General features: G+C 43.0%; 1 protein-coding gene across 9 annotated transcripts; it reads left to right on the top strand.

Moving 5' to 3' along the window:
- The first annotated feature begins 11187 nt into the window (after window positions 1-11187).
- CCDC136 (coiled-coil domain containing 136) lies at window positions 11188-82481 on the top strand. Of its 9 annotated transcripts, none has more exons than XM_056573121.1 (10): window positions 11189-11463; window positions 23972-24061; window positions 26947-27138; window positions 27510-27584; window positions 29030-29344; window positions 38105-38216; window positions 45196-45445; window positions 54333-54467; window positions 68477-68585; window positions 79364-82481. In XM_056573121.1, the coding sequence occupies exons 1-9, from the start codon at window positions 11415-11417 to the stop codon at window positions 68573-68575; spliced, it is 1317 nt and encodes a 438-aa protein (XP_056429096.1). In that variant the 5' UTR covers window positions 11189-11414; the 3' UTR covers window positions 68576-68585; window positions 79364-82481. The 9 variants fall into 9 exon arrangements, with proteins under 9 accessions (XP_056429099.1, XP_056429096.1, XP_056429101.1 ...); XM_056573126.1 differs by having other exon boundaries at window positions 23972-24067; window positions 68523-68585; XM_056573119.1 differs by having other exon boundaries at window positions 23972-24067.
- Window positions 82482-125706: the final 43225 nt, after the last annotated feature.

Here is a 125706-nt window from a genome sequence, read left to right as displayed (position 1 = left end):
TCCCTACTGCCCTTCCAGACCAAGAAGACGTCATCTATGTATCTCCACCATCCCAACAAATTGTCGGAATGGTGGGACACAGATGAACGTCTCCTCCAGCACCGCCATGTACACGTTAGCATACGTGGGCGCCACATTCGTGCCCATGGCGGTGCCGGTGGTCTGGAGGTAAAAAACATCATTAAATAAAAAATAATAATTCTGTAAAATAATGTATAGTAACTCAACTATAAACTCAACCTGTGCACGTGAGAAATCAGGGTCAATCATGGAGGTGTAAAGGCTGACCACATCCAGTGTGGCAACAAAAGCTCCCTCTGGTATGTCAAGATCAGCGATTTTTTAAAGAGAATCGGACGTGTCCCTCAGATATGATCTGGTTCCCATCGCATAAGGTCTAAAGACTTGATCTGCAAAGATAGACAAGCCCCTGGTTACAAGACACTGTTGGGGATGATTACAATGATTCTGATTGCTGATCAATATATATATATATATATAAAAAAAATATGATATAGTTATCAATGCTAATCAAATGCTGCAGAAAAACATTATTATTCTTATCAGATATATCAGTTTAGCTATTTGCTTGTAACCAAGAGTTGAACCTGCTCTATGGATAATACTTGAGAAGCAAGAAAGAAGATTTATGGTGTTCCAAAAAGGAAAATGTAACAATGAAACAAGTAGGAGTCCGAATGAAATCATTCTGAGGAAAATGCAATCGGTGCAAAATAGCAGATACATCTGTAATCTTACAAATAAGACAGGATATCTGCCCTATAATTTCATATGACTATGATTGAATAAATGCTTAAAAATAAATGCTTACGCCTGTATAAGTGTATAGACTTGAATAACCAATCAAGACGTGACAAGATGATTTTTTATGTGATTGACAACCTCCCCTTTTGATAATTATATATAACAATGTACTTCCTTAATAAAGCCAGAACTTTCTTTTCTTCTGCCTTGGCTGAGAAAGGAGATTGTACCAAACTTTCTTGTCTGGTACTCTTTTCTTATGTCGACACTCAGCGCACAAATTGAACAGCAGCAGTCACTCACATTTGAGGCCTAAGCAGAGACACTCCTTGACAACACCACTGGATAGCTCTTAGGGTATAAAAGCAAACTGTTCCTTACTTGGGCCTGAGGGTGGTTGCTAAACAGGGCTCTGTACATCAAATAGGGGCTTGGAGGGAGGGCAAGGGATCAGGTGTGCTCCGCCTTCTTGGCACTTTGATGAGAAATAAAAAGTTTATTTTAAATGGGTACTCCGGTGGAAAACTATTTTATTTTAATTTTTTTTATTCATCTGGTGCCAGAACGTTAAACAGATTTGTAAATTACTTCTATTTAAAAATCTTAATCCTTCCAGTACTTAACATCTGCTCTATACTACAGAGGAAGTTATTTTCTTTTTGAATTTCCTTTCTGTCTGACCACAGTGCTCTCTGCTGACACCTCTGTCAGGAACTGTCCAGAGAAGAAGCAAATGCCCATAGCAAACCTCTCCTGCTCTGGACAGTTCCTGACATGGACAGAGGTGTCAGCAGAGAGCACTGTGGTCAGACAGAAAAGAAATCAAAAAAGAAAATAACTTCCTTTGTAGCAGCTGATAAGTGCTGGAAGCATTAAGATTTTTAAATATAAGTAATTTACAAATCTGTTTAACTTTCTGGCACCAGTTGATTTAGAAACATGGTTTTCCAACGGTGTACCCCCATTAAAGGTTTGGCAAATGCCATCAGCTCCAGAAAAGTTGCAGTTTCCTTTTATACCCGAAGGGCTTTCCAATGGTATCTAGACACCAGAAAAATATATGTTAAAAATGTAGCAACATAAAATAGTCAAACCAAAATTATTATTATTTTTTTGAACAAGCATTTAAAACGTTGTATGTATGAATGTATTTACGAAGAAGCCCAAAGGCAGTCTGTACCTGACCTTCATTTCAACCAGTGCATATAAAGTTACAGTCGTAAGTATTAGGTTATATAGTGATAGGTTATATTTATAACCAGGGTTGTCTTTGTAAATAAAATAGCCCTTGGTGCTATATAAAGCTCTTGAAAACCACCAGTGGTGTAAACCTTTTTAATGGAACATCATTTAAAATCTAGTCACAGCCTATTTTGAGTTTCCCATTCTATACAAAAGAAAAGTAGTCCACCGCTCTGCTCCGCAGGAAACAAGTATCTGATGGATTTGAGCTTTTACAGGACAAAGAATGCTTAAACTTGGTTTTCAAACCTGTCTGCTATAAAACAAATAGTAAGGAACACAAATAAAAGTGGTTTAAAAGCATGCAAAAGTTCACATATCCCAAGAAATTAGAGGCTTAGTAATAATATAAAGACAGGGTATGGTGACCTGTATATTGAACATTGTATATTAAATGTGTAAAACATAGATCTGTCAATAATATATGTACCCTTATTTTATCTTTCTTCTCATTATTATTCAATTATATACTACAGCATTAACCAATTTCTATCAATTAATTTCATATATTCCTGCATATTATACTGCCACCTACACATGATAAAACAATGTGAATGATCACTAATCCTCTGCAGAAGCTTGCCTGGCCATCACAAGTCCTCTCCAGAAGTCTGTCTGGCCATCACTAGTCCTCTCCAAAGGCCTGCCTGGTCATCACTAGTCCATTCCAGAAGCCTGCCTGGCCATCACTAGTCCTCTCCAGAAACCTACCTGGCCATCACTAGTCCTCTCCAAAGGCCTGCCTGGTCATCACTAGTCCATTACAGAAGCCTGCCTGGCCATCACTAGTCCTCTCCAGAAGTCTGCCTGGCCATCACTAGTCCTCTCCAGAAACCTGCCTGGCCATCACTAGTTCTCTCCAAAGACCTGCCTGGCCATCACTAATCCTCTCCAGAAGCCTGCCTGGCCATCACTAATCCTCTCCAAAGGCCTGTATGGTCATCACTAGTCCATTCCAGAAGCCTGCCTGGCCATCACTAGTCCTCTCCAAAGGCCTGTCTGGTCATCACTAGTCCATTCCAGAAGCCTGCCTGGCCATCACTAGTCCTCTCCAGAAACCTGCCTGGCCATCACTAGTCCTCTCCAAAGGCCTGCCTGGTCATCATTAATCCTCTCCAGAAGCCTGCCTGGCCATCACTAATCCTCTCCAGAAGTCTGTCTGGCCATCACTAGTCCTCTCCAGAAACCTACCTGGCCATCACTAGTCCTCTCCAAAGGCCTGCCTGGCCATCAATAGTCCTCTCCAGAAGCCTGTCTGGTTAGGGGATGAGCTTCTTCACCAGCACTGCATTTCTTTATGTCCAGCTAAGAGCTGACATAGATTTCTGCAGTACTGTACGCCACTTACTGGACTAAAATAGGACTGTGGAAATTAACCACATTATAGTCTGATGTATCAATTAGCTGTGCTGGAATATATGTTATACTGTGAAACCTCTCCAAAACACCCCCTTATCCAGGCAAGATTTTGTGGGACAGAATTTCAGTCCACCATACATTATGCATAGTGGTCATTTTCTTTCAGAAGACCTACCCATAGAAGACCACTTTTTAATGCTGCACTTATAAAGAAACATGTGCCAGTAAGGCTGCAAACAGACACAAGTTTTATTTGATGTTTTCTTTATTTGATGTTTTTTTTTTAAAGCTGCCCGGCCTTTTTTCTCCTTCTTGATGCAGTTTTTGCAGTTTAGTGTGTATACATATATATTTTTTGGCATATTTTCCTCTGCATTTTCTTACTCCAGGTCATGTGATTCTTTCATCATGTGCCTTTACCCCTTAAAGGGGTAATCCAGTGAATTTTCTTTTTTTTAAATCAACTGGTGAAAGTTAAACAGGTTTGTAAATTACTTCTATTAAAAAATCTTCATCTTCCAGTAATTATCAGCTGCTGTATGCTCCAGAGGAAGTTCTTTTCTTTTTAAGTTTCTTTTCAGTCTGACCACAGTGCTCTCTGCTGGCTTCTCTGTCTATGTCAGGAACTGTCCAGAGCAGGAGAGGTTTGCTATTGTCAGGATTCGGCAGGCTGGAGGTGGATCCTCTGTGTCAGAGAGGGATTGGCGTGGACCGTGTCAGTGGACCGGTTCTAAGTTGCTACTGGTTTTCACCAGAGCCCGCCGCAAAGCGGGATGGTCTTGCAGCGGCGGTAGCAACCAGGTCGTATCCACCGGCAATGGCTCAACCTCTCTGACTGCTGAGATAGGCGCGGTACAAGGGATGAGACAAGAGCAAGGTCGGATGTAGCAGAAGGTCAGGGCAAGCAGCAAGGATCGTAGTCAGGGGCAACGGCAAGAGGTCTGGAACACTGGCTAGGGATACACAAGGAACGCTTTCACTGGCACAATGGCAACAAGATCCGGCAAGGAAGTGCAGGGGAAGTGAGGTAATATAGGGAAGTGCACAGGTGAACACACTAATTAAAAAGCATGTGCCAATCAGTGGCGCACCGGCCCTTTAAATCGCAAAGAACCGGCGCGCGCGCACCCTAGGGAGCGGGGCCGTGCGTGCCGGAACAGCACAGACGGGGAGCGAGTCTGGTAGGCGGGTCGGGATGCGCACCGCGAGCGGGCGCGTCCCGCATCGCGAATCGCATTCCGGCTGGGGACATTATCGCAGCGCACCCGGTCAGCGGGTCTGACCGGGGCGCTGCGAACAGGAAAACGCTGTGATCACTCCGGGGAGGAGCGGGGACCCGGAGCGCTCGGCGTAACAGTACACCCCCCTTGGGTCTCCCCCTCTTTTTAGAACCTGAAAATTTGTAGATAAGGTCCTTGTCAAGGATGTTGTCCTCGGGTTCCCATGACCTCTCCTCCGGACCGCAATTCTCCCAATCTACAAGAATTTTTTTTTTTTACCTCTGACCGTCTTGGATGCCAGAATTTCTTTAACCGAGAAGATGTCAGAGGACCCGGAGACAGGAGTAGGAGCAGCAACCTTAGGAGAGAAGCGGTTAAGGATAAGTGGTTTAAGGAGAGAGACATGAAAAGCATTGGGAATACGGAGAGAAGGAGGAAGAAGGAGTTTGTAGGAGACAGGGTTGATTTGGCATTTGATTTTAAAAGGTCCAAGATAACGTGGTCCCAGTTTATAACTGGGGACACGAAAGCGGATATACTTGGCAGAGAGCCACACTTTGTCTCCAGGAGAAAAGACAGGAGGAGTGCTTCTTTTTTTGTCGGCATGTTTCTTCATCCGGGATGAGGCCTGTATGAGAGATTTTTGAGTCTCTTTCCAGATGGTGGAGAAGTCCCGAGTCACCTCATCAACAGCGGGCAAACCAGAAGTCGTGGGAGTGGGGAGGGGGGGGGGGAAGAGGGTGACGGCCGTACACCACAAAGAATGGGGATTTAGCGGAGGACTCAGAGACTTTGAAATTGTACGAGAATTCGGCCCATGGTAGAAGATCGGCCCAGTCATCCTGGCGGGAGGAAACAAAATGTCGCAAATAGTCACCAAGAACCTGATTAACTCTCTCCACTTGCCCATTGGATTGGGGATGATAGGAAGACGAGAAGTTTAATTTGATTTTAAGCTGATTACAGAGGGCCCTCCAGAATTTCGACACAAATTGAACGCCTCTATCCGAGACGATATGCGTAGCAAGCCCGTGAAGGCGAAAAATGTGCACAAAAAATTGTTTCGCCAACTGTGGCGCAGAAGGAAGACCTGGAAGAGGAATAAAATGTGCCATCTTGGAGAAACGATCAACGACCACCCAAATAACTGTGTTGCCATGGGATAAAGGTAAGTCTGTAATAAAGTCCATAGCAATCTGAGACCATGGTAGCTCAGGAACAGGCAGAGGATGAAGGAGACCCGCAGGCTTCTGGCGAGGAGTCTTGTCCCGGGCACAGACTGTACAAGCCCGAACAAAATCAGCAACATCTGCTTCCAGGGTAGGCCACCAATAAAAACGAGAGATGAGCTGGACGGATTTTTTGACGCCAGCATGGCCGGCGAGATGTGAGGAGTGTCCCCACCTGAGAATCCTGAGGCACTGGCGTGGAGGGACGAAGGTCTTTCCAGGAGGAGTTTGTCTGATGGAAGCTGGGGAAGCAGAGATCAGACAGTCAGGAGGAATAATGTGTTGCAGGGAGGCTTCCATTTCAGAGGCATCCGAGGAACGAGAGAGGGCGTCAGCCCTAATGTTCTTGTCAGCGGGGCGAAAATGAATCTCAAAGTTAAAACGGGCAAAGAACAACGACCACCTAGCCTGGCGAGGGTTCAGCCGTTGGGCAGACAGAAGATAAGAGAGATTCTTGTGATCAGTGTATATAATAACTGGGTATTTGGACCCCTCCAGCAGGTGCCTCCATTCCTCGAGGGCCAGTTTTATGGCCAGTAGTTCTCGATCACCAATGGAGTAGTTTTTCTCCGCCGGAGAGAAGGTCCTAGAAAAGAAACCACAAGTAACACCATGTCCGAAAGAATTTTTCTGTAGGAGTACAGCTCCAGCTCCCACCAAGGAGGCGTCTACCTCCAGTGAGAAGGGTTTAGATGGATCAGGTCTGGAGAGTACGGGAGCAGAAGAAAAGGCAGTTTTGAGACGGTTGAACGCCTCTTCCGCTTGAGGAGGCCAGGACTTAGGGTTGGCGTTTTTCTTGGTTAGGGCCACAATTGGAACCACAATGGTGGAAAAATGTGGAATAAATTGTCTGTAGTAATTGGCAAACCCCAAGAAACGTTGGATAGCTCGGAGTCCGGAGGGGCGTGGCCAATCCAACACGGCTGATAGTTTGTCCAGGTCCATTTGGAGTCCCTGGCCAGAGACTAAATATCCTAGGAAGGGAAGTGATTGACATTCAAAGAGACATTTCTCCATCTTGGCATATAACTGATTGTCCCGGAGTCTCTGAAGAACCATGCGGACATGCCGGCTGTGTTCTTCTAGGTTAGAAGAAAAAATCAAAATATCGTCCAGGTAGACCAAAACACAGGTATATAATAAATCATGAAAAATTTCATTTACAAAGTCCTGGAAGACGGCAGGGGCGTTGCAAAGCCCAAAGGGCATAACCAGACATTCAAAGTGTCCATCTCTGGTGTTAAACGCAGTCTTCCACTCGTCCCCTTCCCTGATGCGGATGAGATTATATGCACCTCTTAAATCCAATTTGGTAAAGATGTTGGCGCCACGTAGGCGGTCAAAGAGTTCCGAGATAAGAGGCAGGGGATAGCGTTTTTTTATAGTGATTTTATTAAGACCGCGGTAATCAATGCATGGTTGTAAGGAACCATCTTTTTTGGAGACAAAGAAGAACCCTGCTCCGGCAGGGGAGGAAGACTTGCAGATAAATCCCCTTTTTAAATTCTCTTGGATGTACTCCGTCATGGCTTGTGTTTCCGGAGCAGACAGAGGATAGATTCTGCCCCGGGGTGGAGTAGTACCAGGGAGGAGATCAATAGGACAGTCATAAGGCCTGTGAGGAGGCAAAGTCTCTGCTTGTTTTTTGCAAAAAACATCAGCATAGTCCAGATAGGCCTTGGGGAGACCTGGTATCGGAGGAGCCATAGGGTTTTGACTGGCAGGACTGGGAGCAGACATAAGGCATTTTTTGTGGCAAGAAACATGGCAATGCCTATTATGTACAGGTTTGGGGATTTTTTTTGTGATAATATAGGATGTCATTGGGAAAGGGGCATTTTTTTTTTACACTTTATTAATTTATTGAAAAACATTTTATTTTTACTTTTTAAAGGTTATACTATGGTGCAGTACATATGTACTGCAGCACTGTATAACTGTCAGTATACACTGACATTTAGCCTGTGCGGCTCGACCCTACAGGCTGCCATACTTGGCAGACAGGAAGTCATCAGATGGCCTCCTGTTGCCATGGCAACCAACGGAATCCTGTGATGTGTTGCGCTTCCACTATAACGCTGCTGATATCTTTTTCTGAAATGGCTATTTCCTGTTGAAGTTCCCACTCTCCAACTACATGTTCCAGAATTCCTTGTTTGTAAGTGTGAGGTCACTTTTCTCGCTTCCACATATCAGCCACCCCACCCATTGAACCACAGGTGTGCTGACCTTGATGCTGTCCTGTAATCAATAGACCAGTGTTTTCTAAGTGTGCCTCCAGCTGCTGCAAAACTACAATTCACTCCTTCCCACCCAGAGGTTGCTCAAGTGGTCCAGTGGAATGGTCAACCACGGTTTTAGGTCCGGTTGTAAAAGCGCATACGGCGCAAAAATGAGCCGACCGGACCGAACGTTTCACTCCGGTCGGCTCATTGAAGTGAATGGCATACGGGAGCGCATACGGTTACATACGGGAGCGCGAGCTTTTAGCTCCCTCCTGCCGTATGCGCTCCCGTATGGGACAAAACGTAGTGTGAACCCACCCTTAGACAACATTTGACCCAGTAATGTCAATGGGGAAGCCGAAAACACATCTCTGAATATGTCATCAAGCTCTTTTGACATGTTGCCAAGGTATACATTTTGCCAAAAACATGATGCGAATGCAGCCTTAGATAGATAAATATATAATAATAATTCTTTATTCATATAGTATACACAGATTCCGCAGCGCTGTATACTCAAATAGTACTTGTCCCCATTGTGATTCAGAATCAAAAAATCACCTACCCAAATGCAGGGAGAACATACAAACTCATTGCAGATGTTGTCCTTGGTGCGATTTGAAACTAGGAATCCAGCACTGAGTCACCATTCTGATAATATATATATATATATATATATATATATATATATATATATATATATATTAAGTTGGCCAGCACATACTGATACCAAACTACTGCATGGACCCGGCAGGTGCACGCTGCTAGGCTAAATATACACAAGCAGGAGAATACAGCAGCACACTGCTAGCACAAAGATACAGATAAAACATTAAATGCTATATTGCTACAATGCAAAAAATGATGAAATTGAGGTACTTTGCTCATCATTTGGCCAAATAGTTTGGACCATCCCACCACGATAAGGTGACCTCATTGGGTGGGATGCTCCAAACTATTTGGCCAAATGATGAGCAAAGTACCTACATTTTAGCAATATAGCATTTCATGTTATATCTGTATCTTTGTGCTAGCAGTTTGCTGCTGTATTCTCCTGCTTGTGTATATTTACCCTAGCAGCATGCACCTGTATGCCGGGTCCATGCAGTAGTTTGGTATCAGTATGTGATGGCCAACTTATCCTTTTTTGTGTTATACATATGGGGGAATGGCTACCTCCATGTTGGCTCCTGCACCCCACCAATCTTATAAGGTGCTGGATGTTCCAGATCTTACAAGCCTGGTAACTGATTGCACAGAGGCACATTAACAGTGTAGGGTCCGTCCCAATGAGGTCACCTTATCGTGGTGGAATGGTCCAAACTATTTGGCCAAGTGATGAGCAAAGTACCTCATTTTTTGCATTGTGGCAATATAGCATTTCATGTTTTATCTGTATCTTTGTGCTAGCAGTGTGCTGCTGTATTCTCTTGCTTATGTGTATATCTATATATATATAAAACTCAACGTGTGTATGTATTTGTGTATGTGTGTGTGTATGTTCCAGCATCACGTCCAAACAGCTGAAGATATTAACATGAAACTTGGCACACATGTTACTTATATGTCAACAAAAAACATAGGATAGGTGATTTAACCCTTACTCGCCCCCATTTGCCAGGGGCGGGGTTTATGTTTAAAGTCCCATACAAGTCTATGAGAAATATATGTTACTGCATAACTTCCAAACTTCTGGGTATATTTCGATAATACTTGGTCACATGTTACTTATATGTCCACTTAAAATATAGGATAGTTCATTTAACCTTTAACTACCCCCATTTGTGAGGGTCGGGGTTGCAAATCAATGGGAAATGTATGTTCTCACATAGCTTCCGTACGGCTGCAGATATTTCAATACCTGGTACACATATTACGGGTCGGGATAGGAGGTCAGGATAGGAGGACGGGATAGGAGGTCGGGATAGGAGGACCGGGATAGGAGGTCGAGATAGGAGGTCGGGATAGGAGGTCAGGATAGGAGGTCGAAATAGGAGGACCGGGATAGGAGGACAGGATATGAGGACGGGATAGGAGGACGGGATAGGAGGACGGGATAGGAGGACGGGATAGGAGGACGGGATAGGAAGTCGAGATAGGAGGACCGGGATAGGAGGACCAGGATAGGAGGTCGGGATAGGAGATCGAGATATGAGGACGGGATAGGAGGTCGGGATAGGAGGTCGGGATAGGAGTACGGGATGTGAGGTCGAGATATGATGATGGGATAGGAGGTCGGGATATGAGGACGGGATATGGGGTTGGGATACGACAACAATATATAAGGATGGGATATGAAGTCAAAAGCTTCCTTCTTTGTTTATTTTCATCTCCAACAAGGATTAGGAAGGAAAAACCGAGCAACGCCGGGTATTCAGCTAGTATATATATATATATTAGATGGGTAGATACAGTAGATATTAGATATATGGACAGATGACAAATAGGTGTGTGTCTGTGTGCTTTGTATTTGGGTTAAACATATTTCTTGCCTGCGGAAAAGTAGCCTTCAGTTACAGAAGAAAATAGACAGTTACAAAGATGACAAATAATAAATAGATGATGCACATGCAGACAGATCATAGACAGATTGGTAGCTTATGGATGGATATATATATATATATATATATAGATAGATAGATAGATGATAGACAGATAGATGATAAGTAATAAATAGATGACAGACAGACAGATCAATATATCATGGATGGATGAATAAATAAAGAGATAAAAAATAGATGATGAATATAGATAGATAGATAGCAAGGGCATAGCTATAGAGGTAGCAGTCCCATCGGGGCCCTCGTGCCTAAGTGGGCCCCAATGCACACTGACAAGAGACCAGTATTTTAATTGGTACATAGGGCCCCATAGCAGATTTTGCATAAGGGCCCGGAAGCTACAAGTTATGCCTCTGATAGATAGATGGATAATAGATTCTAAATAGATATATAGATAGATTACATATATATAGCTAGATAAATCCAAGATGAATAACCAGATGATAGATAGCTAGAAATAAAGGTTACAGAAGTGATCAGGGCCCCAATCATTCTCAGATCTTATAAGGAAACAAGGAGAGAAATCCGGAGTGAGAGGCAGCACCCATCACCTGCATCTCTCCTCCCTGCTCCATGACTCCTCCCTAGATCTGCTGTCTTTTCCCCAGTCAGTCTCTCGTCTCCGTACCATGTCTGTATATGGGCTGCTGTGTGTCATCATCTCTTCCCACTGCACCTGTGTCCCCCTATCATAACCCCCCCATCCATCGTGTCCGTTTATAACTGAGACACATCACACCGCATCATTGTGCTTTAGAGCCCAGTCCCCTGTGTCTCCCCTGCATCTCCCATCCTCTGTGACACAGCTGCAGTATGGAGGATGTAGATGGTCAGAGCTCAGCCAGAGCCCAACAGATGACAGGTGATGATGATGTTGTGTATCATGCATATTTCCATGGCTTCATACATCCCATGCTGTTTATTTCTAGTTCTTGCATTGCTCATTATCATCCAAGCCACCTTATGTAACAGCTTGTACCTCCTTCATGCACTGATCACACATCTTATCATGATACTGCTGCCTGCGCTGCATGATGTGCTGGTACTATCAGTAGAGACAGCCCAGACATGGGTCATGCACCATACCATTCACATCATAGCCGGAAGCTACTGCAGAAGATACTGTCTTGAGATGTGATTGATTCTAGATCTGAGATGCCAGATGTCAGCTTTCTATGCGGTGATGCAGCTTTACATAACGTTCATGGCTTATGTTCTAGCAGTGGTCGTGGATGACCTTATATTACTCCTCCTTGTCACTGCAGCAGAATATTGCCTTGGTTTATGTGGATATTGTAAGACTATCCTATATGTATTATGCAGAGTAAAGTAATGCATGTGTGAAGCTGGCTGGAGACAAAACCTTAGTGATAGGGTAGTGATAAATCGCTTGTCACCGTAGACATTCTCAGTGTCCTTACAGCACAATGATCTCTCCGCAGCCATAGAAGTAAAGAATACAATTCTGGCTACCTGCTACTGCCACTAAGGGGTTTACTGCTTACAGATCTGTGCAGCTCCCATCCAACTAAATGCCATAACCTACTATGCTCCTCTTAGTGGTAGATACAGGCAGATTATTATATTAAACTTGTATTCCCATCTTGGGCTAGGTTTACACTACGTTTTGTAACTACGGTTCCCGTATACGGCTGGGAGGAGGGGGACGGGGCTCAATTGTGGCGCCCGCACTCAGCCGTATAGGGGAACCGTATTTAATGCATGTCTATGAGCCGACCGGAGTGAACCGCAGCCTCCGGTTGGCTGCTTTTTCGGCCGTATGCGGTTTCCCGACCGTAGACAAAAACGCGGTCGACCACGTTTTTGCCTGCGGTCGGGAAACCGCATACGGCTGGAAACGCAGCGGCTGGAAACGGTTCACTCCGGTCGGCTCATAAACATGCATTAAATACGGTTCCCCTATACGGCTGAGTGCGGGCGCCGCGATTAAGCCCCGCCCCCTTCCTCCCAGCCGTATACGGGAACCGTAGTTACAAAACGTAGTCTGAACCCAGCCTTAGACATTTATACAATAACCACATGATATAGCTGTGGGTCCTACTGTACATGTGGAACCAGCAACTACCAGACAATATTTAAAGGTTTTTGTTAGATATAATTGTAAAGATATAATTTATCTGCACAAAAATTAGGATTAAAAAATATTGGGGCAGATTTACAGGTCTTTAGCTCATCTGCACTGGAGTACTCTGCTTCTAATTTATGAAGAGGTGCGCAGGCCTTTTAGCTGCAACTGGGGCTGTCCGTGTGCCTCAGACTGATCTCTACGCAAACCAGGAGCTGGGGTAGATTTCAGGTACAATTTCAGGGGTAAGTTTTAATAACTATGGTGGGGGCCAATGACTACTTTCCATAAACCATGCCCATTTTGTCAAGCTTCACCCACTTGGTGAGCTCAGCATAAACTAGCAAAAAGTTGCAAACTTGCGCAAAATGGGGCTTCTGCAAAAGGGGACCTTTAAGGGGGGTATTTATCAATTTTGCCTGTTGAAAGTTTCTTTTTACCCTTTTTTTTTCACTTTGGTTTTTGTGGTCATGCACCAAATTTATCATTTGGTGCAAGTTGTTAGTAATTTTGGCTCAAATGTTGAAATCAGCTGTTCACAGCGCCTTTTACACAGAACTTACCACCACAGAGGACGCGTATTTTACCCTGTAGAGCAGCCATTTCGAAGTCCCTCCTGCAGTATATCAGCAAGCGACATGAGTTATTTTCTTTTGTGGGGTTTATAGCCGCCATGTGAAATGGATTTTATTTTCAACTTGAGTATTTTTTTTTTTATTTACTTTAGTGCAGTGGTCTTCAACCTGCGGACCTCCAGATGTTGCAAAACTACAATTCCCAGCATGCCCGGACAGCCGTTGGCTGTCCGGGCATGCTGGGAGTTGTAGTTTTGTAACATCTGGAGGTCCTCAGGTTGGAGACCACTGTTTTAGTGCTTTACCTTTCCTGAACCTGTGTGGCCATGTCCAATGCTGGCTCAACGGAGGGTGAAGGTTCCTCAGAGACAACTATGTCGCAGGATAGTATTGAGCAGCCCCGGAGGTGTCGCTGCTTTCACAAATTTTTTTTTTTTTTTTTTTTTTTTTTTTTTTTTTTTAGGTATTTTGATGCCTTTACATTTTCTGACATTACTATGTGTGTTTTCCATGTGCAAAATTTCTTGGCGGTGATTTGTGCCAAAAAAAAATTGCGACAAAGATCGATTGGCACAAATGATTAATTACTGACTAAAGTTAAAATCACACACAGGACCGTGTGATTTTGATAAAGTTGTAAAAATGACAGTGGAAAAAATGCGCCAAAAAGACATTGCGCCAAAGTTATGTTAAAAAAAACCCCACATAAATCCTTTGATAAATCCCCCCCATTGTATAGATTGAAGTTGTTCTGTCCTCCCTATGTGTGAGGGTACATAGATTGACAGGCAGTATAAACCTGATTTTATTCAATGCATTGACAAAGGGGCAACGTCCAACTTCAACTTTTAGTGCAAGGAAATACGTGAATGTGTGTGGTAAAACTGCAGAACAGAAAAACGAATACACTTACTAATGTACACTGACATGTGGCAATGCATATAAGACATTACTGTACATAGCAATGCAAATACAAGAAATGCGCACAACATGTAAGTTATACAAGATAAGCATCTATAAGAGTATACGCACATATATACTAAGCAGCATGCTATCCTATCTGCATGAGAAGTATGGTCCCTAGCTGCTAACTATAGACTGTAATAACAGAGCAACATAAAAACACATCACTATGCATAAAGATGCAAACTACATCAGGTAATAGTGCACACACCAGCGATAAGACCATAAACTAGAATGAGGGAAGATGCACTAGCCGTGTGTCACCTCTAGCTGAGCTTGCTGTAAAATAAGAGAGATGGAAAGAAGATGGCTGCTATACTAGCTGATGATGTCACCAGAGTTCATAGGTGCAAACTATGGTGGCTGAACTGGAACACACTTGTTCTAAGATATATATATATATATATGTAACTGGCCACTAGATGGTGCTGGTACAACATGAACAGTAAATTACACAGTATTAAAGGAGTACTCCAGCGCAAAATAACTTATCCCCTATCCAAAGGATGGGGATAAGTTATAGATCGCAGGGGGTCGAGCGCTGGGGCCCCCCGGGATCTCCTGGATGGGGCCGCGGCAGTCTGCAGGAAGTGAAGTTTCATCCCCAGCAGAAAGCCACGGCAGACACGCCCCCTCCATGTATCTCTATGGGGTACATGGAGGGGGCGTGTCGGCCACCGCGTCATGCGGGGACGGAATGCCCCCTTTCCTGTACATTGCTGCGGACCCGTACTGGAGATAGAGGGGGGCCCCAGCGCTCGGACCCCCCGCGATCTATAACTTATCCCCTATCCTTCGGATAGGAGATAAGTTATTTTGCACTATAGATGTCCTTTAATACAATCATGTGAATTACAAGGCTTAAATAATGTTGAAGGCATGACAGAAGTAGTAAATTCATCTATCATCATAGCAAGGTGCACCCAAAACCAACTTTATTGCTAAGGCAGCAGAGAGACTACCTAAACTTTTTATTGCCAGGCCACCCATTATAGAGTGTATCTGTGTTAAAGGGAAAATGTTAGATGGTTTCACATAGTGTAAATAATCACAGTGAGGTATGGGATAAAAGCAGCTTTACAACCATACCTTTAGATTTGTCGTGTTCTGCTTGCCTTTTCATATAGGCAAATGGACAGCAAATGGCCACAGAGCAGAGACAATTGCCTCAAGTGCCCAGCGTTTCTATCCAATATCATTCCTCTGCTCTCTTCTGGTGGCTTCAGTGATGTACTGAACATGGGCAGTACATGTCACCAGGGGAGAGCAGAGGATCACTGGGCATGTGCCATTCCCCTATTGCTAGCTAATTCACGAGATTTCACAGCCTGAAGGGAAGAGCAAAGACAGCACAATTAAATGCAAGAGGAGGCAAGGATAGAAGATGGAAATGCTGGGCACTTCAGGTGATAGGCCCTGCCCTTTGGGCACTTGCTGCTCATATGCATATTAAAAAATGCTAATTTGTTCGACTGGCAGAAATGTGAAAATCTAAGGCTATGTTCACACTTGGGAATATCCGCATGGAAAATCTCCATGCGGACATTCCCCTAACAGCAGAGCGTTGGCAGAACATGCTGGCACTAGAACTGCTTGGAAGAGCACCGTCTCATAGAGTGCAGTGCATTTCTGCACATAGTCCGGAGAAAGAATAGACATATCTATTGAAATTTGAATTTCCGCGAAAAACATTTGCGGTGCGGAAGAATTGCTATGTGAACAGTGCAGCACAACCCCATTGAAATCAATGGGAATCTGCTGCTGAAGAATCAATCAATAGTGTGAACATAGCCTAAAGGTACTGTATGTCTGTGAAGGTGTTTTAGACCATCGTAAAGACTCACATTAACAGGCGAGCACTGAGTAATAAGTGGTCTGGCATTGAAATCACATTCCACTTGAGAGATTTGCAGTTTATTTTGATGACTTGTAACTTCCTGAACGTAGATTTGTTGCTTTCTATGAATGAATCATTTTGGCAGGTTGACCACTCCTGGGAAACTCTACCATTATCCTAATTCTTTTATAATTAGAAATAAAGGCTCCCACTGTGGTTTGGTAAAGTCCCAAATACTAAAAATGTACTGTAAATGTTTTCAGATTTCTTTTTTTGTTTTGTTTTTACTGTCATTGTAAATTGTTGCAAAATGTTATAGGTTTTTAACATATGGCAATACATTTCTAGTTTAAAACGTTTTCTTCAGGAAATCTTTGTGGTGACTCTAAGGCTAGGTTCACATGGCAGAATTTCCGTGTCCGTTTCCACATTGGAATTCGGTACAGAGATTCCGATGCAGCAGAGTCCCATTGAATTCAACAGGATTCTTCTGCTCTGTACACAGGTGGAATTTCCATGCTAGATATTTTGGCATGGAAATTCCTTTTTCTATGTCCGCACTAAGAATGAACACGTTCATTTTTTATGTGGAGACGGCACGGAATGCATAGCCGTCTATGAGAAGGCACATTCCTGTGCGGTCCTAGCGCCAGCAGATTATGCCAGCGCCCGCACTCTCCAGAATGTCCGCACTAAGATTCTCCGTGATGACATTCCATTGTGTGAACATAACCTAATAGTAAGGTGCACTATATAGTGTGGCTTAGCATCAGGAGCAGTTTCTTTTTCATGAGTGTTGGATAACTTGAGTGACCAATGCATATGACAACAACGTAAATAAGTTCCTTTAATGGAGGTGCATAGAGTCCCTAGAAGTCTGTTTTATTGACCTGTAGTCACTCTGTATAAAATGATGGTACTTTGATGAGACAACATATTTTCCCATTATAGCAATAATTTTAAAGCTATACTAATTCAGGGGCAGGAAATCCTAGATAATTCGTGATCTACTGTTGTAACTTTGCAGGGTCTTGAGATCTACTTGGTACTGAGTTGTGACAGGACATTGGGGGAATGGTGTGTAAGTTATCCAAGATGCTGCTAGGACATTACCTGTTAGATTAAATTCAGTATTATAGACTATACATGCAAATATAACATAGCACAACAATCATATCCAGTGAGTCAACGTCATAATTCGGGGCAGACCGCCATGAATGCTTCTTCCAGCCATTACTCATCTCTGCAGTTTGCAGTCCAATGTGCCCAAATGCTGTACTGCAAAGATAATAGTGACATGACTATCGCCAACCCAAAAATAATATTGTCATATACTAGATGGCATGCACAATTCTTTTTTGTTAACTTATGCCTCAGCCCTTTCCAAATCCCCATCAAAGCACCCCAATCACACCCAGCCTTCTACAGGAGAACAGTGTGAAAACAATTCTGCAGAATGTAATTTTCTAATGTAGACAGTCCAGTCCAGGATGTGTCAGCCGCTGATTTTATTTAATTTATTTAATTCAAGGCAGGCTAAAAAATAAAAAGAACTTATTCTGACCAGCCCTGTTCCCCCACCGCTGGAACCTTGCAGGTGCCTTCTGGCCCAGAGGGGAAGGGGAAGGTTTGTTGGGGGGCATCTCTCCTTTCGGAGAAGGGCTTGCAATGGACCACATCCTGTTCCCCCACTTCTGCCATCTAAACTGTTTCCAGTTGCCACTGTTCAGCGCATACTGCTTTTCTGTTCAACACAACGAAATGATGGATCAGCCAGTTGCTGTTTCAAAGGGTCACCGTTAAGTTCCATTTAGATAGGACAGATTAAGAACTTTTTGCATCAGAATCTGCTGCATGTGAATCCATCTTTGAACGAGGAGTGAAAGATCGAAGATCATCAGAAGATACAACAAGCACAAAGACACAGAAGCTGGCACAGGCTATAGGGACACTCCGGGTCTTAGACTGTAACAGAGCTCGAGCGGTATCACAGGTGTATGGGACACTTGGCACCTTACCATGGTGCTCTTCCACATAAATCCAGCATATAAACCATGAAGAAAGAGAAACAGGAGGCACTCAAGGTTATTGACAGTGCAAGTATATCTTCTTTATTGCAGGTGCATAAAAAATGCTTCGGCGGGATGCCGGACAGCAGTCAAGCAGGAGCCATGGATGTGATAGCTATTGCGCGCCTCACATGGCGCTTCATAAGACATGCCTCTGATGTCACGGAGGAAGGCGCAACAAACCAGGCAACAAGCATTAAAAACAAAAACAACAACAAAACAAAATCATATGGTTTGGAACACGTTGAAGTTTCTACTGAAAATCCAGAGAGTAACTTATGCTACACCAAATAAAGGCAGACATAGAAAAAGGTAGCGGGACAACGAGGTTAGGAGGAAGCGGAACACCAAATAAAGATGCTCTAAACGGTCATTTAGACCTAGATCACCTTGTGCATCTGTTTTTTTATTTTAATTTTTTTATTTATTTTTACTATTATCTTTAATTATTATTAATTTTTATATTAAAATTTTTATTTACATTTTTATTTTCATAGTTATATTTATTTATTTTCTGTCTTCCATATTATTACATTTTTCTGCATTTTTATATATATAGGCAAGAAGATATTTCTCTTATCACACATAGGGTGAGAATACTACCCTATTGAAGATCGGGTATATTTGTTTTCCAGCACATAGGTGTATGGATGGTTCCAAATCCATTCCATCCATTACTTGAGAATACTATTCTATCCCTGATTTCAATGACAAACTAATTCTAAACACAATGGCCATGATTTTTACTAAGAGTGTTGTGTAGGTTTCTTTGTGGGTTTTAATTCCCTACAATTTTTTTTCCATGGTATTTAACCCCTTAAGGACTCAGGGTTTTTCCGTTTTTGCACTTTCATTTTTTCCTCCTTACCTTTTAAAAATCATAACCCTTTCAATTTTCCACCTAAAAATCCATATTATGGCTTATTTTTTGCGTCGCCAATTCTACTTTGCAGTGACATTAGTCATTTTACCCAAAAATGCACGGCGAAACGGAAAAAAAAATCATTGTGCGACAAAATGGAAAAAAATAAGCCATTTTGTAACTTTTGGGGGCTTCCGTTTCTACGCAGTGCATATTTCGGTAAAAATTACACCTTATCATTATTCTGTAGGTCCATACGGTTAAAATGATACCCTACTTATATAGGTTTGATTTTGTCGCACTTCTGGAAAAAATCATAACTACATGCAGGAAAATTTATACGTTTAAAAATGTCATCTTCTGACCCCTATAACTTTTTAATTTTTCCACGTATGGGGTGGTATGAGGACTCATTTTTTGCGCCGTGATCTGACGTTTTTATTGGTATGATTTTTGTTTTGATCACTTTTTATTCATTTTTTAATGTTATAAAAAGTTACCAAAATACGCTTTTTTGGACTTTGGAATTTTTTTGCGCGTACGCCATTGACCGTACGGCTTAATTAATGATATATTTTTATAGTTCGGACATTTACGCACGCGGCGATACCACATATGTTTATTTTTTTTTTTTTTTACACTGTTTTATTTTTTTTATGGGAAAAGGGGGGTGATTCAAACTTTTATTAGGGAAGGGGTTAAATGACCTTTATTAACACTTTTTTTAACTTTTTTTTTGCAGTGTTATAGGTCCCATAGGGACCTATAACACTGCACACACTGATCTCTCATCCTGATCACAGGCGTGTATTAACACGCCTGTGATCAGCATTATCGGCGCTTGACTGCTCCTGCCTGGATCTCAGGCACGGAGCAGTCATTCGTCGATCGGACACCGAGGAGGCAGGTAAGAGCCCTCCCGGTGTCCGATCAGCTGTTCGGGACGCCGCGATTTCACCGCGGCGGTCCCGAACAGCCCGACTGAGCAGCCGGGATACTTTCAGTTTCACTTTAGAAGCGGCGGTCAGCTTTGACCGCCGCTTCTAAAGGGTTAATACCGCACATCGCCGCGATCGGCGATGTGTGGTATTAGCCGCGGGTCCAGGCCGTTGATTAGCGCCAGGACCCACGCGTTATGATGCGGGATCGCGGCGCGATCCCGCTTCATATCGCGGGAGCCGGCGCAGGACGTAAATATACGTCCTGCGTCGTTAAGGGGTTAATAAGGTTTCCCTACATTTTCCACTTTCCCTACATTTTGCTTCTTTTACACATGTTCTGATCTGTAGGATTTTCCTCAGCTCAAATCCAACACATTTTCTGTGGAAACCTTAGTAAATATGTTGGTTTTTTGTGAAAATGTTGGGGACACACCATGCCCCATTTTCTCAATGATCACGCCCATTTTTAGGGTTTTCTGAGTAAAATGGAGAGTTTCTCAGGTTTTTCAATTCTGGCGCAGACAAAATTTCTGGCACAATTTACAATAGTAAATCAGGGCCAATGTCTATATGAGTGATAATAAATCCATTTCCTATATTAGATGCACCTTCTCTAATCAGAAACAGATGGTGACTGGCTATTTAAATATATCAATCTAACATACACTTTTTTATCTACTGAAAAAGGGGTTGTGAACACTACTATTATTACCCTGAAACGCATCTAGTCTAGTCTGAACGGAGCACTAAGTAGACGCACTGCTATATATTTGGGAGCCTTCATTCATCCATGAACTTCTACAACAGGTCTAGCTGAAATCCGCCCTAGCCCTCTGACATCACCCGCCATCTGCACTGGAACGCTACACGAGTAACATCTCGCTCCTGCCGGAGCAGCGGCACATGTGAATCTCCCAGTGAACGGCTAAGAACATCGGGCACAGTACCTTGCATTAACGTCTACCATCAACTGTACCCTACAGAGACGCCGTATCAGCCACTTTGTGGCAGCCAAAGGAAGCAGGCACATTGTATCCAAAAGGTCCGTCGCAGCACAAGACCAGCGGCTGGCTGTATGCACATTGGGTGAGATGTAACCTAACCTTTAATATAAGAACTGTATCTGAGCGGGTGAATGCATCAGTCTATATCTATGATCATTCCTTTTATGAGCATTTGAGTGACAAGGAACGGACAGTTATTATCTCACAGCGATTCATCTGAAGTGCCGGATTACCGGCTGCCGGTTTAAGCAACATTATACCATCTATTGTGCATGCTTTTTTTTTTTTGCTAATGTGGGAGCTTAGCATTTAAGCCTTATATTATCTACCAGTCACATTATTATTATATTCCCAAGTATTAACAGTGTTATATCTATTTAAATTATCCCTACCACTAGGGTCCAATGGTAGGCTATTCTTATTAGTGCTTGCATGATTATTGATTTCATGTTTTTATCTATTAATTTTTCATAAACAATTATATGAAATTGAAGCATGGTCTCCTAATACAAAAGTATTACACATTATGCACTAATTTACAAATCTGTTTAACTTTCTGGCACCAGTTGATTAAAAAAATAAAATGTTTCCCGGCAGAGTACCACTTTAAGGATTACCAATAGAGAATGAGTGAAAGCAGTGGGTGATCATACATTTTTCAAGGTAAAGATTAGGTCAGTGAAGTTTGAGGGAATCTAGGAGAGGGGAGAGTCCATAGTGTTAGGGGCCAAAAGAATTTGTGATATGAGAAGAAGGAAGTGATAGACTGTAAAAAGACAGGTTCAGGAGGAGCAGTTAGTTCCTTTTGTGTATGCATTTTATTTTAAAAAGTCATTAGTATGATCAATGAACACAAAATAGTGACTAACTGCTTGATGCTGACAGTAAGCTGTCTCACTTCTGTAAGTCATACAGTAGTGATGGAAAAAATTGTATTTAACAAAAAAAAATTATAACAACATTTTTATTACATTTTAAACAGGGATGAGTTTATGTGAGCGGGCAGGGCAATAAAAATGTAGCCGACAATAATAAAAATGTAGTGTGTGTGTGTGTGTGTTTTTCACTTTTTTTTATTTATTTTTTTACATATTTTAGGTAGTACTACTACTTACAGCATGGAACACACTGTACTAATTGACAGATCGCCCTGGGTCCGTTGCGATCCTTCTGTATAATTTATAGATACGGCTGACTGCTCTTCTATGGTTCCCTGCACAGACGTATATATACATCTATTCATATTTCCCGCAGAGCTGTGATTGGCCACATGGTTCCAGCCAGTCACAACCATCTGCGGGAAATATGAATAGGTGTATATATATGTCAGTGCAGGAGACCATAGAAGAGCGGCCGGCCACATCTATACATTGTACAGGAGGATCACAGCGGGTGTCAGGAGTGCCACTGGCTGTGATCTGTCTATTAATGCAGGTACTACAGCTCCCAGTATGGAGCAGAGTGTGCTCCATGATGGGAGTAGTAGTACCCGCAGTTAAGGACAGATCACAGTGGGAGTCACTCCTGACATCCGCTGTGATCGTCCTTTCTATTGCAGAGATGGAGCAGCTTTCTCCTGCGCTCCGCATCTCTGCACTATACTCCGGCCAGTGATGGGAATTGAACATCACTCATTCATATTTCCCTCTGAGAGCTGTGATTGGCTGCCACCATCCGGCCAATCCCCACTCTGGCTGGAAAATGTGAATGAGTGAGGTGAATTTCTATTCACATAACTGGCCGGCCCGACGTATAATGCAGAGATGCGAGCACTGTATAGAGCCGCTCCGCATCTCTGCTGTATTATGGACCATCGGGTGTCCGGAGTAACACCTGGACGGTCTGTCCATTAGTACAGGTACTACTACTCCCATCATGGAAGTGTATGTTCCATGCTGGGAGTAGTAGTACTACCTAAAAATGTAAAAATAAATAAATAAATAAAAATGTGAAACACACACACTTTATAAAAAATGTATTAAAATTTAATTATAAAAAAGAAAAATTTTGTAAAATACATTTTTTTCCATCCCTACTGCATCCTTTTTTTTTTTTTTGGTACCCAACAAATTTGGAAAAAAAAACACCAAAGGGGCCAAAAAAGGCAAATTCCACAAAAAGGTAAAAATGCTAGAAAAAACGCCAAAACGCAGGGAAAAACAGTGGCAGTTTTTCTGGCGTTTTTTTCTGGTGTTTTTAAGCCTATAAAAAAAGCTGTGCAAAAACCTCAGTGGAATCCTTGCCTAAGAAAAGTAGTATGCTTACAATTGTCCTCTTCTAACCGTTATGACTCTTTTATTTTTCTGTATACAGGAATGTATAAGGGTTAATTTTTTGCACCATAATCTGTAGTTTTTATCGGTACCATTTTTCTTTGATAGACCTTTTTGATCTCTTTTTATTTTTTCTGGTATATGAAGTGATTAAAATTCAGTATTTTTTTTAAATGTTTACGCCATTGACCATGTAGTTTAACTAACATTATATATTAGTATATATTAATAGTTCTGACATTTCCACATGCAGTGATACCAAACATGCTTATGTTTATTTTTATTTACATTATTTTAAATAATAGTCTCCATATGAGGACTATTACATGCAATTTTACATGCATTGCTTAAAGGGGTATGCCGGCAAAAACATCTTATCCCCTATCCAAAGGATAAGGGATACGATGACTGATTGCGGGGGGGGGGGGGGGGGCCCATCGCTGAGACCCCGAAATCTCCCTGCAGCACCCGCATTCTATGCCGGGCTGCATCTCCCAGTTTAGAAAACCTCCGGGTTTCTGGGACTGGGGATGTGACGTAACGCCACACCTTGACGTAATGCCAAGCTCTGATTTGCTATTGCTGGATAACCACTTAAAGGGAGCCTACTACATGCATAGTAGGCAGTGAACTATTTTACTGATTTATCATCGGGACCAAGGAGGTGCAAGTTGCAAACCTGATAGAGACTCTGATTCTTTTGTAAAATATGTAATTTATTTAACTATATAATATAGATGTATTTTTCTTTTTGCTATAGCATCCAACCCAGGCTCAGGATCTACCGGCCGCTGGATTCCTCAGCCTCTTACCAGAAGGAATCATTCTTACCCCAGAGAGTTGCTGAATGGTGAGTGTAAGTAAATCTATTCAGTTTCTTTAAAGATAATAAATGAATAAAACAAACACAAAGTGAAAAGTGTACGGACAGGTGTTACTGGATGTATAGACATAATGGCCCTCATTTACTTGTTCCTGTTGGGTTATTCTGGTGCATAGTGTCTGTGACATGTCTGCGCCAGTCTGTAACAATGTGCGCCAGATATATAGTTCTGTATGTGCTTATGTGTATCAAGTATGGAGAAATGCAGTGTGTTCACATAAAGCAGATTTGTTGTAGAAAATTTAAGCACCAAAATGTCTGCAACTAATCTGTGGCATGTGATCATACTTACAAATCAAATTATATTATACATATATATAAATATAAATTATTGACAGAAAATAAAGAAAATATTTAGTAAGGTTTTTGGTTAAAAAAAAAAATAAGGTTAATCAGCAATATGTTTATTATTTGTGTTTTGTTCTGTTGAATAATACATTATCTTCTGCAATGCACCAAAATAAGTCCGTCTAAAGGCTTTCAACTTCTACTATTTATTAGTGTCAAATATGGGACACAAGAAAACGATAAATACAAGTCATTCAATACTAGGAAAAAAACAATAGAGAATCAAACATTACTTGTACGCAATAAAGAAAAGCCAGTGTTTTATGTGACATATGGTAGTGACACTTTAGCAAGCAAAAATTATCTCTACTATACTTTCTATTCTTAAAAAGCCACATATGCAGTATATTTTGTGGGTTATACCTTTGCATACTATACATTATACGGTCAAAAGTATATACCACATGAATATCCCATCCGTAAGCACTTACTGAATATCTCATTTAATATGCTTTATTATAGAGGTGTCCCTCCTTTCCCTTTGATGCTCTAAAATTCCTTCCTTCTTAGGAAAGTCTTTCCACTAGACTTTTTACTGTAGTGCATTAAAGCAAAAGAACACTGATGAGGTCCAACTTGCATTTATAGGGGTACTCCAGGGCAAAAAAATGATTTTTTTATTATAAATCAACTGGTTGCAGAATGTTAAACAGATTGGTAAATTGCTTCTATTAAAAAATCTTAATCCTTTCAGTACTTATCAGCTGCTGTATGCTCCACAGGAAGTTCTTTTCTTTTTGAATTTATTTTCTGTCTGACCACAGTGCTCTCTGCTGACACCTCTGTCCATTTCAGGAACTGTCCAGAGCAGGAGAAAATCCCCATAGCAACCCTCTCCTGCTCTCGACAGTTCCTGAAATGGACACAGGTGTCAGCAGAGAGCACTGTGGTCAGACAGAAAAGAAATTCAAAAAGAAAAAAACTTCATCTGGAACATACAGGAAGGATTAAGATTTTTAAATAGCAGTAATTTACAAATCTGTTTAACTTTCTGGCACCAGTTGATTTGTAAAAAAAAATAAATAAATAAAAAATTCCACTGGAGTACCCCTTTAAAGAGATTATCCCAAAATTTTAAGTGATCACTTATTACATAGATGATCAGTAGGGTTCCGACTGCTGGGACCCTCACCAATTCCAAAAGTAGAGGTCAATTGTTATGGAGCAATCGACCACAATGCTTGGTCCCTGCTCCATTCACTGTCTATGGAACTTCAGAAGTTCAGTGCCTGGCAATGTTTGGAAGAGAATGAATGGAGAGTTGGGTAATGCTCCATTAACAATTGACATCCATTCTCATGATTAAAGGGGGTCCCAGCATTTGAATCCCCAACAATCAGCTATCTCTTTTTCGGCGGATAGGGGATAACTTTTGGTCTTGAGGATATTCTTTTTACATTTCAATGTATCTTAAAAGTCAGGACTTTGAGGAAAGCAGTGCCATAAATCGAAGCATTCTGGTGGGAGCCCCATTTACAGATTTAGCCTTGTAGCCCATCTTCTTGCCTCTAGTCAAAATGCTGGAATCATACAATTATATAGAATGTAATTCTATGCCACAGTTTTAAGATTTCGAACTGCTGTAACTAAGTATGAAAAGCAGCACCAGACCATTATTTCTCCTACACTTAACTTTAATTCTGGTCATCTGAATGTCGTATCTTGAAGCATGATTCCTCACCTGGCAGAATGTTTTCCAGCAGACATAATATACATACGGATTGGATGTGCCTCCAAAGCTTTCTGCTCTCTTGCTGCCACTGTTAACAGGCAGCAGAGTGAAGGGGAATTGAAGGGCCTTTAGATGACAGCTCATGTTTTCTTCATGTTCATGCAGAGCATTTAATACATAGGAGACCTCCTGTCTAAATATAAAAGGCTGTAGACACTGTTGTGAATTTTTTTTTCTATTCTTGCTTTGTACTTATGGTACAAAAACCTTTTTTCCATAAGTCATTATTAAAAAATGTTTACTTCTTTTTCTACAGCTTCTGTTATCAGTAAAGTCCATCAGAGAAGCTATTCTCTGGTAGGCTTTTTCTCAGCCTTTCTCTTCTCTCTTGTGCCTATCTTCTGAACTGATTCATGACCGGATCAAAGGACAACTTTGCTTTGGTCATAAATCAGCATAGGTTTTCCTTTAGGAAAGAAATAAAAAAGTCACCGAATCTCTTCTGCCGGCTGCAGCGATATCCTCCCTCAGCCATTGATATGCTGAAAGGTCCTTATCCACATAGTTGTTGAAAGGCGTTAAACCTGGGGTGCAGTTACACCTGGGCCCACGAACCAGTAAGGGCCCCATAAGTTTTTTTTTCTATATGAGGAAAGCAGTTCCATAAATAATTACTAATTACTAATATCACTAACCAGATGCTGCATGATTGGAGTAATAGGGCAATGACAAGGTTGAATTTTCTGCTGTCTTGAACTAATCTAAATACTAAAAACCAGATACATTATGTGAGGCCGATTTATAAGTGTTTAACTTACTTGACTGCTCTCAGATTCAGAAGATGAAGAGCCGCCGGACCTTGAGTCAGAGTCTGGAGATGTTCCAAGTGGTTCAGAAAGCGGTCCCAGTAGTATGCTTTTAGATAGCCAAGATTTAAGAACCCAGATCATACAACTGCTGACAGAACTGGAAGAAACACGGGAACTGGCACTTAAACATGAAGACAGCTTTTTGGAGATGCAGGGTAAATAGTGTTAATATTCCCAAGCCTCATATGTTATCAATGGAATGTTGTACTGTTACATTCTGTTATATTCACATTTAAACGTTTTCTCAATCATTGCATCATTCCTACCTCCTCCTTTGAAGCATGCTTCACCCACAGGAGAACCTGATATCTGACCAATTTGCAATACACCTAATAGATGGTTAACCCTATCATTCCTCTAACAGCACGACAGCACCATTTATAGCAACATACACCAGTCTTCCAGCAGATTATTGTCCCCTTCTTCATTCCTATACTAATATAAGACAACATACATATTTAAGACTGATCAAACTGATTTTGCATTGGTGCAGCCACCTGCTGTTACTTTTTGTTTTGTATTACAGGTATCTTGGAGGAAGAGCGATTGGCAAGTGCTCAACAAGCTGAGATTTTTACCAAGCAAATTCAGAGACTGCAAGGTGAGCGGTGCAGTGACATACATATGCTTGATTTACAAATTCTAGGGCTGCGAAAAAAACATTAAAGGGGTACTACGGTGGATTTTTTTTTTAAATCACCTGGTGCCAGAAAGTTAAACAGATTTTTAAATTACTTCTATTTGAGAATCTTAATGCTTCCAGTACTTATCATCTTCTGTATACTACAGAGGAAGTTCTTGTCTTTTTGAATTTCTTTTCTGCCTGACCACAGTGCTCTCTGCTGACACCTCTTTCCATGTCAGGGCTCGACCTTCTTCCTAGTACCCGGGCCCATTGCATCACACTGGCACTAGGCATATCTCTGGCTGAGGTGAGACATTGTTGCGGCCGGCGATAAGCTTAGCGTAGTGTGACGTGGCCCCAGAATGCAGAAAAAAACAGGGCCAAAGAACGGGAGAGCGATATCAGCACACTGGGGGAGTGGTGGGAGGTAAACTAAAGTATGTTCTTTTCTTGTCGCAGCCTGGGCAGAACAAAAAATATAAAAAAAAAAACAACACTGGATAACCCCTTTAAAGGGGTACTCCGGCGCTTAGACATCTTATCCCCTATCCAAAGGATAGGGGATAAGAAGCCTGATGGCGGTTGTCCCGCCGCTGGGTACCCCCGTTATCTTGCATGCTGCACCCCGTCTTTAATCAGTCCCCGGAGTGTGTTCGCTCCGGGTCTGATTACCGGCGACCACAGGGCCGGCGGCGTGTGACGTCACGCCTCCGCCCCTGTGTGACGTCACAGCCCCCTCCCATAGGCTTGCATTTAGGGGGGCGGAGAGTGATGTCACACGGGGGCGGAGGCGTGACATCACACGCCGCCGGCCCTGTGGTCGCCGGTAATCAAACCTGGAGCGAACACGCTCCGGGGACTGATTAGAAACGGGGTGCCGCATGCAAGATCGAGGGGGTACCCAGCGGCGGGACCCCCACGATCAGGCATCTTATCCCCTATCCTTTGGATAGGGGATAAGATGTCTAAGCGCCGGAGTACCCCTTTAAAGGGTAACGAACATTTTAAGATACTTCTTTCTATCTTAAGAGGTGTTCACACAACCTATGTAGGCCCATTTCTTTTAAAGGAGTAGTCCAGTATAACAAAACTTATCACCTAGGGCAGTGGTCTCCAACCTGCGGACCTCCAGATGTTGCAAAACTACAACTCCCAGCATTCCCGGACAGCCAACGGCTGGGGTCACACTGCTATATCTCTGGCTCTCCCATAGAGATGCATGGAGGGGCTGTGTCGGCCACAGCTTTGTGCCATGGTTAACACACTTTATTCGTGTAGAGAGTTGGGCCACCGATTGGGAGATCTTGCGGGGTCCCAGGGATTGAATCCTCCATAATCAGACACTAAGTTTTGTTATACTGGTTAACTTCTGTAATGTAATTTACGCCTCAGAATAACATGTTCCTTTCATCTCTCTGAAGCTCAGCTGCGCTCTGTGCAGGAAGAAGTAGACAGCCTGGAGCAGGAGAAGGAGTGCGAACTGCTGGAGGTGTCCCAAGAGTTGCGATGTGCTCAGGAGGAGATCATGTCTCTGCGGCAGGCTGCAGAAGAAGCTGCAGCTGAGAGGGAGAGTGACATTGCTTCCTTGCAGGAGGAGCTGTGCAGGCTGCGAGCAGAACTCCATGAATTGCAGGAGACAAGACAGGAGTATGAAATGGAGATAACTACTCTTAGAGCAGAGATCAGCATGAAAATCTGCAGTGGCCATGTAGGTCAAGAGCCAGCAACCCTGCAGGGTAAGCACTTTCACCCTTTATAATGTGCATACTAAATATCTGAAATATCTTAAGGGGTACTCCCGTGGAAAACTTTTTTTTTTTTTTTTTTTTTAGATCAACTGGTGCCAGAAAGTTAAACAGATTTGTAAATTACTTTTATAAAAAAAATCTTAATCCTTTCAGTACTTTTTAGGGGCTGTATACTACAGAGGAAATGCTTTTCTTTTTGGATTTCTCTTATGTCACGAGCAGGAGAAAATCACCATAGCAAACATATGCTACTCTGGACAGTTCCTAAAATGGACAGCAGATGTCAGCAGAGAGCACTGTGGTCGTGACATAAGAGAAATCCAAAAATCCAATTTCCTCTGTAGTATACAGCCCCTACAAAGTACTGGAAGGATTAAGATTTTTTAATAGAAGTAATTTACAAATCTGTTTAACTTTCTGGCACCAGTTGATAAAAAAACCCTTTAAGCAGATCTTAGGCAGATACTGAAACATATTCTTTTTTCTAATCTGTTTCCATTTTCTGTGTGTAACATTTTGTATTTCATTTTTTGTGCATCAAGATATACCTTATGGCAAGCTAGAAGGAAATAGGTTCAAAAGACAGCAGTCGTCCCATTGACATGTATAGGAAAGGTGCCTGGGCGTGCTCTGTGGCCTTTACAGAGGTCATTCTTTAGGGAGGGGTATGCTGATCTGTGAGCATCAGCTATTTCGTGTACCTCTGTTATCTATACACTGGTGTCACCTTTTACTCAAATCCTATGCACTTCTGGGAAGTGATCTTTACAGACCAGGACGTCTCAACTGCAAGATTTTAGGATTATTTTAAATAATATACTTAGTAATATGGAAAACATAACCAAAAAATTTTAAAGACAAAAACTTGATTTAACTCCTTGGGGACGAAGGGCATATGCATACGCCCTCGCGTCCCGTCACTTAAGGACGGAGGGCGTATCCATACGCCCTCGGCATTTCCGATCACTGCCGCTCGCCGGGCGGTGATCGGACCGGGATGACTGCTGATATCTATCAGCAGGCATCCCATGGCAATGCCTAGGGGGGTCCTGAGATCCCCCCCATATCGGCGATCGCAGCAAATCGCAGGTCAATTCAGAGCTGCAATTTGCCGCGATCCGGGCAAATCGGGTCACTGGTGACCCGATCTCCCGGAAAATAAGACTGATCGGAGCTGTCAGAGCCAGCTCCGACCAGCCTAAAGGATAGGAGCGAGGTGGCAGTGTTGCCACCCCTTCCTATCCTCTGCCATTGGTCGGTCAGGCTGACCACCAATGGCAGGAGGGGGGCGGGGGGGTTAGAGTTCATTTCCCCCGCTCTGGCCACCGATTGGAAGTCGGTACAGAGCGGGGGAACACGGGCGGAGAGGGGGGGAGCATGACCTTCGGAGGCGGCATCGGCGGCATCCACAAAGCAGCGGCGGCAGCAGGAGGAGCGGTGGCCGGAAAGTGCGTCGGAGAAGGCTGCAGTGAAGATCGCGATAAGTGATCTTCACTGTGGCCTTCTAAAAGCTGCAAAACTACAACTCCCAGCATGCCCAGACAGCCAAAGGCTGTCTGGGCATGCTGGGAGTTGTAGTTTTGCAACATCTGGAGGGTCACAGTTTGGGGACCACTGTGTAGTGGTCTCTAAACTGTGATCCTCCAGATGTTGCAAAACTACAACTTTCAGCATGCACTGACTGTCTGGGCATGCTGGGAGTTGTAGTTTTGCAACATCTGAAGTGGCACAGTTTGGAGACCACTATATGGTGGTCTCCAAACTGTAGCCCTCCAGATGTTGCAAAACTACAACTCCCAGCATGCCCAAACAGTCAGGGATGCTGGGCGTGTAGTTCTGCAATATCTGGCCCTTCAGATGTTGCGGAACAACAACTCCCAGCATGCCTGGACAGTCTGGGCATGCTTGGAGTTGTAGTTTTGCAACATCTGGAGGGCTACAGTTTGGAGGCCACTGTTCTTCCCCAGTTGTTGCATAACTACAACTCCTAGCATGCCCAGACTGTCCAGGCATGCTGGGAGTTGTAGTTCTGCAACATCTGAAGGGCCAGATATTGCAGAACTACACGCCCAGCATCCCTGACTGTCTGGCCGTGCTGGGAATTGTAGTTTTGCAACAGCTGTAGGCACACTGGTTGGGAAACACTGAGCTAGAGTCTGTTTCCTTACTCAGTGATTCCAACCCACGTGCCTCCAGCTATTGCAAAACTACAATTTCCAGAGTGCACTGACAGACCGTACATGCTGGGAGTTGTAGTCTTGCAACAGCTGGAGGCACATGGGTTGGAATCACTGAGCTAGAGTCTGTTTTCTAACTCAGTGGTTCCCCACCAGTGTGCCTTCAGCTGTTGTAAAACTACAACTCCCAGCATGTACGGTCTGTCAGTGCATTCTGGGAGTTGTCATTTTGCCACAGCTGAAGGTTTGGGCCCCCCCCCCATGTGAATATACAGGGTACATTCACACGGGCGTGTTTACAGTGGGTTTCCTTCAAGGAAACTTACTGTGAACCCCTGCCTGTGTGAATGTACCCTAAAAACACTACACTACACTAGCAAATAATAAAAAGTACAACACTACACATACACCCCCTTACATGTCAACCCGCCCCCCCCCCCACCCAATAAAAATGAAAAACGTCTCATACGGCAGTGTTTCCTAAACGGCGCCTCCAGCTGTTGCAAAACCACAACTCCCAGTGTTGCCAGACAGCCATAGACTGTCCTGGCAGGCTGGGAGGCTTGCAACAGCTGGAGGCACCCTGTTTGGGAAACACTGCTGTAGGGTTTTGGTGGAGATAAGCCCCATCCTTGTAACCGGGTCCACCACTATTGCAAATTCCTTATTCAGGCCTCAAATGCGCATGGAGCTCTCTCACTTCAGAGCCCTGTCGTATTTTAAGGCAACAGTTTAGGGCCACATATGGGGTATCTCCGTACTCGGGAGAAATTGCGTTACAAATTTTGGGGGGATTGTTCTCCCATTACCCTTTGTAGAAATGGTAAATTTTGGAAAAAAAGCTGCACTTTAGTGAAAAATTTTTTTTTTCATTTACACATCCGAATTTAACGAAAAGTCGTCAAACACCTGTGGGGTATTAAGGCTCACCGGACCCCTTGTTGCGTGCCTTGGGGGGTGTAGTTTCCAAAATAGTATGCCATGTGTTTTTTTTGCTGTTCTGGCACCACAGGTGCTTCCTAAATGTGACATGCCCCCAAAAACCATTTCAGCAAAATTCACTCTCCAAAATCCCATTGTCGCTCTTTCCCTTCTGAGCCCTCTACTGCGCCCGCCGAACACTTGACATACACATATGAGGTATTTCCATACTCAAGAGAAATTGGGTTACAAATTTTGGGGGGCTTTTTCTCCTATTACCCCTTATAAAATTTCAAAAACTGGGTCTACAAGAACATGTGAGTGTAAAAAATGAAGATTTTGAATTTTCTCCTTCACTTTGCTGCTATTCCTGTGAAACACCTAAAGGGTTAACAAACTTACTGAATGTCATTTTAAATACTTTGAGGGGTGCAGTTTTTATAATGGGGTCATTTATGGGGTATTTCTAATATGAAGGCCCTTCAAATCCACTTCAAAACTGAACTGGCCCCTGAAAAATTCCAATTTTGAAAATTTTGTGAAAAATTGGAAAATTGCTTCTGAACTTTTAAGCCCTCTGATGTTTTCCAAAAGTAAAAACATGTCAACTTTATGATGCAAACATAAAGTAGACATATTGTATTTGTAAATCAATATATAATTTATTTGGAATGTATGTTAACCTTACAAGCAGAGAGCTTCAAAGTTAGAAAAATGCTAAATTTTCAATTTTTTCATAAAATTTTGGATTTTTTCACCAAGAAATGGTGCAAGTATCGACAAAAATTTACCACTAACATAAAGTAGAATATGTCACGAAAAAACTATCTCGGAATCAGAATGAAAAGTAAAAGCATCCCAGAGTTATTAATGCTTAAAGTGACAGTGATCAGAATTGCAAAAAATGCTCCCGTCCTTAGGGTTATAATGGGCTCCGTCCCCAAGGAGTTAAGCAATAGGTCGTTTTCTGATGACACATTCTCTTTAACCCCTTAGGGACTCATCCCATTTTCAGCTTAAGGAAATACCTCATATGTGTATGTCAAGTGCTCTGTGGGTGCACTAGAGGGCTCAGAAGGGAAGGAAGGACAATGGGATTTTGGAGAGCGAATTTTGCTGAAATGGTTTTTGGGGGGCATGTCACATTTAAGAAGCCCCTATGTGCCAGAACAGCAAGTAAACCCCCACATGGCATACTATTTTGGAAACTACACCCCTCAAGGAACGTAACAAGGTGTACAGTGAGCCTTAACACCCCACAGGTGTTTGATGACTTTTTGTTAAAGTCGAATGTGTAAATGAAATATTTTTTTTTTCACTAAAATGCTGGTTTTCCCCCAAATTTGTTATTTTTACATAGTGACATAGTTCATAAGGTTGAAAAAAGACCAGAGTCCACTAATTTCAACCTATATCCCTAATGAGTCCCTACTGAGTTGATCCAGAGGAAGGCAAAAAACCCTCATACTAGAGGTAAAAATTCCTTCCCAACTCCAAATATGGCATCAGAATAAATCCCTGGATCAACGTTCTGTCCCTATAAATCTAGAATCCATAACCGGTGATGTTATTACTCTCCAAAAAAAATGCATCCAGACCCCTTTTGAACTCTTTTACAGAGTTCCCCATGATCACCTCCTCCGGGAGAGAATTCCACAGTCTCACTCCTCTTACACTAAAGAACCCTCGTCTGTGCTGGTGTAGAAACCTTCTTTTGTCAATGGATACAGTCCAGGGTATAAATTAGGGATTGACCGATATTGATTATCATTATCATCGTTATAATCATTATCGTCATTATCGGCATATCGGCAAGGTAATTGCCTATACCGAGAATGTCTAAAATCGTGAATATCGGCAGATAATATCGGCCAAACCGATAATTGGTCGATCCCTAGTATAAATAGATCAAGGTAGAGATCTCTGTACGGTCCCCTGATATATTTATACATAGTTATTAGGTCGACCCTAAGTCTTCTTTTTTCTAAACTAAATAACCCCAATTCTGATAATCTTTCTGGGTACTGTAGTCCTCCCATTCCATTTATTACTCTGGTTGCCCGTCTTTGAACCCTCTCCAGCTCCACTATATCTTTCTTGTACACTGTTGTCCAGGACCTTACACAAGGGGTAATACTGTTTACAAGGGTAATAGGAGAAAATGCCCCCCAAAATTTGTAACCCCATTTCTTCTTAGTATGGAAATACCTCATGTGTGGAAGTCAAGTGATCTGCGGGCGCACTACAATGCTCAGAAGAAAAGGAGCCACATTTGGCTTTTGGAAAGTAAATTTTGCTGAAATTGTTTTTGGAGGGAATGTCGCATTTAGGAATCCCCTATGGTTCCAGAACAGCAAAAAAAACTCCACATGGACTACTGTTTTGGCAACTACACCCCTCAAGGAACGTAACAAGGGGTCCAGTGAGCCTTTACACCCTACAGGTGTTTGACGACTTTTCGGATGTGTAAATGAAAAAAAAATTTCTTTCACTAAAATGCTGTTTTTTCCCCAAATTTTTACAAGGGGTAATAGGAGAAAGTGCCCCCCAAAATTTGTAACACCACGATGCTCAGAAGAGAACGAGTGCCATTGAGCTTTTGGAGAGAGAATTTGTTTGGAAAGGAAGTCGAGGGCCATATGCATTTACAAAGCCCCCATGGTGCCAGATCAGTGGCTTTTTTCCTATTTTCCCTTGTGAAAATAAAAATTTAGGGTAACACCAGCATTTTAGTGACATTTTTTTTTTTGTCATTTTCCCATTCAACTTTAATGAAAATTCATCAAACACCTGTGAGGTTTTAAGGCTCACTATACCCCTTGTAATGTTCCATGAGGGGTCTAGTTTCCAAAATGGGGTCACATGTGGGTATTTATTTTTTTGCATTTATGTCAGAACCGCTGTAAAATTAGCCGCCCCTGTGCAAATCACCAATTTAGGCCTCAAATATACATAGTGCGCTCTCACACCTGAGCCTTGCTGTGTGCCCACAGGGCATTTTACTTCAACATATGGGGTATTTCCGTACTCAGGAGAAATTGTGTTACATATTTTGGGGGTCTTTTTTACCTTTTACCTCTTGTGAAAATGAAAAGTATGGGGCAACATCAGCATGTTAGTGTAAACATTTTTATTTTTTTACACTAACAGGCTGATGTAGACCCCAACTTTCCTTTTTCATATGGGGTAAAAGGAGAAAAAGCCCCCCAAAATTTGTAACGCAATTGCTCCTAAGTACAGAAATACCCCACATGAAATACGAAGTGAGAGAGCATCATGCGCATTTGAGACCTAAATTGGGGATTTGCATAGGGGCGGACGCGGTGCAAGCATTAGGCCCTATTCACAGAATTCCTCCTCAAATGAAAGCTTAATACACTTCTATGAGAGTCCACACTCCCATTCACACTTCTACAGAATTTCTGCTGGGATTCAGCATCAATTCAGCACAAAATCCTCAAAAGCGGAAGCAGAATTGGGGCGGATGAGCAGAAATTCTGCCGTGTGAATAGGGCCTTACAATTGCCTCCGCTACCAAAAATATTCTATGCCAGTGATTCTGTTGCTAAACTCCCAGCATGCCTGGACCGTCAGTGGTTGCCCGGCAATGCTGAGAGTTGTTGTTTTGCAACAGCTGGAGGCTCTGTTTTGAAAACACTGCCGTTTGAAAACTATTTCTCCCGCTACTATCTTCTGTCACAAAATAACGGCCGTTATTAATAACGGGCTATAACGGCTATTAGAAAATCCCATTACAATCTATGGGATTTTTCTAACGGCCGTATAGGATTTTCTAACTGCCGTTTTACTGCCGATTTTCTGATGGAACTTCAAAAACGGAGTAATTATGTAGTGTGAAAGGGGCCTAACAGAACCTAACTCAAATTGCAACAGCTGGAAGCACACTTGTTCAAAAACCTTGAGTTAGGTTCTGTTACCTCACTCTGTATTTTCCAAGCTGTGTGCCTCCAGCTGTTGCAAAACTACAACTCCCAGCATGTACTGATCGCCGAAGGTCATGCTGGGAGTTGTAGTTAAACAACAGTTGGAGGCACGCAACTACAACTTCCAGCATGCCGAGACAGCCGTTTGCTGTTCGTGCATGCTGGGAGTTGTAGTTTTGCAATATATAGAGGGCCACGGTTTAGAGACCACCACACAGTGATCTCCACACTGCAGACCTCAAGATGTTGTAAAACTACAAATCCCAGCATGCCGAGATGGAAAACTGCTGTGTGGGCATGCTGGGAGTTGTAGTTTTGCAAGATCTAGAGGGCCACAGCTTAGAGACCACTGCACAGTGATCTCCAAACAGTAGCCATCTAAATCTTGCAAAACTACAAATCCCAGCATGCCCAAACAGCAAACAACTGTCTGGGCATGCTGGGAGTTGTAGTTTTGCAACATCTGAAGAGCTACAGATTAGAGACCACTGTATAGTGGTCTACAAACTGCCTCTCCAGATGTTGCTAGGCAACTACTCACCAGCAGGATCGCGTCACCAGGAGGATCGCTGCCTGCCGCACCTTCAGGAGGATCGCCGCCCGCCGCCGATCTGTAAGTCACTGCTGCTGCCCGCCGCTGCTCACAGGACAGTTCCCCTGCTCTGCCCGGACTACCGTGGATGGGCAGAGCGGGGGAACCAAACTTTAACCCCCCGATCTGCTATTGGTCGGTCGCTTCTGACCGACCAATAGCAGAGCAAACGGGGAACGGAATTCTGGGATGCAGGGTGCACCTGTATGCCCTGCGTCCCCAAGAGGTTAAAAGGGTGCTCTGGTGGAAAACAAATGTTTTCGAATCAACTGGTGCGAAAAAGTTATACAGATTTCTAAATGACTTATATTTAAAAATCCTAATCCTTCCAGTACTAATCAGCTGTTATGTGCTGGAGAGGAAGTTGTATAGTTATTTTCTGTCTCATGACAGTGCTCCCTACTGCCACCTCTGTCCGTGTCAGGAACTGTCCAGAGTAGGAGCAAATCCCCATAGCAAACCTTTCCTGCTCTGGACAGGTCCTCATATGGACAGAGATGGCAGCAGAGAGCACTGTGGTCAGACAGGGAAGAACTACACAACTTCCTCTGTAGTATAAAGCAGCATTAATAAGTACTGGAAGGATTAAGATTTTTAAATAGAAGTAATTTACAAATCTGTTTAAATTTCTAGCACCAGTTGAACTGATAACATTTGTTTCCCACCAGAGTACTCCTTTAATGCAATCTTAGAATGCACAAGAACAAGAAGGTTGTCATAAAATATTATTTCCAATTGGCCTACGTATGTTTATAAGAGATTTGCACATTTAATTCATTTAATGGTCACCAGCTTATCTATTTCCATAAGTCAGACCATGCAGTATGGATTTGATGTTTTGGTGAAGGGACATACTAATAACATTTCTATGTTCCTTTTTGAATAGATATTCATAAACATTTCCCAGTCTGGTAGCTAATATCAAGGGCTATTGTTACATAATGACATGTTAAACTGTTGGTAATTTACAATGCTGTACTAAGTGGTTGTCTGTCTTTTTTATTTTAAATAACCTTTAATTATTCATAGGTTTATTAACAGAACTGGAGAATAATTATTTGTCCTGTCTGCACTGGTTCATAAAAGTAACGTCCTATTACTGTCCTTATGGTAGGAGAGCTGCAGTTCCTGCGTGACCAGTGTCAGCACCTTCAGATGGAACGCAGTATTTTGCAAGAGAGTAACAGTCAACTGAAGAGTCATCTTTTACTTCTGGGTGGAGAGAGGTGCAGATTTTTGTATTTGTATTTATAACACTTGTGTTTCCAGTTTGATGTATGTATGTGAACAGCAGCGGTAAGACTAAATAATTGTCAGGGGGGAAACATGTTCTTGGCTGGGGGGGGGGGGGGGGTGGTATAAAAATAAAAGCTGTGTGGGGGACCAGATCAGGTTTATTATTTTTACAACACCCTCATTTGTGGACAAAGTTCTAGGGAATACTTTGGTCAGACATAAAAAACAGATCCAGAAGGTAGCACAGATTCATAGTCAAGCCAAGGTAGGTTCAGAATGTGGAAAGGGAGCGGGCAGTAACAGTCAGAAAAGAGGATGAGGTCATGTACACATTTTCAAAAAAATTTCATGCAAATAACCAGGGCTCCAGTCCTGCAGGAATGCACAGGAACGGCGTTCCTCTGCTTTTTCCAGAGGAGGAACGCCGTCCCTGTTACACTAGTCCTGCAGTACCAACCTCTGAATTATTCTTACCCTCCCTTCGTCTTCTCCCCTGGCCCGGACTGACAGATGCTGGAGGTGTAAGACCTGTGATGATGTCACCATCACATGTTGGGGCGGAGCTTAGCTGTGGAGGAGAGGGAAGATCGTGGTTAACCCCTTTTACATTTTCGTTTTTTTCCTCCTTACCTTTAAAAAATCATAACTCTTTCAATTTTGCACCTAAAAATCCATATGATGGCTTATTTTTTTCGCCACCAATTCTACTTTGTAATGACATCAGTCATTTTACCCAAAAATGTACGACGAAACGGAAAAAAAAATCATTGTGAGACAAAATAGAAAAAAAAACCCACAATTTTGTAACTTTTGGGGGCTTCCGTTTCTACGCAGTACATTTTTCGGTAAACATGACACCTTCTCTTTATTCTGTAGGTCCATAGGGTTAAAATGATACCCTACTTATATAGGTTTGATTTTGTCGTACTCCTGGAAGAAATCGTAACTATATGCAGGAAAATGAATACGTTTAAAATTGTCATCGTTACCCATATAACTTTTTTATTCTTCCGCATATGGGGCGGTATGAGGGCTCATTTTTTGCGTCATGATCTGAAGTTTTTATCGGTACCATTTTTCGCTTTTTATTCATTTTTTCATGATATACAAAGTGACCAAAAATGTCCTATTTTGGACTTTGGAATTTTTTTGCGTGTACACCATTGACCGTGTGGTTTAATTAATTATATATTTTTATAATTCGGACATTTCCACACATATGTTTTTTTTATTTACACAGTTTTTTTTTTTATGGGAAAAGGGGGGTGATTCAAACTTTTATTAGGGAAGGTGTAAAATGATCTTTATTCACTTTTTTTCCACTTTTTTTTTTTTTTGCAGTGTTATAGCTCCCATATGGGGCTATAACACTGCACACATTGATCTTTTACATTGATCAGTGGTTTCTCATAGGAAACCATTGATCAATGATTCTGCCGCTTGACTGCTCATGCGTGGATCTCAGGCACTGAGCAGTCATTCAGCGATCGGACAGCATGGAGGCAGGTAGGGACCATCTGGCTGTCATGTAAGCTGAGCTAACCGGCATTGTTTTACTTTCACTTTAGATGCGGCATTCAACTTTGAATGCCGCGTCTAAAGGGTTAATAGCCATGGGTCCTGGCCGTTGTTAGAGGCCGGGCCCAACCTGCTATGACGCTGTGGCCCCGCATTATATAACGGGAGCGGACACATGACGTACCGGTACGTCATGGGTCCTTAAGGGGTTAAAGAGTACCTATCACCATCTAAATTTTCCCTAATCCCCCCTCCCCATCTGTCCCTGACTAACTCTATCGCTGCATTTATTTTTCTATAAAAAACCCTAAAAATACCTCTTTTCTATGTCTCTCCAGTAGCTCAATTCAACCACACAATGAAGAGGAGGTTGTCATAGCAACGGCAAGTCTGTGGAGAGAGCAGATAAGCAGTGCTTATATAATTAGCCATGTGGAAAGTGGATAGAGGGGAGAGGAACTGAGAAAAAGAGAAGAGAGAATGTATCCTCTCTGTTTACTCCCTGCTTGTGTATGAGCTGAGTGCTCTCCCTCCCTCCTGCCTGTCTGACTGACAGGCTGGGAGCTGCTCAGAGCAGATTTCAGACTCACTCACTGAGTCTGAAATGCTTGCTGACAGGATTGCTAGGGAGACCCCTATTGGAGACGTTTTTAAAGTAAAAAACGTAAAAAAAAAAACATGAAAGGAGGAACATTTTTTTAAATAAAAGCAATTACCTATCACCATCTAAATTTTCCCTAATCCCCCCTCCCCATCTGTCCCTGACTAACTCTATCGCTGCATTTATTTTTCTATAAAAAACCCTAAAAATACCTCTTTTCTATGCTCTCCAGTAGCTCAATTCAACCACACAATGCAGAGGAGGTTGTCATAGCAACGGCAAGTCCGTGGAGAGAGCAGATAAGCAGTGCTTATATAATTAGCCATGTGGAAAGTGGATAGAGGGGAGAGGAACTGAGAAAAAGAGAAGAGAGAATGTATCCTCTCTGTTTACTCCCTGCTTGTGTATGAGCTGAGTGCTCTCCCTCCCTCCTGCCTGTCTGACTGACAGGCTGGGAGCTGCTCAGAGCAGATTTCAGACTCACTCACTGAGTCTGAAATGCTTGCTGACAGGATTGCTAGGGAGACCCCTATTGGAGACGTTTTTAAAGTAAAAAACGTAAAAAAAAAAACATGAAAGGAGGAACATTTTTTTAAATAAAAGCAATTAAAAAGTTATTCAGTAGGGCTTTATCTTTAATATCTAAAAAGTTTTTTCATGAGAGGTACACTTTAAAGGACCTGTGTGATTCTGTGGAGGAGGCGGGGCTGAGCTGGAGGAGAGGTCACATGTCAACCCAGTAAGGTAATTACATGGAAAGAGATTTGTTACAGTGTATCACCACAGTAGTAAGGAGATCACATGAGTAGGAGGTTCCTTATAGTGTGTCACCTTAGTAGTAATGAGATTACATGAGGAGGAGGTTTGTTACTGTGTGTCATCCAGTAGTAATGAGATTACATCAGGAGGAGGTTTGTTACTGTGTGTCACCCCAGTAGTAAAGTGATTACATGAGGAGGAGGTTTGTTACAGTGTGCCACCCAGTATTTATGAGATTACATGAGGAGGAGGTTTGTTACAGTGTGTCACCCCTGTACTAAGGTGATTACATGAGGAGGGGGTTTGTTACAGTGTGTCACCCCAGTAGCAAGGAGATTTCATGAGGAGGAGGTTTGTTACCGTGTGTCACCCAGTAGTAATGAGATTACATGAGGAGGAGGTTTGTCACAGTGTGTCACCCCATTACTAAGGTGATTACATGAGGAGGAGGTTTGTTACAGTGTCTCACCCCAGTAGCAAGGAGATTACATGAGGAGGAGGTTTCTTACAGTGTGTCACCTGATATAGATGGTGCCTAGTAGGGACTGGTTGATGACCATTGAGTGCATATGTTGGCACTTTAAAAGGCCTATGGGTAAAGCACAAAAATGTAAGAGAAGCAGGAATAGCTAAGGCAGAGGAGCAGCAGCTGCTTATGCCAGGTGGCGCAACACAATAGAAGGACTAAACAAACCCTAAACCCCTCATGCAAGTAACAAATCCCACGCAAAACTAGAATATACAAACACGAAAAAAAAACATGTATGGGATTCCAAAAAAGTTACTTTATTGATACAATGAGTAAAATCACTTAAAAATATATATAAACATATAGCCCGAAAAAACAGGGACATCGAGAGTTAGCCAGTACAGTATAACATTGGAACAGAAGTAAGGGCTCACATAACATAGTTAAATAGTAATAACTTTATATCAGCAGTGCAAGTGCACATAACAGGTAATAGAAGCACATTACATAGTAGAATGCGTGACGCCCCGGAAGAAGCCAGTCTTTAGCGAAACATTGGGTGGTAAGGGCCGACGCTCCAATACCTCCTTGTCCACCTAGTAATTTATCTGGGTTTTTATATGTATTCTACTATGTAATGTGCTTCTATTACCTGTTATGTGCACTTGCACTGCTGATATAAAGTTATTACTATTTAATTATTTAATGTTTTGTGATCCCTTACTTCTGTTCCAATGTTATACTGGATAACTCTCGATGTCCCTGGTTTCTCGGGGTATATGTTTACCGTATATATATATTTTTTAAGTGATTTTACTCATTGTATCAATAAAGTTACTTTTTTGGAATCCCATAAACTTTTTTTTGTGTTTGTATACACTAGTAGGACTACACCTCCGTTGTTACAATTGGCAAGGAAGTATTGGAGATCATTCAGAATTTTGTTCAAGAACAATAATTCTGGCAACATAGGTAATTTTGCCAATTTGCTTGTCCCCATTTAGCTCTAAGAATATCTGTTTATGTTGCTGTATTTTTGTAACAAAATTTATTTCTTTATTGAAAAAAAAAAATATTAATATTTTAGCAAAACACTTATGATAAAGTAATGATTGCATTGTAAAGAATTAAATTCTTTATTATAAATTTTTTTCTAATAACACAAAATTTTATTAATTCTTGTTTGCTATTTAACCTGAACTGTAATGCTGGTAAGACGCACAGGCTTTTTGCACTCGTTGATTATTTTTTAGATAAGTTAATTATCAGGATAATTTATTACAATAATTGGGAAAGAGAATTAAATGTGTTGAATAGAATTTGCATATTACAATAAAAAGAGCAGAATTACTACAATTACATTCAAATTACAGTATAACTAGTCATTAATAGGGTCCGTATAGAGGAATGTTCATGCATTGTGGGAGAACAATAGAATTTCAAGCAGATTTTAGGCATTTATAGTAGCTGCTGATTCAACTTCCAATAAGAGCTCTTAGAAAAATGTCACTTCTCTGCATAATCCCTGATGCCTTTCCCTTACCTCATTCCATATTTCCCAATCACAAATAATTGTCTATCTCCACTTATAACCATATGATTACCATTATAAAAATAGCTGCAAACAACACTGATAGGGATAAATTCCCCATTTCACTGTAGATTCACTATAGACAAGAAACAGCAGCATGCGACTCCTATATCTTAAAGGGGAACTCCGGAGGAAAACTTTTGTTTTTAATCAACTAGTGCCAGAAAGTTAAACAGATTTGTAAATTGCTTGTATTAAAAAATCTTAATCCTTCCAGCACTTATTAGCTGCTGAATACTACAGAAGAAATTCTTAACTTTTTGGAACACAGAGCTCTCTGCTGACACCTCTGTCCATTTTAAGAACTGTCCAGAGTAGGTGAAAATCCCCATAGAAAACTTATGCAGCTCTGGACAGTTCCTAAAATGGACAGAGATGTCAGCAGAGAGCACTGTGGTCATGATGTCAGCAGAGAGCTCTGTGTTCCAAAAAGTAAAGAGTTTCCTCTGTAGTATTCAGCAGCTAATAAGTACTGGAAGGATTAAGATTTTTTTAATAGAAGTAATTGACAAATCTTTTTAACTTTCTGGCACCAGTTGATTTAAAAAATTTCCACCGCAGTACCCATTTAAAAACTTTTCAGGGATATAATATTCTTTATTAGTGATGAATGAATCGAGTATTATATATATATATATATATATATATATATATATATATATATATTTGTTAAGCATTCTTTATTGCATAAAAACCTTACACAGTTACAAAATCTCAAAAGAAGGAAAAGGATAGCAAATTAAATACAGTACATACAATGTGCTATACTCTTCTCCAATTGCAGTCACCGAAATCAGGAAAATATACAGACCTATCTCTCCCCTCTTCCCAGCAGCCATCAACACCTCAATAAACAAATTTACCATTTTACTAACCCCCAGACCCCCCTCCCATACATGAGCCTGCAGATCTGGCACACAGTTCTCAACTCCAATCACTCTGTTCTTCCAGATATCTACTACCATTTTTCTTCCCCTTTGCCCAAATCTCCTCAAAAATGTTGATCCTCTGAATTTCTCTCCTCCATTCTTTCACTGTTTGTTTTTCGGGCCTCATCCATTTACACAAAACTATTATCTATTTCCCACTTTTTTATTTATTTGCTCTCAAACTGTGTATCTGAGAAATGAGGCATACACCACATGCCTCACGCTTGACCCAGCAGGTGTACGGCCAAATCCAAGACAAGTTTGATGTCCAATTCAAGCGAAACATCTGAAAATGAATTTCACCTTTATTCTTTACATGTTTTTTTATTTAGCCTTGGTAGAGGCCTACAGCCACTTATTATTCAAGCAATAAAAAAATGTGAAGTCTGCCCCATGCCCCCGCCCATCCCCACCTTCCATGTGCCATTTATAATAGTAGTCTTTTCATATCTGACAGAAAGGCTTTTGGGCACCAGAGCTCAGATGCAACTGCTACCTCTTCAATCCCTCTAGCTATACGCCTGCAGGCATCCTTTGCAAGATCAGGTATATCCAATTCCCTAACATGATCTTCCAGCCCAATAGTTATCTTATGTACAAATAGTATACATACATGGTATATGTCTTATTTGGTTGCCATTATGTGCTGTGATTTTGTAATGTCTACAGAAACAGTTAACAAAAACTATTCAGCTATGTTTTACCTCTATATCATGTCCTATAAAAAGTAAGGCTGGGTTCACATATGTCCGGCATCCGGCATAGGAGAACTCAGCCTAGATCTCAACGCAACTGATGCCACAACTGATGACAAGTCCATTTTTTCTGGACGGTGGACAGGGGAAGCAGCAAGCTGGATTCCCCTGTCCGGTGCACTCCGGCGTGTCCAACCATCCGAAGTCAAAGATGAGACGCTTGATAATTGTGAACTGTCCCATTCAAATGAATGGGATCAGTTCTAGCTTCAGCTTTCCTACGGTGCATGCCGGAGGGAAACTGTGCCGGACGCTGGATATATGTGAACCCAGCCTTACATGGTTGCACTTTATGCCTTTCCTATCTCTAGCAAGAAATTCTGAAAAATTTGTGTTATACTCCGCAGGGTGCAGGACACAGATCATGGTGATGGCACAGAAGAGTCACATCAAGACCATGGGGAAGAAAGTGAAAGTCTGACAGAGAAAAATCTCCCCGAGTATGATGGTGAAAACATCATTGCTCTGAGTGGAGTTATTGAGACACAAAGCATGGCTGAGCCTGAGAAACATAAAATAACCCGTGAAGAGGACAGGAACAGACTGCATATTCAGCTTCAGAGTGCCGAGGAGAAAGTGCAAATAGCGCAGAGTGAGGTTTGTGTGTTAATTTTATGTAATGTTTAATAGTGACTTTTTATAAAATGTTTATATCCGCTCTTATATGTGTGTATATATATATATATATATATATATATATATATATATATATATATGACACAAAGAGAATTAGTGTTTAAGTTAGCTGAGGTTAAAGCAATTATTGGTAGTATTACCACTTTATTGTCACACTGCATTCACCTTTTTTTTCCCATGTATGGAATTCCCTCCTAAGCCACTGCTGTTCTCCATAGACATCTCTCATCTGCTAGCATGCTTGACCTCTGGAGTCTTAAATGGCCACTAGAACCATTATAACAACACTACGTTTATACGCTGTGGGTGCAAATGATATCTGAGCTGCGGGCAGCATGGGAGGAGCTTGACCCTGAAGCTCCTATTGACTTTAAAGGCACCCTCACCATGTGGCAAATATGAAAAAACGCTTTTAAATTGCTTTGTAAATTGCTTTGTAAATTGCTTTTAGTAAAAAATGCTTAAAACATTCACAATATGTCTGATAGAGTCTTTGCAAAACAGTAGAAATTAAAAAATTTCAAATCACCCAAAGTGCACCTTTCAAATCACCCAAGTGTGAATAGGTGACATATATAACATATTTGCTCCTACCCTCACCATGTGCCCACATGGAAAAGAAGTAACATTTCATGAAAGATGAAGGTTCGTCAAAGCCATCCAGTTGCCCATAGCAACCAATGAGATTGCTTCTTTCATTTTTGAAAAGACCTCTGAGAGATAAAAGAAGCAATTTGATTGGTTGCTATGAGTAACTGGTCAATCTGATGAATCTCCCCCAATGTCATCAAAAAACATTGGTATATAAGGAAGAATATTATCACCATACATAATACCGTCATACTGTTACTGACCAAATCCAGTATACTGACCAATATAACCAATAATACCAGTATAGAAGGAGAAATATTGTCACCATACATATTACCATCATACTGTTACTGACCAAATACTGTATACTGAGAACAATATTATCAATAATACCAGTATACAAGGAGGAATATTCTCACCATACATATTACCATCATACTGTTACTGACCAAATCCTGTATACTGAGACCAATATCACCAATAATACCAGTATACAAGGAGGAATATTATCACTATACATATTACCATCATACTGTCACTGACCAAATCCTGTATACGGTGACCGATATTATTTGTATACAAGGGGGAAATATTCCCTACATACAGTGACCATGTAGTTATATATAAGCGCTACACAGGCTCTGCAGACCATATAAGTGATTACATACAGTTACATAATACATATATATAAATAAATACATACATTTATCATACATACACACATCTTATATACATATAAACAAACACACATCATACATACATCTATCATGCATACACACATCATACATATATATATATGCACATCATACATGCACACATCATACATACATACACATCATACATTTATATACACATCTATCATACATTCACATACCATTCATACATATATTTATCATACATACATAAATACATTTATCATACATACACACATCATCCATCCATCTATCATACGCACATCATGCATACACACACATCATACATACATATACATCATACATACACACATCATACATACACACATACACACAGTCTTGTTTAAAAAAAAAGGGGGGAAAGCGGTATCTGGGTGAGATAGTGTGGTGACCGGGTGCTCTTTTCCCAGCCTAATCACATTAGAAAAAAGGCTCACACACACAAATTTACTGCAACAATTCTTCTTTCTTTATATATATATGTATTCTTCAGTAATACAAAAGTAAAAGACAGTATATAATCACCCAGTGTGGATCACGCAAAGTCCGCAGATAGTTATAAGGAGAAGTAGGCGGCTTCTTGGATTTCCATGTGCAGCTGCACTGCCATGATTCTTTAACCGTCTCCGCTCACTGAAGGACAGGTGATAATGTCTGCAGACAGGTGAGAACGTCTGCAGCCGGCTACTTCTCCTTATAACTATCTGCGAACTTTACGTGATCCACACTGGGTGATTATATACTGCCTTTTGCTTTTGTATTACTGAAGAATACATATATTAAGAAAGAAGAATTGTTCCAGTAAATTAGTGTGTGAGCCCTTTTTCTACTACACACATACACACATTATACATACATATACACATCTATCATACATTCATATATCATATATACGTACACCTATCATACATACATACTTCATACATACACACATCATACATACATACAGTACATGCATACCTCATTTATACATCCATCTATAATACATACAACTCACCCCCCAGAGCTGCATCTGCATTGCGGCCTGCTGCTGATCAGATGCTGGGGATGTAGCGGGGTTGGCTGCAGTATTACACCGGCTTCCACTTCTGTCCCCCCAGCGAGGTAAATTTTCCACAGAGGCAGTTACGGTTGCCATACAAGGGCACCTCAGGAGCATGCATGTCTGCTCCCCTGCTGCTGTTAAAGAGGTAGCTACGTCTCTGCCTCATCTAATCTGGCAGCGAAGGGAGCGGAACGGGCGAAGCTGCAAATTTAAAGAAATTAGAAAAATATTGCGTCAAAGTAGGCAGATGGCCCACTTTACACTTGACATTAGTTCTATGTCAAATCTAATAGTAACCAAGAGACTCAATATAGTCACTTGTTGGCCCTGAATTGTATATCAGTGAAAATAATCGCATTGTATTAGAATCCTTCTTAAAGTAGGAAGTGGGTGAAAATGTGATAAAATGTGGGAACCATTTGCAGGCAGTCAATGTGCAGGCATCCATACAGTGTAACAAGATTGCTGGCGCTGCATAAAATATTTATTGTAATGGAATTGAAAACACAAATAAAATATTGTGTTAAATTGTAACTTATAATAATAATTATAATAATAAGCTAATAATTGCTCAATTCTTAATAAGTTTATTTTGTTTTTCTGAAGAATCTGACACAAATATGGTTGCAATTACAGTCACAATTTTCATGAAGGACAAATTGTCTAATATGCATCATTAGGCTGGTGTAGCTTGGTGACAACTGAATAGAGAGTAGGAAAGGATAACTGAAAAAACTATTATTTGAAAAAGATGTGTTATGTAATGCATTATAGTTATTAAAGATGAGCAAGTTGAGCCTGGCTAACCTCAGAACTTTGGAGTGCCAGCGGTTTGTTGAGCTTTTAAACTTCATCAGGCTCAGCTTGCGCAAGCCTGGCTACAGTGGTAATAGTAGCATAAGGGGTGAGGAACACATTAATGGCACCTGAATTAATAAAGGAAGTATTAGGAACACTGAGATGACATCAGGGTAGCCCAGCATACAGGATAATTAAAGGAGAACTCCAGAGTATAAAAATTGGCTCCCATTTGACTGGCAACCAAACTCTGTCACATATTTAGGCATACAGTTGAAACTCCCTTCCTCTAACACCTTCCACACTAACTTTTCCCCTCTCCTCGTATCTTTCTCTGACTCCCTGATGGACTTCTCTCATCGCTCACCGACTTGGCTGGGTCGTCTGGTGGCTTTTAAAATGCTCCTTCTGCCGAAACTGCTATACCTCTTTAGGACCCTCCCCATCCGCATACCTAAATCCTTCTTCACTTCTTTGAGCAAGATAGTGTATAGGTTCGTGTGGGCTGGTAAGAAACCTAGGGTGGCTAGGAAAATTATGACTACACACCCTGACGCAGGAGGCCTTGGAATGCCAGATATCGAGGATTATTTTTGGGCGTGTGTCCTAGATCAACTCCACCATTGGTGGTCCAACAGTGGGGACAAGGGGTTAAGCATAGGGGTGAGTTTAAGAGGCTGATTAAATCCTATGAACTGTTTTGCAGTCCTCATCGTAAAGAGAGAAAGTCTAGAAAGTGCAGGAACTACTGATCCCAGAAAGCCTTCACAAATCCAATAGAATCCCCTTAAGGACTAAGCGTTTTTCCATTTTTGCACTTTCGTTTTTTCCTCCTTACCTTTTAAAAATCATAACCTTTTCAATTTTGCCCCTACAGACCCAAATGATGGCTTATTTTTTACATAGTTTTTTTTAAACGGAAATAGGGGGTGATTCAAACTTTTAAGGGGAAAGGGTTAAATCCCATTTATTAACTATTTTTTGACACTTTTTTTTGCAATGTTATAGCACCCATAGGGGACTATAACATGCAATACATTGATTGCAGACACTGATCAATGCTATGCCATAGCATAGCATTGATCAGTGTAATCGGTGCTCCAATGCTCCTACCTGGATCTCAGGCATGGAGCAGTGAATCGGCGATTGGATAACGTGTCCTCCTTGTGTCCTAACAGCTGATCGGGACATCGCGGTTTCACCGCGGTGGGGCCATTCAGCCTGACTTAGCTGCCAGGAATGTTTTTTTTTTACTTTGGACTCGGCGATCAACTTTGATCACCTCGTCTAAAGAGTTAATGCAGGACATCTGCCTGAATGGCGATGTCCGGCATTAGCCATGGGTCCTGGATACTGATAGCAGCCGGGACCGTGCGGACATGATACGAGCTCAGCTCCTGAGCTTGCTTCATAACTCTGCTGTGCCGCAAAGTCGTTCTGGGGCAAGGGGTTAAAAGGAAGTTGACAAAGCATTGAGCAGTGGGCTGCCCTGAGACAGTGACCTCCTGTTACCTGCATTACTGTGTCTAGTTGGTGCACTACAAATCTCTGCCAGCAGTGTCACTGCAGAACAAGTCCATATAGATTTCACATTACAAGCTGAGCAAAGCATTGAACAGTCAGCTGACCTCAGACAGTGACCTCCTGTCACCTGCATTACTGTGTTCAGTTGGTGCACTACACAGAAGAATGATGGTAGCAGTACCAGCACAAGTACAGGTAGCAGCAGCAGCCAGCTGCCTGCTAATAGAAGTAGCAGCTGTGTCAGCACTCTCCAGGGGTTGTGGGGTTTTGCAGGTTAGTACGGTCCTTGTGGGACTGGTTGACTTGTTTGAGGTGTTCTCACGAGGAGGAAGAAGAGTCTGACATTACGACATTGAGTCAGGTGTCAATTAATTCCTTATCATCATCAGTTACATGTCAAAGTGGAAATGTCCGTCCTAGATAGTCTGATAGTTTGGGCACCCCAGGTAAAAATTTGTATTAATGTGCATAAAGAAGCCAAGGAAAGATGGAAAAATCTCCAAAAGGCATCAAATCACAGATTAGACATTTTTATAATATGTCAACAAAAGTTAGATTTTATTTCCATCATCTACACTTTCAAAATAACAGAAAACAAAAAAATGTAATCTGCAAAAGTTTGGGCACCCTGCAGAGCTAATATCTTGTACTGTCCCCTTTGGCAAGTATCACAGCTTGTAAACGCTTTTTGTAGCCAGCCAAGAGTCTTTCAATTCTTGTTTGAGGTATCTTTGCCCATTCTTCCTTACAAAAGTCTTCCAGTTCTTTGAGATTTCTGGTCTGTCTGTCACGCACTGCTCTTTTAAGGTCTATCCATAGATTTTTGATTATGTTGATGTCAGGAGATTGTGAAGGCCATGGCAAAACCTTCAATTTACGCCTCTTGATGTAATCCCCTGTGGATTTTGAGGTGTGTTTAGGATCATTATCCATTTGTAGAAGCCATCCTCTCTTTAACGTCAGCCTTTTCACAGATGGCATCAAGTAAGCATCCAAAATTTGCTGACTTTTTATTGAATCCATTTTTCCTTCTACTCGTGAGATGTTCCCTGTGCCACTGGCTGCAATACAACCCCAAAGCATGCTTGATCCACCTCCATGCTTAACAGTTGGACAGAGGTTCTTTTCGTTAAATTCTGTTCCCTTTCTTCTCCAAACGTACCTTTGCTCATTTTGGCCAAAAATTTCCATTTTACCCTCATCGGTCTACAGAACTTGTTTCCAAAATTCATCAGGCTTGTCTATATGTTCATTTGCAAAGTTCAAATGCTGATTTTTGGGGTGAGGACGTAGATGAGGTTTTCTTCTGATGACTTTTCCATGAAGAGCATATTTGTACAAGTATCTCTTTATAGTGGGATAGTGTACCACAACTCCAGTGTCTGCCACATCTTTCTGGAGGGATTGTGCAGTCAAACGTGGGTTTTGAATTTTTTTTTCTCACAATCCTGCGAGCTGTTCTCTCTGATATTTTTCTTGGTCTTCCAGATCTTGCTTTAACTTCCACTGTTCCTGATGACTGCCATTTCTTAATTACATTCCGAACAGAGGATGTTGACATCTGAAAATGTTTTTCTATCTTCTTATAGCCTTCTCCAACTTTGTGAGCTATTTTCAGTTTCAGATTTCTAGACAACTGCTTAGAACAACCCATGGTGCTGATTGTTGGGGCAAGGTCAGATGAGTCTGGGCATTTAAAACCTTTGAGATTGACATCACCTGGTCTTCCCAGAAGATGATTGAGAACAATTCATGACACTGGCAGGTCTCAGCTTTGCAAAGAGGGCTGTGCATGCTATAAATTCTGCAGGGTGCCCAAACTTTTGCAGACGCCATTTTTTTGTTTTCTGTTATTTTGAAAGTGTAAATGATGGAAATAAAATCTATCTTTTGTTGACATATAATAAGAATGTCTAATCTTTAATGTGATGCCTCCTGGAGATTTTTTCCATCTTTCCTTGGCTTCTTTATGCAAATTAATACAAATTTTTACTTGGGGTGCCCAAACTTTTGATCCCCACTGTATCTCAGTTTTTGCTTCCCCCTAATGCTAAGCAGAAGGATATCATTAGCCATGAGGAGGTGTTGTGTGAGGTCAGTCAGCCTTTGGAGTGTGTTGCAAAGGTGATGGAAGTGGGAGCAGTTGCCGAGCATAGCACTAGTGGGTGTGGTGGTGAGATTGAAAGACAAAGGAATCAAGGTGGATATGCTAAGGGAGAGCAAGAAGCCCATAATTAGACATCAGAAGTTCATGCTGAGGGGAGTTGTGGGGACAATGAGGAGGAGTTTGATGATAATGTGTTGGAGAGAACCTGTTAACCAGTTGAGGAGGAGTTTAAGAGTTCAGAGCAGGAGGGTGTTGCTACTGTAAGGTAAAAGGAGCATAGCCGAGGTAGTGCCAGAACACATGTAAAACGTCCTAAACGTGGGCCTGCTGGTCTGGTGACGGCAATGCTGCTGCATCTGTGGTGTACCTGTCTGGTATTATGCTATGTGGAAATTATTTTCTACTTTACCAGATGCTGAAAATATGGCAGAATGTAAACTGTGGCCAGGGTACAAATATAGGAAATACTTTTCCACGTAGGCACATGGAACGGCATCACAAGGCTGCATGGGACAGTCTAGATGCCCCATAATGTGAAGAATACCTTGCCCCTGCTACTGCATCTCCTTCAGATCCCTCTCATTTGTCTAGCAGCCAGGACTTGTCCACAGGCAGTGCAGTCTCTGACTAGTTCTCATCAGTTTCATGTCCTTCTCCTCTATCTCTTCAGTTATCTATTGGGCAATGTATGTCATACAGGCAACAGTATTCACCCAGTCACCATATTGTAGTGTGCCTTAATGCATACCTGTCCTTTAGGAAACTAATGAGGTTTGTCCAGACCAGATGACACTTACCTAGTCACCATTATTTTGCCAAAAAATCCGTCCCAGCTTTGCACATTTATGTGCACTTCATGCAGTTGTCAGTGTGCAGCACTATGTATGGAACAGTAGATATTTAGCAATGACCAGGGCAAATACATATGTTTTACAGCCCACTTGGTCAACATCTTGCAGAACGAGGCTCTACTGTAATGAGGCCAGGAAATATTAATGAGACTTGCCGTTGAGACTAGGTGACATGACATTCTCCCTGTATGGCACATTTGCTAAATCTTGTTCTTTTAAAAAAAAAATTGATGTCTCGGTGATGTGCTGGCTATATGTAGGAAAGTTTGCATTTGATTTAGCTGTTTTTATGCCCTTAAACATAACTTCCTTGACCTACAACGCCAAAAAGGTCTTCCTCAACACTGCCTTATTTGCAAGGTTCCAACATGGTGGAACTGAACATTACACATATTGGATCGCCTGTACCAGCAATGCAAAGCAGTGAAAGACTTCCTCATGCAGCAGTCAGACAGTTTTTCTAGCCAGTTTGACTTTCAGCTGTGGCATTGGAAACTAATCAGAGAAACATGGTGAAGGATGATAAATAGATTTTTCATATGGAGAAGCTACACAGCAAGCTTTCCAAGGCTTTCCAGTAACATATACCTTCCAAATGAGGGTATACTCTCTGCTCCCAGTTGAGTCAATGCTCCACTCTTTCTGCCAGCACTATCACATCATGTTGGAGTATGTGATGATGAAGATTTTACATCTGGTATCACCTATTGAAATGAATCGTCAACAGAGGGATGTACACCACCACCTGAACAACCAGGTTGATGCTTACCTAAACTGTACCCTTTCTCTGACAGACATCATGAGCCAAGACCCCATGGACTTCTGGGTCAGCAAATTAAACCACTGGCCAGAACTTGCCCAGGTTGCCATAGGTGTTCTGTCTAGCTCACCCTCCAACGTAGCATCAAATAAAGTGCATAGCTTTATTTTAGCTTGCAGGCAGATGGGATGTTAGCACAGATATTGGCAAACACACGGAGTGGGTGATGAGCGGTGGTAGAGATAGCGCCAGTGTTTATAATATAACACCAGTGTTTATGATAGAATTGAGTAGAAGAGTTTTGTAAATGGAAAAGCAGATAGGAGGATCAAAGAGCAGGTTGGATGCAAATGTTAGTAAGCAGTAGTACAACTATGATCATATCCATATCATAAATAGTCCATATATGTTCCTTACTTACGGTTGATCACTCATCACACTCATTACCTGGTGTATTGAGTTTGTTGCTTACCCTTGCAGTGTGCTGGACTCCTTACTGAGATTGAGGAACTGCAAAAACGTCACCGTCTCAGCCAGGAGGAACAGGAGAAGTTACAGGAGGAGCTGAGGTTATGCAGAGAGGAGATACATAGGTTGAAGGAGAGTGGCTTGCAGGTAACACTTATGTTTCTTTTTCTTCAAAATCCTGAAATATGATCTTTGGTTGCATTAATGCAAAAGTCTTTTTGTTAGACCGACCTTTCATAATAAAATTAGATAATGGTCTGTTTAAGGACAGTGTAATGACATGAGTGGCAACAGTCAAACAAGTAGAGCCAGCACCTCGGCAGAGCTAGGGTTCAGCTTATTAATCTGTGACCACACTATAGATAGCTGCTAGACCATTGCCGGCGGTGCTACTGCGCTGAAGTAGTGTAAATGAATGCATTAAGCTAGAAGAATACAAGAATGCAGTGCAATCATCATGTTGCAGGCTTCATGCTTTATTGTCTAAAAGCAGCTGTTTTTTTAAATGAAAAAAAAAAAGCAGAATAGACCAATGCGCATCTAAGCGTAATTATCCTTTTTCAGAAATGAATCATATGGATGAAGGTAAAAAGTGTGCTCACCTTTGGGTGTTGTACTATGAGCACAATACCATAGAGGGCTTGATTCCACAGTCAGTGGTATAACAGAGGAGTACAGCCTGCAACGGTCGCGTGCTCAGCTTGTGGAGGACTGTCTATAGAATGCAGAAGAGGTGGAGAAAATTTTTCCTAAAGTGGTGTTCTAAGCGACGCTCTCCTCTGGATGCTCGGAACAACACGTTTCGAGGGGCGGGACCCCCTCTTCGGAACCTGACGAAGAGGGGGTGCAGCTCCTCGAAACGTGTTGTTCCGTTGCATGCCCTCAATAAACCAATTTTTTATTTCTTTTAAATAAAAAGTCATTTACTTGCCGGTTATTTGCTTAATAGCCCCCGAGAATCCAGAGGAGAGCGCCGCTGAGAACACCACTTTAGGAAAAATTTTCTCCACCTCTTCTGCATTATTGTCTAAATAGCTGTACATCCATAAACTCTACAATTAAGCATGAAGCCTGCAATATGGTGAGTGCACTGAATTTTTGTATTCTTCTAGTTTGATACATGAGTAGCAACATTTCCTTGTTCAGTCATATTCAGTTTTGTTGTCCTACTGTACATGTATCCTGGTTCATTGATCTTTTTTTTTCTGTATATGTACTGTATACTGCAAAGCCAATCTTTACAAACATAACACATTACTGGAGTGGGTTTATCACAAAATATTTCAAATGTCCCAATACGTAATCAGTCCAAGTTCAGTGTGCAAGTACTCAACTTGTACTCCCAAATAACTTTGGGTTGCTAACTAGCAGCTGGTACAAAGGACACCATGCTCAATCTCCATCCTGTTGTAGAGATCAACATTTTGGCCTTCTTTACTCCAAAACAGCTGGTGATGTGTCCAACTGTAGTGCCACCAGAATTTACACAAAGGATAATTGCAGCTATGCTGAGTCCAGTGCTATAGTGGGGAGTTTTAGGTAAGAACACATTTTTGTTGTATGCTATAAAAAGCTAGATGGGATATGGACTAGCAGGAAAGACATAAAACTAGTGCAAGAGCAGAGCAGTTTTATATATCAACAATATTGCTACTTTTATTTGAAAAACAGTCCAAGACAAAATAGATGGAATCTGGATAGTTGCCACAGTCATTTGTTTTCCATGTTTTCTGTGTTTTGGTTTCGATAAATCTCTGTTTCCTTCCCTGCCTGAGGTTTTCTGTAAAATTTATATTTACTTATCTTCAGTAGTTTACATATATAGTTGCATTTGTAATACATAATATGTAAGTTAGCATATTTGAAATCAGAAAGAAAACATTTGGCTTGCTCTCCAGTAGGTGGCAATTTAGAGCTATTTTGTATACTTATTTTCCCAATGTTTATACAGCTCTCACATTACCCCCTCAGTCCCAAATATAAGTTACATAGGTGTTTGTTGAAATAGAAGGATATCCACCTATGATAGCTATTGGGAACATCAATGTAAAATTGTTCCAAAACTTTACTTAAAACTTAACAGTCAGATTTAAATTTTCCTCTGTAATATTTATAATACAGCCATTGCACACTACAAATTACATAGTTCCCTATAATATCAAAACTGATTTTAAAGACTTATGTCTGATTATGGCCAAATGTCATCAGACATATTAAAGGAGATAATTTAAAAAGAATCTCTGTTTCTCATAGCAACCATTGAGAGTTCACCTTACATTTCTTAAACTGTTAAAATGAAAGCTGTGGACTGATTGGCTGCTATGAGCAAAAAAGATAGTTTTTCTTTCAACACGTTTTCCCCAATATGTTCCATGAAACTAAAATGATACTAACATTATTAGAGAACAAACATGCTCTAAAGTCTAAACAAATCGAATCTATAAGTATTTAGTCGTTCAGATTAAATGGACACTGTTACGCCGAGCGCTCCGGGTCCCCGTTCCTCCCCGGAGCGCTCGCCTCATCCTCGTTGCTGCAGCGCCCCGGTCAGATCCACTGACCGGGTGCGCTGCGGTACCGCCTCCAGCCGGGATGCGATTCGCGATGCGGGTGGCGCCCGCTCGCGATGCGCACCCCGGTCCCCGTACCTGACTCGCTCTCCGTCGGTCCTGTCCCGGCGCGCGCGGCCCCGCTCCCTAGGGCGCGCGCGCGCCGGGTCTCTGCAATTTAAAGGGCCAGTGCACCAATGTTGGTGCCTGGCCCAATCTTCCCTATTACCAATTAGTGTGATCACCTGTGTACTTCCCTATATTACCTCACTTCCCCTGCACTCCCTTGCCGGATCTTGTTGCCTTAGTGCCTAGTGAAAGCGTTCCCTTGTCTGTTCCTAGCCCGTGTTCCTGACCTCCTGCCGTTGCCCCTGACTACGATCCTTGCTGCCTGCCTCGACCTTCTGCTACGTCCGACCTTGCTTCTGCCTACTCCCTTGTACCTCGCCTATCTTCAGTATCTTCAGCAGCCAGAGAGGTGAGCCGTTGCTAGTGGATACGACCTGGTCACCACCGCCGCAGCAAGACCATCCCGCTTTGCGGCGGGCTCTGGTGAAAACCAGTAGTGTCTTAGAACCGGTCCACTAGCACGGTCCTCGCTATCCCTCTCTGGCACAGAGGATCCACTACCTGCCAGCCGGCATCGTGACAGTAGATCCGGCCATGGATCCCGCTGAAGTTCCTCTGCCAGTTGTCGCTGACCTCCCTACGCTGGTCGCCCAGCAAGCTCGTCAGATCGCCCAGCAGTCGCAACAGATAGCGCAACGAGATCAACAGCTGGCATACTTGACCTCCGAGGCACTGCGTATTCAGTCACAGATACAGCAGCTGCAGCCGCAGATACAGCAACAGCTACAGCTGCAACTACCATCTCCTCCGCCGGCTCCTGCAACTCCTCCGCAGCAACCGGTCCTTCCTAACCCCTGCTTGTCCCTGCCGGACAAATTTGGCGTAAAGATCGCCCAACGAGATCAACAGCTGGCATACTTGATCTCCGAGACACAGCGTCTTCAGTCACAGTTACAGCAGCTGCTGCCGCAGATACAGCAACTTCAGTCACAGCAGCTGCTGCCGCAGATACAGCAACTTCAGTCACAGCTACAGCTGCAACAACCATCTCCTCCGCCGGCTCCTGCAACTCCTCCGCAGCAACCGGCCGTTCTTAACCCCTGCTTGTCCCTGCCGGACAAGTTTGATGGGTGTTACGCCTAGCGCTCCGGGTCCCCGCTCCTCCCCGGAGCGCTCACGGCGTCTCTTTCCCTGCAGCTCCCCGGTCAGTCCCGCTGACCGGGAGCGCTGCTCTCTCATGGCCGTTGGGGATGCGATTCGCACAGCGGGACGCGCCCGCTCGCGAATCGCATCCCAGGTCACTTACCCGTTCCCGTCTCCTGCGGTCATGTGCTGGCGCGCGCGGCTCCGCTCTCTAGGGCGCGCGCGCGCCAGCTCCCTGAGACTTAAAGGGCCAGTGCACCAATGATTGGTGCCTGGCCCAATTAGCTTAATTGGTTCCCACCTGTTCCCTGCTTATATCTAGTCTCCTCCCTTGCACTCCCTTGCCGGATCTTGTTGCCCTAGAGCCTAGTGAAAGCGTTATTGTGTGTTTAATAGTCTGTGTACCAGTACCTTTGCTATCTCCCCTGACTACGAACCTTGCCGCCTGCCCCCGACCTTCTGCTACGTCCGACCTTGCTACTGCCTACTCCTTTGTACCTCGCCTATCTTCAGTATCTTCAGCAGCCAGAGAGGTGAGCCGTTGCTAGTGGATACGACCTGGTCACTACCGCCGCAGCAAGACCATCCCGCTTTGCGGCGGGCTCTGGTGAAAACCTGTAGTGGCTTAGAACCGGTCCACTAGCGCGGTCCTCGCCATCCCTCTCTGGCACAGAGGATCCACTACCTGCCAGCCGGCATCGTGACAGTAGATCCGGCCATGGATCCCGCTGAAGTTCCTCTGCCTGTTGTCGCCGACCTCCCCACACTGGTCGCCCAGCAAGCCCGACAGATTGCCCAACAAGATCACCAGCTGTCGTACTTGACCACCATGACTCAGCAACTCCAGTCGCAGCTACAGCAGATTCAGTCTCAGCTACAGCAGCAGCAACCATCTCCTCCGCCAGCTCCTGCACCTCTTCCGCAGCGAGTGGCCACTCCTAGCCTCCGCCTGTCTTTGCCGGACAAATTTAATGGGGACTCTAAGTTTTGCCGTGGCTTTCTTTCCCAATGTTCCCTGCATCTGGAGATGATGTCGGATCAGTTTCCTACTGAAAGGTCTAAGGTGGCTTTCGTAGTCAGCCTTCTGTCTGGAAAAGCCCTGTCATGGGCCACACCGCTCTGGGACCGTGATGACCCCGTCACTGCCTCTGTACACTCCTTCTTCTCGGAAATTCGAAGTGTCTTTGAGGAACCTGCCCGAGCCTCTTCTGCTGAGACTGCCCTGCTGAACCTGGTCCAGGGTAATTCCTCCGTTGGCGAGTACGCCATACAATTCCGTACTCTTGCTTCTGAACTTTCCTGGAATAATGAGGCTCTCTGCGCGACCTTTAAAAAAGGCCTATCCAGCAACATTAAAGATGTTCTGGCCGCACGAGAGACTCCTGCTAGCCTGCATGAACTCATTCATCTAGCCACTCGCATTGACATGCGTTTTTCTGAGAGGCATCAAGAGCTCCGCCAGGAAAAAGACTTAGATCTCTGGCCACCTCTCCCACAGTCTCCACTGCAATCTGCGCCTAGGCCTCCCGCCGAGGAGGCCATGCAAGTGGATCGGTCTCGCCTGACCCTGGAAGAGAGGAATCGCCGTAAGGAAGAGAATCTTTGTTTGTACTGTGCCAGTACTGAACATTTTCTGGTGGATTGCCCAATCCGTCCTCCACGTCTGGGAAACGCACGCTCACACTCAGCTCTCGTGGGTGTGGCGTCTCTTGATGCCAAGTCGGCTTCTCCACGTCTCACGGTACCTGTTCGGATTTCCACTTCAGCCAGCTCTCCCCTCTCAGCCGTGGCCTGTCTGGACTCTGGAGCTTCTGGAAATTTTATTCGGGAGTCCTTTGTGAATAAATTCCATATTCCGGTGACCCGTCTTGTCAAGCCACTCCGCATCTCCGCGGTCAACGGAGCCAGGTTGGACTGTACCATACGTTTCCGCACGGAGCCCCTTCTTATGAGCATCGGATCTCACCACGAGAGGATTGAACTTTTGGTCCTCCCCAATTGCACCTCGGAAATTCTCCTTGGACTTCCCTGGCTTCAACTTCATTCCCCAACCCTGGATTGGTCCACTGGGGAGATCAAGAGTTGGGGGTCCTCTTGTTCCAAGAACTGTCTAAAACCGGTTCCCAGTAACCCTTGCCGTAACTCTGTGGTTCCTCCTGTATCTGGTCCCCCTAAGGTCATTAAGGACTCTGCCTGCCACAGGAAATGCCCCTCCCCCCCTCCCAGTTCCATCAGGCAAGCTTCTGTGTCCCCTCATGGCCCTCCTCCTGGTGTCACACTGCCCCGTGCCAGGTCCCGCCCTCTGCCCTCTCTCCCCATTCCTACTCCTGCGGTTCTGCCTGCCGTTGAGGAATCCCTCCATCCTTTCCCGGTGTCCTCATCCCAGGGGAGGCAGTTACCCGATAAAGAGAAGGGGAGACCTAAGGGGGGGGGGTACTGTTACGCCTAGCGCTCCGGGTCCCCGCTCCTCCCCGGAGCGCTCACGGCGTCTCTTTCCCTGCAGCTCCCCGGTCAGTCCCGCTGACCGGGAGCGCTGCTCTCTCATGGCCGTTGGGGATGCGATTCGCACAGCGGGACGCGCCCGCTCGCGAATCGCATCCCAGGTCACTTACCCGTTCCCGTCTCCTGCGGTCATGTGCTGGCGCGCGCGGCTCCGCTCTCTAGGGCGCGCGCGCGCCAGCTCCCTGAGACTTAAAGGGCCAGTGCACCAATGATTGGTGCCTGGCCCAATTAGCTTAATTGGTTCCCACCTGTTCCCTGCTTATATCTAGTCTCCTCCCTTGCACTCCCTTGCCGGATCTTGTTGCCCTAGAGCCTAGTGAAAGCGTTATTGTGTGTTTAATAGTCTGTGTACCAGTACCTTTGCTATCTCCCCTGACTACGAACCTTGCCGCCTGCCCCCGACCTTCTGCTACGTCCGACCTTGCTACTGCCTACTCCTTTGTACCTCGCCTATCTTCAGTATCTTCAGCAGCCAGAGAGGTGAGCCGTTGCTAGTGGATACGACCTGGTCACTACCGCCGCAGCAAGACCATCCCGCTTTGCGGCGGGCTCTGGTGAAAACCTGTAGTGGCTTAGAACCGGTCCACTAGCGCGGTCCTCGCCATCCCTCTCTGGCACAGAGGATCCACTACCTGCCAGCCGGCATCGTGACAATGGGGACCGCAATGATTCTGCCACAGCCACAGTCCAGTCCTTCTTCGCTGAGGTCCGTGGTGTCTTCGAGGAGCCTGCCCGAGCTTCTTCTGCCGAGATTGCCCTGCTGAACCTGGAACAGGGTGTTTCTTCCGTTGGCGAGTACGCCATTCAGTTCCGTGCTCTTGCTTACAAGTTGTCCTGGAATAGTGAGGTTCTCTGCGCGACCTTTAAAAAAGGCCTATCCAGCAACATTAATGATGTTCTGGCCGCACGGGAGACTCCTGCTGACCTACATGAACTCATTCATCTGGCCACTCGCATTGACATGCGTTCTTCCGGATGGCGTCTGGAGCTCCGCCTGGATATGGACTTTGTTCGCACGAAGCGTTTTTTCTCCCCGGCTCCTCTCTCCTCTGGTCCTCTGCAATCCGTTCCTGTGCTTCCCGCCGCGGAGGCTATGCAAGTTGACCGGTCTCGCTTGACACCTCTAGAGAGGACACGACGCCGCATGGAGAATCTTTGCCTGTACTATGCCGGTACCGAACATTTCCTGAAGGATTGTCCTATCCGTCCTCCCCGCCTGGAAAGACGTACGCTGACTCCGCACAAAGGTGACACAGTTCTTGATGTCAACTCTGCTTCTCCACGCCTTACTGTGCCTGTGCGGATATCTGCCTCTACCTTCTCCTTCTCTACTTTGGTCTCCTTGGATTCCGGATCTGCAGGAAAAATTTTTTTGGCCTCTCCTATCAACAGGTTCTACGTCCCTGTGACCAGTCTCGCCAGACCCCTCTACATCTATTGTATTAACAATAAAAGATTGGACTGTCTCATGCGTTTCCGCACAGAACCCCTCCTAATGTGCATCGGACCTCATCACGGAAAAATTTACTTTTTTTTCCTCAGGTTCTTTGGCCCCAAGAAGAGGGGGAGACCCAAGGGGGGGGGGTACTGTTACGCCGAGCGCTCCGGGTCCCCGTTCCTCCCCGGAGCGCTCGCCTCATCCTCGTTGCTGCAGCGCCCCGGTCAGATCCACTGACCGGGTGCGCTGCGGTACCGCCTCCAGCCGGGATGCGATTCGCGATGCGGGTGGCGCCCGCTCGCGATGCGCACCCCGGTCCCCGTACCTGACTCGCTCTCCGTCGGTCCTGTCCCGGCGCGCGCGGCCCCGCTCCCTAGGGCGCGCGCGCGCCGGGTCTCTGCAATTTAAAGGGCCAGTGCACCAATGTTGGTGCCTGGCCCAATCTTCCCTATTACCAATTAGTGTGATCACCTGTGTACTTCCCTATATTACCTCACTTCCCCTGCACTCCCTTGCCGGATCTTGTTGCCTTAGTGCCTAGTGAAAGCGTTCCCTTGTCTGTTCCTAGCCCGTGTTCCTGACCTCCTGCCGTTGCCCCTGACTACGATCCTTGCTGCCTGCCTCGACCTTCTGCTACGTCCGACCTTGCTTCTGCCTACTCCCTTGTACCTCGCCTATCTTCAGTATCTTCAGCAGCCAGAGAGGTGAGCCGTTGCTAGTGGATACGACCTGGTCACCACCGCCGCAGCAAGACCATCCCGCTTTGCGGCGGGCTCTGGTGAAAACCAGTAGTGTCTTAGAACCGGTCCACTAGCACGGTCCTCGCTATCCCTCTCTGGCACAGAGGATCCACTACCTGCCAGCCGGCATCGTGACAGACACATCATGATGAAGTGGATGCTTAGTATTACAAATAAACAGTTACAGTTAGTACACGTACACAGATAAGTCTTCTTGGTGTGTAGTGCACCATGCTGTCTTATAGCCTATTGGTTACGCACATACTATTATATCAGGTGGGTTATCCAGCCTCTTTAAAGTGCACCACACAAAGTATTAATACCCCATGTATGGTATCCCCAACATCACAAGTCCAGATTTTGTTCAGCAACAATGATAAATATAAGGTATTGGTAAATATTTTGGACAAAATATGCAAGCTTACAACCTATGTCATGGGTGTTTAATGTTACTTACATTACAAACAAATCTAAACTGATGTAAAATCCCTGAAAAGTGCTATGCTTACTAATATAACTCAATGAAAATCAACAAGACTATGAAGACTTACAATTCTGTTTAGTTATTGTAATTGTAAAATTTAAAAAGTTGATCCTATATAGTCTTATGGTGGTGTTGATCTTGTATAATATACACAATATGAGTGAGCTTTTCACCATCACATCTATATGAGCTTGTTGGACGTCCTGTGGGGTTGGGCCTTTTTCTGCAGCTATATTAGCCTCTACTCCCATGAAAATTATTTGAAAGGAGAATGGCCCACATGTCCATAGGAAGGATACCATACCAATCTCTTCTTCACATTTGGAGGGGGAGGTGAGGTTGTATCCTTTCCCTGTCCATGCAGGTGGTATAGGGTGTAAATGTTTGCCAGGGAGTCAAGTTCCAGGAAAGGCAGCACAAAAACTGTAAATTTTTGTTTGTTAAGATTTTTGTTCACTAGTGAAACTGTTTTTAATAGGAAAAATCCCTTTAACCCATTTCCGCCTTATGACATATAACTATATCACGAGCGGTAATACGTTTACGTATTTACGTAATTTCATGTTACTCGTCTTTGAACCATGCGCAGGGGATACGCTTGCTTCAGAGATGGTGAGAAATAGCTGCTATAAGCCCAGACTCACCTCTAATGCTTGGCACTGGTGATCGTGACAATGACATAGCATTAAACAGTGTAAGCAATCAAAAGTCCCTAGGGGGACTAAAAAAAATCATGAAAAAATAGGTTTAAAAAAAATTTAACATAGGCGAATAAGCCTCCCCCTAATAAAAGTTGAAATCACCCCCCTTTTCAAATTTTTCAAATAAAAAAATGTAAATAAAAATAAATATAAACATATTTGATATTGCCACATGCGGAAATGTCCAAACTATTAAAAAAATAGCATTAGTGAAACCGCACCATGAATGGCTTTAAAATACCAAAGTCCACAATTGCAGATTTTTGGTGTAACGCCAGCATTTTGAGTTCCCAGGGGAACAATGTGTACCACTGCTTACCAGCACTGTGCTGTGTGTGCAGCTCCTTCACTTTGCTGTAGGCTGTGGAAGTCCTTCTGCACATACTGCGACAGTTTCTGGGGTGTCCAATAGGGGTCAGAGGCATGCACCTGCTTCCCCTTATAGAGCCAGTGTGCACTCCTTATTCCTATCCTACTCATATGCCTTGTATGTGCTTGATTCTCCTGTGTATGACCTGGATTGACTGTCTTCCAATTAAACCTGCTCCACCTGGGTGCATCTGAGCTCCTCAGCTCTTCTGGACTAAAAGCTCCAGCTCAGCTATAACTCCAAGTCTGGTCTGCTTCATCAGACTCTATTGCTGCACTAATACCAACTATAGTGTCAGCTTTCTTCACCTGCCTGTATCCTCAGTTCTTGGCATCAGGGTGTTCTGGCCTGCCTGGCCAGCTACCACTTAACGGGAGAATTCTTGCAGTAGAGACCTGGTTTCTCCCCTGCAGCTGAAGTCCAGCTTCCCTATCCTGGATTTGGATAAAGGCTGAAAACCAAGAGAACACTTAGGTCATTTTCACATGTGTGGAAATTTAAATTCCAGCCTTCACAGAAACAATTGACATTTCGATTCCTTCTGCGAATTCCAAGCGGTCCTAGCGCCAGCATGTTCTGCTGATGCGGAATGTTCACTGGCCAGACATTCCTCAAGAATTTCGCTGTTTAAACATAGCATTAGGCTCTGCTCCCAAGTTTGGCCCAAAGCCAAACTGCTAAGTTGCATATATCAGGAAAAAAAAGAATAAAGAGCAATCAAAAAGTCCCATCAAAACAAAAATGGTACTGATAAAAACTACAGATCACAGCGCAAAACTAGCCCTCATACAGCCCTGTACAGTGGTCCCTCAACATACGATGGTAATTCATTCCAAACAAGCCATCGTTTGTCGAATCCATCGTATGTTGAGGGATTTGTGCAATGTAAAGTATAGGAAGCTGTACTCGCGTGTCCCCGCCACTCGCGATGGTGTTCCTGCCGCTCCCAATGGTGACCCCGGGCATCCGCTGGGCTCTCCTGGTCTTCTCTGGTCCTCCGCTGTCTTCTCCGGTCCTCTGCTGTCTTCCGCAAGGCCTTACTAGGCCTGCGTAGCTACGTCATTACGCCGCTGCGTACACCATTCCTATTGGATGACGTGCGCAGCAGCGTATTGACGTCATCGGAGAGGGCCGAGAAGACACCGGAAGACCAGCGCTGGACCCGCAGGGCACCCTGGAGCATCGTGGAGGGGTAAGTAATACTTACCGCACCACACGGGGAACATTAAGCTGCTATCCGGCAGCAGCTTAAGCATTTTGCGCTGCCGGATAGCACTTAATGCGATGGCCCCGACATAAAAAAGCATCATAAGTCGATGCTGACATCAACATGCAATGGCCTCTGAGAGGCCATCGTATGTCGATTTGATCATATGTCGGGGCCATCGTAGGTCGGGGGGTCACTGTATACAGAAAAATAAAAGAGTTATAGAGGTCAAAAAATGGCAATTTTAAGCATATTAATTTTCTTATAAAAAGTTAGAATTTTTTAAAAGTAGTAAAAATAAAACAAGACCTTCAACAATTGTATCGTTGTAATCATGTTGACCTAGAGAATAAAGATAACTTGTCATTTTAACTGTAAAGTGCGCTAGGTAGATATGAAATTTACCATAAGTTGCAAAACTGCTTTTTTATTTTATTATAGCCTTGCTGTAGATTTTGTAATAAAATAAGTGATGTCATTGAAAAGTAGAATTGGTCCTGCATAAAACAAGCTGCATATGACCCTGTAGGTTGATTTTAAAAGGGGAGGAGAAAAGGGCCAAAACACAAAAATGAAAATTTGCTTCCTCATTAACGCCAAAACAACCCAGCGTCAATAAAGGGTTAAATAATATAAGATTCATTATTCACTATACTCTTTTCAAAAACTTATTAAGAACTGTTCTTATAATAAGCCCTGAGGGTGATAAGTCTTTATTCAGATCATGCTTTGGGGCTATGTCTCTTTTATAAATTGGGATACCTCTTTGTCTATAGCCAAAAATATACTGGCAGTTTAAAAGAATAGATGTTAGACACAAGTAGAGTGAACATGGTCAAGCGTTTCGGGTGTTGCCATCCTAATAGTGGCAACATTCGAAACACGTGACTATGTTTACCCTATCTGTGTCTATGATTTTTAATAAATCTGGACATCTTATTGCACTTGTTTTCTGCTAAAAATCTATTTTTTCAAGTAGTCTTCAGGGTGCCGCATAACACCTTCTGTTTTGCAGAGGAGACTACCGAAGGGTGAGCTGATTACCTTTGTGTTACACTATACTATAGCCACAAACATGATGTGAATGGGACCTTAATCCTTTAACAGATGAATGACCATTTGTATTATTCTCTATGTTGTGAATAAAGTTGATGAATTGTATGTTTGTATGGGGTCTCCGTTTTATTTCTCCACTTTGTGGTTAAGTCATTTGTTTTCTTTGGTGAAGGTTGTCCCTAATAATATCATCATCAGCTGCTCAAGTTGTTTTTTTTCAAGCTGGTCAAGAAGACAGTAAATTCATATTACTTTCTGTGGTTTTTGCATTCAATGGTTTTTTATCGATGAGCTGCTGGTTTAGGGCATCAGTTTATAAAATAGACATTTTTGATTAAAGGACAATAGGAAGTACAGCCATATTAGTTGTGCCTTTTTAATTTGTTTCTCAGAAACAGGTGACAAACTTTGTCATTTGTCACTTGGTCAAAATGTATAATAGCAATATGGCTGGACTTACTGTTCTTACTTTGTCCCTGAATAGAAGAGTATAACAAACATAATGACCACACTTCTGATTTACTAATCCATGACAATGTAAAAATTGGGTGAAAATGTTTTTTTTTAAAGGGAATCTGTCATCAGTGTCACCCACACTAACCTGTTGGTACAGGCAGATAGTGTGGGTGACACTGATGATAATGATACTTACCTAGTTCCGATCCATGGTCCCGCTTGTCTGCTATCTTCCATATTCTGTCACCAGGCTTGTGCACGGCAGGAGCACATATACATCAGCATGCTCCTGCCATGCATCAAGCCAATAATGAAAAGACGAACAAGACCACGGATCAGAGGTAGGTAAGTATGGTTATAATCAGTGTTACCTGTACCAACAGGTTAATGCAGGTGACGTTGATGACAGTTTACCTTTAAAGTGTTTTGTTACAGAAAATGTATACTTTATGGCTCCTGACACAAAAAAACTGCTAGACCATCAAGCAAAACTGTGGTTTGCTCATAGTAACATAGACAGGAGAGACCAAAAGATGGTGTTCCAATCTTTACAGTGACCATAAAAGCAATACCTATTTATTTGTTTATTATTATTTGCCAATTTAATACTGAATCTTATTTTGGACAGAATGATGAATTTGAGCAGACTAAACTTTCTGCTGACACCTGTGTAACCAATGTATTTCTCTTTCTCTCTCTCTCTCCATCTCCCTTTTCTCTCTCTCTCTCTCTCTCTCTCTCTCTCTCTCTCTCTCTCTCTCTCTCTCCATCCCATTCTCTCTATTCCACTCTTCTCTTTTCATATTTCATTCCACCGCTTCTTTACTATTTATGAATCTTACTACGTGTTTTTTTCTACTCTTGACTCTCCTGACTTACCCTTTCTCTTTCATCTAAAACATTTCCCTTATTTTGTACGCTCATGTACCTCATGCTACTATCACAATGTTTGTGTCTATTGAACCATCTGTCCACATCCTTTCGAAATTTACCATCTATGAACAATTATCTACGTGATATATGGGGGATCTACTTTTCACTGTATTTAAAATGGACACATTCAAACAATGACAACTTCCTTACCTGCATCCATTTTCTTTCTCACCTCACCATCACCAATTGTAAATAATGCATGTTAATACATCAATCTATGTTCATTTCCATGCAATGTAAAAATGTTTTGTGGCTGGACCAATCACGTCAATGTATATTCCATTGTATTTGACTTTTCTATTACATTTTTCTTCATGAAACCATGTTTTTACATTGTATGATACACAATAAAATGCCTTCATTTATTATGTTGCCTTGCCACATGTGTCTGCTGTCACTTCATCTTCACTCAATATAACCTGGATTCACCTCCACATTTTACCATTCATCTATATTTTTCTTACTTTTCTTTCCTCCTTTTTTTTTCTCCCTCCTCTTCATCTCTCAGGCCCCCTGTGGATCTGACCCTCCTGTTCTCTCCCTTCCCCTCCTAGGACTTATTGTTATAGTGGGGACACTCTGGTGCTGGTGGGCTGAGACGTCCTAGTGCACATCAGGTACTGGTTTCCATGTGACTCCTCGTGCTCTGCATGCTTTGCTTTGCACGGCTAGGAGTATCTTGCTGCCTCTGCTTCCATGCCTGATGCCACATCTGTCCTTCCAAACTCTTGTCTCCCTTTTCATCTTAATCCTATCTATTTTTCCATGTATTCCAATAAAAAATATTCTTAAAATTGCCAAACAGTATTAGAGGTAATATCTGGTTTAATTCTGTACAATATATGAATGTGAGTAAATATTCATTTTTATTCTTGTCCATTGTCAGTGTTTCATTGAGTATAGATGGTGGTCAGTAATGTATCCACATGTAAAATATCGTAGAGATTTTCCTATCTATCATTCCCGAACTTGTGGTTGATATGTTGTTTACATTCTATGACAATTTACTGCTATTGCTATAGGTTGCAGTACCACCTTTACTAAAATCCTAATTTATTTTTAGATATTAATTAAAAGTTATATCATAAATATTTTCATATAAAGCTTTATTTAGCAGCAAAACAGGGGTAAAATTGGCCCATGGCTTAAAGGGCTTCTCATCAGGTTACAGGCATACTTTTATGTTCTCCATTTTGCTATACACATGTTTATTCCCTTTGTGTGTATTGGAACTAAACCAAAAATGGGAGGAAAAAAAGAAAATTGAACATAATGTCACACCAAACTCCAAAAATGGTCTGGACAAAATTATTAGCACCCTTAACTTAATATTTGCTTGCACACCATTTGGAAAAAATAACTGAAATCAGTCGCTTCCTATAACCATCAATAAGATTCTTACACATCTCAGCCGGAATGTTTGACCACTCTTCCTTTGCAAACTGCTCCAGGTCTTTCTTATTGGAAGGGCGCCTCTTCCCAACAGCAATTTTAAGATCTCTCCACAGGTGTTCAATGAGATTTAGATCTGGACTCATTGCTGCCACTTCAGAACTCTCCAGCGCTTTGTTGCCATCCATTTCTGGGTGCTTTTTGACGTATGATTGGGGTCATTGTCCTGCTGGAAGACCCAAGATCTCGGACGCAAACCCAGCTTTCTGACACTGGGCTGTACAGTGCAACCCAAAATTTGTTGGTAATCCTCAGATTTCATGATGCCTTGCACACATTCAAGGCACCCAGTGCCAGAGGCAGCAAAACCACCCCAAAACATCATTGAACCTCCACCATATTTCACTGTAGGCACTGTGTTCTTTTCTCTGTAGGCCTCATTCCGTTTTCGGTAAACAGTAGAATGATGTGCTTTACCAAAAAACTCTATCTTGGTCTCATCTGTCCACAAGATGTTTTCCCAGAAGGATTTTGGCTTACTCAAGTTCATTTTGGCAAAATGTAGTCTTGCTTTTTTAAGTCTCTGTTTCAGCAGTGGGGTCCTCCTGAGTCTCCTGCCATAGCGTTTCATTTCATTTAAATGTCGATGGATAGTGCACGCTGACACTGATGCTACCTGAGCCTGCAGGACAGCTTGAATATCTTTGGAACTTGTTTGGGACTGCTTATCCACCATCCGGACTATCCTGCGTTGATAACTTTCATCAATTTTTCTCTTCCGTCCACACCCAGGGAGATTAGCTACAGTGCCATGGGTTGCAAACTTGTTGATAATGCTGCACACTGTGGGCAAAGGCAAATCTAGATTTCTGGAGATGGACTTGTAACCTTGAGATTGTTGATATTTTTTCACAATTTTTGTTCTCAAGTCCACAGACAGTTCTCTTCTCTTTCTGTTGTCCATGCTTAGTGTGGCACACACAGACACACAATGCCAAGACTAAGCAAATGTTTTTCCTTTTTATCTGCTTTTAGGTGTGATTTTTATATTAAACCAACAAAGAGATGAAGCTGGGCACCACTGAAAGAGCAAAATATATAATGTAGCTGGAAAAATTAGTGGGGTAGGAGTCCTTGCGGACCAGGGAAACAGAGGTGCTTCACGTGTAGATATACACAGGTACAAACAATTCAATATGGAGAAGGAAAAAACGGAGCACACACCTGAGATTTCCTGCTGCCACAAATTTATTCACAGTTCATACAGAACACGGATAAGACTTCTTCCCCACGTATAGGTGCAGAGATGAGAGGCAGGAGTGTTCACCTGGATGACAGGCACTGTTTCATGCCAATTGGTGTTTCCGGTCACCCTTCATTCATGTCTATGGGAGGGGTGTGACTGCAGTCACAAAAGAAGGGGACATGATGTGACATCCGGACCACAGCCCCCAGAACCCCTTTGGATAGGGGATAAGATGTCTAGGCTCCTTATTCTGATTGGTATGGGTCTTTAGGATTACTTTAGTCAGACTGTTTTCACCATAGTCTTCTGGAGAGTATATATGGGGTAAACAACTTGCTGCATCTTAATCCACCAGTCATGTGAAGGACATGCTTGAGTTGTTTCCGTGTTCCAGCAACATAGCAGTCTGTGGTAAGGCTTCTATGGCTACATTTGTAAAAGTCCATCTAAAATTTATATCACTCTTTAATAGAGGCACATAATATCACAATTAAAGAAAACAAAATTGTCTATAATGTAACAAAACTGCACACTTCGATTCATTCTTAACAGATGTATTCTCCTCCACCCATGCCTGGAGGTATCTGAGACTACTACACTATGACTGTTTTCCACTCTGCAAACTTTGAGTGACTTACTAAATTGTATAAATACTCAGAACAATGGATTTTCAGAACAATGGATTCAGAATTTGTTTTGAATCTGACAATTGTCACTGAATGATTTCATCTACTGAACAACCTCCTCAATTATAAAGGCGATGTTTAGTATGTAACTTTTAGGCCGGTTCCATACAAGTGTAATACCGTCTCATTCTTGTGCTCGTATTACAGTTGCAAGTCCAAGTCCAATATGCCATAATATGCCATAAATCTGTGTTTTGGTTTTGTTTGGCTCACCAGAGATTCATACAACTTTACTCACTTCAAACACAGATAACTTAACAAATAAACTATCAATAAAGTTTTGAATTTTTTTCAAGTACACTAAACCTTAAAGGGGTACTCCGCCCCTAGACATCTTATACCCTATCCAAAGGATAGGGGATAAGATGTCTGATCGTGGGGGTCACGCTTCTGGGAACCCCCTATGATCTCTCCTACAGCACCCCTGTCATCTGGTGCACGGAGCGAGCTTTGCTCCGTGCCTAATGACTGGCAATGCAGAGGCTGGAGGATTGTGAGGTCATGACCCCGCCCCCTCATGACATCACGCCCTGCCCCTTCAATGCAAGTATATGGGAGGGAGCAGGGTGTGACATCACGAGGGGGCGGGGACATGAAGTCACGATCCTCCGGACCCTGCATCACCAAACATCAGGCACCAAATGACAGGGGTGCTGTAGGAGAGATCGGGGGGGGGGGGGGGGGGGGGATGTTCCAGCAGCGGGACCCCCACAATCAGACATCTTATCCCCTATAGGATAAGATGTCTAGGGGCAGAGTACCAGAGTACCCCTTTTTAGTCACACATTGAGGATTTGCTAGTGGTAAATATAGTGTGCTTTACTTAAGGATTCCCAATTGCAGTCTGATGGTGATAATTGCATTTCTGCCACAGATGTGCTACAGTTGTTCTGCCGATACACACAGGTTAAACCTATTGTTTTTCAGTGGAGCTGACTTTATACACATCCACAAGAATAATGAACATTATACTTATACATGGCAGCATGGAAGAAAATCCATGTGCGAAAGTATTTCACAACCTATTCACTGCACGTGTATAGGGTATGAAATACTCAAATCACTTGCACCAGATGCAGATCTGATGAAGATTTAGGTGCAGAATGTGTTCCAACATCTTCATCAAATCGTCTATGTATCAACTTAGCCTAAATGGCCTTGTCTAATTGTCATATATCTGTGTGCCTATTATTATTTAAACAATTTAAAACGAATGTTGTATTTTTTATTATGATACCAATTGATCAGCACACTTAGCACACTTGTATGTATACTCTACTTCTCAGCCAGATTACTACAATAAAAGACAGAACCAGCCTGCTCAACTGCTTCTAGTATCCAAAAGTGGCATTAGGTCTCAAAGGGGTTTTCTGCAGGACACATATTAAATATTTGATCAGTGGATGCCCCACCATTAACCAAAGGTTGTGCTGAGGAAATGGTAGGAGTCAGTTGTTACTTACAGTGATCTTGTGCTCTAAGGGCATGTTAATACTTAATAAATGGGTAAAATTGTCTGAGAAATTGACAAAAGAAAATTTAATTCCTTGGCAAAAATACTCATCACATTGTTATCAATTCTTCATCATTTCCTCATCAAAACAGATGGAGCGGAACTTCCAAGTGCAAAAACATGTCAGATTTCCTATTGAAATCAACAGGTGTAGATTTAAGGCAGAAATTAGAATTTTAGAACAGAATATACTTGAAATCTTTGTGGAATCTGCATCAAACAAACATAGCTTAGCTAGAAGTAATGACAGAATTACATTTAATTTGTAATAATTTATACATATATAATTATGTACAGTATTGGACCACCAGGAATTTATAATGGATTGGCAGAATTTGGGTTAAGGGTCAAAGGCTGACAATGCCGCCACATATTACTTGCACTGCCTCCCCCCTTACCCCTGAGACATCACCTCTCCCCCAACTACAGATAGTGGCTTTATTGGTGGGTGGTACCATATACATACTCTTTCTGTATTGACAGCACTAATGATTCCCATGCTTTGAATGGTGAGAGGAAACCTGCCTACATTTTTAGTTGTAAAGTACAGGCACCATCAGGTTTATGCTGACAGCTCCTGCAAGTATTATATGGTGAGGAAAGAGACGTCTGCTAGGCGAAAATTGTCATAAGGAAGAGGAGAGGTAATTCCTTTGGGTTTAGGTGTAATATCTAGAGGGGGGAGATGATACGTTGAGTGGACTGGGGGGGACCTGGGGAAATGGGATGATATGATAACTGGTGAGAGAACCCTGCATAGGGCACCATCTTACCTTAGATTGACTCTGTTACGTCATTTGGACAGAGGTTGTCCACTTAGAACAAGGGTAGATTTCCACACAGGTTTTTTCTGGTGTTTCTTTTAAAACTGCCCCTGCCGTTTTTGAGGTAAAGTTTGAGCAGGAAGGAGAAGTATTAATCCTTCCTTTATATTTCCCATTCCCTTTGAATACATTTTTGGCTTTGGCTCAAAAACTGCAGTGGTAGATATAATAATAAAAAAAAAAAGGCCATTGACACTGGTGGTGCATCAGCTACCTGCAGCTGCTACAACACTGATCACTGTTAACACATCTATACAGCTCTCATTTGAAAATATGCAATATGAGTTCTGTACATATGTAAATCATCCCTCTAACCAACAAAATGAAGTATAATGTAAAGTATATTATGTCACAAAACACTCAAGTACATGTGCTTCCTCATATTCACGCTGTCTATAACGTCAATTGCAAGAGCTAAATAAATGTTTAAATGATAAAACAAAGCAATAAAAATATACTCATAGGGGGAGATTTATCAAAACCTGTCCAGAGGAAAAGTTGCACAGTTGCCCATAGCAACCAATCAGATTGCTTCTTTCATTTTTAACAAGGCCTCTGCAAAATGGAAGAAGCAATCGGATTGGTTGCTATGGGCAACTGGGCAACTTTTCCTCTGGACAGGTTTTGATAAATCTCCCCCTATATGTATTATATATGCCATGTAAAAAAAAAGTTGTATCTTCTGAGTAAATATAATGGTACAAAGATGTGTAAAATTGGACAATGCAATACCACTATAAAAAGTATTGTTTGCAAAGTAACACCCAAACTCAAAATAATGTAAACACTGAAAAAGTTCTAGCATTCAGATAAATGCCACTTCCCCTTCAAACATCCCCCCTTGATATAATAATACTATTCTAGCTTAAGGATAAGCCACCAATTTTAAAAAGCCTGATACCCCTTCATAACATACAAATATAATCAATAAATGATATTTTAGAACTTCCAGAAAACATCAATTGTTTCTATGAGCAGCTCAATCCTCCATTAAGGCCAGTAGGCCCAAAGGATTAATATTGAGAATGTTTCATTTAAACAGCATTTAAAGTACAGAAAAAATGGAAGTCGAAAGACAAAGACCCTATGGCTTAAGAAATTGCATGAGATTTTTTGTTGGTGAGAAATGCCAAGATTGCAAGATTTGGATGCTGGCTTCCTTTTTGTTGCTGTTCTATGAAGAACATGGATTCCTCTCCAAAAAGGAATACATATATTATACCCATTGTACTAAATATAATAGATAAGACAAATCTGAGAGAATGCTTAAGCTAGTGAAGTACCGGTAACTAAAGAAAATTTACTTGACCGCTAGAAGGAATTGGAGACCTATCGCCCATCACTAAAAAAACAAAATTCATTACTAAACTTTGGCAAATTGTATATTACAAAGCCATTTCTATCTAGGAACATGCCTTTAAATTAAATCTTAATAAAGCAAAAAAATATATATAACTTTCAAAGAAAACTTTTAGCAAAATAATGATTCAACAATACTACAAAAATAACCCAAGAACAAGAGAGGAAACATCAGACCAGTGCTGATGATAAAGGGTTTGTCTGATAAAAAAAAAAAAAAAAACCTGCTTAGAATTCTTACAGCGACAGCACAAATGAAAAGACCCCAAAAAAATATTAAACCCTTTAAAAAAAATAAAAAAATTTTAAGGGGTATTCCAGCCTTTGGTACTTTTAAACTCATGAAAATACCTGGTACTTGGCAAAAACCAAGCCATAAGATGGAAAACACTGCCTGTGGAGCTCAGAGACAGGATTGTTTGGAGTCAGGATATGCTGCACTAAAAGTTCCGAAGAGCACAGTGACCTCCATAACTCTTGAATAGACAAAGTTTGGAACAAACCAGGAATCTTTCTAGAGCTGGCCACCATATCTAGCTAAGTAATTTGGTTAGAATGGTCCTAGTAAGAGAGATGACCAAGAACCCAATAGCCAGTCTGACTGAGCCCCAAAGATCCTGTGTGTAGAACAGGGAAATTATGAGAAGATTGGGCCATCACTGTAACACTATGCCAATCTGGAATTTAATAAGGACATGTCTTTTACTGAGGAGACCACTTTGCCAATAAAAGCATGTCTGCAAAAAGGACTTTCAGACTGTAAAAAACAAGATTCTCTGATCTGATTAAACCAAGACTGAACTTTTTGGCCTCAATTTGAAGTGTCATGTCTGAAGGAAACTAGGCACTGCTCATCACACATGCCCAATACCATTCCTACAGATCAGTATGGTGGTGGCAGCATCATGCTGTGAGGGTGTTCTTCAACAGCTGGGACTGGGAGACTAGTCAGCATTAACAATAAGCTAAACTGAGTAAAAAACTGAAATATTCTAAAAGGGGTTCTCTAAAGAAAAAAATTTTAATCAACTGATGTCAAAAAGTTGTAAATAACTTCTATAAAAAAATTGTAAGCGTTCCAGTACTTATCAGCTGCTGTATGGTCCAGAGGAAGCTGTACAGTTCTTTCCAGTCAGACACAGTTCTCTCTGCTGCCACCTCTGTTTGTGTCAGGAAATGTTCAGAGGAGAAGCAAATCCCCATAGCAAACTTCTCCTGATCTCGACAGTTCTTAACAAAGACAGAGGTGACAGATTAGTCTTTCTAAAAACTGGAACGACAACAAACTTTTCTCTGGGCATTCTGCAGCGGGAAGGCTTTAGATTTTTAGACTGGGCAGAAGGTTGGCCTTCCAACAAGACAGTGACCCTAAGCACACAGTCAAGACAACACAGGAGTGGCTTAGGGACAACTCTGTAAATGTCCTTGAGTGGCCCAGCCAGAGCCCTGACTTGAACCCAATCGAACATCTCTGGAGAAACCTAAATATGGTTGTCCGCTGATGGTCCTCATCCTACCTGACAGAACTTGAGAGGATCTGCAGAGAAGAATGGCAGAACATCCCCAATTCCAGGTGTGCAAACCTTTTAGCATCATTCCCAAGAAGACTAGAGGCTGTAGTCTGAGTAAAGGGTCTACTGAATACTGAGTCAAGGGTCTACTGAATAATGAGTAAAGGGTCTACTGAATACTGAGTAAAGGGTCTACTGAATACTGAGTAAAGGGTCTACTGAATACTGAGTAAAGGGTCTACTGAATACTGAGTAAAGGGTCTACTGAATACTGAGTAAAGGGTCTACTGAATACTGAGTAAAGGGTCTACTGAATGCTGAGTAAAGGGTCTACTGAATGCTGAGTAAAGGGTCTACTGAATGCTGAGTAAAGGGTCTACTGAATACTGAGTAAAGGGTCTACTGAATACTGAGTAAAGGGTCTACTGAATACTGAGTAAAGGGTCTACTGAATACTGAGTAAAGGGTCTACTGAATGCTGAGTAAAGGGTCTACTGAATACTGAGTAAAGGGTCTAAATACTTATGTCAATGGAATATTTAAGCTTCTCCTTTTTAATAAATAAGCAAATATTTTTAACATTGTATTTTCAGTTAATCATTATGGGGTATTGAGTGCAGATTGATGGGGGTGAAATTAGATTTTTTTAAATTTTAGCTGCAACATAACAAAATGTGAAATTTTTTTAAGGTACTTTGGTCAGTTTTCAATAACATGCAATAATAGTTTTGGCATTATCTATATCTCTAACAGTCAACAATGGTCTTATACTATTTTAACTGTGGTCTATACAAAGATCATTTAGTAGGAATTTAATTGATTTCATAATTATCATAGCAGGTACCTCATCATTATATGTGGTGTAGCAGTAGTATGTAGACATAAATGTAATGTACAATGTCAGCCAGTTTCAGACGACTATAGTACAGACACATTGCTGTGTGTGTATTATGGCTGCAAGTCATGGTCCAACCATGGGTTTAAAGGGGTTGTGCGCTGCCCTGACTTTCGGAGCTCCGCTCACAGCGTCCGGAAGTTCATTACTCCGAACGCTGTGTGCTTCCGTTTCCACAGCCGCCGGGCGTGACATCACACCCGGCCCCTCGCGACGTCTCGCCCGCCCCCTTCCCATAGACTTTGGTAGAGGGGGCGGGCGAGACGTCACGAGGGGGCGGGCGAGGGGCCGGGCGTGACGTCACGCCCGGCGGCCGCGAACACAGAGGCCCACACACAGCGTTCGGAGTAATGAACTTCCGGACGCTGTGAGCGGAGCTCCGAAAATTAGGGCAGCGCACAACCCCTTTAATGACCTTAACTGACAACACTATCCATAATACTGTTCAGGACATTAGACCCGCGGTTAGGCTGGAACTTGCATGTGTAATATGGGCACAGAATTTTAGCTATGTAACGCTTGTCTGAAATTGGTTTAAAGGTGAAAAAAAAGGTTTTCAACTGGTGCAAGAAAGTTATACATATTTGTAATTTACTTCTATTTAATAATCTTAATCCTTCCAGTACTTATCAGCTGCTGTATACTACGGAGGAAATTGAGTACTTTTTTAGTCTGCCACAGTGCTCTCTGCTGACACCTCTGTCCATGTCAGCAACTGTACAGAGCAGGAGAGGTTTGCTATAGGGATTTGATTCTGCTCTGGACAGTTCCTGACACAAACAGGAGTGGCAGCAGAGAGCACTGTGGTCAGACTGGAGAGAACTACACAACTTCCTATGGAGCACACAGCAGCTGATAAGTACTGGAAGGATTAAGATTTTTAAATAGAAGTGATTTACAAATCTGTATAACTTTGTAGCACTAGTTGATTTTACAACATTTGTTTTCCCCCACCGGAGTACCCCTTTAAATAACTGTCCCCTGACACTCCATTAGGAAAGCATGTTTGGTTCAGCCAGGCATACATGTTTATTTCACTAGGTAGAAGTCAGTAAAAGAATGGTCTAGCAGTGGGTTATGTTCCATTGGAACAAAGCATTGGCCATGTTGAATGCGCCTTCCTGCACAGACCTGCTCTCGTGGAAGAATTAGTTGGCTCTCATACACTTCTAATATGTATTGGCACCTTTGACTTAATGCACATTATAATCTTTGAGCGGCAGTGGACCACATTGTACACACTTTATTTATTGCAGCTTTCTGCAGCTATATGCAACTATACAGACATACTGTTCAATATATCTGGCTATGCGTTTGAAGGAACTATGGTAAACAGTCCTGTGAAACATAACATGTCTAGGGGCAGAGTAACCCTTTAATGTATATCCCCTATCCAAAGGATAAGGGATAACATGTCTGATTGCAGGGGGTTCAGCTGTTGGGGATTCCCGCAATCTCCGGACCGGCGCTGCACGTTCATGAACACAGAAGCCACGTGACACCATGTCCCCTCCATTCATCACTATGGGAGGGGGCGTGATAGCTAGTACACAGCCAAAATGCCCCCTTCCATAGACATGAGTGGAGGGGGCTTTACGGCGGTGGTCGCTCGTCATCCGGCACAGAGGAGAGTTCACTCCGTGCATTTGATTATAGGGTGCCGCGCCGAAGATCGTGGGGGGGGGGGGGGGTCCCAGTGGCCAGACCCCGTGATCTGACATGTTATTCCCTATCCTTTCAAAAGGGAATAACATATGCAGGGGCAGAGTACCCCTTTAAATGCTTTGTGAATTTAGATGTATATGTTCTGTAAATTGACAATGAAAATGACACACTATAGATATGCCATACCAAAATGGTTTGATACTAGATAACGCACCTATATAGGGTAACTTAGGGGGGTGAAGAATTGTACAGGAAAAATGTATTAGATTTTCACTTTCTACTTCTTATCTCTCTTTTTCCTTAGGCTGCTCTTTGGAATCCACTCCTCTTCCTGGCAGTGGCTGCAGCGGTGGCATTACTGTGCCCAAGTTTAAGGAGAGGACTCGATTGACTGTGGACTGCAGTGACACAGCACAGCATTCTTACACAATACAGTGCACTGTATTAACATTTACACTGCAAGCTAACAGAACCACAAAGAGGCACAACACGCTATCGGCACAACTCACACCACATATGATAGCCAGGAACTCAGCACAGTATTCCTCCTGATCTACAATTTGTATGTAGTGCATTCTGTCTACATATTGTGAGACAGGCCAGTTGACAAACTAGTGAGCGTTTATAACCTTACCATATTGCACACACCTTAAATCACATTGCTCACTATTCATCTCAGCATGATGAAGTATATACCGTATATAGAAACCAGCAATGCTTTAGACTAGTTTCACATTGTGCACGAATCCTTCATATGGCGATCATGCTGCAACATGAGCTATTATATATTTATTGAGTAGGATTTAGGCTTTTGAATATTCGCTTTATAAAGTTGCAATCCTTCCTGTCACCAACTTTATCTTGTATATAGAAACGTTTGTGAGTGGTCATACGGTTTTGTTTTTAGTCTAGTTATTGACTAACTGTACATAGCAGTAGCAGCAGGCTCTGTATTCCCTGGGTGCTGTGTCCTAATGGTGCAACACTCTGGCACATTTTACCATGTAGACTATGCTTGGATTTATTTTAACCTGTTTATTTATGGGCTCGATGGTAGAAATTCAATGCTTTTGATTATATTACACCTTGTTTGGTCAGAGGGTGGCACATTCTAACCTTAAGTATTTGCTTTTCTGGGTGCCAGTTTTAATAGTAGTTTGTTCATGTTATATAGGTGCTAAGCTTTTTCTGTCTTTGGCTAGACTATCATTTTAAACAAAGCTACTTTTATAGTATAATATGGTATTTAACCCTACACTTTTTAGAACCAGTTTTTTATCTAATAAACACAATATGCATCATTATTGCTCATAAATAGCTATATAACATATATATAGCCAAGAAGCCATTTAACATATTATTGTTTTGTAGGCAAAACAATTGGAAAGGTACTGTTTAGCTATTGATTCTTTTGACTGTTATATACCGTATCTGTTTCATACTAAAGTTGAAGGCCATGCAACCATCCACTTCAGCCTGTTAGTGTCCATTACTTATACTGCAGAAGGCAAAACACCCCTATGAAGTAGTCGCCAATTGTCCACCTTTTTGGAATAAAGAAATGCCTTCCTGACTAAACAGAATCAACTACCAATGTCCACAACCCATATCACGTTGACAGTCTCTTTGTACAAGCAGGTACTAAGGCTCATTTATAAATGTGTGGAATATACAGATAGCACTTAAATTGTCTATATGGCATACTGAACATATGAAATATTATAAAAGTCATGTTTGAATTATGTCAAACAAAAGGGTTATTTCACAGACAACCCCTGCCCATATGCCCAGTTAGGGCAATTACAGGCAGTATAGGGACTCTTCCCCTTTACTAGCTAGAGTGGAGAGCAAGAGTGGCAGACTCTGGCAGACTAAGCCTTGTCACGTATCACATCGCCAAGAGACTACATACCATGCCCTTGGTTCAGTCCGCTTTGCTATTAGGTGACAGAAACCGGTTCTGGATTTACCAGGACAAAGGAATGGCATTATTAGCAAGCAAGTGAATTGGCTTAAAGGGGTACTCCGGCGCTTAGACATCTTATCCACTATGCAAAGGATAGGGGATAAGATGCCTGATCGCAGGGGGCCCACCACTGGGGACCCCCGTGATCTTGCACACAACACCCCAGTTAAAATCAGTCCCCGGAGCATGTTCGCTCCGGGTCTGATTACCGGCGACCATGGGGCAGGCGGCGTGTGACGTCACGCCTCTGCCCCCATGTGACATCACACTCCGCCCCTCAATGCAAGCCTATGGGAGGGGACTGATTTTAACTGGGGTGCTGCGTGCAAGATAACGGGGGTCCCCAGTGGCAAGACCCCCGCGATCAGGCATCTTATCCCCTATCCTTTGGATAGGGGATAAGATGTCTAAGCGCCGGAGTACCCCTTTAAGAGTCATGGAAAGAGTTGTGAGGAAAATACAAAGACCAGATCCTTGGAAATGGATTAATAAAGAGAGCCATAATGGGGAGGGAGGCACTTTCATCTTTGCTGTGGTCTCCTAAGTATGACATAGGTCTCATATTCATATGAATGAATTCAGTGTAATACTACATTCCCGGTGGGGCACACAGCACAAGTAAAATTTGTGGCTGAGGGTTACAGGTGGCAGAATTGTACCTAATTGCTAGGTCAATATTTGTTAGAAGTTGTCTTTGTCATAAGATCAGGGCTCAAGTCCTGCAGGAACGCATGGGAACTGAGTTCCTGCACTTTTTCCACGGCAGGAACACTGTTTCCATTAGCAGGAGTCCTTCAGGACCAGCCCTTGAGTGGAAATCTTGGGTGAGTTCCCACACTATTTTTTCCCAGGACTTGACCCCTGCATACGACCCCTTTAAATAGTATGGAACAACATCATATTTAACACACTTTACCATCACAATTAAAGGCACAAATCAAGCAGTACATTTTTCATTTCATCAGATTAGATCTAAGAAAGGTCTTGGGAAAGAGAGTGATCACTGACATACATGACCTTTATAAATATCTTCTACTTGGTGCCATCTCATGGAGAATAATGCTGTCACATGCCATTGTGTCTATGCTATTGAACCACGGCCCGCAGTATATAACTTTGTGTTTAGGGGTAGGTAATGTTTGTGCTTGTGCCATTGGCATGTATACTGTTATGTAACATTTATAGTCTTCAAGCTTTATAGTCTATGAAGGGACTTTAGGTATATTGGTACACACTGCAGAGACCTTATTAAACAGACCTATAAATCTTTCCATTCTAGGTTGTTCACTCTAGAGGGAATATTAACTGTGATAAAGCATATCTGATATGTGTATGAGGCAGGTATTCCATGTTGGTCTGTCCGGTAAATACTCAGATGACCGGGTTGGTATGTAGTCTGAGTCTGCACACAATGGGGGAGATTTATCAAAACCTGTGCAGAGGAAGAGTGGTGCAGTTGCCCATAGCAACCAATCAGATTGCTTCTTTCATTTTCCACAGGCCTCTAAAGAGGCCTGTGGAAAATGAAAGAAGCAATCTGATTGGTTGCTATGGGCAACTGCACCACTCTTCCTCTGCACAGGTTTTGATAAATCTCCCCCAATGTTTATAAGCCTAAGCAATTAATGATACTTTTAATACTTATAGAAAGGTAATATTTGTGGAGGTTACTGCTTTTGTGCACCTTGTATTTTTTTCATATTTATACATGACTACATAGTTTGATGAACAAAGCCATAAATGGTGCTTCCAGCAATATAATAATATAACATTTTAGTGGGTATATAATGTATGTAAATATATATATAAAACAAATACAGTGTACGTAACATTACCATTTACTCTCTATACTGACCCATTGTATTGTGCAACTAGGCATAAAACATCAGTGATTAACATCTTAGGGTTCCAAATTTTTCTATGTCATGTTGTGGCCAGGGAGAAGACATTCTAGTTAAAAATTTTTATTATCCAAATACATATCTGTGCATTTTTAAACCAAAAATACCTAATTTTATGTTTTAATGTCATTCTGTAGCTCTTTCTGAAGTAGGGTTAGCAGATGAGTGGAGCGTGGAAAGTAGCCAACCAGTGTTTGTTTGTTAAAGTTAAATGACAGTAAAAACATTCTGAAATATTAGTTCAATAAGTATTCTATATAAGAAAAGCTTCAAGGAGTTGCACAGGTTATAGAAAATGTTTGCCAGGACTCAGGCTGGTATGTCCAGGCTTCCTGATTAAGAAGCCGGATAAATCTGAACTGTCCAATTCAAATGAATGGGACCAGTTCGACTATGAGGAAAACTGAGCCAGATTGGCAGATATATGTGACGGCGCCCTAACGTAATAACACAGGGTTAATGCTTATTTAGTGACCTGGTTCTTTCAGCATATCAGAATTTTCAAGTATTTCGTTTCTCAGAAAAAGGGTTTTCTAAAGTTTTAACTATTGTACGAAAGAGACTGATAATCCTGAAGGGCAGAAAGATGTAGGTTTATTCAGTAAAAAAAAATATTACAGATGACTTTTAGAGATGAGCGAACTTACAGTAAATTCGATTCGTCACAAACTTCTCGGCTCGGCAGTTGATGTCTTTTCCTGCGTAAATTAGTTCAGCCTACAGGTGCTCCGGTGGGCTGGAAAAGGTGAATACATTCCTAGGAAAGAGTCTCCTAGGACTGTATCCACCTTTTCCAGCCCACCGGAGCACCGGAAAGCTGAACTAATTTATGCAGGAAAAGTCATCAACTGCCGAGCGGAGAAGTTCGTGATGAATCAAATTTACTGTAAGTTCGCTCATCTCTTATGACTTTATATAAATAAATACCTTATAGTAAGATGTGGAGTGCATATGCCTACCATCAAATAAAATACATTTATATGTAGCACAAAAGGATGGGTGCAGCAGTTGCTCAAAGCATTCAATTGGACTTTAGCTTCCATACTCAATGGGCTAAGCAAGCTTTTGGTTACCAATCAGATTGCTTCTTTCATTTTTGAAAAGGCCTTTGAAAAATGAAAGAAGCTATTTGATTGGTTGCTATGGGCCATTGGTCAACATTTCCTCCGGACAGGTTTTGATAATTCCCTCCCCCTGTGTACAACTCTCCACAGCTCAGCCCTAGACTTCCACTGCTACAACACCAATCTGCTGTGGGCGTCTTGCTATTTCACAAAGCTGTCACTATCCTTATTTATCAATACCGTCGTTTTAATGCTCGGCTTTAGCAAAGACCAGAAACAAAAGATCTGTCATAGTAGACAGAAAAAATGACAAAGTAGTGTAAGAGATGTTCTAGATCTTCTGTATTGTGATTCCAATATTTCCAATTACATAAAAAAAGGAAACAAAAACATTTACATGGGGAACTTTGAAACTTACACTGGCAAAAAATGAACAATGTATTTACAGGAGATTTGTGGTATAAGCACATGGAGAAAGATTTATCATAACCCGTGCAGAGGAAAACTTGCCCAGTTGCCCATAGCAACCAATCAGATCGCTTCTTTCATTTTTCACAGGCCTTCATAAAAATGAAAGCAGCAAGCTGATTGGTTGCTATGGGCAACTGGGCAAGTTTTCCTCTGCACAGGTTTTGATAAAACTCCCCCATGGAGTCTTTTTCATACTGATGTGGAACTTTTTCTGACACCTATGAATATAAGGGATATAATGGTCAGGTTGTAGCTCTATACTGAGAAAGCTCCCAATGTACACGGAGAATGGTGAATGGGGTCCTAGTTTGCTGGCTAGTATGCTTTATGGGTATGTTTACGCCTACTATATATATGATACAAATTTTCTACAGTGGATTTTCTGCCACAGATTTTATCATTGACTTACCAGCAGAAACTATGTAGTATTTAATCAGCTGCATAAAATCTGCAGCATACATAGCACATTTGAAAATTCACAATTAGTGTACTGCAAAAAAAATAAGTATAGTGTAGCACAATGGACTATAGTATTCCAAATACAGGATTCTGTAAAAGAAAAACCTAGTTAACATGTGTCATAATAGTCTATCGGTGATGGATGCCACTATGTATCATCCATCGAATGCATTGGTTTTATTACAGCTGTGTCATGCATGCCAAACAAAGCCCTTAGAAAAAGAACAAGGGGGGGGGGGGGGGTCATTTACTATGTGTGGCCTTTTGGTGTGCCACACATAAGTTGTCCTCCACTCATTTTATCTCCACTAATATTAACTTAAAGGGGTACTCCACTCCACTGATTTTTAAATCAACTGGTGCCGGAAAGCTAAACAAATTTGAAAATTACTTCTATTTAAAAATCTTAATCCTTCCTGTACTTATCAGCTGCTGTATGCTCCACAGGAAGTTCTTCTTAAATCTACCACAGTGCTCTCTGCCGACACCTCTGTCCATGTCAGGAACGGCCCAGAGTAGGAGCAAATCCCCATAGCACACCTATTCTGCTTTGGACAGTTCCTCACATGGACAGAGGTGTCAGCAGAGAGCACTGTGGTCAGACAGAAAGGAAATTCAAAAATAAAAGAACTTCCTGTGGAGCAGACAGCAGCTGATAAGTACTGGAAGGATTAAGATTTTTTAATAGAAGTAATTTACAAATCTGTTTAACTTTCTGGCACCAGTTGATTTAAAAAAAATGTTTTTTTCCGGTGGAGTACCCCTTTAATGGTTCCCCTTTTTGCAAAAATGTCTGACATATATTTCTGTGTCTTTAGGTGTCACAAGTCAGCCCTAAAGTCACATATGAGGAGGACATTCCTTCTGGCATGCCCCTTCCATTCCAGGCCAAGCCTAGTGTGACCTGTCATTGTTTTTAGGAGATCAACAGAACTGTGAATTTAGTAAAGTCACAAACAGAGAAGAAAGCAACAGCATGTGGCTAATAAAAGAGAACTACATTAAAGTGTAATTTCGAAATTCCTCTAGATTTTACTTGTGGAATGCTGCAAATTAAATTAAAATATAGTCGTGAATGAACAATCAGAGAGTAGGTGTAGTGCTGCCCCTTGTTCATTAAAAACCCTGTATGTACTTATCCTGCTGTTGTATATTGCTCTCGTACATATTGGATAAAAAAAACTTTAACACGTATATTCATCATAGGTATATTACATTTTTTTCATTGTATTGTAGAAGATTATGGTTATTGTTATACACAGTATAGATATCCATACCTGTTCCTTTACACGCTTTGTGACATGCTGCATATAGTCAAAGTATATTTAAAACTGGGCTGTAGAGATGAGCGAACTTACAGTAAATTCGATTCGTCACGAACTTCTCGGCTCGGCAGTTGATGGCTTTTCCTGCATAAATTAGTTCAGCCTTCAGGTGCTCCCGTGGGCTGGAAAAGGTGGATACAGTCCTAGGAGACTCTTTCCTAGGAATGTATCCACCTTTTCCAGCCCACCGGAGCACCTAAAGGCTGAACTAATTTACGCAGGAAAAGACATCAACTGCCGAGCCGAGAAGTTTGTGACGAATCGAATTTACTGTAAGTTCGCTCATCTCTACTGGGCTGTATCCTGTATAAAGTAAACTACACTGTTTACAGCAAAGTATAACCATACGACTGTATACATAGATAGAGCTCTTAGTCCAGTCCCAAATAGTAAGAGAATAGTTTTATTAGTTGGAATTGTACTTTAGTCCCAATTCAGCTGATTTAAAGTGGGATATACGAGTGGAGACATAGGTACCCGTATTTTTCGCCATATAGGACGCTCCGGCATATAAGACGCACCCAATTTTAAAGGAGGAAAATCTAGAATACAATGTAAAGTATAGGACAGTGATCTTCAACCAGCGGACCTCCAGATGTTGCAAAACTACAACTCCCAGCCAACGGCTGTCCGGGCATGCTGGGAGTTGTAGTTTTGCAACATCTGGAGGTCCGCAGGTTGAAGACCACTGGTATAGTAGGTAATACTCACGTGCCCCCGTCGCTCCGGGCGCGTCACCGCTGCCCTGGATGTCACCCTCCATCGCTGTCGCCGCGTCCCCATGGTGTCCTCGTCGCTCCGGAACGTCTCTGCTGCCCAGTATCCTCGTTGTCCATCGGCGCCATCACGACCCTACGCACGCCGCTCCTATTGGATGATGGTAAGGCATGCGCGACCATGTGATGACGACGAAGGAGAGCGCTGGCCATGCAGGGGATCCCGGCACAGAGCAGACACGAGGAGGCAGGTAAGGTCCCTCCGGGTGCAGCCGGGTTAGTGTCACTTTCCCTTCAGACGCGGCGGTCAGCTTTGATCACCGCGTCTGAAGGGTTAATACAGGGCATCACCGCGATCAGTGATGTCCTGTATTAGCCGCGGGTCCCGGCCGTTGATGGCCGCCGTGACCGACCTGATAGGACAGGGTTTTAATGTGTATTCGCCGTATAAGACGCACCAACTCCTCCCCCCCCCCCCCCCCCCCCCAGTTTTGGGGAAAAAATACAGCGAAAAATACAGTACTTAAAAAATTATACAGTAGTAGAATACTGTATTCTACAAAGGATTTCAAGGTTGTTTGGATAGGGGATGCCCAGATTGGACAATCACTTTTTGTTGAAAGGAGTTCTGCATACATGCCTAATCCACTAGATTGTGAGATGCTCTCTGCTCTGGATAATAGATGAGAGTCATGAATGAGGAATCCCCCTTTATTAACTTTTCCTAATAAAGTATTTTGAAAATGGGCTTTCTAAACTTGACAACCCCTTTAATCATAGCACCACCATAGACCATAGATGTAAACAAGATATTTTTGTGGGTGCTCTCAAGTATTCCTTATTACTTCCGAGCATATGAATATATAATATTTTATGATTTGGAACATTATTTAAAAGAACATCACCTCAGCCTTTTAAATGTTTCAATTCACAGCCACATGTATATTCATAAAATGAAAGCAACTTGATTCCTGAATTTATTGGTGCTATTGTGGGGTACTCACTTTGAGAAATGTTCCCCAATCCAGAAGCTAAGTATAAAACTGTGGCCAGTGCTGCTAAAAAAAAAACACTTGCACTTTTCTTTTTCTTTTTATATGCAACAAAGTAGAATCAAAAAATTTTCATAAACTTTAAAAAAAAAAAACACCTGAAAATGTAAAAAATTGAGTTTGTGAATGCTGCCTTTTAGCAAGATTTCGTATATATATTTCTGAAAAAGTATTCAGTGTTTTGGAGCTTTCCAGACATTTCTAAAAACTGGAGTTGCTACCTAAGGTTTGTAAGAATTTTGAGCAAATTTTGATGTAAAAATATATGAAAATATGCTTATATGGGGTTTGGGGCATTGATAGAATTTTGATGACCTGTTTATGTAGTAACATAACGCAAAATAAGCCAAATGTGACAAAGAGGCTTTACCTGTCACTGTCAACATCCCGGACTACTTCCCATTTGCATTTCTCCCTAAAGCACCCGACTACTGCAGCACCATACTACATAGCCATTGGCATTCTAGGTGCTACTGTATGGTGCTTCCATATGGCACCATATTATAGAGATTATGCTTCTAAGGTACACATCTTTGTAATACTGTATTTGAGAGAGAAAAAAACTGTGCATTCCTCCATGGGAAATGCAAATAAATGAGCTGTATGGGCCCTTAGACTTCTATGTTCACTGTTTAACAGCTCTGTACAACTTAATCCCAAGCCCACCGAATGTCAATATACAAGACAATCCAATAATTTGCATCCGACCCATGGAGCGTAGAACCTGCACAATTGGTGCACGTTTAGTAGCTATTGACTATCGAGTCAATGGGAATGGGAGTGCGGAATCCCATAAGTCTATGGGCTTTAATTTGAGGCAGAATTCTGCAAGCGTAAATTCCTCCGTGTGAATAGACGTTAGCACTGGTTGATCAGTGGTCTAGCACAAGATTGTCATGTGGTAATGCATTTCTGTCAGTCACCATACCTTCTATGTCCTCTGCACAGTGACGTCTGGCTGTTGTCTTGGAGTTCTGAGTGACAAGTTGAGCCTTTTTGACATTTTCTGCAAATACTGTAACTTGATACAGGTGTAACATCATTATGCTTCACTTACAGCTTTTTTTAATGACAATGTTTAGAAATCTTTGTATAACTATCATGCCAATAAAGTCATATTTAATTCCTGTATGGTGGTCTCCAGTGCTGGTCTGTTAAATGTTTCCAACTTGTAAAATTGCATGACAAATAGTGGTTGCATTTATTTACATTGTATATTAACAAATGTCATGAGACATGAGACGTGTCAAAAATGTTGATCAGTCAGGGTCTGGGTTCTCAGACCCTCGCTGATGGAGAAAGTACTTAAAGGGGTACTCCAGAGGAAAAAAATTTTTTTCAACTGGTGCCAGAAAGTTATACAGATTTGTAAATTACTTTTATTTAAAAATCCTTAGCCTTTCAGTACTTATCAGCTGTTGTATTTGAATAATTTTTTTTTCTCCCTCCGGAGTACCTTTTTAACAGTCCCTTGTCTTACCTCCTTTTGGCTAGAGGTCTGAACACCCAAACCACAATCCACCAAAACTTTTAACAAATCTCTTTGACGTGTCAGAAGTGGTACTTTAACCCCTTTAGGGCACAGCCCATTTTAATCCTTAAAGACACAGCCAATTTTAATTTTTGCATTTATGTTTCTTTCCTCCTCACCTTCTAAAGATTATAATTCTTTTACATTTCTATCCACAGACCAATATGAGGGCTTGTTTTTTGCGCGACCAATTTAGTTGCTTTAATCATTTTTTTTTACGTTCACCGTACAGAATCATTAACCCCTTAACCTGTTCAGGACCCAAGACGTATGCATACGTCTTGGGACCCTGGTACTTAAGGACCCAGGACGTATGCATACGTCCTGAGTCATTCCGGTCTCCGCCGTGCGCCGGGCAGAGATCGGAACCGGATGCCTGCTGAAATCCTTCAGCAGGCATCCATGGCCGAGGGGGGCCATGCTGAAATCACAGCAGCGATTTGCGGCGATACCGGGCTGATCGGGTCTCTGGGACCCGACCGCCCGGTAATTTTGCATGGATAATTTAGCAGGACCATGCTAAAGTATAGGAGCGAGGTGGCAAGCCTGCCACCTCCTCCTATCCCCTGCGATCCGTCGGTTAGCTAACTGACCAATCGCAGGGGGGGGGGGGGGGGGGGGCGGTTACTTCCTCCCGCCCTGCCTGGCCTCTGGAAGTCCGGAGAGGACGGGAGGAAGACCGGAGGACGCGGTGGGGTACGGGGGAGTGCTGGGGCCCGGCCCCGGTACTTACCTCGTCCCTGAAGACCCGGATCCCGGCGGCGGAGACGGCGGCGGTGGCAACAGGTGAGTGGATCTTCAGCCGCGGTCGGGCCCTTTACAGCAATGCACATCGCCGTAAAGCAACATGCATTGCTGTAATGGGACCCTGTATACTACAACTCCCAGCATGCCCAGACAGCCCTTGGTGTCTGGGCATGCTGGGAGTTGCAGTTTTGCAACATCTGGAGGTCCACAGTTTGGAAACCACTGTGCCCTTCCAGATGTTACAAAACTACACATCCTCAGCATGCCCTTACTGTCCAGGCATGCTGGGAATTGTAATTCTGTAACATCTGGCCCTTCAGATGTTGCAGAACTACAACTCCCAGCATGCCTGGACAGTTTTGGTATACTGGGAGTTGTAGTTTTGCAACATCTGGAAGGGCACAGATTGGGAACCACTGTATTAGTGGTCTGCAAACTGTAGTCCTCCAGATGTTGCAAAACTACAACTCCAAGCATGCTGGGAGTTGTAGTTCGGCAACATCTGGCTCTAAAGATGTCGCCGAACTACTACTTCCAGCATGCCTAAGAATGTTTGGGAGTTGTGATTTTGCAACAACTGGAGGCACACTGCTTGGGAAACATTATCTGTTTCCTAACTCAGTGTTTCCCAACCCATGTGCCTCCAGCTGTTGCAAAACTATAACTATCAGCATGCACTGATAGACTGTGCATGCTGGGAGTTGTAGTTTTGCAACAGCTGGAACCCCCCCCCCCCCCCTGTGAATGTACAGGGTACATTCACATGGGCAGGGGGCTTACAGTGAGTATCAGGCTGCAAGTTTGCGATGCAGCAAATTTTGCACGGCAGCTCAAACTCGCAGCGGGAAACTCGCTGTAATCCCCCGCCCATGTGATTGTACCCTAAAAACACTACACTACACTAACACAAAATAAAATAAAAAGTAAAAAGCACTACATATACACATAACCCTACACAGCCCCCCTCCCCTCCCAATAAAAATGAAAAATGTCTGGTACGCCACTGTTTCCAAAATGGAGCCTCCAGCTGTTGCAAAACAACAACTCCCAGTATTGCCGGACAGCCGTTGACTGTCCAGGCATGCTGGGAGTTTTGCAACAGCTGGAGGCACCCTGTTTAGGAATCACTGGCGTAGAATACCCCTATGTCCACGCCTGTGCAAATCCCTAATTCAGGCCTCAAATGCGCATCTCACTTCGGAGCCCTGACGTATTTCAAGGCAACAGTTAAGGGCCACATATGGGGTATCGCTGTACTCGGGAGAAATTTCCTAACAAATTTTGGGGGGCTTTTTCTCCTTTAACCCCTTATGAAAAGGTGAAGTTGGGGTCTACACCAGCATGTTAGTGTAAAAAAATACATTTTTTACACTAACATGCTGGTGTTGCCCTATACTTTTCATTTTGACAAGAGGTAAAAGGGTAAAAAGCCCCCCAAAATTTGTAATGCAATTTCTCCTGACTAAGGAGATACCCCATATGTGGGTGCAAAGCGCTCTGGGGGCGCACAACAAGGCCCAGAAGGGAGAGTGCACCATGTACATTTGAGGTCATTTGCACAGGGGTGGCTGATTGTTACAGCGGTTTTGACAAACGCAAAAAAAAAAAACCCCCACATGTGACCCCATTTCGGAAACTACACCCCTCATGGAATGTAATGAGGGGTGCAGTGAGAATTTACACCCCACTGGTGTCTGACAGATCTTTGGAACAGTGGGCTGTGCAAAATAAAAATTTTGTACAGCCCACTGTTCCAAAGATCTGACAGACACCAGTGGGGGGGTAAATGCTCACTGTACCCCTTGTTACGTTCCTCAAGGGGTCTAGTTTCCAAAATGATATGCCATGTGTTTTTTTTTTGCTGTCCTGGCACCATAGGGGCTTCCTAAATGCGACATGCCCCCGAGCAAAATTTGCTCTCAAAATATGCCAAATATGACTCCTTCTCTTCTGAGCATTGTAGTTCGCCCGTAGTGCACTTCAGGTAAACTTATGGGGTACCTCCATACTCAGAAGAGATGGGGTTACAAATTTTGGGGGGTATTTTATGCTATTAACCCTTGCAAAAATGTGAAATTTGGGGGGAAACACACATTTTAGTGAAACATTTTTTTTTTTTTTTTTACATATGCAAAAGTCGTGAAACACCTGTGGGGTATTAAGGCTCACTTAATTCCTTTTTACGTTCCTCAAGGGGTCTAGTTTCCAAAATGGTATGGCATGTGTTTTTTTTTTTGCTGTTCTGGCACCATAGGGGCTTCCTAAATGCAACATGCCCCCCAAAAACCATTTCTGAAAAACGTGCTCTCCAAAATCCCCTTGTCACTCCTTCGCTTCTGAGCCCTCTACTGCGCCCGCCGAACAATTTACATAGACATATAAGGTATGTGCTTACTCGAGAGAAATTGGGCTACAAATATAAGTATACATTTTCTCCTTTTACCCCTTGTAAAAATTCTAAAATTGGGTCTACAAGAAAATGCGAGTGTAAAAAATTAAGATTGTGAATTTTCTCCTTCACTTTGCTGCTATTCCTGTGAAACACCTAAAGGGTTAAAATGCTGACTGAATGTAATTTTGAATACTTTGGGGGGTGCAGTTTTTATAATAGGGTCTTTTATGGGGTATTTCTAATATGAAGACCCTTCAAATCCACTTCCAAAATTCCACTTCCAAAATTGGAAAATTGCTGCTGAACTTTGAAGCCCTCTGGTGTCTTCCAAAAGTAAAAACTTGTCAATTTTATGATGCAAGCATAAAGTAGACATATTGTATATGTGAATAAAAAAAAATATTTGGAATATCCATTTTCCTTACAAGCAGAGAGCTTCAAAGTTAGAAAAATGCTAAATTTTCAAATTTTTCATCAAATTTTGGGATTTTTCACCAAGAAAGGATGCAAGTTACCACAAAATGTTAACACTATGTTAAAGTAGAATATGTCACGAAAAAACAGTCTCGGAATCAGAATGATAACTATAAGCATTCTAGAGTTATTAATGTTTAAAGTGACAGTGGTCAGATGTGCAAAAAATGGCCGGGTACTAAGGTGTAAAATGGCTGGGTCCTTAAGGGGTTAAGGACCAAGCATTTTTCTGTTTTTGCACAGTTTTTTCCTCCTTAAAATCATAACCCTTTCAATTTTGCACCTACAAATCCATATGATGGCTTATTTTTTGCACCACCAATTCTACTTTGTAATGACATCAGTCTTTTTTCCCCAAAAATCGACGGTGAAACAGAAAAAAATCCTTGTGCGACAAAATTGAAAAAAACCCACCATTTTGTAAATTTTGGGGGCTTCCGTTTCTACGTAGTACATTTTTCGGTAAAATGAAACTTTATCTTTATTCTGTAGGTCCACACAATGAAAATAATACCCTACTTATATAGGTTTGATTTTGTCGTACTTTTGGAATACATCATAACTACATGCAGGAAAATTAATAAATTTAAAATTGTCCTCTTCTGACCCCTATAACTTTTTTTTATTTTTCCGCGTATGAAAGCTCATTTTTTGCACCGTGATCTGAAGTTTTAATCGGTACCGATTTTGTTTTGATTGGACTTTTTGATCGCTTTTTATTCCTTTTTTTATGGTATAAAAAGTGACCAAAAATACGCTATTTCGGACCGTGCGGTTTAATTAACAATATATTTTAATAGTTCGGACATTTACACGTGTGGCAATACTACATATGTTTATTTTTATAATGTTTATATATTTTTTATATGGAATTTGGGAAAAGGGGGGTGATTTAAACTTTTAATAAGGAAGGGGTTAAACTTTAAACTTTATTTTATTGTTTTTACACTTTTAGTCCCCTTAGGGGACTTTTAGTAGGAATAATTTGATTCCTCATACAGATCAATGTGGTTGTATAAAACCACATTGATCTGTGTGCTCTGCGCTCTATATTGATAAAGCATGGCCCTGCCAGGCTATATCATCCTGAGCACAGGAGCCGACACAGGACATGAGGAAAGCCCTCAGGCTACCTCAGCAGGTGATCTCTCCCCCCCCCCCCCCCCCATGCGATCTTGATGCGTATATATGTTTATACATTTTTTTTTTACTTATCTTGGGGTAAAATGGGAAAAAGGGGTCATTTCATTTTTTTATTGGGGGAGGAGGTTTTCACTTTATTTTTTACACTTTCTTTAGTCTACTCAGGGGACTATTTTTTGCAATCTTTAGATTGAAGATACTGATCAGTATTATCGGCAATCTTCTCTGGTCTGCTGGAAGGCAGACCAGAGAAGAAGACAGCTGGAAGATGGACAGAGGCAGGTGAGGGGACCTCCATTGCCATTGGTGATCCGATCATCCATTCCAAGTGCCGCATTGCCGCGATCTGTATTGATCCTGGTATCTAAAGGGGTTAATGGTGGATATCAGTGCGATCACTGATGTACGCCATTATGGTGGGTCCCTGGCTGCTTTTGTATTGGATGTAAATGTGCATCCTGGTGTGTTAAGTACTAGGTCACCAGGAAGTACATTTATGTCCTATGTAGTTAAAGGGTTAAATCCATAATTTCACAAGTAATTTGGCACATATTTTGGAATGCACATTGCCCAAAATATGTCTCTAATGTAAATAACCATTCTTTGGGTTATAGCTTTTGCTGTAGACTAAAAAATGGCTAAAAATATAGCCAAAACACAGCAAATATGTAAGAAGAGGCCAAGAAAATGGCCCAAAAGCATAAAAAAGGATCAGTATGCACAGAAGGTAAATGCATTTCACATCTATGCCATTAATCCACCGTGATGCTTTGTTTATGTAAAGGATTCCCGTTCCTCCTCCAGACAAGGAGAATGTGGCTTGGTTACCTACTGAACTTCACACACATAATATATATAGGCGCTAGAGGGTGCTCTTGTGACAATGTATACTATAAACCAGGGTTAACGATTGAATGGACTAGGATAGACTCCATTTTTTTTTCTAGTTCATAAAGATGAAAATTAGCAAAATACTTCTAAAAATTGATTTATGGTAAAGAAGTCAAATAATATTCTATAACTAATGTGATTACTAAATCTTCTAATAACTGTTTTAATAAACAGTACAACTTCATCAATGAAAACAGTTCAATTTCATCAGAAATTGGACTGAATCATAATAAACATATTTTAACATGTACATCTAGACTTCTAGTAGATCCCTCAAGTGGGGGTTGTGGAGCGGTTTGTAAAGTTGTACATGCCTGGCTCCCTGAGGTCTAGATAGAGGACTGTATATTTAAAGGGGTTGTCCAGTGAAAATCTTATCCCCTATCCACAGTGGTGTACCAGTGCATCTCGGGAGCTGCCATACGAATGAATGGAGTAAGTGATGTCTACAGCAAACACTGTCACTAAGTGGGTAGGTTGGTGTGGTCAAGAGGGACAGAGACATGCCCAATGGGTTCCTAGAAGATATGCTCAAATAAGTAGAGAATTATCTCTCCTCCTTCATATTGGTGAAGATTCAATAGGAAACTGCATTTTAAAGTTAACCCATGTGAATTTACAGATATGTTGCTATTATAACTGTTATTGCTGCTGATTCAAATTAAAGGGTTACTCCAGGATTTTTTTTTATTTGACTATGCTACAGGGGCTGTAAAGTTAGTGTAGTTCATAATACAATGTCTGTACCTGTGTGTGACGGTTTTCTCACAATTCTTCTGTGATTTTCACCCCAATATTTATTTTTACCAGCATACAAAATTACTGTTGTCTCAGATTTTTCCCAGGTTGCAATGCGGCCGAGACCTGACTCACTAGTCAGCTGATGACAGGGAGCCTGTCTGCTTCAATGGGTGGAGGGATCGCTTGGTGGGAGAGAGATCAATCTGTAACTAGTGCAACAGCTGTAGGCACCCTGATTGAAAACCACAGGTCTTTTGAATTGATGTAGCTCATTTATGCAGGGCCGGTTTTAGGCTTAGCGTGGCCCTAGGCAAAATCAAAAGAGGGGCCCCAAAAGTCGTAATAGTGCACTAACCAGATTTGCACATTTTTGGTCACTTTAAATACCATAAAAAAATATCTAAAAAGCAATTGAAAAGTCCCATCAACATTATGCTTCCGTAATTGCCAGCAGATGGGAACTATGTTTCATATTTGGTGGGCTTGCCCACGTGTAAAACGCTTTGGATACGGGTCTATTATTTTATTTTGTCGGTAACAGGTGTGAACCTCGTGAAATCCCTGGAGCAAGCTCAACTAAATGCCCCAATCCCGAATATCTCAAAGGGACTACACAAACTTATTTCCTACATCTTTCTAGCTGCTAAGATAGCCATAGCGACTAATTGGAAATCAAGTTCTATTCAATTTCAGCTGTTACGCCCCAAGTTAAATTGGATAATGGCTAATGACAAATTGACGAGCCTTTTAAATGATTCCCAACAGTCGTTTGAGACTACCTGGCAACCTTGGGTGGACTATCTGGGTAATCCTTCTTGAAGTTTCTGTCTCTGTTCTTTTCTACTCTTACCTTCCTTTCTTTTTCTCCTACTGGAACTATTCTCCCTCCCCTGTTTCATTCCTTGTGCTGTTTCCCCTTGTGTGTCTGTCTTTGTGTTGTTTAAAACCCGGTGTCACCGGGCTAATTTGTCTGATCATACACTGGTTGATTCAGGTAGCTTTGGCTCCTTCCAAAGGCTCATCTTGTGTCTCTTGTTCAAGCGGAGGAGCCTTCATAGGAATCCCTTAATGGGAAGCCACAACTGATTTGTGACTTTGCGATCCGAACCTATCGGACTTATGCCTAATATATTGCTAATTACTTGTTGCAGTTTATAATTCTTTACAGTTTGCATAATGTGTACTGCTGACATTATACGTTTTGTATGCTTATTCATTTTTGATCACCTTAATAATAATAAAAACATTGAAACAGAAAAGTCCCATCAAAACAAAAATGGTACCGATAAAAACTACAAATCAAAGCGCAAAAAATTACCCTCATACATCCCCATATACAGAAAAATAAAAGAGTTATAGGGATCAGATAGTACAATTTAATATTTTTGTATAGTTTCCCCACATTAGGTTGGCAGTATAGTTCCCCCACATTAGGTTGGCAGTATAGTTCCCCCCACATTAGGTTGGCAGTATAGTTCCCCTGCATTAGGTTGTAATTCCCCCACATTAGGTAGGCAGTATGTTCCCCCTCGTTAGGTAGGCAGTATAGTTCCCCCCACATTAGGTTGGCAGTATAGTTCCCCTGCATTAGGTTGTAATTCCCCCACATTAGGTAGGCAGTACAGTTCCCCCACATTAGGTTGGCTGTATAGTCCCCTCCATTAGGTTGCCAGTATAGCTTCTGAAGATTAGGTTGGCAGTATAGTTCCCCCACATTAGGTTGTAGTTCCTCCACATTAGGTTGGCAGTATAGTTCCCCCCCCATATTAGGTTGTAGTTCCCCCACATTAGGTTGGCAGTATAGTTCCCCTACATTAGGTTGTAGTTCCCCAACATTAGGTAGGCAGTATAGTTCCCCCACATAAGGTTGGCAGTATAGTTCCCCCACATTAGGTTGGCAGTATAGTTCCCCCCACATTAGGTAGGCAGTACAGTTCCCCCACATTAGGTTGGCTGTATAGTCCCCTCCATTAGGTTGCCAGTATAGCTTCTGAAGATTAGGTTGGCAGTATAGTTCCCCCACATTAGGTTGTAGTTCCTCCACATTAGGTTGGCAGTATAGTTCCCCCCCCCCCACATTAGGTTGTAGTTCCCCCACATTAGGTTGGCAGTATAGTTCCCCTACATTAGGTTGTAGTTCCCCAACATTAGGTAGGCAGTATAGTTCCCCCACATAAGGTTGGCAGTATGTTCCCCCTCGTTAGGTAGGCAGTATAGTTCCCCCCACATTAGGTTGGCAGTATAGTTCCCCTGCATTAGGTTGTAATTCCCCCACATTAGTTAGGCAGCATAGTTCCCCCATATTAGGTTGGCTGTATAGTCCCCCACATTAGGTTGTCTGTATAGTTCCCCCCACATTAGGTTGGCAGTATACTTCCCCCACATTAGGTTGTAGTTCCCCCACATTAGGTTGGCAGTATAGTTCCCCCCCACATTAGGTTGTAGTTCCCCCACATTACGTTGGCAGTATAGTTCCCCTACATTAGGTTGTAGTTCCCCAACATTAGGTAGGCAGTATAGTTCCCCCACATAAGGTTGGCAGTATAGTTCCCCCACATTAGGTTGGCAGTATAGTTCCCCCCACATTAGGTTGGCAGTATAGTTCCCCCCACATTAGGTTGGCAGTATAGTTCCCCCACATTAGGTTGTCAGTATAGTTCCCCCACATTAGGTTGTCAGTAATGTTCCCCCACATTAGGTTGTCAGTATAGTTCCCCCACATTAGGTTGTCCGTATAGTTTCCCCACATTAGGTGCAGTATAGTTCCCCCACATTAGGTGCAGTATAGTTCCTCCACATTAGGTGCAGTATAGTTCCCCACATTAGGTGCAGTATAGCTCCCCACATTAGGTGCAGTATAGTTCCCCCACATTAGGTGCAGTATAGCTCCCCCACATTAGGTGCAGTATAGTTCCACCACATTAGGTGCAGTATAGCTCCCCAACATTAGGTGCAGTATAGCTCCCGCACATTAGGTTGGCAGTATAGTTCCCTACATTAGGTTGGCAGTATAGTTCCTCCACATTAGGTGCAGTATAGCTCCCCAACATTAGGTGCAGTATTGCTCCCCACATTAGGTGCAGTATAGTTCCCCACATTAGGTGCAGTATAGTTCCCCCACATTAGGTTGGCAGTATAGTTCCCCCACATTAGGTGCAGTATAGCTCCCCAACATTAGGTGCAGTATAGTTCCCCCACATTAGGTTGGCAGTATAGTTCCCCACATTAGGTTGGCAGTATAGTTCCTCTACATTAGGTGCAGTATAGTGCCCCAACATTAGGTGCAGTATAGTTCCCCCACATTAGGTGCCGTATAGTTCCCCACATTAGGTGCAGTACAGTTCCCCCACATTAGGTGCAGTATTGCTCCCCACATTAGGTGCAGGATAGTTCCCCACATTAGGTGCAGTATAGTTCCCCCACATTAGGTTGGCAGTATAGTTCCCCCACATTAGGTCACCCCTTTCCCCCTGCTTTTTCTATTCTTCATATTCCCTTACCTGGCCGGGCTCGGCAGGCTCAGGTAACGCGGCGGGTCTTGTGGGCTGTGTGGATAGTGTGACGAGTGACGTCCTCTGTCAGCTCCTCTGCGCGGCATCAGGGACGTCACTCCTCATTTCCTGCAGCCACGGCCGGACTGCAGCGGACTGCTGATCCGCTACTGAGCAGCCGGCAGGGGGCCCCCTGGGGGATGGGGGCCCTAGGCAATTGCCTGGTTTGCCCCGCCCTAATGCCTACATTTATGTTTCAATGGGTGGGGTGTCTGATGTGTGGGAGGGAGGAAAAAGGAATTATGGGATTTGTAGTCAAAAAAAGAAAACTCAAACAGGAAATACCAGTTCACAAAAAGCTAGACACAGTATTATGGTAATCTCATGACATAGCCATTTAGCCCCAAGATAAGCGCAGACCCTTCCCAAGCATGTCCATTACTGTCTGCCAGGTACGTACTAATATTACTTTATGGTGGCTAACCCCCTATAAATTGAGCAATTGTTAGAGAGATGGCACCCTTTTTAAAAGAACTGAGATTGAAACTGTGTAAGCCACACTGTGGACCATACTCCTGCGGTGCAGAGTACTGGGTGGCATGTATGCTGCATCCTCATAGCCAGGGCCGCCATCAGGGGGGTACAACCCATATACCTGTATGGGCCCGAAGCTTAAGGGGGGCCCGGACGTCCCTGGACCTTTTTATTTTTTTTATTGGCCTGTCAGTTAGTGACTGCGACTGTCACTCACTGACCACTTGGTGCCCGCCACAATTATGACCGGGCCTCATAGTCCGGGGGGCCCGCACATAAAATTATCTATTTCTGGGGCGCGGGCCCCTTAAGAATCCTAGTAGAGCCAGTCTAATGAGAAATTCTGTATCTTGACAAGTTCTGTGTCCCGATCAGCTAATGAAAGTGCTGAGTCTGCAGAGCTGCCGGTACAGACACTGTGATTGCACTGTGATTGGTTGATGGGAGGGTGTGTATGCTCACCGGGACACAGAACTTGTCAAGACACAGAATTTCTCAATACACTGGACAGGTCAGGGGCTGATGGGAGTAGAGACGTCACATGCCCCGCGCAGGCACGCACGTCCACTCCAATCACCTGACCTGTCCCTGCACCGTCCAGCGCTCGGAGCAGCTGCAGCCTCACGCCGCTACAACGATCCCCGGCATGGTAAGTAAAGCACGGGGAGCACGGGGTGTTATGTGGGTGATAAAAGGTGCAGGGGGAGGGGTGGTGTTGTGGGGGTGATAAAAGGGTGCAGGGGGGTTATGGGGGTGATGATAGGTGCAGGGGGGTGTTATTCGGGTGATGATAGGTGCAGGGGGGTGTTATGGGGGTGATAAGAGTTGCAGGGGGGTGTTATGGGGGTGATAAGAGATGCAGGGGGGGTGTTATGGGGATGATAAGAGGTGCAGGGGGTGTTATGGGGGTGATAAAAGGTGCAGGGGGGTTATGGGGATGATGATAGGTGCAGGGGTGTTATGGGGGTGATAAAAGGTGCAGGGGGTGTTATGGGGGTGATAAAAGGTGCAGGGGGGTGTTATGGGGGTGATAAGAGTTGCACAGGGGTGTTATGGGGGTGATAAGAGATGCAGAGGGGGTGTTATGGGGGTGATAAGAGGTGCAGGGGGGTGTTATGGGGGTGATAAAAGGTGCAGGGGGGTTATGGGGATGATGTTAGGTGCAGGGGGGTGTTATGGGGGTGATAAAAGGTGCAGGGGGGTTATGGGGGTGATAAAAGGTGCAGGGGGTGTTATGGGGGTGATAAGAGATGCAGGGGGTTATGGGGGTGATAAGAGGTGCAGGGGGTTGTTATGGGGGTCATAAGAGGTGCAGGGGGGTGTGTTATGGGGGTTATAAGAGGTGTAGGGGGTGTTATGGGGGTGATAAGAGTTGCAGGGGGGGTGTTATGGGGGTGATAAGAGATGCAGGGGGGTGTTATGGGGGTGATAAAAGGTGCAGGGGGGGTGTTATGGGGGTGATAAAAGGTGCAGGGGGGTTATGGGGATGATGATAGGTGCAGGGGGTGTTATGGGGGTGATAAAAGGTGCAGGGGGGGTATGGGGGTGATAAAAGGTGCAGGGGGGTGTTATGGGGGTGATAAGAGATGCAGGGGGTTATGGGGGTGATAAGAGGTGCAGGGGGGGTGTTATGGGGGTCATAAGAGGTGCAGGGGGGTGTTATGGGGGTTATAAGAGGTGTAGGGGGGGTGTTATGGGGGTGATAAGAGGTGCATGGGGGTGTTATGGGGGTCATAAGAGGTGCAGGGGGTTATGGGGGTGATGAGAGGTGCAGGGGGGTTGTGGGGTTGATGAGAGGTGCAGGGGGGTTTATGGGGGTGATAAGAGGTGCGGGGGTTATGGGGGTGATGAGAGGTGCAGGGGGGTTATAGTAGTGATGAGGAGAGGTTTGGTGGGGAGGTTATGGGGGTGATGAGGACACAGAGGATAAGACGGGTGTATATGTATATATGATGTGTATGCATGTGTGGTAGTATTATATTCAGTGGATACAGTGTGTGGCAGGATTATATTCAGGGTACAGTGCGTGGCAGGATTATATTCAGGGTACAGTGTGTGGCAAGATTATATTCAGGGTACAGTGTATAGCAGTATTATATTCAGGGTACAGTGTGTGGCAGCATTATATTCAGGGTACAGTGTGTGGCAGTATTATATTCAGGGTACAGTGTATGGCAGTATTATATTCAGGGTACAGTGTGTGGCAGCATTATATTCAGGGTACAGTGTGTGGCAGTATTATATTCAGGGTACAGTGTATGGCAGTATTATATTCAGGGGTACAGTGTATGGCAGTATTATATTCATGGGTACAGTGTGTGGCAGGATTATATTCAGGGTACAGTGTATATCAGTATTATATTCAGGGTACAGTGTATAGCTGTATTATATTCAGGGTACAGTGTATAGCAGTATTATATTCAGGGTACAGTGTGAGGCAGTATTATATTCAGTAGATACAGTGTTTGGCAGGATTCTATTCAGTGGATACAGTGTGTGGCAGTATTATATTCAGGGTACAATGTGTGGCAGTATTATATTCATGGTACAGTGTATAGCAGTATTAAATTCATGTTACAGTGTGTTGCAAGATTGTATTTAGTGGGTACAGTGTGTGGCAGTATTATATTCAGGGTGCAGTATGGGGCAGTGTTATATTTAGTGGGTACAGTGAATAGCAGTATTATATTTAGGGTACAGTGTGGGGAGGTGTTATATTCAGTGCGCAGTGTGGGGCAGTGTTATATTCAGTGTGCAGTGTGGGGCAGGATTATATTTAGTGGGTACAGTGTATAGCAGTATTATATTCAGGGCACAGTGTGTGGCAGTATTATATTTAGTGGGTACAGTGTATGGCAGTATTATATTTAGGGTACAGTGTATGGCAGTATTATATTCAGGGTAAAGTGAGGGGCAGGATTTTATTTAGGGTACAGTGTATAGCAGTATTATATTCAGGGTACAGTGTGGGGCAGTATTTTATTTAGGTTACACTTTCTGGCAGGGTTATAATGATTACTATCTTCATGCACAGGATGAGGATCTGCTGACAGTGAGGAGCCAATAATGTCTGGATGTCAGACTCTGCAGAGAAGATGGAGCTGGAGGAAGACCTGGTCTCTGGACCAGAGAACAGAGAAGATATCACTCAAGTCAGAAGACGTCACTCAGGTCACTGATATCACTGTGTGTTGTCCTGACTGTCCCATCAGAGCTGTAGTCACTTGTAAGTTCTGCAGTGATGATGGGTAAAACTGTGTCCAATCTGTGTCTCTTCAGCTGTTACAAAACTACAACTCCCATTGCCAGAGGCTCTCCAGACATGATGGGAGTTTTAGCTTTCCAACAGCTGGAGAACCACTTCAACCGAGGTGATCAGTGGGGGTCTCAGCAGTCGGACCCCACCAAAAAATGGCCGGTGGGGGGGGTTAGGGGGACAGGCAGGGGGAGGGGTAGGGAGTCCCGAGGTAATTTTTTGCATCGGGCCCTGTGGTTTCTTGCTAAACCAATGGGGGCAACTATTAACAGAGGGGCCTACCCAAACTATATGGAGCCCCCTATATAGCTTGGGTAGGCCCCTCTGTTAATAGTTGCTTCCATATAGTTTGGGTAGGCCCCTCTGTTAAAGGAGTAGTCTGGTGAAAAATAACTGTTAGGGGATAAGTTATAGATCGCAGGGGGGTCCAAGTGCTGGGACCCCCCCCCCCCCCCTGATCTCCTGCACGTCTGTACCCTGCAGGAAGCCGTGGCTGGCACACCCCCTCCATGTATCTCTATGGGGTACATGGAGGGGCATGTCAGCCAGTGCTCCATGCTGAGTACGGCATGCCCCCCTTCCAGCTGGGGGGCCCAGGCCTTGAGCTGTGTGAGGGGCCCCGAAATTTCTGATGGCAGCCCTGCTCATAGCCATCAGTAGAAGTTAGTGGCAATCTATTAAAGTCAGTGGAATAGTGGCCTCTTGGAGGTGCAGAGCGGAATCCATATTAATAGACTGATGTAGAAAAAAAATCATAAAATAATGGGACAAAAATCACAGAAAAAAGGCCACACTTACTGGTTACTGGTACAAGGGCAGGCTAGACACCTATTCCCCCTATGATGCAGATCAGTGACAATCCTATATGGGGGAGTATGTACAGGTGCAAAATACTGATGGACGACCACTTTCACGCCTACTATTCATGAGGGGGGTAGCTGCTTAGTATTATAGTTGCACACAGATAAGGAATATACAGGGTGCCAGTAACATGATACCGTGTAGTGCACCATGCTGGCTTACAACCTATTAGTGACGCCCATACTATTCCATCAGATGGGCTGCCCAGCATCTTATATGTGCACCCTACAAAGCACCGATATACCGGGCGCCCCCAGCATCACAACGCCAGACTACATCATAAAAATATATACTCCATATGTTAAACATGACGTATTAGTTGATATTTTGGCCAAAATACACAAGCTCGCAGCACACGTTAAGGGTTCTTAGTCTCTTGTGTGTCCCTACACTAACATTATAGATAGATATGAGATAGATAGATATGAGATAGATAGATAGATAGATATGCGATAAATAGATATGAGATAGATAGATATGAGATAGATAGATATGAGATAGATAGATATAAGATAGATAGTTATGAGATAGATAGATATAAGATAGATAGATAGAAATGAGATAGATATTAGATAGATATGAGATAGATAGATAGATAGATAGATAGATAGATATGAGATAGAAAGATATGAAATAGATAGTTAGATAGATATTAGATAGATAAATAGATAGATAGGAGATGGATATAGATAGATAGAAAGATAGATAGATAGATATGAGATAGATAGATATGAGATGGATATGAGATAGATAGATAGATATTAGATGGATGGATAGATAGATAGATAGATGTGAGATAGATAGATAGATAGATATGAGATAGATAGATAGATGTGAGATAGATAGATATGAGATGGATATGAGGTAGATAGATAGATAGATGTGAGATAGATAGATAGATAGATAGAAAGATATTAGATGGATAGATAGATATAATATAGATACAGTAGATAGATAGATAGATAGATAATAGATAGGACATGGATGTCTTTTTACCAACCAGGGTGCCTCCAGATGTTGCAAAACTAAAAAAACTACAACTCCTGGGCCTTTGGCTGTTGAGGTATGCTGGGAGTTGTAGTTTTGCAACAGCTGGAGGCACCCTGTGGGATGGATAGATCGATAGGTAGATAGATAGTGTTTTCCAACCAGGGTGTCTCCAGCTGTTGCAAAACTACAACTCCCAGCATGCCTGGAATGTAGTTTTGCAACAGCTGGAGGCACCATGGTAGGAAAACACTGATCTATGCCCAGTCAATCTATCTATCTCAGTGTTTACCAACCAGTGTGCCTCCAGCTGTTGCAAAACTACATCTCCCAGCATGCCCGGACAGTCTTTAGCTGTCCGGAAGTTGTAGTTTTGCAACAGCTGGAGGCTCCCGGGTTGGGAAACACTGCCTTAATGGATTAATGATAAATAAACAAGCGGTGTGTCAACAGGTCACCGACAGGTCACATTACAAGAACAATTTTTTGAAAAATCGCGGCAAAAATGGCATAGTTTTACCGCGATTTTTCGAAATCGCGGTAAAAACCGTGCCATTTTTGCCGCAATTTTTCCCAAAAATTGTTCGTGTAATGTGACCTGTAGGTGACCTGTGGACACGGGAGCAGGGAAAGTGACCCCACTGGGCTGCTACCCCCCAGCCCCACGTTATACTGCTGGGGGAGAAGAGAGGCAGGACAGGAGACATAACTTACCCTCACAGCCGCTGTGCTCCTGGGAGGCCTGTCAGCTCTCGGCCTCCATCCTCTTCCTGAGCTGGGGGCGGAGCCATGAATCAGATACCTTCATCCCTGCGCTACTGCCTGTCTCCCTAATGATACCGGAGCAGGAGCAGCGCAGGGATTGTAAAAAAAAAATTGCGCTTGTCTGAGTGGAGATCGGGACAATTGTCCTGGATCCTCACCAGCTGCACCTCTCTCTCAAGGGGGCCCTTGGCCAGTGCCTGAGGGCCCATGTGTTGTGGCGGGCCCCTGTGCAGCTAAACATGCTGCACATGTGATTTGTCCGCCCCTGATCTAGGCCCTTGACAGATTAACAGGTACAAAATAGTACACTACTTAGATGTACGTATGTGGTATGCACTTATGAGGGCAGAAAAATGCGCTACTGTATGCTTCAAAAATTATTTGAGTAAAACACCAGCCGGTGATTACTTTTGGCTGTCCTTTCACAGTATGCAGTCCCTTGATAGATTAACAGGTACAAAATAGTACACCACTTAGATGTAGGTATGTGGTATGCACTTATGAGGGCAGAAAAATGCGCTACACTATGCAAAAAAAAATTTGCCCACAACACTAGCAGTAAACAACAGTGCTGCAGACACAGTGACTATGTACTAAACCCAAAATTGCAAAAAGACTCTCTCTCAAACACTTTAGGAATGAACTGCTGGGTATGGATTATACCGTCTACAGACTAGTATAACCAGCAGACCAGTTGTTGTGGAACAAAGGCACAGATTTGCCCTAAAAATCATTTCTCCCTCCTGTGAAAACATTTCTGCAGCTGAGGCAACACAAAGCTCTCTGCCCTTCTCTGTAATACAATAATGTTCACAGTGACTGAGGGGTTAATCGCTGCAGTAAGAATTCATTTCTGTGCAAAAACTCTGTGTTCTGTGTCCTACAGAAGGCTGAGGTGACTAAGAGGTAAAACGCTGCTGGAATGAGCTTTTCTGTGTAACACACACAGCGATGTCCGTCTTATCTCTGTGCAGTGTAATGAATGATATGACGAGCTGGAAAATGGCTGCCGAATATATAGGGCAGTGACATCACAGGGGTGACTGGCTGCTGATAGGCTGCATCCTGCAAGTGATTCAGGGTCATCCCACCTACCTGCCTTCCTGCCTTGCCTTCCCGCCTTCCCAGCGTTCCTTGCCCCATGTACTGACATGTAAATCCGCCATTTTAGATACCCTGGAGCCTGAACCGCAGTAAATGGAGTTTAATGAAGCGATTCGCGTGATAGAATCGCGGCGATATTTGCATTAATTGCAAATCAAATTTTTCCTGAAATTCGTAACGAATCCGGGTTCGTCAGCTTCGATTTGCTCATCTCTACAAATAGAGACCAAAATGCTATATACAGTCATGACCGTAAATGTTGGCACCCCTGAAATTTTTGAAGAAAATGAAGTATTTCTCACAGAAAAGGATTGCAGTAACACATGTTTTGCTATACACATGTTTATTCCCTTTGTGTGTATTGGAACTAAACCAAAAAAGGGAGGGGAAAAAAGCTTTCTGCCACTGGGCTGTACAGTGCGACCCAAAATCCGTTGGTAATCCTCAGATTTCATGATGCCTTGCACACAATCAAGGCACCCAGTGCCAGAGGCAGCAAAACAACCCCAAAACATCATTGAACCTCCACCATATTTCACTGTAGGTACTGTGTTCTTTTCTTTGTAGGCCTCATTCCGCTTTCGGTAAACAGTAGAATGATGTGCTTTGCCAAAAAGTTCTACCTTTTCCCAGAAGGATTTTGGCTTACTCAAGTTCATTTTGGCAAAATGTAGTCTTGCTTTTTTATGTCTCTGTGTCAGCAGTGGGGTCTGTGTTTCATTTCATTTTAAATGTCGACGGATAGTTCAGGCTGACACTGATGCTTCCTGAGCCTTCAGGACAGCTTGAATATCTTTGGAACTTGTTTGGGGCTGCTTATCCACCATCCAGGCTATCCTGCGTTGACACCGTTCATCAATTTTTCTCTTTCTCTTCCTTTTAAGCTATAGTGCCAGGGGTTTCAAACTTCTTGATAATGTTGTGCACTGTGGACAAAGGCAAATCTAGATCTCTGGAGATGGACTTGTAGCCTTGAGATTGTTGATATTTTTCCACAATTTTGGTTCTCAAGTCCTCAGACAGTTCTCTTCTCTTTATATTGTCCTTGCTTAGTGTGGCACACACAGACACACAATGTAAAAACTATGTGAACTTCTCTCCTTTTTATCTGTTTTCAGGTGTGGTTTTATATTGCTCATACCTGCTACTTGCCCCAGGTGAGTTTACAGGAGCATCACATGCTTGAAGCAATCTTATTTTTCCACAATTTTGAAAGGGTGACAATAATTTTGTCCAGACCATTTTTGGAGTTTAGTGTGACATTATGTCCAATTTGCTTTTTTCCCCTCCCTTTTTTGGTTTAGTTCCAATACACACAAAGGGAATAAATATGTGTATAGCAAAACATGTGTTACTGCAATCCTTTTCTGTGAGAAATACTTCATTTTCTTCAAAAATTTCAGGGGTGCCAACATTTACGGCCATGACTGTATATAGCATTTTGGTCTCTATTTGTAGAGATGAGCAAATCGAAGCTGATGAACCCGGATTCGTTACGAATTTCAGGAAAAATTTGATTTGCAATTAATGCAAATATCGCCGCGATTCTATCACGCGAATCGCTTCATTAAACTCCATTTACTGCGGTTCAGGCTCCAGGGTATCTAAAATGGCGGATTTACATGTCAGTACATGGGGCAAGGAACGCTGGGAAGGCGGGAAGGCAAGGCAGGAAGGCAGGTAGGTGGGATGACCCTGAATCACTTGCAGGATGCAGCCTATCAGCAGCCAGTCACCCCTGTGATGTCACTGCCCTATATATTCGGCAGCCATTTTCCAGCTCGTCATATCATTCATTACACTGCACAGAGATAGGACGGACATCGCTGTGTGTGTTACACAGAAAAGCTCATTCCAGCAGCGTTTTACCTCTTAGTCACCTCAGCCTTCTGTAGGACACAGAACACAGAGTTTTTGCACAGAAATGAATTCTTACTGCAGCGATTAACCCCTCAGTCACTGTGAACATTATTGTATTACAGAGAAGGGCAGAGAGCTTTGTGTTGCCTCAGCTGCAGAAATGTTTTCACAGGAGGGAGAAATGATTTTTAGGGCAAATCTGTGTCTTTGTTCCACAACAACTGGTCTGCTGGTTATACTAGTCTGTAGACGGTATAATCCATACCCAGCAGTCCATTCCTAAAGTGTTTGAGAGAGAGTCTTTTTGCAATTTTGGGTTTAGTACATAGTCACTGTGTCTGCAGCACTGTTGTTTACTGCTAGTGTTGTGGGCAAATTTTTTTTTTGCATAGTGTAGCGCATTTTTCTGCCCTCATAAGTGCATACCACATACCTACATCTAAGTGGTGTACTATTTTGTACCTGTTAATCTATCAAGGGACTGCATACTGTGAAAGGACAGCCAAAAGTAATCACCGGCTGGTGTTTTACTCAAATAATTTTTGAAGCATACAGTAGCGCATTTTTCTGCCCTCATAAGTGCATACCACATACGTACATCTAAGTAGTGTACTATTTTGTACCTGTTAATCTGTCAAGGGCCTAGATCAGGGGCGGACAAATCACATGTGCAGCATGTTTAGCTGCACAGGGGCCCGCCACAACACATGGGCCCTCAGGCACTGGCCAAGGGCCCCCTTGAGAGAGAGGTGCAGCTGGTGAGGATCCAGGACAATTGTCCCGATCTCCACTCAGACAAGCGCAATTTTTTTTTTACAATCCCTGCGCTGCTCCTGCTCCGGTATCATTAGGGAGACAGGCAGTAGCGCAGGGATGAAGGTATCTGATTCATGGCTCCGCCCCCAGCTCAGGAAGAGGATGGAGGCCGAGAGCTGACAGGCCTCCCAGGAGCACAGCGGCTGTGAGGGTAAGTTATGTCTCCTGTCCTGCCTCTCTTCTCCCCCAGCAGTATAACGTGGGGCTGGGGGGTAGCAGCCCAGTGGGGTCACTTTCCCTGCTCCCGTGTCCACAGGTCACCTACAGGTCACATTACACGAACAATTTTTGGGAAAAATTGCGGCAAAAATGGCACGGTTTTTACCGCGATTTCGAAAAATCGCGGTAAAACTATGCCATTTTTGCCGCGATTTTTCAAAAAATTGTTCTTGTAATGTGACCTGTCGGTGACCTGTTGACACACCGCTTGTTTATTTATCATTAATCCATTAAGGCAGTGTTTCCCAACCCGGGAGCCTCCAGCTGTTGCAAAACTACAACTTCCGGACAGCTAAAGACTGTCCGGGCATGCTGGGAGATGTAGTTTTGCAACAGCTGGAGGCACACTGGTTGGTAAACACTGAGATAGATAGATTGACTGGGCATAGATCAGTGTTTTCCTACCATGGTGCCTCCAGCTGTTGCAAAACTACATTCCAGGCATGCTGGGAGTTGTAGTTTTGCAACAGCTGGAGACACCCTGGTTGGAAAACACTATCTATCTACCTATCGATCTATCCATCCCACAGGGTGCCTCCAGCTGTTGCAAAACTACAACTCCCAGCATACCTCAACAGCCAAAGGCCCAGGAGTTGTAGTTTTTTTAGTTTTGCAACATCTGGAGGCACCCTGGTTGGTAAAAAGACATCCATGTCCTATCTATTATCTATCTATCTATCTATCTATCTATCTATCTATCTATCTACTGTATCTATATTATATCTATCTATCCATCTAATATCTTTCTATCTATCTATCTATCTATCTATCTCACATCTATCTATCTACCTCATATCCATCTCATATCTATCTATCTCACATCTATCTATCTATCTCATATCTATCTATCTATCTATCTATCTATCTCACATCTATCTATCTATCTATCTATCTATCCATCCATCTAATATCTATCTATCTATCTCATATCCATCTCATATCTATCTATCTCATATCTATCTATCTATCTTTCTATCTATCTATATCCATCTCCTATCTATCTATTTATCTATCTAATATCTATCTAACTATCTATTTCATATCTTTCTATCTCATATCTATCTATCTATCTATCTATCTCATATCTATCTAATATCTATCTCATTTCTATCTATCTATCTTATATCTATCTATCTCATAACTATCTATCTTATATCTATCTATCTCATATCTATCTATCTCATATCTATCTATCTCATATCTATTTATCGCATATCTATCTATCTATCTCATATCTATCTATCTCATATCTATCTATCTATCTCTTATCTATCTATCTATCTATCTATCTCATATCTATCTCATATCTAGCTATCTAGCTCATATCTATCTATCTCCTATCTATCTATCTATCTATCAATCTATCTAATGGTCTCATATCTATCTATCTCCTATCTATCTATCAATCTATCTAATGGTAGATAATGGTAGAAAAGGGTTTGGTGAGCAAACCAAAACGTTGCTGCACATTGTGTGAATAAACACCTCTTTTTTGCACTTTAACTGGAGTTGCTGCTTCCTTCTTGGAACTATCTATCTATCTATCTCATATCTATCTATCTATCTCATATCTATCTCTCTATCCATCTCATATCTATCTATCTATCTATCTATCTATCTCATATCTCATATTTATCTCCTACCTGAACAATTGATGTATGGGGGGGCAGGCACGTTCTTTGCACAGGGGCCCTATGCTGTCTGTGTCCGCCCCTGGCCTAGATACTGTTAAAGTCCAGGCAAAAGTAATCACCAGCTGATGTTTTACTAAACTATATTTTTTTAAGCCTACTGTAGCTAATTTTTCTGCCCTTATACGTGCATACCACATACATACATCTAAGTAGTGTACTATTTTGTACCTGTTAATCTGTCAAGGGCCTAGATACTGTGAAAGTCCGCTCAAAAGTAATCACCTGCTGTTTTTTTTTTACTAAAATACGTATTTTTAAGCATACTGTAGCACATTTTTCTGCCCTTATAAGTGCATACCACATACAGTGGGGATCAAAGGTTTGGGCACCCCAGGTAAAAATTTGTATTAATGTGCATAAATAAGCCAAGGAAAGATGGAAAAATCGCCAAAAGGCATCAAATTACAGATTAGACATTCTTATAATATGTCAACAAAAGTTAGATTTTATTTTCATCATTTACACTTTCAAAATAACAGAAAACAAAAAAATGGTATCTGCAAAAGTTTGGGCACCCTGCAGAGTTAATATATTGTGTTGCCCCTTTGGCAAGTATCACAGCTTGTAAATGCTTTTTGTAGCCATCCAAGAGTCTTTCAATTCTTGTTTGAGGTATCTTTGCCCATTCTTCCTTACAAAAGTCTTCCAGTTCTTTGAGATTTCTGCGCTGTCTGTCACGCACTGCTCTTTTAAGGTCTATCCATAGATTTTCAATTATGTTGAGGACAGGAGATTGTGAAGGCCTTCAGTTTACGCCTCTTGATGTAATCCCCTGTGGATTTCGAGGTGTGTTTAGGATCATTCTCCATTTGTAGAAGCCATCCTCTCTTTAACTTCAGCTTTTTCACAGATGGCATCAAGTTATCATCCAAAATTTGCTGAAATTTTATTGAATCCATTTTTTCCTTCTACTCGTGAGATGTTCCCTGTGCCACTGGCTGCAATACAACCCCAAAGCATGATTGATCCACCCCCATGCTTAACAGTTGGACAGAGGTTCTTTTCATTAAATTCTGTTCCCCTTCTTCTCCAAACGTACCTTTGCTCATTCTGGCCAAAAAGTTCAATTTTAACCTCATCGGTCCACAGAACTTGTTTCCAAAATGCATCAGGCTTGTCTATATGTTTATTTGCAAAGTTCAAACACTGATTTTTGTGGTGAGGACATAAAATAGGTTTTCTTCTGATGACTCTTCCATGAAGACCATATTTGTATAAGTATCTCTTTATAGTGGAATAGTGTACCACAACTCCAGTGTCTGCCAGATCTTTCTGAAGGGATTGTGCAGTCAAACGTGGGTTTTGAATTGTTTTTCTCACAATCCTGAGAGCTGTTCTGTCTGATATTTTTCTTGGTCTTCCAGATTTTGCTTTAACTTCCACTGTTCCTGATGACTGCCATTTCTTAATTACATTCCGAACAGAGGATATTGACATCTGAAAACATTTTGCTATCTTCTTATAGCCTTCTCCAGCTTTGTGAGCATTAACTATTTTCAGTTTCAGATTTCTAGACAACTGCTTAGATGAACCCATGGTGCTGATTGTTGGGGCAAGGTCAGATGAGTCTGGGCATTTAAAACCTTTGAGATTGACATCAACTGGTCTTCCCAGATGATGATTGAGAACAATCCATTACACTGGCAGGTCTCAGCTTTGCAAAGGGGGCAGTGCATGCTATAAATTCTGCAGGGTGCCCAAACTTTTGCAGATGCCATTTTTTTATTTTCTGTTATTTTGAAAGTGTAAATGATGGAAATAAAATCTAACTTATGTTGACATATTATAAGAATGTCTAATCTGTAATTTGATGCATTTTGGAGATTTTTCCATCTTTCCTTGGCTTCTTTATGCACATTAATACAAATTTTTACCTGGGGTACCCAAACTTTTGATCCCCACTGTACCTTCATCTAACTAGTGTACTATTTTGTACTTGTTAAACTCTCAAAGGCCTAGATACCATGCAAGGCCAGGGAAAAGTAATTACCGGCTGGTGATTTACTAAAATACGTGTTTTTAAGCATACTGTACCGCATTTTTCTGCCCTCATAAGTGCATACCACATACGTACATCTAAGTAGTGTACTCTTTTCAACCTGTTAATCTGTCAAGGTCCTATATACTGTGAAAGGACAGCCAATAATACACACCTGCTGCTGTTGTAGACAAATACTGTTTTAAGCGTAGTGAAGCGTATTGTACTCCCCTCATATACGCAATAAGTATGTCAGGCAGAATAGTGCCAGGATGTGCACAGTAGAGTGGCAGAGGCCTAAATTCATCAGACGCAGGCAGAGGTCACAGCAGAGTAGGGGCATGTGGCAGCCAGAGTCGTAGCGAGAGGTCTGAGCTCCCGGTGCAAGCTAGCAGTCGTGTCTTGACCAGCAACCCAGCAGCCGTGATTGATCGGTTCACTCGGTCATCCACTTCATCCCAAGTGACATCCAACACCCCAGTTAGGGCTGGGCGGTATACCGGTCCATACCGAATACCGACATTTTTGTGCTGCACGATATGAATTTTAACTCATTCCGCAATTCCGGTTTGGCTCCTCCCCCTCGGGAGTGAATTAGCCCAGCGCTGCGCTGTCCCCACATCGGGGAACTAATCATATGTTGCCCGCGAGCGCTGTTCTGCCCCCCAATTAATTATCAGCCTAGCGCTGTCCCCATCCTCCTGTTTGTTGCGGCCGACGGCGCTGACACTCTATACCAGTGGTCTTCAACCGGCGGATCTCCAGATGTTGCAAAACTACAACTCTCAGCATGCATGCTGGGAGTTGTAGTTTTGCAACATCTGAAGGTCCACAGGTTGAAGACCACTGCTCTATACTGTGTGGTATCCCTATGCCCGGGCTGCAAAAAATAAACAAAATAGACTTTATCTTACCTCCCGTTGCTCGGGTACCGGCCTCATCTGCTTCCTAGGGAATGGAACGTCAGGCAGCCGTCAGCCTATCACCGGCCGCAGCGATGTTCCGCCTGAGCCGCTGATAGGCTGTCATGTAAGAAGCCGGCCAGAGCTCCTTAAATGACAGTGGGCTCAGCCTATCAGCGGCCGAGGCGGAACATCGCTACGGCCGGTGATAGGCTGACGGCTGTCCGATGTTCCCGTCCCCAGCGCAAGGCCGACTTCGGAACATGCATTGGTTAATTTGTTTACCTTGTGTCAGCGCCGGCGGCCGCAACAAACAGCACGAGGAGGGCAGCGCGAGCGGGTGACATGAGAGTATTTACCCCGATGGGTGCAGCGCTGGGCTGATAATTAATTGGGGGGGGGGGGGGGGGGCAGAACAGCGCAGCGCTGGGCTGATAATTCATTTTTATGGGGGAGGGGGAGAGGAAGAGGAGGAAATACCGTTATATACTGTGGAACCGCCGAAAGTTACAAAAATACCGTGATACACACATTTGGTCATACCGCCCAGCCCTACCCCCAATCAACAGTCGGTGGGTTCCTCAGACTCAACCCTCAGTTGGCATGGCCCTCATGCTGCTGCCATCTTAAGGCTCTGTCATTGTGCTGCTCTATGGTCTCCTCATTCTAATGCTACCACCTCCAGGCTCTGTCATTGTGCTGCTCTATGGTCTCCTCATGCTAATGCTACCACCTCCAGGCTCTGTCATTGTGCTGCTCTATGGTCTCCTCATTCTAATGCTACCACCTCCAGGCTCTGTCATTGTGCTGCTCTATGGTCTCCTCATGCTAATGCTACCACCTCCAGGCTCTGTCATTGTGCTGCTCTATGGTCTCCTCATGCTAATGCTACCACCTCCAGTCTCTGTGATTGTGCCGCCATGTGGTCTCCACATGCTTATGCTGCTACCTCCAGGCTCTCTCATTGTGCGGCTCTATGGTCTCCTCATGCTAATGCTACCACCTCCAGGCTCTGTGATTGTGCCGCCATATGGTCTCCACATGCTTATGCTGCTACCTCCAGGCTCTCTCATTGTGCTGCTCTATGGTCTCCTCATGCTAATGCTACCACCTCCACGCTCTGTCATTGTGCCACCATATGGTCTCTTCATGCTGATGCTGCCACCTCCAAGCTCTTAAATTGTGCTGCTCTATGGTCTCGTCATGCTGATGCTGCCACCTCCAGGCTCTCTCATTGTGCTGCTCTATGGTCTCCTCATGCTGATGCTACCGCCTCCACGCTCTGTCATTGTGCCGCCATATGGTCTCCCATGTTGATGCTGCCACCTCGAGGCTCTCTAATTGTGCTGCTCTACGGTCTCCTCATGCTGATGCTGCCACCTTCAAGCTCTCTAATTGTGCTGCTCTATGGTCTCCTCATGCTGATGCTGCCACCTCCAGGCTCTCTCATTGTGCTGCTCTATGGTCTCCTCATGCTGATCCTACCGCCTCCACGCTCTGTCATTGTGCCGCCATATGGTCTCCTCATGCTGATGCTGCCACCTCCAAGCTCTTTAATTGTGCTGCTCTATGGTCTCGTCATGCTGATGCTGCCACCTCCAGGCTCTCTCATTGTGCTGCTCTAGGGTCTCCTCATGCTGATGCTACCGCCTCCACGCTCTGTCATTGTGCCGCCATATGGTCTCCTCATGCTGATGCTAACACCTCCAGATTCTCATTGTGCTGCCATGAATACTGCAAAACATAAAAAAAAGGTGCTGGTCCCCAGTTTCAGAAATTCCTCTGCATTAGGGTCACTTTCAGGACTCCTGATGCTGCTGCCACCTCCAGGCTGTCTCATTCAGCCACTATATGGTATCCTCATGCTTCTGCCAACTCCCCAGGCTTTGCAATTGAGCCACTATATGGTATCATCATGCTGCCACAAACTCCAGGCTGTGCCATTCAGCCACTACATGGTCTCTTCATGCTGCCACAAACTCCAGGCTGTGCCATTCAGCCACTATATGGTCTCCTCATGCTTCAGCCACCTCCAGGCTGTGCCATTCAGCCACTATATGATCTTCCCATGCTGCCACAAACTCCAGGCAGTCATTCAGCCACTATATGGTCTCCTCATTCTGATGCCACCTCCAGGCTCTGTCATTGTGCCGCCATGTGACTCCTTGTTAGACTTGGTCCTTTGTACCCACACGCCAGGGCTCGGGACACTAAAACTTGGGAGTGTTAGCTAAAATTTCAATTTCACAATCTTAAATTTCAATTTCAAAATCTTAAATTTCAATGGTCTCCTCATGCTTCTGCCAACTCCAGGTTGTGCGATTCAGACACTATATGGTCTCCTCATGCTGCCACAAACTCCAGGCAGTCATTCAGCCACTATATGGTCTCCCCTCATGCTTCAGCCACCTCCAGGCTGGGCCATTCAGACACTATATGGTTTACTAATGCTGTTGGGCCTGGGCCTAAAAAATTTTTCAGCTAGCGCTAGCTACCATAAATATTTAATAAAAATTTCTCAATTAATCTTTTAATCTTACGGATTGTGAAGCCCTAGTGTCTACTCCTACTGCTGCCAACTCCAGGCTGTGCCATTCAGACACTATATGGTCTCCCCATGCTGCCACAAACTCCAGGAAGTCATTCAGCCACTATATGGTCTCCTCATACTGATGCCACCTCCAAGCTCTGTCATTGTGCTGCCATGTGACATGTGACTCCTTGTTATATTTGGTCCTTTGTACCCACACGCCGGGGGCCTAGGACACTAAAACTTGGGAGTTAACATTTCAATTTCAAAATCCTCCATTATAATTTTAAAATCTTAAATTTACATTTAAGAATCTTAAACTTCAATGGTCTCCTCATGCTTCAGCCAACTCCAGGCTGTGCCATTCAACCACTATATGGTCTCCTCATGCTTCAGCCACCTCCAGGCTGTGCCATTCTGCCACTATATATAGTCTCCTCATGCTTCAGCCACCTCTCGGCTGTGCCATTCAGCCACTATATATAGTCTCCTCATAATTCAGCCACCTCCAGGCTGTGTCATTCAGCCAATATATGGTTTACTGATGCTGCTGGGCCTGGGCCTAAAAATGTTATGGTAGCACTAGCTTCCATAAATCTTCAATTTAAATTTCAAATGTCATCTTTTAACCTTAGGGATTGTGAAGCTCTAGTGTCTACTCATGCTGCTGCCAGCTCCAGGCTGTGTCATTCAGCAACTATATGGTCTCCTAGTGCTGCAAATACCTCCACGCTGTGTCATTCAGTCACTATATGGTCTCCTCATTCTGCCCACACCTCCACGCTGTGTCATTCAGCCACTATATCAGGGATAGGCAACTTGGTGTGCCGGAAATATGGGTGTGGCTTTATTATGGGTGTGGCTTACTGTGGGTGGGGTTTGTGGGGATATGGCTTGTTACAGGGTAAGTGTTTTTTTTCTGAATGTTTCCAATATATTGTCCCTGTTGTAAGGAACTTACACTGAGGACAATACAAAAAGAGGAGATTACCCATAACAACCAAAAGTAATTGTTTAGCACGGATAAGCATTTTAATTCAAACCTATGAATGACACACTTATGGGGGAGCTGTGAATGACACACTTATGGGGGAGCTGTGAATGACACACTTATGGGGGAGCTGTGAATGACACACTTATGGGGGAGCTGTGAATGAACACTGTGGGGGAGCTGTGAATGACAAACTTATGGGGGAGCTGTGAATGACACACTTATGGGGGAGCTGTGAATGAACACTGTTATGGGGGAGCTGTGAATGAACACTGTTATGAGGAAATCTGTAAATAACACAGTTATGTGGATCTATAGACTGACAGAGACCAGAGCCTGTCTCTGGGGCAGGAAAGCTGCTGTCAGAGCCAGGAGCTGAGCTAAGTTTATTCCACAGAAACATACAGACGACTTACTGGTTTGTAGCAGCGACCCTTGAACACCTTCTGACACCTCACTGCGGCTGGTACAGAGCTCAGAGCGACCCCCCCCCTCCATGCTGCCGACAGACAGCAGAGAACGGCAGCTGAAAGGTGACAGGGTAGGAAAAGTGAGAAAACTCTCTCTCTTAAAGGGGTACTCCGCCCCTAGACATCTTATCCCCTATCCAAAGGATAGGGGATAAGATGTCAGTACACTGCGGTCCCGCTGCTGGGGAGCCCCGGGATCCCCGCTGCGGCACTGCGCTATCATTACAGCACAGAGCGAGTTCGCTCTGTGCGTGATGACGGGCGATACAGGGGACGGAGCAGCGTGACATCATGGCTCTGCCCCTCGTGACATCACGGCCCGTCCCCTTAATGCAAGTCTATGGCAGGGGGTGTGACGACCGCCACGCCCCCTCCCATAGACTTGTATTGAAAGGGGAGGGCCGTGACATCACGAGGGGCAGAGCCGTCACGTAAGGATGCTCCGGCCCCTGTATTGCTCGTCATTACGTGCAGAGCTAACTCGCTCTGTGCTGTAATGATGGCGCAGTGCCACAGCGGGGATAAAGGGATAAGATGTCTAGGGGCGGAGTACCCCTTTAAGTTGTTCACAGCACACCACAGCAATAACTGGGCAGAGAGAGGGAGGGATACATCTTCCATCCCTGGCCGGATCTTTTAGCAGCCGCTTAAAGTGACAGTGTCCCGGGATTACCTGCAAGTCAGCACCCGCTCGCGTGCCACTCAAATGCACCCTGCGTGCCATGAGTGGCACGCGTGCCAGGGGTTGCCGACCCCTGCACTATATGGTCCCCTCATACTGATGCCATTTCCAGGCTCTGTCATTGTGCCGCTCTGCGGCAGTGATTCTAAAAGCGATGCCTGTAATCTGCATGTCATACTGAATAACAGTATTATTTCACTACCCTAGCACACTCCATATGCGTGTTAGAACAAAGCAAAGGGTTCTACACCCCTATTGAGGCTCTCTGTAGGCAAGAAATAGCCAATTTTTTTAAAAATAATTGTTTATTTATAAGAAATTTTTGGTTTATAACAAAGTACAGAATACAAACAGGAAAAGAAGTCAACATAGACAACTGCAGTTTATGGCTGTTCAGCGGTGAGAAGGGTGAAGCATCATCAATTGTCAATATTTTATGACAGCATGTATACAATGGATGTAATATTTCACAATTAAAATCAGCAAAAATGAAGAGGTATAATACAACAGTAGGTTTGGTGGAATAATCCAGAGTAGCATAGAATAAGAGTTATACAGCTCTACTGCAGTCAAAAGGAAAAAAAAGAAAAAAGAGAATAAAGGGTATAAAGGAAAGCGATAGAGAGCTAAATTGAAGAAGGAGTATAATATAGGCGTATAACCCGAAATATAGAAAGGAATAGAGTAAATGTAAAAAATACAAAAAAAGAATAGGTTGAAAGTCTCGTCCGCATGGTCCGCTAGCTGAAAAGAAACATCTCAGGGGGGGTTGGTTAGATCTTCCTCCCAGACATCCCATGGGTGCCAGATTGAATTGAGTCACTGAATGGTCTACTATGGCTGATAAATATTCCATACGTCTAATGTCTCTGATTTTATCCAGTAAAACCGGGAGAGGTGGGGCTTCCGTACGATGCCACCATTGGGCCAAGATGCATTTGGAGGCAGTTAACAAATGTAGGCAAAGTCTGACTTGGTGTTTAGTAAGGCTGTCCGGAAGTAGATTGAGAATGAAGATGGTGGGATCTAGTCTAGGAAGGAATCCAATCACACCATAAATAATATTCCTTACGTCACCCCAGAATTGACTTAACTTAGAACACTCCCAAAAAATGTGGAGCAGTGATGCCGGGTGAAGGCCGCATCGCCAACACAGATTTGGAACCTGAGGGAAAATTCTGTGTAATATATCAGGCGTATGGTACCAAAACATAATAATTTTCAGTTGGTTCTCCCTGTTGGTTATACATGAAGATGATTTTGTAGCATTAGACCAAATGGAATGCCAGCATTCAAGCGAAAGGTGCGTGTTTAGGCAGGAATCTCATCTAGACATATAAGGGTGAGGGTCAGAATCCAGATCAGGGGGTGTATTTAGGAATGTGTATATTTTTGATATGAGACCGTTGGAAGAGACCGGTTTATTGCAAATTCTCTCAAATGCGGATAGAGAAGAGCAATGTAAAGCACGTGTAGGAGACAGGAAGAGTCGCGCTATCTCTTCATATAGGTAAACTGTTACACCGAGCGCTCCGGGTCCCTGCTCCTCCCCGGAGAGCTTGCGGCGTTTTCCTCTCTGCAGCGCCCCGGTCACACCCGCTGACCGGAAGCGCTGCACTGACACTGCCGGCGGGGATGGGATTCGCATAGCGGGACGCGCCCGCTCGCGAATCGCATCCCAAGCTACTCACCTGTCCCGGTCCCCGGCTGTCACGTCCTGGCGCACGCGGCTCCGCTCTCTAGGGCGCGCGCGCGCCAGCTCTCTAAGATTTAAAGGGCCAGTGCATTACTGATTGGTGCCTGGCCCAATCACTGTAATTAGCTTCCACCTGCTCCTTGCTCTATATAACCTCACTTCCCCTTCCCAGCATTGCCGGATCTTGTTGCCCTTGTGCCTAGTGAAAGCGTTTCTTGTGATTGCCATACCTGTGCTTCCAGACCTTCTGCTATTACCATTGACTACGAACCTTGCCGCCTGCCCTGACCTTCTGCTACGTCTGACCTCGCCTCTGTCTAGTCCTCCTGTCCCACGCCTTCTCAGCAGTCAGCGAGGTTGAGCCGTTACCGGTGGATACGACTTGGTTGCTACCGCCGCAGCAAGACCATCCCGCTTTGCGGCGGGCTCTGGTGAATACCAGTAGCAGCTTAGAACCGGTCCACCGGTACGGTCCACGCCAATCCCTCGCTGACACAGAGGATCCACATCCAGCCTGCCGAATCCTAACATAAATGAGGAGGAAGGTATAGTGTATTTGTCTCTTAATGCTTCAAACGGTAATATAGCATGGCTGTGAGGATCTATCACGTCAATGAGCTGAGTCAAGCCTGCATTCATCCAGTGAGCGACCACATCTGTTCCATTATTCAGTGGGACATAAGGGTTGAAGAAAAGGGGAGTTAAAAGGGAATAAGGGGATTCAAATGGAAAGGTAAGGCAAACTTTCTCCCATAAGGAGTACGTAAGTTTCATAGGCCCCAATAAAGACTTTGGTAAATTCATTGGACTGCATGACCATATGTGAGAACCCAGCGGAGTTGGAGCCAGCCATTCGTGTTCAATCTCGCACCACCTGTGATATATTTTTGAGGACGACCAGGTAGGGATTCTGCGAAGCTGAGCTGCTAGATAATAACTATAAGGATCTGGGATTGCCAGGCCCCCTGAGTCCCTAGGAGAAGTCAGGATTGGGTAAGAAATCCTCTGGCGGCCCCCCTTCCACACAAATTTCAGCAATATGGATTGGAGTCCTCTGAAATAATATTTAGGGATTGGAATAGGCAGGGTCTCAAATAGATAAATGAATTTGGGTAGTTTGGTCATTTTAATTGCTGATATCCTACCTAAGAGTAACAGTGGTAGGGAGGACCATTTGAGTAATAGCGATTTGATTTCTTGGAGCAGTAAGGGAAAGTTAGATTTAAATAGAGAGGTGAAGGATGTGGTGAGATTTATCCCCAGGTATTTCAGGGACTTGTTTTGCCATCTAAAGTTGTAATTTGACTGAAGTTGCTGTAGGTCGAGGTTGGGAACATTTATGGGTAATGCCTCGGTTTTGGAAAGATTTGCCGCAAAAAAATTCGACCAGAAACAAATTTTTTCGGAAAATTCAGCGAATTGGCCAAATTGAATTTTTTTAAAGTACGCTCATCTCTAACTATTTGCTAAATATTTTTGCTACAAAATACTGAAAAAAATTTATACTGAGCAAAAACTGCAACAAACTGCAACAAAAAAAATAAAAAAATAAAACTTCCACAAAAACTTCATGTGTGATTCCATCTTGGGGGTCCTTGCTCTCTGAGTATCTTTGGTGAGAAAAATTTCCTTGTGGAATTCCTCAGTGGATCCGCACCATTCAAATGACACTCTGGGCCTGCAACTGCGGGTACAGGCGTCACAATTTCTGAAAGGAAGAGGAGCACATCCAGGCATTGGAGGTGGCAACACTGGAGGTATGTAAAAGTTTTTTATTTTTATTTTTTAATTAAAAACACACAGGGTTCCCCATCTTCTTTTCATTTTCAGCCAGACACCAACCAAGCAGCAACATCCTGACGTTAGGGTGGGCAAAGGACAATTGTTATTAGCCCTCCCAAGCCTAAATAACACCAGCTTTTTACATCCTAGGCCCAGGAGTGCTATTTTTGATGCTCTGGGCCTGTTGGTACTGGCTTTTCCAGGTACCCATGTGGTGGTGGATACCAGGGTTATAATTGGAGGTTAGTGCTAGATGTTTTTGGGGCTAACACAAAGCCCCGGCTTAGTAATAGATTCTGCCTTAAAGATGGCTTCCACTACTAAGCCTAAAAATAAAAAAAACCACGACATACAGTGATCCCTCAACTTACAATGGTCTCAACATACAGTCATGGCCAGTAATGTTGGCACCCCTGAAATTTTTCTAGAAAATGAAGAACCGTATTTATTGGGGTATATCACGCACCGGCCTATAACACGCACCCTCATTTTACCAAAATTTTTTTTACCCAAATATCCTTGGTAAAATGAGGGTGGGTGTGTGTGCATGTGTATACCCCGATACACTGTTTCTGACCCCGCAGAAGCCCCCAGGAAAAGCAGGGGGAGAGAGGCTGTCGCTGCCCGCTTCTCTCCCCCTGCCTTTCCTAGGGTCTAGAGCCCTGCTGCCGCCGCTTCTCTCCCCCTGGCTATCTGGGCCACTGCCCCATTGCCTTCCCCATCCCCGGTTTTATGATTACCTGTTGCCGGGGTCGGGTCCACGCTGCTTCTGGCTCCGGTGTGACGTCGCGTCACTCGTCATTGCGCCTCGCAGCGCATAGCAACAACACATAGACGCCACACGGAGCCAGAAGCACCGCGGACCGGAGCCAGAAAGCGGACCTGACCCCGGCAACAGGTAATCATAAAACCGGGGATGGGGGAGGCAATGGGGCAGCGGCGCTGGCAATGGGGCAGCGGCGCCGATAGCCAGGGGGAGAGAAGCGGCGGCAGCAGGTCTCTAGACCCCAGGAAAGGCAGGGGGAGAGAAGCGGGCAGCGACGGCCTCTCTCCCCCTGCCTTTCCTGGGGGTCAGAAAAACTGGGGGGGGGGGATGGGGAAGGTAATGGGGCAGCGGCGCCGGCAGTCTCTGGACCCCAGGATAGGCAGGGGCAGAGAAGCCGGCAGCGACGGCAGGTCTCTGGACCTGCAAAAGCCGCTGCAGTTCATTGATTTAAAGCGCCCGCTTTAAATCATTGAACTGCAGCGGCTTATCGGCGTATAACACGCAGATAGACTTTAGGCTAAAAATTTTTGCCTAAAAAATGTGTGTTATACGCTGATAAATACCGTATTTCTCACAGAAAAGGATTGCAGTAACACATGTTTTGCTATACACATGTTTGTTCCCTTTGTGTGTATTGGAACTAAACCAAAAAAGGGAGGAAGAAAAGCTAATTGGACATAATGTCACACCAAACTCCATAAATGGTCTGGAAAAAGTTATTGGCACCCTTTCCAAATTGTGGAAAAATAAGATTGTTTCAAGCATGTGATGCTCCTTTATACTCACCTGTGGAAAGTAACAGGTGTGGGCAATATAAAAATCACAACTGAAAGCAGATAAAAAGGAGAGAAGTTCACTTAGCCTTTGCATTGTTTGTCTGTGTGTGCCACACTAAGCATGGACAACAGGAAGAGGAGAAGAAAACGGAGGACTTGAGAACCAAAATTGTGGGAAAATATCAACAATCTCAAGGTTACAAGTCCATCTCCAGAGATCTAGATTTGACTTTGTCCACAGTGCACAACATTATCAAGAAGTTTGCAACCCATGTTGCACTGTAGCTAATCTCCCTGGGCGTGGACGGAAGAGAAAAATTGATGAAAGGTGTCAACGCAGGATAGTCTGGATAGTGGATAAGCAGCCCCAAACAAGTTCCAAAGATATTCAAGCTGTCCTGCAGACTCAAGGAGCATCAGTGTCAGCACAAACTATCTGTCGACATTTAAATGAAATGAAACGCTTTGGCAGGAGATCCAGGAGGACCCCAGAGACATAAAAAAGCAAGACTACATTTTGCTAAAATGAATTTGAGTAAGCCAAAATCCTTCTGGGAAAACATCTTGTGGACATATGAGACCAAGATAGAGCTTTTTGGTAAAGCACATCATTCTACTGTTTACCGAAAACGGAATGAGACCTACAAAGAAAAGAACACAGTACCTACAGTGAAATATGGTGGAGGTTCAATGATGTTTTGGGGTTGTTCTTCAGCCTCTGGCACTGGGTGCCTTGAATGTGTGCAAGGCATCATGAAATCTGAGGATTACAAATGGATTTTGGGTCGCACTGTACAGCCCAGTGTCAGAAAGCTGGGTAAGTTAAGGGTGCCAATAATTTTGTCCAGCCAATTTTTGGAGTTTGGTAGGACATTATGTCCAATTTGCTTTTTTTCCTCTCTCTTTTGGATTAGTTCCAATACACACATTTTCTGTGAGAAATACTTCATTTTCTTGAAAAATTTCAGGGGTGCCAACATTTACGGCCCTGACTGTATGTCATGAATGTAGATTCTTTAACTTTAAATTGACACCCATTGAACACTTTTTTAAATCCAAAGGCCAGCGATTCGAAACACTAAGGAAATGGGAACATTTCTGAATCCACAAACTGAAAACTTTGATCTGGTCAGCATACTATTTTTCCAGATGTTTTTATTTGTATTTATTTATGTGTATACTTGTATTTTATATGTTTTTTGCCTACTATGGGAGGTCCTCTGGGAGCTCCCAGACTCCACCCACCAATGGCGTTAATTCAACCTGTGTATAAGTATGTCTATAATGCACTGAATGTATGTCAAACTGGAGGGGGATTAAACCCCCTAAACGTATTATTGTCCTGTTTTTATCTGCTTTTTGGGTATGAATAAATACATTGATGCTTTACTATTACCCTGAAGTCCTGCTTACTTTTTGGAAACCAAGCAAATCAGCGCCATTCCAGTGCACAATTTTTTCCTTCACTTTGTGTTACCAATACAGGCGGGGACAGTATCCAGTGCAGCGCTATGTTGCGCCGGGTACTGTACAGCAGCGGAGGAAAGTAGGGATGCTAGGCATTTCTACTTCTCTCTGATGCTGAAACTATAGCATTTTTGCTTAAAAATACTC

This window comes from Hyla sarda, chromosome 4 (genome assembly GCF_029499605.1).
Source record: "Hyla sarda isolate aHylSar1 chromosome 4, aHylSar1.hap1, whole genome shotgun sequence".
In the NCBI taxonomy this organism is placed as follows: domain Eukaryota; kingdom Metazoa; phylum Chordata; class Amphibia; order Anura; family Hylidae; genus Hyla; species Hyla sarda.
Note: the sequence above shows the minus strand (reverse complement) of the source record. Positions and strands in the feature narration are given on the sequence as shown.

Coding starts and splice junctions, on each gene's coding strand:
- CCDC136 (XM_056573119.1), top strand. CDS start 11,415: ATGGAGGATGTAGATGGTCAGAGCTCAGCCAGAGCCCAACAGATGACA. Junction 24,068..26,946: donor AGAGTTGCTGAATGGTGAGT/GTAAGTAAATCT, acceptor GACTGCTCTCAG/ATTCAGAAGATGAAGAGCCG. Junction 54,468..68,476: donor TGAAGGAGAGTGGCTTGCAG/GTAACACTTATG, acceptor TTCATCTCTCAG/GCCCCCTGTGGATCTGACCC.